Here is a 144,179-nt window from a genome sequence, read left to right as displayed (position 1 = left end):
GCACCACCAGGGCTGAAATTACGAAAGGAGACATTGCCAAGTCTTCAACAATGTTATAATTTTGCGCAGCTTGAGCATGCAGGTTGAAAGTAGATTTCCGAAGCACACCATTGGGAGTTAGTGAGATCATCATGTCAGGATTTGAATTCTCGATATGTAATGGTTCAGTAGGAGAAGGAGGAATTGAATTGGAAGGTTGACTAGACAAACTAGCGTTATTTCCATTTTCGACAGGATGCTTGGACCCGTAATCTTTGGATCTCATAGCTATCAAAACTTCTTGTGAATACATCATCAAGATATCTTGTGATGTGGAAGAGGAATATGTGTTATGAGAAACCATTTTTCTATCTTGAGAAGGAAATGGATCCTTCAAAACAACGAGAGTTGGAGAAACTTTAATGAATTTAGAAACCTATGCCTGATGTGGGTATTCCTTTGTATAGTGATCCTCATTGCAAATAAGGCAAGGATAGAGAGGTTTTCATTTTCGTCCCTAGGATCAAATTTAGCAGGTTTCTCTTTTGGAGAATCATTTTGTTTCGATTTACCTTTCCTCTTATATTTATTTCTGGTTGATTTCGTCTTTCCAATAGATGATTCTACAACGTTGATCTTAGAAATAGTTTCTGGATAAAGGATTTCAAATGGTGTATCTTGTATGTCCAAAGCTTGAGTATTTTTAGAATTTTTATTTTCCCCCCTAGATTTTTGGCTGAAAGAACCTATAATACCATCAACGACTTTAGATCCTAATCATGTAGGATATGTAATAATGGGTTCACCCGTAGGGCGAGGTAAATTCATGATTTTTTCATACAAAGTGCCAGATTGAGTGTAGACTAAGTCTAAGTACTAGGTATGAGAAATTGATTTCTATTCCGTGATGACACCTCCCTTGAAAACATCTTTTGTGATAAAGGGAAGACACGAATTTATAAACCATTCATCTAAAATTTGATTTGGAATGAAAACTTTGACTAAGCATCATCTACATCTCCATTCATGGATATTATTAGAGATGTGAGTCGACTTTGAGTGTTTTAAATAAGTTAATAGTTAGGTACCAGTATCATAATAGATTGGTAGCTGAAAGTGGGCTAAAAATGTTGTTGCAAGGGAGTAAAATTTATGGAAAGAGGCACGAGGTAGCTCAATATTTGGCTACCGAATTGGTTAAAGTTCATTGGAAAAGCCATAATAGATGGAATCATCAATCAAGGAATTCGATGCCTGCCAAAAATGATATGCCATCACATGATTGGATGGATCCTCTCCTGATTTACCTTCAAAGTTGGGTATCTCACTTTGTGCTTGGTAGGATTTTCCAGCCAAAAAGGATAATATAAACAAGATCATTAGTTAACTAGTATAAATCTCGTAGATCTAGCGTTGCAATAAATGGTAACTACCAGCTAGGGTCTTGCGGTAAAGTTTGATAACCTTTCGGGTTAAGACCAACCTCGAGAGGAAAATATCTAGGATATCTTGGAATAGCATGAGTAGTTGGAATTGGAATTCCACCAGGGTAACTAGGGTGAACCATGTTGGGTTGAGGTTGAACATGGACTTGATAAGTATGAACGGGGTACGATTAACTCTATAAATGTTGAGCTTGACCCATTTGACCTAACTAATATTTCCCCTGCACAGGTTGTGCTTGCAAAGGTTGACCTTGAAGAAATTGACTTTGAACAGGTTGAATTTGAATGAATTGATCTTGAAAAGGTGGGTTTTGGAAATTTTGGCCCTCGAAAGGCAGAATTTGAAACACTTGTCCCTCAAAAGGTGGAACCTGGTGTTGTAGCAGCTACAACCACCCTCCAAAATTTTGGCTTGCATGCAAATTTCAAAGCCTACCTTGGATCCTGTGATCGATCGTTCCTTGGTCACTTATTGGTAAGCTGAGGATCTGAAGCCCGCTCCTTGATCTTAATATTTGTTCATGTTCTCATATTTATGTAGTATGTGTCATCTTTTGGAATCAGGATTATTGTTTGTCATGCAAAGGGAATGTTGTTATGCTTCAAGGGGAAATCTTGTGCGTATGGGTTGTTCTCATTACATAGACATGTTTCACACTCACTTCACGCACTCTTGTCACAAAGGTTGTTGAATTAAGAATAGTATGTCCTTTATGTTCTGGATGGTCTATGTTGTATCACTAAGTGTTCAAGTGTGTGATCATATTCAATTCCTATCACTGTTTACATCAGTTTCACTGATCTCACACTTAGCCTATTTCCTGAGCAACCTAGCCTCATCTAGCTTTCCGGAACTGCACACTTTCCTTCTACAACCCAAAAGATTTTTCCCTTGCATGCTAGAACTATGAAATGTGCATAGACCCTAGCTTCCCTTGGAATCCAAAACTATGCAGTGGTTTCCTCCAGTGTCCTTCCCTATCCAGAACCCCTTGTCTTCAGAAACTGCGCAGTGTTGTCCCTCAGCTGCCCAACCAACACTGATCTCCAAAAATGAGCAGAGCAGTCAGGAAGCCATCACTGCTCTCTAGAAATGCACATAGAAGTCAGGAAACCAACACTACTCTCCATAAATTCATAGAGTAGTTCAACTACCCTGCATTCAGAAACTGCACAGAGGTGTCCTCCCAAGACCCCATCCCACAACAATGTCCTTTCATCAGAAAATGCATAGTATTGTCCCTTAGCTACTCAGGCTGCAATGCACTCAGAAACTACGTAGGGTTGTCCTCCCAGGACCCCATCCTGTAGTAGTTTCTTCATATGAAAATTACACAGTGTTGTCCTAACTGTCTAGCAACCCTGATCCATGAAAATTGCGCAGAGTAGGCAACCCAACCTTGCTCTGGAAAACTGCAGAGATCATCCTGACAACAGTCAATGTCCACTGAAACTGTGCTAATCTATCTCTTAGTGACTACAAGAAAAGGTGACATGCTACATCACTCTCAAGGAGTTGAGGAGAAGGACCAAGAAACCAAGTTATGATAAAAGATCGAGACCTCATGCAAACTTCACCAGATGCATATCATCTGAAGGGTAAGTATGGTAAGTAAAATACATATTTTGAAGTACATCCCTTAGTGTAGCTTGAAGGACTTCTTGTCATTGTAATATCATTATGTATTTAGTAAAATGCATGTTTACAAGCACTGAAAGTCATTCCATGTGTTTCCCCTATGTTTTTTGCTTCCTTTTCGCTTGTTGAACCAATTGTCATCTTTGGCATGTTGATTGCTATATCATGCTTGCGATCCAGTTCTGGTAATTTCAAAGGTTTTTATTTGTGTTTGGGTTGTATTAGCTATGTGAACACCCATCACACTCACACACAAAGTTGTAAGCAATGTCACTCAAGTGTCGTCACAGTCATCCAAAGGTCTATCCCAAGTGTCACACTTGTCGCTTTCACCATTAGGCAGTTGTCATGCGGAAAGAGTCAATTTTGCGGACAAAACTGACCTCCCTAGAAACCAAAGGTTGTCTAGTGACAAACAAAACAATCAAGCACTATCTTTCCCTAAATATGAATTTAAAATAAAAGCAATTAGGTGTTTAAGGCTTACCTCTAGTCCAACGATGTTTGTAGCAGCCAAGCTTCTCCGATCCAGATGAGCTCCTTCTCCTTGAAACCTGCATTCACTAACAAGCAAACGATTACACAGCACCTCAATAACTCATATAATAAAACATATTCATCATAAAGACCAAGGAGTTTATGAAACAAATTATATATAACAACTTGTTGAGAAAAATGAACTTAATTGTATTAATTGGAAACAAAAGAAACCATTACAACCAGTGCCTTGGTGTTGTGTAGGTCCCTCCCAGGGTCCAGCAAGAGTTCTCCTCTACTTTGATCAGCTCACCCACTTCCAAATGAAGCTAAGAAAGGATTGGAATCTCTCCTCTCAAGCTCTATAAGGGAGTCCTAATTTCAGCAGCATCTACCCTTAGGAATGTTCAGCTTTCAACCTCCCCTCCCTCTGGCCCAATGCCTGTATTTATAGTGCTTTGGAGGAAGTTAATCAGGTCCACCATCAATGGGATAAGCCCCTCCTTCAATGGGATAGCTCCCCTCTTCATGGGATAAGTTCCTCTTTCTTTGGGATGCATGAACCATCTGGAGGCACTCAATCCACGTCAAACCATCTTCTAGAATGCTCTAGATTCGACCACAAGTAACTTTTTTGAAGTAAAACTTGCGCCTTTTGACCTTTACAGGAGTACGCACCCACCCCTTTATAGACAGAGCGTACAAGTACGCAGGTATTATGAACTTGAGGTGCGTACATGCAGGTAAGGGTAAGAGAAACTGCGTAACCAGAGTTATATTGATTTTTTAAAGACTTTCTCTCTTTCTTGGAGTTTGACATGAGGAGCAGAGGTATAAGACTTGCCAAGGAGGACAGTATGACAATTGATGAAGCCATACTGACTGCAAATAGTTATGGTGACAAATTTTAGTGTAACAGATTGCCCCCTAAAGTGCGAAGCCTGCAGTAGATTAGGGTTTCATATCATCTAGGAAGGGTGAAGCACTTTATCATTTCAAGGGTTATCTTGTGGAGAGCCCAGTTGGAACCTGCAAATATTCAACACAAAATACATATATGAGATCATATCATCACTAAGGTAGGCATTCCCATACTCAGATCAAAAACTTAACTAACAAACTAACTACTGCTCTGATATAGGAATGATTTCGCAATACATCATAATCATAGACACATGTAGACACAGTATGTGTTGGATACCTATACCAATAGATTTCATATTTCATGATTGGCAAGAGAAAATCCAAATATGCTCTGCTTTGAGTTCACAAAGATCCCATATTTCCTAGAGAACAAAAGGTGTGTAAAGTGCTTCAATGTTGATGACCTTATTTCAAATTTTGATGGATGATCCAACAGCTTAACCTGGATCATGCCATGTTTCAATTTTGTGTTATAGAATAGAGAAAGAAGTCTGTCCAAACAGCCTAATCTTGGCAGACAACTAGTTTAGGTAGAGAAGAAAAGGATCCCAACAGTTTAATCTGGGACCTTGGAAGAGATAAGGGTAGAAATAGATAGAGAAAAGAATAAAGAAAAAGCCAAAGAAAAAGAAAAGGCAAGTAAGGGTTTGCAAGTCCAAGTGCACCCTCCAAGGAGAAACAAAAAAATGCTAGGTAAGCAGCTGGGTAGGTAGCAGGGGTTGCAGAAAGGTATCCCTATCATTGCAAGGTTGGTGATGGTGGGCAGCAAGGTAAAAGATTACAGCAGGAGCATGACTAACCTCCTTCTCCCCCTTCATTTCATTACTAACATTCCCTTTCTTTTAGCTGAGATTTATGGAGAAAGATCATGGTTTTTAGGTGGTTCTGGTTCATTCAGAAGCCACATTTCTGGTCTAAAATCTTTTCATTTTGATCTACTCTCAAAACTAAATCAATTTCATATAAACTCAGTGAGATCCCCTTCATTTGCTCCCTTCATTCATATTAACACTAATTCTATTGTATAAATCCTCATATCGCCTCTTCCCCTAATATTACTAACACCAAGGTGTATAAATCCCAAAATCTTATAAATACCCACCCCTTTGGCATTATAGCCAATAAAGTCTCGAGTCAGGGATCAAATGACACCAGGTCATGTTGATGAGCCTAGGCCAGCTACCCCCTCCCCTTCATGAGCTAAATTCCCCTATTTTTACCTCTTTGCACATAAAAAACCCATAAAGATCCTAAATCCCCACCTTACCCGCTTCAAAGGGCAAATAAGCATGAAAACCCACTTTCCCGCCCTATAGCCAAGGTTAGCGCATATAATGTTTTTTGAAAATTACATTGGAAAATCATATAAAACCCGATTATATACCCCCGCCAGCTTCCGTATACAGCGCACATGTCAGCTCATCCGATGACCGTTAGATCAGACCCTCCAGATCTGACGGCCCTGGTCATGTCGGAATCTGTCCGACGCCTGACAGTTAAACGTACTATCCCCCTGTCATCTCATTCGTCCGATCACCGTCCGATTATCCGCTGCAGATCCAACGGTTGCCCTGACGTCGGAGCTCATCTGCTGTACGAGGCTTATCTCCTGATGTCCGTATTCGGAGGACGTCACTCCGCTGCTATGTGTCCTCACCACCACACGTCGGAGGTACATCTGATGGATACCGCCCCCGTACAGGAGGCGGTGCGATATGAAACCATTAGCGGTTTCCGGATTCCCTCATCCCGCCTACCCACGTCATCACCGCATCAGCAACGTGTCAGCGCCCCGTCACCCATGTACGTCTTGCCATTAGTCCACCTGTCCTGCCATGTCACCGCCACCGTGTACCAACCAGACAGCGCCACGTCACCCGATGACGTCATCCGACCTTGACCCCACCAATGACGTCATGCTGACGTCAGCATGAATTCGCGCCAAAAGCGTAAAAAGGTCTATTTTAGCCAAAAGTTCGCGTTTTTTGGTCATTTTGTGTGTTCGTCGTTATTCCGCTCTGCATGCAATCAACGTCCAAATTGTCTACCAACCTGCTAAACTGACCAGAAGATCTCCAGCGCACCAGTTCAACCTGCGGTCACGACCTCTGCTCGTTGTTTTACCAGGTATTCCTCATCATTCATCCTCTGTGCGCCTGCAATTATCTATTTAACGCTTTAAGAAGCTTAAAGGAAGCCGAAAATCAGAAATTCACCACTGAATTCCTCAACAAAGCCTTGAAGTTCCAATTATCACTTCGGAAAACACCAGCCGAGCCTTTTCCCAGTGGCATTCTGCTAAGAAACCAGGCCCTGTCTGCGCAATCGTGGCAGGCGCATTTGAAACCAATTTTTAACATTGAAAGGTGCCAGAAAAGCTAAGCTTCGCTCTTAATTACCATAAAGCAGTATTTCAACTGCTGCAGACCCTGCATTTACCTCCCACTTGCATTTCCATCCTTCTGCAAAGAAGCTTTGCTGTTGTTACTCTGCATAGTAACACAGTCCCTGAGTAAGAGTAAAATTTGCAAAGAAAAATCATGGACCCCCCTGTAGCTCCCATAGCCCTCAATGTGGCTCCCCTGAATGCTCCTAATAGAACATTTGACACCAGAGCATTGGCAGACTTGGACTACAAGATAGCAGAGGAAATGCTGAGCAGAAGCAGGTTCCATCTGCAAATATTAAACGAGATAAAAATCAAACATGAGAGGGGGACAGACATCCTGGGAATTTGGGATTCATTCCTCCCAATATTCAAACTTCCTCAGGTTAATCAATTCCCTGAGCTTGTGCACATAGTTGCTGAACACTATGATGCATCCCAGAGAGCAGTGCTAGATGCTGAAGGTTCAATCCTGTTCCTCATTACCCCTGAAGCCATCAGGGAGATGTTGCAATTCCAGACAGAGCATAAGTTGGTCCCTCTGTCACTAGCTGATCTAATAGTACAGGGAGCCAGAACCACAGAGGCCCAAATCACTAAGGTTAACCAGCTCTTCATCAAGGCTGACACTTTGCAGATTCCTCCCATCAACTGCGTTTACCTCAATCAATTGGGCCAAGACCTGGTTGACATGATCAGTCCCATCCTGGGATATGATTCAATAGAACATATTGATGAAACAGTTATACAAATGATGCTTATGTTCTCCCCAGGAAGGAAACCAATCCACTATGATTATGCAACATACATATCAGACAAAATGCATGAACAGTTGATGAATTTGCCAAGAGAAAGAGTGTTTAGGTACACCTCCTACCTATATCATCTGCTCATATACTTCCAGCATGATAAATTCTCCTTCCCAAAGAAGAGAGTGGATGCACAGGGCAATCTGAGATCAGTAGTATATTGGACATCTGTTTTCCACGTAGCATGCTACTCTCCATACACCTACTGTGAGTTTATTGATCTTTTCATCCATCCAGCCTTGACTCTACTGATTGGTTCACCTCCTCCTAGACTGACAGATGACATGAAAAGGTGCCTACATTTGTCAAAAGTATACAGTATTGGGGATTGGTATCTTTACCAACACCACACCGTCATCAGAATATATGGGTGTGAGTTACCCCCATTTAGACTACCCAAATTTGTGCCCATGAGGCTATTTGCCTTAGAATACTTCAGGCAGTTTGGCTATGTGGATATGTTCCACTTCTCAGGCAGAGGCAAGAAAGCACAACTGAAAATCAAGAGCCAACTTGGCCATTTAGTCTACAATGAAAGGGATGAAGGGTGGAAGGAGGCAGATAGAATACTGGTGGGATTTGGTTTGAAGTACAGTTTTATATGGAAACCCTATGACCCCAACAACTTCATCACAATGAGGAGACTCAAATATAAACTGTCTGCTTACGGTCATTATAGCCTCCCCCAAATTGAAAAATATGCCAATCAAAGCAAGTGGAAAAGGGGAACTCTAGAAGAAAACATAACTTAAGAAGAGCTTGATCAAAGAGCTCTGAACAATCAAAAGAAGATGGCTGACCTTGAGTTTTATGCACAGGTCCCCTCACTGCCAAGCACACAAATTGGAGCAGCAGCCTCCTCTTCAACTACTCCACAGCAAACTACAAAAGTTGCTGCAAAACTATCAGAAAAAGGAAAGGAAAAGGAAATGGAGGCAGACCAAGAGCAACAGCAGGAACAGCAGCAAAAACAAAGTCAGCAAGCACAAGAACAAGCAGAAGGGCTACAGCAAGGGCAGCAGGAAGAAATAGGGCAACAAGAAGAAGAGCAGCAAGAAAAACAAGGGCAGGAGCAGCCTGCCCAGCAAAAGGAAACAGTGGATACTCCTCAGACCACTGAACAAGTCATGCCTACAAGGCAAGACTCTACATTTGATGCCTCGGTCCTCCAAACCCCTCAAAAGGAGGACACATTTGTCTTTAGGAAAAGAGAAAGAGAAACTCCCTTGACATCCTCTATCAATCAAGGAGAGAAAAGGCAAAGACTCAACGATTTTCCAGAAGAGGATATAGCCATCAGAGAAGCATTGGGCATGGGCCCACCAAGTCAAGAAATTTCAGCAAGTTCCTCCCAGCAGGAACTAGATAGGACAATGGGAGGGGAGGTCAGCTCCTCCAGCCAGCAGAAAGAGGAAAGAGTGAGCATAAAGCAGCAGTTCATAGACATTAAGAGGAGGAGTGACCCAATCAAAGTTCAATTATATAATCACCTACTTAACATGGCTCCTTCCAATCAGCAGAGACTCATGTCTGCTTTTGATGTAGGTGAGGGCAAACTGACATTGAGTCATTTTATGCCTACGGCACTCAAGCCACAATCTTCTGCTGATTATCTCAGGACCAATTTGGAGGTCCTTGCCAAAGACATACACCCCATGGACAAAATTGAGTTGCATAAACAAACAGGGGAAATGGTGTATGCTTCATTGGCCGATAAGACCTTGGACAACTACAAGTTAACAAGCAGTCTGAATGCTACAGCTTCCCAGCTGGAGCTAGAGAGAGCCTCTTCTCAGGCCAAAGACAACAGGATCAAAACCCTGGAAGAAGTCATCATAGAAATTGGGCACAATCCCAATGATATCAAAGGGATACAAGAGATCTTAAAAATCAGAGATGCTGATATGGCTGCACTAAGGAAGAAGGTCAAACTTCCAGCCACTATCCATCCACAGACCGATGAAGTGGCAAAACAAGGGTATGAGCAGGATTCCACTACTCTATTAATTTCTGTTTACAAAGAACTTATAAAGGCACAAGAAAAATTGGGGCAATATGAGGCCACACAAGCACCTCTGAAAGGATCATCAACACAAGCACAAGAGGGGCAAACATCTCAGCCCCCTCCACAGGTCATTAATCTTGAGGAGATTGCTCCTACTACTGCACCTCCACCTCAGCAGGTTGAACAACCAGCCACATCTACTTCAGCAGCACCCACCAGCACAGATCAGAGCTTAGATATGCAAAAGCTAAAAAGCGAAATACAAGCTTTAGAAGCACAAATGATGCAGCTGAATGAAACTAAGGAGCAGCTGGCCAAGGTAAATGAAAGGCATGACAAAACAAAGAGAGAAGTAGGAGAGAAGGCCAAAGAAATCAAAGCTCTTAAAGACAAAATCAAGGAGCTTGAGAAAGAGCTGAAGCTAGATAAAATCATAGCCAAAATCAGAGCAATGATATGGTCCAATATTGGTAAGTCCATCAATAACCAATGGCCATACATTGAGACAATTCATGAGCAACTGGAGCTCATTCCTAAAGCGCAGAGGGAAATCAGAACATCAAGGGCCTTATTGGGGAACATGCCTGAAATTGCAACAAAAATGATCAATGTGCTCAATCATAAGACAAGTTCTCAGTTGACCATCATGGGAATCGCAAACAGAACTGACACTATCCAAATGATCAAGAGGGTTCTTACTCTTAGAAGCCTGGTGCAAACGTTAGACAGAAGAACCCAGGATATGCAAACTGAGGTAAACAGGTTCTTTGAGAGGTTTCGGGTATTAGAAAGTAAAGGACTCCCTAGCTTGCTGAACAATGGAGGGAGATTATTCACCCATGAAGAATATGCCAAAAGAGTGAATGTTTTTGCCTCATCACAGGTAAATGAGAAGGCCAGCACCTCAGAAGATACAGGGCCTATCACAGGACAGATTTTCTATGGTAAGATAGAAAATCTGCTTTTTATAATGAATGAAATGAATCATCTGTTTGATGTAGCTCCCAATTTTTTCAAGTATACAGAAGCGGAAGAGACAATGCAGGCCATCCTCAAGCATCAGCTCCCTACACAGGAATGGTGGACAGATGCCATCCAGAGAATTTTGTAAACGTTAGGACATGCATCAATTCCTGTTTCTTCTATGAATTTTGACGAAAAGAACAGTCAGCAAAATCAGCAGGGATCATAAATTCAAAGCTGAGCCAACTCAGCAGATGGAGCAGCCAACAAAGCAGGAAAGACAAACGCAGCTGGCATAGCCGAGAAACTCATTGCGCTGGCAAAAGTAAATGCGTACCTACAGGATTGATACATAGTAATGTAACCGACTCAGAGACTCTTTAAAGTCAAAACAATCATCTGACAGACATAAAGGGCATTTACTCTGCATTTAACGTTGTAATAACTTCCTGCCTACTTTCTGAACACTACTGAAGATATTTTCTCTCTCTCAGATGACTCAATGCCTGAGATATTTTGTATAATTATTTCTATATAAACCCCTGCGCATGATAGAGCAGGGGTTGTTGTAATTTTCCTTTGAAGAGCTCTCGCTTGCTGTAAGATTCTCAGAGAAATAATAAAAAGGGAGAATGGAATTTCCAAAGCTTGGTGTACTTGGATGCGTTGTGGTGAATGGTGAATGTTGCAGGATTCCAGAGTGTTTCATAAAACAATAAGTTTTCTCAAATCGCTGTATTACATGTTTTCGAGTCTTTTGTTCTCTTTTATTGTTCAGATGTTTTACACTTAATAGCAAAGTGGAAGAATGGTTCCAGGACTTAATCCATGATTACCCTGAACTCAAACTGAGCTATTATCCATGTTTTCCTCAGATACAGTAACAGAAGTGTAATTCTTAGTTGCTGCACTTTGAAACTATATCTTTCGCTGTGATAGACATTCCCAGGGATTCAAGTTTGCCCATGTGACATCTGTCTTTTCTCATAACCAGTTGGTGGAAACATTTAAAAATGAGTGAAAATTCTTGAATGCTTTCACTGTTTGTCTTACCTGTTTCCTGTTATTAATCAAAATTTGTTCTATGAAGCATCCAAATGGCCCTGTAAGTTTTACCGGTTCACCTCAAAGTTTCTAGACACCTACAGCCACAGACTCCATTGCCCAATGACACTTAACTCTTTGAAAACTACATCACAGAGACCTGAAAGGAATTCTTCAACCAAAACATAAACAAAACCCGTGCTCGATACCTAGCCTAAAACACTATCATTACAAATACAAATCATAAAGAGAGAGCCCTCTCTGATCACAGTTTGGCTAGAAACAGTGATCAAAAGATTGTTTAGTGGTTACCCCGGCCGTATTCCCTTGGGAGTCATAGGGAACAACCTGGGTGTTAACAGTATGGACGCAACCATCTGTTTATAATTAGTCTACTGTATAATGAATACAAAACTCCTCACAGCCTGGATGGCAGAAACTAGATCCAGGGTCTTCATTTCTGCTTCTCGAAATAGTACGATTCTATCCATGCAAATAAATGAGTTGATGTCGAACATGGTAGAAACCACTTGATTACCAGTCAATGATGTAAACTGTTAACAAGTGTGAGAGAGACCACCAGTGATGTCAATGGCTCTCAAAGTACCCAGTACAATCCATGAGATGTGAATGAATGTGTTGATGTCGAACATGTCACGGAATCCTTCAATCGAAAATCAATGATGTAAACTATCGTCAAAGGCGAGAAACCTGCCATTGAGGCATGCAGATTTCAAGGTGCTGATGATTCCTAGATCATCTTTGTAGATAATGTGCTGATTTCAATAGAAAGTGATCCATTGCAGGCAAGCCCACAACACGAAATCATAGATCAATTTGAAGAAATGTAGCTGTAAGGACTGACTCAGGGATGGTCAAGATGGATTAGAGGTATTTTGCAGATGAATGGTTTATTTGCAGTGACCTCTTGAACACATAACGACACAACAGATGGCTTGGTGACAATTGACCCAAAGTTAATACCCGGAAACCAGTTGAAGACTTTCAATGTGGTTTGATCAACTGTTAGGAAAAGGATTTCCCAACCCAGGTGAATGAAAAGTGTCGTGTTCAAGAGTGGTGATAAGGTTTTTCTAACACAAAGGATAACAAATAGGCTCATTTTCCTCTCTTTTCCCCCACCATTTCTGGAAAGTACCTCTTTATTTTTTTACAAGCTTGAGGAGGATAACATTTGCTTGATTATAAGCTCATCCTTCGGATGAGTCCAACTTAGTTTAGATTCAAACCCTAAGAAGGAGTGGTCCGTTCCTGTTTGTAATCGAACAGGTCCTTTACTGTGAAATTTTAACGAGTCCAGTATAGGAGAAACTCAGTGTTTTTCAATTTTAGAGAGTCTGAAAAACTTAAGAAGACTCCAGGGTTGACATTTTTCGTAAATTTGTGTCTCCCAAGCCCGAAAAAGTATAAAATAATACCCGAGAGAACCGCTTGATCTTTTACGACCAAGGAGTACTTTCATGATTAGTGTCTCTGATCTGAAAAGTAAAAAGCGATCAAGGACACGTTGTTTTATTTCCAATATCGAATTTGAAACGACAAAAATCCGGCAATCTTTTCATGTTTTTACGGTCAGAAAAGGGCTGTAAGAGGACTGTCTTTTTAATTCTGTTTTAACGAGTGTAAAAGAAACACTCGATAATATTTTCATGTTTTAGGAGTTAGAAAAGGGCTTAAAAGATGACTCTAAGGTTTCATTTTTTCGTAAGTTTTAATGAGTTCGAAAAAATGACAAAAATGTACTCATGGTTTTCACTTTTTCGTAAGTTTTAATGAGTTCGAAAAAATGATAAAAATGTACTCATATGACCGACTTTCAATTTAATTTACGAGCAGGAAAAGACAGAAAGAACTCGGCATTTTCATTTGTTTTACAGGAATGAAAGATAGCAAAATAATCTTGGTATTTTCATGAGTTTAACGAGTCTTGAAAATAACTGAAATTGACTCGAAAAAGGTTTCATTTTTACAAAAGCTTGAAACAGAGAAAAACTATGCTTCAAAGTAGTTTCATTTTTACACAAGCTTGAAACAGAGAGAAAACTGTGCTTGATTGTTTCATTTTTACACAAGCTTGAAACAGAGAGAAAACTGTGCTTGATGCCCCCTAAGCATAATTGCTAGAGCGCATGCCCCCCAGCTTCATTTCATTCAACTAAGTACAAGCTAGATGGAATGAAGGTTCATGTACGAGATCATTTGAAAGACTTGACCTAAAACTGTAAGAAAATTATGCAAAGCATTGAAATAACTAACCTAAATATACAACTTAACATTTATGAGATCTAGTCAAACTCTCGACTCAATTAGGGGAGGATTTGTTTCATTTTTTAACGAGCTTAACACAGGAAAAGAACTATGCTCGGATTCAGTTTCATGTTTACGCAAGCTTGAAACAAAAACTATGCTTGTTATAAGTTCGCATGCCCCCAGCACAATGACGCCAATCAAGGTACATGCCCCCCAAGCTTCATTTCATTCAACCAGGTGGATGAAATGAAGGTTTACTTTCGAAATCTTGGAAAGACTCGTGGGAGTTGTTTCATTTTTTAGTGAGGTTGACACAGGAAAAGAACTATCCTCAAAACCCTTGTTTCATTTTTTAAACGAGCTTGACACAAGATAAGGAACTATGCTCATAACTACTCTCTACAATCTACCTAACAAGGAACTATACTCTAAAAGCCTTGATTCATTTTTTAACGAGCTTGACACAAGACAAGGAACTATGCTCTAAAATCCTTGATTCATTTTTTAACGAGCTTGACACAATACAAGGAACTATGCTCATAAGTACTCTCTACAATCTACCTACTTAACCTACCCTTGTTTCATTTTTTAATGAGCTTGACACAAGACAAGGAACTATGCTCAAGACTACTTGTTTCATTTTTTAACGAGCTTGACACAAGACAAGGAACTATGCTCTAACTAACTGATTCATTTTTTAATGAGGTTGACACAGGAAAAGAACTGTCCTCATACCTGATTCATTTTTTAACGAGGTTGACTTAGTAACAGGAACTGTCCTCATACTTGATTCATTTTTTAACGAGGTTGACTTAGTAACAGGAACTGTCCTCTGACCAACTGATTCATTTTTTAAGGAGGTCGACACAGTAAAAGGAACTTTCCTCGTGGCAGCCTGTTTCATTTTTTAACGAGGTTGATACAGGAAAAAACTATCCTCGCCGCACCCTGTTTCATTTTTAACGAGGTTGACACAGGAACAAAACTATCCTCGCACAACCTGTTTCTTTTTTTAACGAGGTTGATACAGGAAAAAACTATCCTCGTAATCACTGATTCATTTTTTAACGAGGTCGAAACAGTAAAAGGAACTTTCCTCGAGCTAGCCTGTTTCATTTTTTAACGAGGTTGATACAGGAAAAAACTATCCTCTCCACATCCAGTTTCATTTTTTAACGAGGTTGAGACAGGAACAAACTATCCTCACCCCTGATTCATTTTTAATGAGGTTGACTCAGTAAAAAGAACTTTCCTCGTACAACTGATTCATTTTTTAACGAGGTTGACAGAGGAAAAGAACTGTCCTCATACTCATTGATTCATTTTTTAGCGAGGTCGACACAGTAAAAGGAACTTTCCTCGTACAACTGATTCATTTTTTAACGAAGTTGACACAGGAAAAGAACTGTCCTCATACTAGCCTGCTTCATTTTTTAACGAGGTTGATACAGGAAAAAACTATCCTCGCTACATCCAGTTTCATTTTTTAACGAGGTTGAGATGGGAACAAACTATCCTCGCACACACTGATTCATTTTTTAACAAGGTTGACACAGTAAAAGGAACTTTCCTCACAATTTCTTGATCATGGCTTCCAATTGGAAGAAAGACATGTCAATGGACACACCTTGATCATGGCTTCCAAGAGGTCTTCATCAGAAGGAAGAATAGTTCTTTGGAAGGAACACATATCAAGGGACTCAAAAGGGATAAGAACATCGGGTTCAAATAATCCCATAGAGTTTTCCATGTCAATTACCGGATCTAAATCAAAGAAAGATGAGAAAACAATGGGAGGCTCACGTACATCGGTAACTGAAAACACGGGACCAGTTGCCACATAATTAACCCGTGGCTGGGTAGATACCACTTGAGAATCAGGAACATTTAGGGGTGTCATATTATTGGTAGTTGAAACAAGACTAGGGAACGAAAGTTGGTCTACAGTCACAATACTGCCATTGTGAGGGAAAGACATCACGTGAAAGAGTGTCGATACGACAGCTTTCATTGCATAAACATAGTCTCGCCCAAGGAGTAAATTGAAATCCAAGGGACCTTGAACTACCATAAGATCAATACAGACAATTTTACTTTCCAAGGTAATGGAAAAATTAGGAAGGATCCCTAAAGGTTCACTAATGGTTCTGTTAAAAGCTTTCAGATTCTGCGTAATAGGCGCAAGTTGAGGGGAACCCAAAGCTTTCCAAGCAGTTGAGGATAAAATACTAATAGAAGCACCTTCATCTACCTGTGTGCGATGCATGTCCCTACCACCAGCCTTGGCAATGATTTGGAAAGGGATGGAGGAAGGAAGACGAGGTTCTGTCAGTTTATTCCAATCAAAGGAAAAGACCTCAGTGCCTGGAGGGGGTTCTGTAGAAACAGGTAAAATGCCCCCCGGCATAGAAGAATTTGATGTAACAAGAAGAACCTGAGCGGTATGAAGTTCACTCTCTAAAGGGAAAGTGGGATCGACCGAATGTGAAATTGAATCGACCACTTGATCAACTAATGGATCATCAACCTGAGTGACATGAGTTTCACTCTCCAATGGAAGAGTGTGATCGATTGTACTTGAAATTAGATCAATCACTCCGTCAGTTGACGGTAGGTTGGGAGAAAGTTTACGGTAACCAGTTGGAAATTCTTACTGTGGAACAATAAGGTTTTCCAACAATGTTGAGGCTTCATCCATGTGAGGGCAAATGTGAGTTTGATGACTCTCTTTGCATAACTTACAAGGAAACCTAACTTTACCCTTTTCCCAGGAACCTGACTATCACTGGTTGATGGATCAATGGAAAGTTGATGAGATTTTTCTGACCATACTTCCAAGACTTTTGGAATACCAGGACAATTGATAAGGAAGTGGTCACCCTTACAAAGCATGCAAGGGTATTTGGGTTTACGATGCATGTCGGAGTTTTCCTCAACACAACTAACACTTACAGTCGTGGTTGGTTGGTTGACTTCTTTCTTATCTTGCTTCTTCTTCTTCTTCTTTTTCTTCTTCCCTTTCTTCTTCTTCTTAGCCACTTGGTTACTAGCATCAAGGCTTTTACCAAGCGAAGAGGAATAAATGGAGGAAGAAAAATTAGGCAAAGAAGGTAAAGGTTCAACAGAAGGTTGGTGATGTTGAGATGGTGAACTCTGTTGAGGTGAAGAATTCGGTTGAGGTGGAACAATTGGAGTATTTGGGGCCAACGAAGTTGAAAATAACCATATCGGTAATCCTATTGTAAATCCAGGTAATGACAAAGTAGCCATATAAGGAGGACCAACATTTCCAAAGTAAGGAAAAGTACTAGGATTCTCATCAAGAGGGATTCCTTGGTTGGTAAATTCTGGAACATTTGCCATTATATTCAACTTCAGTGAATTTTATTAACAATTTTAAAACTAAAATTAACAATTCACAATTCACACCTAACAATTAAAATTCACAATTCACACCTATGGTCTCTAAAAGTAAAAACAAACAAATTAACACGCGCTATCAAATCTAGGATTCAAACCACACACAAACAGTAACTTTCCGTACCGAAAACACTAGTTGGTGATGAAATCCAACCTTGCAGAATTCAATACAGAAATGGCGGTTGGAACAGTTACCCCGGAAACCTGCTTAATGAATAGACTAGCACAAGTTCCTCCACTTAACCGTCTCGAGTGAAGAGAACCCCCCAGAAAATCCAAGTGAGTCTAGCCGATGTCTGCTCTAGGTACAGTGGGATCTTCCCACCACTGTCACCTTAGGAAGAATCCTAAAGAATATGGCCACTAAGGTTACCAACTGAAACAAATATACCTGGGGGAAGAGTCTACGATCCGATACGCACGCAAGGGCAGAGTAGCAAGCTTAATCCCCTTGAAGGCTCCTTGACATAATCCAAGGTTTACCAACAAGTGACCCCAGGCTCCTCGACAATGGTTAATCCGAGGTTTACCATTTTTAATATGTGAATATCTGGCGTCTTTCCCAATGAGGAAGGATTGATTCCCACACTGGTTCAGACACGATCTCGTGCTTCTCCTTTAAGAGGAGCTTTCCCAGAGTATAAATGCAACAATTGGATTTCTTCCTACCGCAAGATACAGCTACTTGTTTGTTTTACTGTCTTGGAGAGTTAATTACTCTCCTACTCCAAGACACTAGCCTAAGCTATGTTGGTGTATCAGAGCCCTAGAAATGTAAAAATTACTAGATGAATTTTAATTAAGCGTTGTGTTATTTAGGCTGTTATTACTCAAAAGGGTAAATGGATACGAAACCAATGGTGTTATGACCCGACTCAAAACTGAATGCAATCGAATATGATAATGTAATCCTTTCAATTCGATGAATCCTAACTAAAGTAAGGAGAGAGTTTCCATTCACTTCCAACAATGCAAAAATTGATCACTAAGAGAAAATATAAAAAATTCTCTAATGCACTAATTTCATCAAGAAAAACTAATGCAAATCAATTCCAAAATAGTTTTTTTTTTTTTTTTTTGTGTAAATTCAAATCAAAGAAAACTGATCTAAATCTACGATTGATTTTTCAGAATGTAAACTATGCAATTGTAATCTATGCACAATTCACTTGAAAAGTATGCAAATGTAATATATGCACATTTTTCATTCATATTCTGAAAATGAGAATTCTAATTATGCAAATGTGATCTATGCAAGAGAATTCTCAAACACAAGACGATTCTAATGTAATCTAAGAACCAATCAAGTGCAAGTCGAGAAAATTGGGTGAGAGTTCCAAAGATCAAAAATAAAAACACTCAAAGGCGATTAACAATCATACACAATTTAGCCCCCCCCCCCGGCGAATGAGGGGGGAATTTTTTTTTGCAAAAACAAAAGCAAAAAGATGCAAAATTGTGAAAAGACTGAGACAAACCTCCAAGTAATGACCAAAGGAAATCAAATTAAGAATTTCTCAAAAAAGAGACTCAAAACACCCAATTGATAAAAGCTTAAAGTAGGAATGCCAATGAAATTAACCAAGGAAAGTTTTTGACAGGGAACAAGCAGGTCTCGGTAATGGCTAAAACCTATAAACAAATTCTAAACTGATAAAAAAGAGAAAAATTTAAAATTTTTCAAAATTTTGATAGAGTACGCAGGGAACCTGTTTACACAGGTGCGTCCACGCTCTGTGCACAAAGCAAAAGTGCGTACAGGTACGCACTATGCTTAACTCAGAGGGTGCGTACCTCTCCCAAAACTATGAAAAATGAAAACTAACTCAAAATTAACTAAATTCACCCAATCCCACAATCATCAAGTCAAAAACAGAAACAGAAAATATAGTTTCTCAAATCAAAGTATCAATCAAAAGAGAAATCAATCAAATCCATGGATTCCCCAGTGGAGTCGCCATTTTTTCATGCGGAAAGAGTCAATTTTGCGGACAAATTGACCTCCCTAGAAACCAAAGGTTTTCTAGTGATAAACAAAACAATCAAGCACTATCTTTCCCTAAATATGCATTTAAAATAAAAGCAATCAGTGTTTAAGGCTTACCTCTAGTCCAATGCTGTTTGTAGCAGCCAAGCTTCTCCGATCCAGATGAGCTCCTTCTCCTTGAAACCTGCATTCACTAACAAGAAAACAATTACATAGCACCTGAATAACTCATATAATAAAACATATTCATCATAAAAACCAAGGAGTTTATGAAACAAATTATATATAACAACTTGTTGAGAAAAATGAACTTAATTGTATTAAGTGGAAACAAAAGAAACCATTACAACCAGTGCCTTGGTGTTGTGCAGGTCCCTCCCAGGGTCCAGCAAGAGTTCTCCTCTACTTTGATCAGCTCACCCACTTCCAAATGAAGATAAGAAAGGATTGGAATCTCTCCTCTCAAGCTCTATAAGGGAGTCCTAATTTCAACAGCATCTACCCTTAGGAAGGTTAAGCTTTCAACCTCCCTCCCTCTGGCCCAATGCCTGTATTTATAGTGCTTTGGAGGAAGTTAATCAGGTCCACCATCAATGGGATAAGCCCCTCTTTCAATGGGATAGCTCCCCTCTTCATGGGATAAGTTCCTCTTTCTTTGGGATGCATGAACCATCTGGAGGCGCTCAATCCACGTCAAACCATCTTCTAGAATGCTCTAGATTCGACCACAAGTAACTTTTTTGAAGTAAAACTTGCGCCTTTTGACCTTTATAGGAGTACGCACCCACCCCTTTACAGACAGAGCGTACAAGTACGCAGGTATTATGAACTTGAGGTGCGTACATGCAGGTAAGGGTAAGAGAAACTGTGTAACCAGAGTTATATTGACTTTTTAAAGACTTTCTCTCTTTCTTGGAGTTTGACATGAGGAGCAGAGGTATAAGACTTGCCAAGGAGGACAACATGACAATTGATGAAGCCATAATGACTGCAAATAGTCATGGAGACAAATTTTAGTGTAACAACAGTCTCACAAAGGGTCATGCTTTGCCGTGTTTTTCTTGTTGGTTTGAGGTGTCTTGTCATTAAGTTATGATTAGTGCGTGATCACAATGTCATGTATGCACAAGTTCACTTTCTCCCACACTTAACCATTGTTCCTGAAAATATGTCGACCAGAAAACCCTCCTTCAATTGAACCTAGACTAAGATGCAATGCATAGTCTTAGCTCTCAGTGACCCTGCATTGCTTCCGAAAACTACATAGAGCTTAAGTCTGTCCTCTGGGAAACTTGCACTACAGAGTTCTGGAAATGAACTAGCTGATTGTCTCCCAGAACAATGCATAAGTTGTCCTAGAATCTAATCCAGTCTGTGCTTCCCACAAAGATCACCCATCAAGCCTATCTCTGGTCAACTAGAAAAACTGAACTGAGTTGTGACTCAAGGCTGCACTGATCCCCAAAACAACGCAGAACTTATCTAGCTACTTGTCTTGAACTAAATGCAAAAAATGTGCAGAATTGTGGGACAAATCTTTGTTTCCTTTCACTGCGCTATCCCTTGAAATTGCAAAGATCTGACAGGTAGCCCCCCTACTGGCCTGCTCTACTCTCCCTCAAAAAATTGTGTAGTTTTGACTGGCACCTTCCTTGTTACCCCGCTCTGCACTCAGCCCAGAAACTGCGCAATTATGTCCGGGAGCCCATCTTGCCTACCCTGGCTTGTCTCTTAGAATTGCTTAGTTTTGACCAACAACTCCCTATAGCTTGATTCTGTCCTCCTTTTGAAAACTGCACATATTTCCCTGCCAGTGCTTCTTGTTACCTGCATTGTCTACACTGGAGAAATTGTGTAGATTCCCAATAGGAACCATAGATGAATTTCCAAATAATCATCTTGAAGACTGCGCAGAACTGTCCAGTAGTCCCCTGGACACCTTGCCATGTCTTCCTCCCAGGAACTCTTTAGTTTTGTCTCCCAGTTGGGTTCTCTCCTGCAACTGTCACTGTTGTATTGGATTGTACAATTCTTCCCCCTAGTTGGATTGTATTTTTTCCCGAAAGTGCCCCAGAATCTCTCATCTCATCCTGAATTGTGCTCTGCATGGCTTCAGAGCCTTGTCCTCTCTCCCAGTCACCTGCACCCAAAATCGAAAGACCATGCATCATGGTAGACTAGGAGATTTTGGATTTGATGTCGTCTCGTCATGAGTGATTGCAAGAACAGGTACATCGATAGAAAATGGGACGATGATGAACGAGATGGAGAAGTAGCTCATGCAAAAAGACTTTCTCATAGTTCATTGTACACCTGAAGCACATCAAGCATCAAACAGAAGAAACACATGCATAGAACCACCTTGCAAAGACTGAGACCATTGACGACCCCACAACACCAAGCTATGCGGAGATGAAGAAAAAGTACATTCAAGGACACATCCATCACCTAAGATCACAGTAGCTTGACATGGACACCGCAGTCAGCCATTACATGTCAATAGTGTCATGTCAAGTTGTGTTATGAGTTGTCTTGGCCACCTCACTACTATGAGCCATAACTATTGTAATAAGATGTAATGTAAAGAGAAATTCCAAAGTGTCATTAGTGGAATGCAAACAATCATAATGTAACGAGTTATGAAATGTAGTCGAAGAGTCATGAGGGTAGTCCAAGAGTCACAAAGGGGAATGTCAAGGGGGTCACCCAACCCTTTGCTATATATAGAACCTCATAACTCATAGAACAGGCTTTTGGGAGCCAATATTTTGCTAGGAATTTCTTAGAGAGGGCTTGGAGAGTAATGCAAGAGCCTTGGCTTCTCCATAGTGTAGAGCGAGCATATCTCTTTGGAGGAGCAGACAGTGTTGACTGTAACATATCACTATTGGGTTAGTGGCTATCATGGTTGTATGTATGGATGGAACTTTCACTTTATATAATATAACATAGCCAACACATTTCATGCCTATGTTGTTATTATAGTTTGACTATTTTGGTTACTTTAGCAATGTATGCAGTTTACTTACACATGTATGCATCTTATTAAAGCGTGTTTTTGGTTTAACTCATTACTTTGGATCGTCGACTATTCTACTTTCCAGTCTATGGTGTCATTCAGATCGTGTGTCCCTTTCAGGCTGCGTACTTTTACAGGCTTCTAATGGATACACTTCCTTTCCCTCCTTGTGTTATAACCTCCCCAAGAATCTCTCTTGATTTATTGAAAGGTCACACACTTGCTTTCGACAAGGATATCTTGCTTACCTTTGTGCATTATAGTAGTCAAGGCATCAATTTACCACCCTTTGCTGGGACTCCTACTCTAAACAGTTTGAGGTCTAGTTGGGACTTCTTACCGGGAGATCCCCTAACATGTTGGCGGGTCTAGCACTATCAACACCTGGTAAGTTTGACCTTGAAAAGGCGGGATTTGGAAATATTGACCTTGAAATTTTTTTTGCACTGTTCTGACAATGGGTTGCCTGACAGGAATCTATGGTATAGATTGGACCATAGGAACAATTTGATAAGAAGAATCTTGCAGGATTTCCTGAGTAGTTTGAGGAACATATATTTGAGGGGTTACTAGAACGGTCATTTGTGATACTCCTAGAATAGGTGGCTGAGGACAACTTGGACTAACTGTGAAACAATTGTTTGAACAGGGGTCTGTGGTGAAATCTAAACAGGTCATTGAATCAGTTGCTAAATAGGTGTTTGAGGAATTACTTGAATAGGTTGTTGGAAAAATGTTTGAGGAATTCCATGAACAGACTGTTGGATAGCTACAACAATATCTGGAACAAGTATCTGAGGTATAGCTTGTCCAATAGGCTGAGCAGGTTGATAAAGTGGCACTTGTGGAGAACCTGGACCATACATTTGATTAAAGGCAGGATTCCAAATTGTGTTTATCCTAGGATAAGGAGTACCAAGTAAAGGTTGATTTATAGTAAGTTGACCTAGGCCGGGCTGAGGTATCTGACCATAAGTTCCCATTAAAATATTGACCCCCAAAAATAGGTTGTCCTCCAGGAGGAGGATAAGTTGGTTGCCCCCCAGGCTGGTAATAAATTCCAGTTGGGATTACTTAAGGGTTACTTGAATTACCAGACACCGTGTGAATATGTTGATCTGATTCCATAAGTGCTTCAGGCATGGAAGTCATGCTATGATCAGTAGACATAGATAAACTAGATGACCAAGTAGAAGGTTGGGGAGAAGAAGCAACTCCTGAAAAATTTCTAGTAAGTGATTGGTATCCAGGAGGAACTAATGGACCACCATACAATAGTGATTATGGGGAGCTGGTAAACATGGATGAATCAATAGGTTCACTCCTAATAGGAATTTATGACATAGTTACTTTTGGTGAATAAAAAGGAATGTGTGGTGGTGACAAATTTTGACCTAAAAAACTCAAAGTTGTAGAATACCAAGGATTAGGTTGGAAAGGAGAGAAAGGAACTCTTGGGTCAAAAGTTTCAGTATCAATAAATGGAGAATGAGATGTCTCTATTTCTTCGGTAATGTCTTCAATGCTAATTAACCCAAGAGGTAATTCAATTGTTACTACTAGATTTCTTCAAGGTGAAGGTGGCTTAGGGGTAGGAGCTAAACCAACCGAAGGTGACTCAGGTTGAGAAAGTTCATATTCAGGATGTTCTACACCTGGTTCGGTAAGTTCAGTGTCCAAAAATTTGCTAGTGTCAGATTCTGTGTGAACTACATTGGTAATCTCTGTACCAGAGTGAACTAAGCCTAATTCTACTTCCTCTATTAGATTCAATTCGGTTTCTACTGTCTCAAATTGTAAAATTGTTGATGTTTTAGGTTTATCTGAGGCTTTTGATCCTGTTGATTTTGACCTTTCTATTTTTATCTTCTCCAACTAACTTGGTCTATATTCGGGAGGTTGACCTCACATTCTACATGATTGTCTTGGTGATTAATACATGATTAAAATTTATCACAAAATTAAACAATATTCGCTATCCAATCCAAAGGTCTCTAAAAAGTAAAAACAAACAATTAACACATGCTAAAAAAAATAAGGATTCAAACTATGCAAACAAGCTTTTCACAATGAAATCACTAGTTGGTAATGAAATCCAATGTCGCAGAAATTAAAGTGAAAATTGGCTGTAAGATATGAGCGAGTGGAACCAGTTATAATGATAACCTACTTAATGAAACAATCTAGTGCAAGTAACTTCACTTATGCCATCTTGAGCGAAGATTTCCCTCAAAAAGTCCAAGTGAGTCTAGTCAACGTTTGTTCCAGTTACAACAAGACCTTCCCTCTATCATCACCTCGGGTAATATCCCTAGGATTATGGTCACTAAGGTTGCAAACTACAGCGATTTTACCCAAGGGAACAGTTGTAGATCAGGCGTACATTCAAGGGTAGAGTAACAAAGCTCAATTCCCTTGATAGCTCCTCAACATGGTGAATTGAAGGTTTACTTTCAAGTGACCCCAAGTACCTTTCAACACCATTGTAATAAATGTAAATCAATGTATCATAGCCAATGAAGTGGGTATGATCACTTCACTAGATTTGATATGATCCTGTGCTTGACTCCTTTGTAAGGGGAGCTTCCTAGAGAAAAACTGAAATAACTAGATCTATCTCCCTATAGCAAGATTCTAGTGTTTGTCTACAGGTTTGGAAAGTTTAATCAGTTCCCTATTCCAAAGGCCTACACTTAAGATACTGTAGGTGGAAAAGATCCCTAAGAATAAAACTTTATAAATTGATTTTAATTAGCGTTGACTTTAATAGATGTTGTTACGCAAAGGTAATGGATGTGAAACTTGATGAAATTATGACTTGACGCAATCCTAATGCAATCGAAAATGATGATATGATATTTTTGTTTCAATGAAAATATATCTAAGGTAGGGAAAGAGTTTTTCACTTTTTAAACTAAAATATAAACATAAACTCAAAACCCCATTATAACCTTTTCCCTAAAATGCAAATAAGCAATTTCAAATCACCCAAATATTGAAAACAATTTCAAATCTTCACTTTGCCCAATAATACAAGTAAACAAAAAATCTCTCTTTTCATACAAGCACTCAAAAATTCGAACAATGCAATAAGAAACCAATGATGACTAAAAATGAACTTTTCCCTAATTGAATGCTACAACTTTTCTTGTAGTAACTAATTCAGTTCATGAACACTTCTAGCAAATAGACAAAAAATGATTTTTCATTCCAAAACTAGCATACGAAGTATTTTCATAAACCAAACCTAATCTTGTAAATCATTCACTTTGAAATTCAAAATAAACTTTTGCAAAAGAGAAATTTAGACTTAAAAATTGATTTAATCGATAGAAGAAAGATAGACAATGAACTCAACAGGACCAAAAAGCCTCTCTCTTGATAGGTCAAGCATTCATGAGACAAGACTCAACCCTAATTTGTAAAACAAGACCAATCACAAGGAAAAAACAAAAATAACATTTAATCAGAATAACAAACACTCACATGAGGTTCTAACAGGTGTAACACAACTAGAAAAAACAAAAAAAATGTTTTTGAAGAGGAAACAAGTGAGTTTTTCAGAAGTTCCAGGAATGTGCGCGGGCTCTGGAGTAAACTAGTGCACATGTGCTCTATCGCTAAGAGGTAAGTGTGCAAAAATGCGCACTATGCCTAAAGTGAAAGTGCGCACAACAGGGAAATTCAAGAAAAAATAAAAATAAACCAAATCCAGCTCAAAATCCAAATTTCTAAACTTTCCAGACACTTAATTAAGGCTCATGTAGCAGGTTGAAAAGATCAAAAAATGAAAAATACGAAGATTGAAATGAATACCTAACGGAGTCTCCAATTTGTTATGTGGACAAATACCTCTTGCAGACAAGAGCGATCTCCCTAGACTTCAAATAACCCTAGTAACAAACACACATTAACTTCTACCTTTCTGTAAGTTATGATCATTTAAAACCAAATAGAATGAAAGAGGCCTCTTACTAGTTTAGTGAACTGATTGATGAAGTCCCTCAAAGATTTCGATCACTCACTCTTTGATGCTCTAAATGTCCTCTCGTCACTCCTAACAACTTCTCCACAATGTCTTGAAAGAGATCTGCAAAGATAGAGACAAATAAGAGATCAAAGCATACAACATATAATCAAAGAGATAAATGAACTAATTAACTAATTATACATGTGAATTGATCAATTATACAACCAAAACTCATGTAGGTGATCAAGGAATCCTACAAATTAAATCAATGAAGATGTAACTAAGAAAGAACAATTGCTTATATTCATAAAACTAGAGAAAAGCCTTACAACCATGTAGCCTTGATGTAGTAATCCCTTTCTACAATCTCCAACCCTCTCCCTTGCAAGAAAAGCCTTCCAACCTAATCTCAATAGCATAAACCTACTTCCAACAGTCCTCCCCAATCCTCGGACCTGTAATGGATTTATAGGCCAAGAATTGGAAGTTATGGATCCATTCTCTAAGGGATGAGATCAACTATTAGTGGGATAGAGGTTCCACAAAGGAAGGGGAGTTACTCCATGATGGGAGGTATCAACACTGAATAGGTAGTCATTCGAAGCTTGTTGGTTGGGATATATGCTACCAACAATGCTTCTAGACTTCAATTTTTATTTTTACGTACTTCAAGTCATGTTCGTAGGTCATAGTGGAAGAGAATGCATTTTTATACACATATAATAATGGTCTTCCATGCATATGCACATGAATCAGCTAGGTAACTGCAAACATAGCCAAAATCAGGGTTTTGTACCATAGGATCTAGAAATTCCACTTTCTTGGGATAATTTAGTTTCAAACTTTGCAGGGTAATGCTCCAGAACACATGTTTGGATAGCAAGAGATCCAAACTGATGATCATTTTCCTAGTGCGACAAAATGACATGTAACATATTTCGACAAGGAGTTGCGTAGTTCGCTCGCTTAGTGGATTATGTAGTTTTATTTCTCAATGGATTGTGCAATTCAATGTCACTAGGGGTTACACAATTTTCTCTCATAGCTGATTGCGCAGTTGATTGTCTCAATGGATTATGTAGTTCACTTCAAAAAGAAGTTGCACAGTTCACTATGACAGAGGATTTCACAATCCCTCAAAGCAAAGGATGCAACCAGTGTCACCAAGTCAAGACTTAGTTTGTTTTCACAAAAGTACTTTATCTAGTTTCAAAAGTTGTGCACCTACTATCGACAAGGGCTAACTATCATCAAGGAGTGCCTAGTAGTTATTAAAATAAAAACATAGTTAAGAAATCACAAGCTTAATGTGAGAGAATGAGTTGTTGTGACACTTATTTAAACAAGAAGAAAACTTGACACAAGTTGAAACAACAATTATTATGGTCAAAGGGAGGCTCCAAAATCAAATGATGGGCACAATTTTGGATAGGGGTTGTAGCAGCTGCAACACTTTCTAATTAGTAGTATTATCGACAATGGGAATTTATGATCTTGAGTATATAAGTCAAAGATTAGCTTTATATCTTTTTCATTTTTACTCTAGGAAACAACATGTGACCTTTAAATTAAGGAAGGGAGTTGGGCCTTTTATTTTTAATGCCAAATCAAAAAAAGAAGTGTTTGAGAAAATTATCAAGGAAATGGGTTTGTGAACTTTTTGGGGTAAAAAGGGATAGAATTGATAAGTTTGGATACATGGGAAAACCATTGAGAGGTAAAACCACAGTAAATACATAATTTATGATTTTCATTTATTATGGAAAATCAAGATTTATTTTCAACTGCTCCAACCAATAATAAATATACCAAGTTGGACATCACTTATAGGAAAATGGATACTTGTACTTATCCCATGAAAGATGATTGGAGGATACTTGCTCAATTTGCACAAGGATGATTTGGAAAAAAAAATCCCGAAACATAAGCAAATGAGAATTAACATTTGGCAAATTTTTTTGTCAAATCCTACATTTTTTATAGTCATGGTCTATTTTAAAATTTCGTGTCTAGAATGTTGCTCAAATCAACTAATTTTGGTTAGTGTCAAATATTTTATAAAATAAAGTAAAATATTGATGCCAAGGGATTAATATTTTTGTAATGAACGAGGTCTTAGAGTTTGAACAATACTCATTTACTAGTATTCAAGATTCATCTTTTCTAATTGTAACAATTTGTGAATTTTCTATTCATGTACTTTTCTAGTGTATCAAATTTTTGTTGAACACATGTACTTGATTTTCAGCTATATGAATAAATTTTGAAAGTAGTAATTGGGTACTACTTCACCTATTACATGTTCCTCTATGATGTGATGAAAAAATGAGTTTCATGAATTACAATGGTAGCACCCATAACTTTATTCACCACTGGGTCACCTAGGAGACACATTGACATATCCATACAATGAATATATTCTAGATCATGATTGCAAATTGGGGGTTGATGTAGGTTATACAAGGAATTAAATGAAATGAAAGAAATTAAATGGAACACACATTGATATCTATAGAATATATGACAACAATATGGTGAAAACCTAAATTCTATTAATAAATGAAATAACATAATATTGTAGAACAAAAATTGGCTAGAATGGTGGTAGCTATCTTTGAAAATAGAGAGATGGTGGCTATGGAAATTTACAAAATATAAAAAAGGAGGCTGCAAAAATGGTATTTTAACATAAAAAATTAACTATAGAATTCCAAAACATAACCCTAGAATATGCAAAACCAAAATGTTTGCAGCCCCCAAGGTGGTTAGTTGGTACGTCAACTTCGTGAGAGCACACATTTTTCATCAATATATGTTTTGAGTGCACGATAGCTCGTTGGAAAAAAATATAGAGTACAACATTTTCTTGAGGTCAAGTTATGCCAGGGAAACCCATAGCCACCTGAATTTCCAAAAACATCATTTAGGGCCTCAAAATGGCCCTAGAAGTTTGGGACCTAAAGATCGTAGAAATATTGCCAAGAATATAGAGAACCATTGAAACAGTGGAAGAGATGGGTGGCCACTGATATCCACCTAGACTATTCCTCCCCCCTTAGGAAGATTTAGTTTCCATCGTGTCATGTTTCCTCATCATATGGGGAAACTTTTGCTAAATTTGTCTCCTGATAACCTACCTTCCTTAGTGAAGAAGCTACCCTACATTGAAAACTTGATAGAGTTGTACGTGTTTCTAGTAGGTATCCTTTTTCTTGGTATCTGTGATCTGATACACTGTAGCCTGTTCAACATAGTCAAGGTTGAGTTTTGGGAGGGTTAATTCCTTGACTACCTCCAAGGTATCCAATAGAGGTGGAAAATATGGTTGAACCAGCTCCACATTAAATACTGGGTGCAAGCCAAGGAAAGGGGGAATGCTTAATTCAAAAGAATTTCACCCACAACCTTTATGATTATGTAAGGCCCATATTAGAGTGGTATGATCTTCTTTTGGGGGCATGTGAGCTACTCTTTCTATAAATGTAACCATACCTTATAGCAACCTGAAAATTAAGTGGAACCTTGTGCTACTTATGTCGTTATTTGTACTTGGAATTTTCTTTCTGGATGATAACATGGATGTGTTGTTGGAGGTATTGGATCCATTCAAAAAATTTGGCTACCCTATCTACATTTACCTAAGCATGGGAGGACTCTATTGCTGAATATGTAATGGGCATAAAAACATTAATTAGGGCTAATGGATGGAATCCCAAGCACAACTAAAAAGGATTGTCGCCAGTAGATATATGGAGGGCTTTGTTATAGCTATACTAAAAATATGGAAGGATTTCGTCCCATGTATGTGGATGCATAGAATTTTACATGTGCAAGATATTCACAATCATCCTATTGGCTACTTCTCTTTGTCCATCTGATTAGGGATGAAAGGAAATCGATTTGGTCAACTTGGTATCCATGAGAGACCATAGGTTGGATCAAAAGGTGTTGAGGAACCTATTGTACCTATTTGAAATAATGGTCTAAGGTAGCCCAAAATGAACCCAAACATGCCTAAAGAAGAGTTTAATAGTGGCTTCAACTATGATACTCTTATTTTAGGGTGCGAAAATGGCCATCTTAGAGAACCAGTCAACAAACACAAACATATTCATTACCATGCTTGGTGTATCGAAAACCAGACATGTAATCCATGGATATTAACTCCTAGGGATTTTCTCGGATAGGAAGAGGAGTGTACAACCCCTTATTTTTTATGGTTGGTTCAACTATGACATAGGAAGTGCATGATCAGATATATCACCAAACATCCTATCATAGATTTTCTCAATAGAAATACTTCTAAAGTACTACTATTATCTTATCCACACCAAAGTGTCATGCAACCTAACTATAATGTGCCTTCCATATCAGGTTGGAATACTCGCTTGAAGGAACATGAAGTTGGCCGAGGTAGCACAAGAATACATCCTAGAGGTGAAAGTCTAGAACTTGCTTTCTTGCTATCAACATCCGATATGTGGTAGTAAAGCCAAAGTCACTATTATATAAGTGTAGCCACCTAAAGGCCTCCATCCCATAGGAGTTAAGAAATGTATTTATTGCCACAAATATGGGCTGACTAAGGTAGTTTGTGATATGATAGGTGATATCCTTGTATTTGATGTTCAAATGGAATTGTTGCAAGTATGTGGACCATTTTTTATTGCATTCATTCTATAACTTTCCACATGTCTGCATAAATTCCAAATCCATGTGATAAGTGTGGATGATCATTTCCTCATAATATAATGCTTCCATTATTGGTAAGCCTATGTGATGGAGTACATCTCCTTATCATAGTTGGGTTATCTTGATACGATAGTGTAGGGTGTTTCACTATGATAGGTCACTGAATGTCCTCGTTGAGTGAGGATTGTACAAATAACATATTCATAGATATTTGTTTCAATCTCAAATGGTTGTTGTAGGTTTGGTAGTGTGAGGACTGGTGCAAAGAAAAGGAGGTGTTTTAGATCCTCAAATTATTTCAACTATGACTCAAACTAGGAAAACGTTGCTTCTAGTCCACCCTTGGTTACTTTCCTTAATGACCAAGTGATATAAGAGAATCCAAACATAAACTTAGTGTGGAAGTTAGCAAGGCCAAATAAAATATGAAGCTCTATTATATTTGTTTGGGATGGTAAATCCCGAATGACTTGGATCTTGGTTGGTTCCACATGCAACCCATTTTCATTCACAATGTATCCCAAGTATTTAATTCTCTACATGCCAAATGACCATTTCTCCATATTGACATGAAACTTGTGTTGTCGTAGGGTGCTCATGACCTGTTGAATGTGTTGCAAATGTTATGCCTAGGTTTTGTTGATTATGAGGATGTCACCCAAGAGATAAGATAGGAGTTCGAGATATTAATAAATAGTAAATGGTTAAAATCCCATTAGAAGCTTATGAAATAAGAAGCTTCATAAATATTTTTATTTTTCCTGAAATTATAGAACCATCGCACCTACAAAGTAGAGCAACTTGCGATGGTCAGTGCGGGTGCTTAACTATGCAACATGCCACCATTGCAGGTGGACTGAAAGGCAAAGTGCTTTAGGGCCAAAAATGAGTTTTCACGCTGATAGACCTAAAATTCTTGGAATTTTCGAAGAATAAATGATTTAGGCTTTGCAAAGGGACAATGACAAGGTGTCAAGGATGTTGATTAATCCAATTTCTAGTCCATTCAAATGAATGTAACAAAATTACCTATAACAGATTGCCCGCTAAAGTACAAAGTCAAAAGTAGTGGCTAAGGACCGAAGTGCTTTACGTTGTGACAAGTTTGGATCAAGCAATGGTTGGTCAAGATCATCTGTTACAATACTTAATTATCATGATATCATTGTTGAGGTAGGCATACCCATAATCAACATATAAGCTAATATACATGTATAATGATCAAAGTAGTCTCGTACATGGATGACAGAGTGTGGACCTATGCTTGGATGACTGTCTGAAGGATCACGACCATCATACTTTTGTGATATTGTATGAATCGTAAAATAACAACCCAGATGTATGAAACTACTTCTAGGGTCTCTACCTCATTCACTTGATAGTACGAGTCTAACCATGTCAATAAATGAGTTGGAGTCAAACATGGCAGACACCATATGATTATCGGCCAATGATGTAAGTTGTTAACAGACGCGAGAGAAATCATCGATAATGATAATGGCTCTTAAGGTACTACAATACAATTTATGTGGTGTGAATGAATGAGCTGAAGTCGAACACCACAAAAAATATTTTGGTTGAAGGCCAATGATGAGGAACCATCACCAGAAGTGAGGAAACTTGCCATTGAGGTATGCAAGTTCTAAGGCACTGAAGAGAGTTTCTATGTTAAATTCCTAGATAATGAGTTGATGTCGATAGGAAGTGACATATCATAGGAGGGCCTTGATGTGTCCCCCGTCAACAACAAAAAACAAGTATCAAGATTTTGAGACAAAATGATGTCGATGAAGAGTTGGTTCAGGAGCAGTAGAAATGAAATAAGGCTTAAGGTATTGTAGCAGATGTCAATTGAGGGTGGAATTTCTCTTGAACATATCAACGAAAATACATGGAATTGGAAAAATTGACTCAAAGACCCATGATGAAGGTGTAATCAACAATGAGGCAAGCGAATTTCCAAACCCAAAGAAGTCACGAAAATGAAGTGAAAGAGTGTCATGTTCAAGAGCGACTCACTACCATTAATAGGAAAAGCCATGTTTTCCCAATTTCCCAACCATTTCTAGTGAGTACCTCTTTATTTTTGACAAGCTTGAGGAGGATTACATGTGCATAATCTATAAGTTCATCCTTTAGATGAATCCTTTTGTTAGTTTTAACTAACCCTACGAAGGAGTGGTTTAGTCTCATCATGATTAACAAGTCCATCACTGTTTAATAGTTTTACAAGTCCAGCGAAGGTGTAATTCAACTTATTTTTCATGTTTAGAAAGTTTAAAAAATAGGTGAAAAATAAAACTCCAAAGCTTCATTTTCATAAATTTAGTCTCTTGAGTCCGAAAAGGCATAAAACAATACTCAGGAGAACCTTTTAGTCATGTTCAACTAAAGTATTATTTTTTCATAAATAGTCTATCCCAGTCCAAAAAAGGGTTAAAATTATAGTGGGCAGACATCTTTTCATTTACTTTAATGAGTTTGAAAAGATAAGTGCCTGATAATATTTTCATATTTTGGGAGTTTGAAAAGAGCTAAAAGAGAACTCAAGGGGGGTTCCTTTTACGTAGGTCTACATAACCCAAAAAAGCGATAAAAGTGTGCTCTTTCATCAAAATGACATGTATTCAACTTAAAATCTACATTATTGTTAACGGGAAAAGTGTCTATTCAGAACGACTCTATCCCACTAAGGTGTGACAGTTACCTTAGAAACAAACAGAGAAAACTACTTTTGTATTTCCTTTATGAATTAAAGATAGAGGGGGATAGAAGGAACCGACCTGTGTCTTGCGCTAATCCTTTGATCCAATCCCTCTCTTCTTTGACAGCTTCCAGCTACCTGCTTCCTTACTTTCCCAGCTTCACCAAGTTCCTGTAAGATCACAGAAGAATAAAACTACACAAAGACATGGATCTATATTCATAAATAGCTTAGGATCATATTTAAGCTAAACATACAAATGTAACAAGCATCAATGATACACAAGCATGTAGGAGAAACTCAAATAGTTTTATTGATATAACAAGAAGATCTAGGAGGAGTTACAACCGATGATTCCTGATCCAGCATCAACCTCCCAGTAAAGAAGCCCCTCTTCACCTCCAACAAAGCATAAATCACCCAATACTCTGATATCTATCTCAAAACCAACAGCAATTCTTTGCAATGTACAAAATTCCAGCCTCCGGATCTCTGGGATGAGGGATCCATATATAGATGTATGCAAGGAAGATGAGTGAGCTTATGATTTGACTAGTGTCTTCTCTCTGTCAGTTCTTGCTTCCACTTGGAGACTGAAAGCCTCTTACTCATCCTTGGTCGAACTCAGTGAGGCAAGTGTCATTGGAGAAGATTCTGGAAGCTTCCATTATCTTTCCACCTCGCGGAATGGCACTGCCATTTGTCATTTCCCGCTCAACGCACCCTGATAGTGCATTTAGGTGCGTTGCAACACACCTAGCTAGTGTATTTAGGTGCTATGCAACACAACTAGCCAATGGAGCAGCTGAAATGATCCTGATTTGACTGATTCTGAGCAGTTTCTGGTGGAGAACTTCTGGGAGAAGCTGTAATTTGTTGACCTTGTTCCCTTAGGGGTCGGAACAATACTTTTAGGGACTTAGGATCCCTTGGTTTATGGACATTTCATGCTTGGAGCTGCAAGGCACAAAAATGTCTATAATATTTGCCCCCTAAAGTATGAGGCCGTTAATCGGGTGAAATGCTTTATTATAAGGATCCGAAGTTCTTTCAATGCTGGGAGGAGACCTGTAATAAGATACCATACAATAAATTATCTTCATATTGTTTTTCATGATCTAGCTGAGGTGGGCATTCCCATGCTCAGCTTTATAAATTCATTTTCATGTACATAGGACAGACAATCGTCTGAGTGTAGACTGATGATTCTGATAGAGACATCATCCTTTTGGTAGGATAATTATCTGTGCTACAATGTTGTACATTTAATGTCTTTATTTTCCTGGATATATATCGCAGCCCGGATGGATGAAACTAGATCTGTGGTCTTCAATCTCGTTCGATCTTCACTCGAGGTACAAGTCGATCCATGTGAGAAATGTTCTGAAGTCGAACATGGAAAGACATCGCTTGATTACCAGTCAATGATGTAAATTGTTAACAAGTGCGAGAGGAATCACCGATAATGATAATGACCCTCAAGGTACTACAGTACAATTCATGTGGTGTGAATAAAGGACTTGGCGTCAAACACCACGCAAAATCTTTCAGTCGAAGGCCATTGATGTAAACCTGTCGCCGAAAGTGAGAAACTTGCCATTGAGGCATGCAAGCTTCAAAGTACTAAACGGGGTGTTCCTAGACCAACTTCTTGGATAATGAGCTGATGTCGACAAGAAGCGATCCGTCAAAGGAGGGCCTTAATGAATCCCACATCAATGACACGGAACGGAGCAAATGATTTTGATGGAGGTGAAAACAATCTGATGATATACGGTTCAGGATGGCGGTCATGAAAGAATGAAGTATGATGTATGGTAGTGGATGGGACACAGGTGACTTCTCTGGATGACTTCTCTTGAACATGTCGGTGACACTTATGTGATGGATTGGTAGCATTCACCCCAAATGTGGATGGTATGGCATGACCATGGTGATGTGACCGGTGAATGAAACAACCCAACCCAACTCGGACACGGAGTGGAAGTGTCATGTTCAAGAGCGACTCGCTACCAATAAGGACTCTTTGAGTTTTCTTCCCAATTTTTCCCTAGTCATTGTTGACCAGTACCTCTTTATTTTTGTCAAGCTTGAGGAGGATAACATATGCTTGTTCTATAATTTTCCCTTCGGGCAAACCCATCGCTATGTTTTAACGAGCCTAGCGATAGTGAAATTCGTTCTCGTCTAAAGACAAGTTTGTCGCTATTAATCTTTTTAACGAGTTTAACGACAAAGATAACTTGGTCCTTTTTATTTTTAGAGAGTCTGAAAAGGTACGTAAAGGTAACTCCAAAATTCCTTTTTCTTCATCTAATCCCTTAAGTCCGAAAAATTATAAAACAATACAGAAGGGATGAATTTTCGATAGTTTTAACGAGCCGAAGAAAACAAGCGCTCAATTATTTTGTGCAATAATCCCTCAGGTCCAAAAAGATTAAAATCTAGAGGAGGGATAGCACTTCATGTCCCTTTAATGAGCTAGAAGGCCAAGGACTCGGCAATCTTTTCATATTTTACGAGTCAATTGAAAAGAGCTTAAAGAAGACTCGTCTTTTGAGGAACGAGTGATAAAATGGGTAGCAGCTGATTCCAGGTAAGGTTTGGAATTTTCCAATCACGGCAGTGTCACAAGGATGGCTAGTGAAATCACTCTTCGCAGATGTTCCTCAAAATGGGTAAACAATCAAATGGAGGTGAATGATCGGCCAATGGAAAAGTAGAGGTGACGGTGCAAACACGACCAAGGCTTTAATGGCTAAAGTACTACATTCACGGTGGTTATTTACCGGGGAATAGTTCATTTTTTAACGAGATTAAACGCGGGTGGAAACATTTGCTCGGTCCGGGTTTATTTTTTAACAAGCTTGAACCTCGCGGTAAACACTGCTCGATTAATCCAGTCATATGATAAGAATGTCTCATATAAAAACGACAACTTTTCGAGTGTTGCCCCACACCCTTTCTTTATGCAAGTTAGGAAACGACTAATCCAAAAAATAGATAAATAATTGCTCTTTGCTTGCACTCCAAAAGGTTTGCATGCCCCCAGGTATAAAAAAGAGTTTCAAGGTTACCTCTACTTCTTTCCGCCAAAACATTTGTTTTACCGAGAGAGGCCTACCTCTTACAGGTTACCCAAAGATTGTTCTATTTACGGCATAAACAAAACACTTCTTCGGCGATGTTTCTCGAAATAAAAAAAGGTGAGTGACGATGCCCGCCAACTCACATAACTTTGACAAGAGAATCTTATTCCAGAATAACCCTCTTCCAATGACGGACGGGGTACAGACTAGTCATATTCTCCCGCGGAGACCTACCCTATACCCGAAGTTTTCCTGCCGAAGCAGACCAGGATGCATGCCCCCTGGGTTTCAGTCATATCCCTCCGAATTACTCGCGCTTATTGGGAGGACGAACTGGAAATTGAGACATTTCTTGCGTGAAATGACCATTTAGGGATGGTATATGACTATTTGCTATGCGTGATCCGGGAAATGAAAGCTGGTCCACGAGCTTGACCACTCTTCCTTCGTGCGGAAAACACATCACTCTAAAGAGTGAGGAGACAATTGCTTCCATGCAATAAATATAGTCTCGTCCAAGGAGTAGATTGTAATCTAATGGTCCTTGAACTACCATTACATTCATGCGAACTGTCTTCCTTCTCAATGTTATGGGCACATCAGGAAGGATCCCTAAAGGTCGACTGGTTCCTTTATCAAAGCATGTCAGATTTCTCATCTCAGGCAAAAGCGATGGCGAATCAAGCGCTTTCCAAGCAGTCGAGGAAAGGATACTCACAGAAGCCCCCTCATCTATGATGGTACCAGCCATAACCATTCTATATATTTGAACGATAATTCAGAATGGTACGCTTGCTGGTAAATGGGGTCTGCCTAGCTGATTCCAGTCGAAGGAGACAACTAGGTTTCTTGGAGGTGGGACCGAATAGACGGCCGGGTACGACTCTGACGAACTTCCTTCCTACGGTAAAGGAATGGGTATATTGCCCCCATGTTCGTTGGAGTCTGTGCTTATGAAGAGAATTTGGACGGTGTCATCCTTGTTCTCCTCAGTGATTGTATCATCTGAAGATGAAACCTCTGAATATGAAACCTCTGAAGGCAAGACCGGGTCAACTGCCGCCTCGACCTTTTGACTTTCGTCTGTTATGGATCCAGATGGTTTATCTTCAATGATAGGTGCTTCAGCCGACCACCTGAGTGGGCCAGCTGGATTCTCAACTAGTGACGGACTCGGCAAGAGTTTTTTATATCCAGGAGGAAGTCGTAACGGTGATACCAGATGATCATCCAAAACTATTTTAGCTTTGTCTAAGAAGGGACAATGGTGGACGGAATGATTGCCTTCGCACAGTTTACAGGGAAATCTAGCTTTCCCTTTTTGTCCTGGGACTTCACTTTCACTAGTCGATGGTGCGCTTTCAACATGATCATCAGAGGTTGATGACACCGGGTTGTGCAAACGAGGAGACCAGTCTCTTAGTATCCGGGGGATGCAGGGACAATCTATGTGAAAGTGGTCTCCTTTGCAAATGACACATGGCGATTTAGGCCTGGTCGATGCAGTGTGTGGATTTTCGTTAGACGACACTCGTTTTCCCCCATTCGCCTTTGGCTCCTTCTTCTTCTTCTCTTTCTTCTTCTTTTCCTTCTTCTCCTTAGGAACTTGACTTTTGGCTTTACCAGCCCCATCAAGCGAAGAGGAAGGAGGAGAGGAAGAATTAGCGGAAGTAGAAGGTTGGTGGGCAACTCTGGACTCGTCTAATTGTTGATTCGATTGTTTAGGAATAGTGGTGTTCTGAACGACAGAGGTTGAGAAGAGCTATACCGGCAAACCAATTGTCAGTCCTGGAAGCGACAATGTGGCCATATGGGGTGCACCAACATCTCCCCAAGAGGAGAAAGGACTAGGATTTCCTCCAAGGGGAATTCCTTGGTTGGTAGAATCCATTTTCTCAACCTAAGATCAACGTAGGAAAGGGGTAATGAATATTCCGTTTAAAATAAATTTTTAGACGCTTTGACACAACTTGTTTTTTCAGTTTTAAAGAGTCGAGAAAAAACAAAAGATGACTCTAGTCTCCTTCGATTTTTAATGAGCCTGAAGTGACAAGTGCTCAGATGGACTACTCTGGAGATCTAGGTAGAGGGAGTACTAAACCAATCACAAAACTGCAGAATACCTTTTACGGTACGGCAGTCAATCTTCCTGAATGCTGTGTTCAGTGCATTGCGATCGATAGGGCGGCAGACACGGCTTCCTATGGATAAAGGATTTAAGCCTATAGGGGTCTCCCAATATATACTCGACGGTACGTGGGAGCACAAGTCTGTACTGGCACTTATCATCTCAAAGTGGAGGAATCACCCAACCATCAGTGAGGACAACAGTTACCAGGCTTTACGACGCCAGAATACGTCTCTAGCCTAGACCTCTAAATGTTGTGCGTTAAGTTCCAAAGCGTTGTTAGATTCATTGAATTTATTTTAAGTTGATCTTTCTTATGAAGTTTGCCTTTTGGGTTCACCACGAGATGTAGATGTAATTCCTAAAATGTAATCTAAAGATGATAAGCAAACTTTTATCTCTTTTCAGCAATGAAAATCCTAGCTACTAGGGGAAAAGAAAGACACAATCTTTTCACAAAGAGCAAAGAGCACACTGTAAATGCACTTTCCTAAATCAAGCCAAACAAACTGTCAATATGCAAATGCACATGTGCATGTATTTGTTTTCGACTTTCTTAATATTGATGCTAAAAAGAAAGTTGATGTACAAATCTGAATTTGCTTTCAAGTGACAAACACAAACAAGCTTCTTTTCGAAATCAAAAGATAAAGACGATTACGACGCTTTACGATTTTGAAATAAACACTCGTTTTTGACACTAGAAAATCATAAATTCAGACTAAAGGCAAAAGTAAAAGTATAGTCAACTCTCAACAGCAATCAAACTTTCTCCTATGATCGAAATCGACACTTGCAACAGATCTAAATCAAAGGACAATAGTACGACTATTCTACTTTTGCAATGGAAAGCTGTAAATGACGCAACAAACACACAAAAACATCTACAGTTCTTCTGTACAAAGGAGGCGGAATTACAACAAGGAAAAGGTGTTTTTAAATAGACACACACACTGATCACAGGTTGCAAAAATCAGAGACAAAACTGGAAAGAATGAAGCACAAGAACCTCAGCTACACAAGGCTAGTCTAATCAGTGCACCTGTAACACAGAGAAACTGGATTGCAGCGCAGGTTTCCCTCACGGGAACTGCGCTGAAATGCAGGAACTCTTCACACTACCTATGCTAGGGCAGAAACGAGAATTCTATCCGGGTTCTGGGTCACGGTTTACAGTTTAATATTTGGTTTTTGGCCGAGTAAAAGCAATCAGTAATGCACAATCAGAGGGTAGATCTAAGGAGGGTCTAAGAGCTATCACAAAGGGCAATCAGATCATTTGTGAATCAGTTGTTCAAATCATAAACAGATCCAGTGAATGGATTAAAGTAGCAGATGTCTACTTTGCATTTGTTATGGAAAATACAGTTCGAATGCTACTCATAAGTTTATGAAACAAACAACAAAAGATATACAAACAAACTAAATAGACAATCGTCCCCAGCGGAGTCGCCATTTTGTTAATGGGAAAAGTGTCTATTCAGAACGACTCTATCCCACTAAGGTGTGACAGTTACCTTAGAAAAAAACAGAGAAAACTACTTTTGTATTTCCTTTATGAATTAAAGATAGAGGGGGATAGAAGGAACCGACCTGTGTCTTGCGCTAATCCTTTGATCCAATCCCTCTCTTCTTTGACAACTTCCAGCTACATGCTTCCTTATTTGCCCAGCTTCACCAAGTTCCTGTAAGATCACAGAAGAAGAAAACTACACAAAGACATGGATCTATATTCATAAATAGCTTAGGATCATATTTAAGCTAAACATACAAATGTAACAAGCATCAATGATACACAAGCATGTAGGAGAAACTCAAATAGTTTTGTTGATATAACAAGAAGATCTAGGAGGAGTTACAACCGATGATTCCTGATCCAGCATCAACCTCCTAGCAAAGAAGCCCCTCTTCACCTCCAACAAAGCATAAATCACCCAATACTCTGATATCTATCTCAAAACCAACAACAATTATTTGCAATGTACAAAATTCCAGCCTCCGGATCTCTGGGATGAGGGATCCATATATAGATGTATGCAAGGAAGATGAGTGAGCTTATGATTTGACTAGTGTCTTCTCTCTGTCAGTTCTTGCTTCCACTTGGAGACTGAAAGCCTCTTACTCATCCTTGGTCGAACTCAGTGAGGCAAGTGTCATTGGAGAAGATTCTGGAAGCTTCCATTATCTTTCCACCTCGCGGAATGGCACTGCCATTTGTCATTTCCCGCTCAACGCACCCTGATAGTGCATTTAGGTGCATTGAAACACACCTAGCTAGTGTATTTAGGTGCTATGCAACGCAGCTAGCCAGTGGAGCAGCTGAAATGATCATGATTTGACTGATTTTGAGCAGTTTCTGGTGGAGAACTTCTAGGAGAAGCTGTAATTTGTTGACCTTGTTCCTTTAGGGGTCAGAACAATACAATTAGGGACTTAGGATCCCTTGGTTTATGGACATTTCATGCTTGGAGCTGCAAGGCACAAAAATGTCTATAACAATTATATCCTCCAAATAACTATAAACTTGCTCAGAAAACCACAAAATATATGACATATGGTAAAAATTAGGTAAAAATATTAATTTTCTTAAAAATAATAATTAATTTGACAACAAATAGTGAAAAATAAAAACATTTATTTACCATTTTCATTTTTACCTGTTGTGAGTGAGCTCTGAGTGCATTTTACCCTCAAACTTCAGCAGGTGATTGCAGCCAATCCAGTGGACCATTTCTAGTGCTGTCAGTTCTAGGTAGAAAATCTATCCTTTCTCTCCTTTTTCATCATTTTTATTTTTCATTTGATGCAAATTTTTGAGAGTTCTTAGTGTTTTAGGGTATACATTTTTTCCCTCTATGTATCGAAAGGTGCGTTGGGTTTTTTGATCTACATTGGGAAGAGCAAACCAGTGCACCTGTCAGGAAGGCAAAGTGTGATAGGTCGCTCTATCCACTAAAGGGAAGGTGCGATGGGTGCATTTTGAGAAAAAGATTTATGATTTTGAGTAAGATTTCTCTTAAAGTTTTGCAGAAGACTGATTCTAAGTGTTTTTCTTGTGATTTTGCAGCTATTCATTTGAGCAAACATGGTTTTAAGCTAGAGATAAAGGGAACATGAATCTCAAGATTTGGAATCTACAAATGACCCGAAAATAATACATGACTTAAGGAACTGTGGGCTCCTTAAGTTCTTTTGGATTCAAGGCATGACAACCTAGTTTGATTTACTAGAATATTTGGTTAGGACATGGGATATTCAAGGACATTTTTTCAATACCAGAGCACACATTGTCACAATAGAGGTGGAGGATATCTATTTCTTGACAGGGTTATCCCGTAGAGGAGATCCTATCTTATTATCTGGCATGAGAAGAGGTGGTGAAACTATGAAGGACTACATAGCTACCCATTATAGGCCTCATTCTCAAGAAACAAAGGATGGGAATATAGAGATAAAATATGTCACTCAAATTCCTCTAAGGACGATCCTCTTCACTAACACTCAGCTAGATGGCAGTGTCACTTTGCATTTGGCTACCAAGTCCCAATTGCACTATGCATTGGAGTGCATAGAACTACTATCTTCAAATGGAGTGAAGGGGTATTGACTAATATGAAGTAATAAATCAATAGAGAAAAGGATGGGTGCTTGAAGAACTTGGGTATGGTTTTTTATTTTATTTTTATCACTCAAATTCCTCTAAGGACGATCCTCTTCACTAACACTCAGCTAGATGGCAGTGTCACTTTTCATTTGGCTACTAAGTCCCAACTGCACTATGCATTGGAGTGCATAGAACTACTATCTTCTGTTGACACCTAATCTTCATGATTGGGTGAATTTTATGTAAATAATTAAATTAGGAATGTGAACAGTCATTGGGGGATGAACTGAACAGCCACTCCCTATTGTATATAACAATGACCTACCTATGGAATAATATGAATCAGTTTTACTGCCTATTGGAGTTACTACCTAGCCTGACATGGTATCAAATCCAGCTCCTTGTTTTAGCTATTATGCTCCTATAACTCCTTTGTCCTGGCCTCTGCCTCTGCCTCTGCCTTATTCCCCTCAGTCCTGAAATAACCTGCCTCTGCCAGCGCTGCACATCTGTCCATACTGTCCAGACAGAAGCGTTGTATGTTAAATTTTTTATAGCGCTGTCATTACTTTGATTCCTTAGCAATCGATGTTTCCTTGAATTTGTGTTGAATGTTGAGTGGTGTATGTTGACTGAATCTGCGTTGAATGCGGTATTGAATCATATTAACGCTTGGTATCAACGATGTCCCATATTAACGCTGCGTTTCCATTTGAATGCGGTATTGAATCATATTAATGCTTGGTATCAACGTTGTCCCATATTAACGCTGCGTTTCCATTTGAATGCAGTATTGAATCATAGTAACGTTGTCCCATATCTGTTGAATCATATTAATGCTGTTCCATATCAGTTGAATGCGGAAGGGTCTAGACATTTTAAGGATGGATTGCTCGGAAGTTTTTTGAAGCTAAACGAAGGGAAGCTGCAACCATTTTTATTCAAAATAATACTAGTAAGTGGCTTATGCAGAGAGCATACATTCGCCTCCATTCAGCAGCCATTGCTATACAGGCTGGAGTTCATGCATCTTTGGCACGTCAAGCATTTTTTTATGAAAAAAAAAACAATTGTTGCAGTTAAAATTCAGGTATATTTTCGATGTGCTAGAGTGGTCCTGGTGTGACATGCAGTTAAATTTGTAGATGAAACTTGAATCTTGTATCGACATTTGAATGGTAACATTTGAATGCGAAAGGGTAATTGTCGGTATCGATTTGTATATTTAAATCATATTGAATGGACAACGCATTTAAATCATATATATGGTATCGATTGGATAGCGCATTTTTAGTGTATCTTTAAAATATCTTTAACGTTGTCCCATATTTTTTAAACACTGTCCAACACTTTAACGCTGCCATATTTTTTATTACTGGCTTCAAGGTCTAGAGAATCAAAGGAATTTATGGTGTTTTCCTTTCAGTGAGCTTTGAAATTGTGATGTCGTTGCTGCTCCAACTTTGTAGAGCTCGCGGTTGATTCCGTTGCTGCTCCAACTTTGTAGAGCTCGCGTTGATGCCGTTGATGCTCCAACTTTGTAGAGCTTGGAGTGAATGATTGATTATTGACTGTGATATGAATTAAACAACCAAAATTGTTTCCCACAATTTTTTTTTGAGTACAATTTCACTATATATCAGCAGAAGTATTTTTTTTACAGAATGCATTCAATAATCTCTATGGTAGGAATAGTTCTCATTGGCATGGAGAACTATCCTGAATGGTCCCGGATGATAAAAACACCCTCATCTTCAATGAGTTGTGGAAAGGAGTGTGTGTTGGAGAAGGAGACAATGACCTAGTACAGCCTAGCTCAGACGAAGAGCTCGTCATTTGGGAAAACAAGAACAACAAAGCTTATGCATTAATCACCGCATCTGTAAATGAAGAGGTGAGTCGCCATATTTCGTCATATTCAACTGCCTTTGAAGCCTTACAAAAGCTAAAAGAACTCTATGACTCACATTCTGCACTTGAAGTTGTTCAGCTCATGATTAAACTCTTCACTCTTGAACTGAAAAATAATGATCCTCTTTCTCTTGCATCTGAAGTAAAGTCTATAATGCATGATATCAAATCCACTAAGGTTGAGCTGGATATCCCTCTTATTTCTTTTCTCAAGGCACTCTATCCTACTTACTCCAATTATCTTGAGTCTTTGCAAGAAAATGGAAATCTCAAAAATATAACCTTTGACTCTCTTGTGAAAAAGTTTGCTGAAAGAGAGAAAACCTTTGGAAAGAAGACAACCCCTGACATGGTATCAGAGCGACTGTGTGCCTTGCTCATAAAGAAAAGCATCCTGCTCAAGATTCTACAAGAGGAAGAGGTGGACGAAGAGGAAGAGGAAGATATTTCAGAGGCAGGGGGGGCAGACATTCTCAAGGAGAAAAGGCAGATCTGCACTGCATTCGCTGCAAAAGAAATGGATCACATGATGCCTCTACATGCAAGCTACCATGGGACAAAATTGAGCAGAAAAGAAACCAACAGAAAGGTAAAACTGATTATATAGACAAAGGTAAAGCACCTGAATCTGCTCACTATATTGAGGCACAATGTAACATCGGAGTAAATGAAGATTTGTTTAATGCTTCACTTGCTTCTTTGAAAAATGATTGGTTGCTTGATTCAGGAGCAACCTGTCACATGACTCATAGAAAATATTTTTTTGAATATTTCACTGACAATGTTGATGGAGTAGTATACTTTGCAGATCAGTCAAAAATCAAGCCATCACGGCTTGGCACAATCAGGCTTAAACTGCTTGGTCTTCCAGACTTTCTTCTGGATCATAATCTATATCTCCCACAGCTCAAGAGAAACTTGCTATCCTTGGTCCACATCCACCAGCAAGGTCACTCCATTCATATGTTTGATGGCAAGCTTGAGGTAAGAAAATCATCTGACCACTCACTTGTCATGAGGGGAATATAAGAAGAAAGGTTTCTCAAACTACAAGGAACCTCTGCTCATGCACAACATTTATCATATATTTCTCATCATGAAGAAGGTACACTTCCATCAAGTTTATTATGGCATGCTAGATTTGGAAATTTAAACTATGACAGTCTCCTCTTATTGAAGAAAAATGGTGTTTTTGGTTTGCCTACAATTCCTAGGAAACATAAGCAATGTGATGCTTGCATTCTAGGAAAGCATAGCAAACAGTCTTTTCATGATTCACATTCAAGAGCACATAGGAAGCTTGAACTCATTCATTTAGATTTATGTGGTCCAATGCATGTTCCTTCTACAAATGGAAATAAATATATCATGACATTTATTGATGATTACAGTAGAATGTGTTGGGTTTATTTATTGAAGAACAAATCTAATGCTTTTCAAACATTCAAGAATTTTCATAAATGGATTGAAAATGATGCACAATCTCATATTGGGTTTATTCACACTGATAATGGAAAAGAATATACATCAAATGAATTTGAAAACTATCTTTGCCAACATGGGATCAAACATCAAACAACTGTGCCTTATAATCCCCAACAGAATGGTGTAGCTGAAAGAATGAATAGAACAATCTTGAATATGGTATGATCCATTCTTTTCTTCAAAAATGTAAAGATAATGTTTTGGGATGATGCTGTTCTATGTGCTGCATATATAAAGAATATATGTCCATCTAATGCTATAAGAAACAAGACTCCTTATGAATTGTGGTATGGACATGTTCCTTCGGTAAAACATCTCAGGGTCTTTGGTTCCACCTGTTATGCTTTGATACCAAAGGTACATAGAAACAAACTTGGTGCTAGAAGTCGTAAGTGTATCTTCCTGGGGTATTCAAACACCTCCAAAGCATACCGCCTCTATGATGAAGTAAATAAGAGGTTTGTTGTATCTAGAGATGTAATTTTTCTTGAATCATCCAAATCTGACACTGTTGTTGAGTGGCAACTTGATCGCTTGGATAGATTCACAAAAATGAAATCATTTCAAGAATTTGATAATTAGATTCCACATATTGAAGGGGGGATTCCTATTCTAGATCAACATGTGGAATCTTCTTCTGAAGAACACTCACCCCCGAATGAAACTCCAACAATGGATGATGCTTTAAGTGATGTAATTGATAGAATTGGGAGACTCAATCTTGATTCAGTCCCAACTCAATCAACAGAACAACTTGGACCATCTCAGAAAGGTCCCCCAAAGTGGCTTACAAAGACACTTGAAAGTGTTCATCCTGATGAAATTGGAAAAACAGGAACCAAAAATTCAAACCGACAAAATGGAGGTGATGTAGATGACTCTAATTCACTTGTTGATATGGATGTTTCTTATGATTGTGAATTGAACTTGTCTACATATTTTGAACCAACTTCCTTCAAAGAAGCTGCTTCTCATGATGAATGGAAAGAAGCGATGCAAAAGGAGTATGATGCTCTCATAAATAACGACACTTGGAAGCTGGTTGATCCTCCATTTGGAACCAAACCAATTGGCTGCAAGTGGGTCTATAAGAACAAGTACAAAGATGATGGCTCACTTGACAAGCACAAAGCTAGGCTTGTGGAAAAAGGTTTTGCATAGAAGGAAGGGGTCAGTTATGAGGAAAAATTTCCCCCCACAGCAAAATGGGCCACCATCCGGAGACTCTTTGCACTAGCAGCTTAGAACGGTTGGAAATTCCTTCAAATGGATGTAAAAACTGCCTTCTTGAATGGAGATCTAAAAGAGAATGTTTTTATGTCCCAGCCTAAAGGATTTGCTATGAAAGGACATGAACATAAAGTATGCAAACTTGTGAAGTCCTTGTATGGCCTAAAACAAGCACCGTGAGCCTGGTATGAAAAACTAACTGAGCATATTTTGAAACTCAGCTTCAATCATTTTGATCTTGATGATGCAACTTTATTTTTCAAGAAAGTTGGCAAAATAGTTGTATATCTTGTGGTATAAGTAGATGATATTTTAATGACAGGGAACAATGAAAGCTACATTGCATTAATAAAGAAGGAATTGGGGAAAAGTTTTGAAATGACTGATTTAGGCTATGTTCATTACTATCTTGGCATTGACGTAACCCAACATCCAAAGTCCATATTTCTTTCTCAAAAGAAATACATTGGAGATTTGTTAAACAGATTTGGCATGATAGAGTGCAATCCTCTTACTACTCTAATGGAACAAAACTGAAATCTCACATCTATTGAAGAAAAGGAATTTGAGGATGCAACAAAGTATAGAAAGCTTGTAGGAAGTCTCATCTACCTCACTACTACCAGACCAGACATTTCATTTGCTGTTGGAATCCTCTCCAGGTTTATGTAAAAGCCTTGTGAGGGACATTGGTCTGCTACAAAAAGAGTTCTAAGGCACTTGAAGGGAACTCAAGACCTTGGGATCAAGTATACATAGGTGGACGACTTCAGCTTGATTGGATACTCTGATTCAGACTTCGATGGAGACAAAGAAACTGGGGTATCTACTTCAAGATATGCTATGAGTCTTGGATCAAGAGCTGTCTCCTGGAGATCACACAAACAATCATTTCCAGCAGATTCCACAACAGAAGCAGAATGCGTGGCAACAACTGAAGCAACGAAAGAAATTGTGTGGCTCAGGAAAATTCTTGAAGATTTGCAGGTAAAACAAGTACAATCAACCCCACTCATGATTGACAATACCTCTGCAATTAAGTTGGCCAAGAACCCAAAGTTCCATGATCGAACGAAGCACATCAATACTAAATATAATCTGATTCGACATCATGTTGAGGCCAAAACAATTCATCTCTGTCATTGTTCCACAAATGAGCAAATTGTAGACATCTTCACCAAAGCACTTGGAAGGGAAAACCTTGAACGATTCAAAATGATGCTTGGACTCACCAACATCCCTTCAGATTAAGGGGGGGAATGTTGACACCTAATATTCATGATTGGGTGAATTTTATATAAATAATTAAATTAGGAATGTGAACAGTCATTGGGAGATGAACTGAACAGTCATTCCCTATTGTATATAACAATGACCTACCTATGGAATAATATGAATCAATTTTACTGCCTATTGGAGTTACTACCTAGCCTGAAATCTTCAAATTGAGTGAAGGGGTATTGGCTAATATGAAGTAACAAATCAATAGAGAAAAGGATGGGTGCTTGAAGAACTTGGGTATGGTTCTATTTTGATTTCTTTTTCTCTAGAGAGGATACCACTACTTCATCCTCAATGGATATCTTTCAAGCTTCTGGAACATAGGGTTTTGCTGACACTGTTGGACCTGCCAACATTCAGGGGATCTCCCTGATATGAAGTCCCAATTAGACCTCACACTGTTTGGTGTAGAATTCCCATCCAGAATATGACCTAGTTGTCAATGCAGTGGGTTTTAATGATATGCCTTGGCTGCAATAACACATAGAGTGACTATAATGACTTTGGTGAAAACAAGTGTGTGACCCTACGAAGAGTCAAGTGCAATGCATGAAGGTTCTGCCACACAAAATGGAAAATAAGTGAGCCCCTTAAAATCCTGTAATAGTACGCAGCTTGAAAGGAACACATGAGCATAAATGACATCACAAGATAATATGCGAAATAGTTCACAAGTTAACAATGATGAATTAATACAATAACACACATTCAAAAAGATTTGGACCAATGCAAATGAAATAGTTCATAAGCATAAGCGTAAGTTAAATAACATACATTGCAAACATAACAAGAATAATCCTACTACATTTACAACATATGCATGAAAACATGTCGACTTTGAGCTTTTATTAAGTGAAAGTTCCAATCATACATACAGACTGACTGGCCACTGGCCCCAATAGTGGAACGTGAAGTCAACATCACCTACTCCTCCAAAGAAACATACTTCTTCTACGCTATGTAGAATCTGAGGATCTCACAAAACTCCCAAGCTCCTGAATCTAAACCTAAGCCTAGCCAAAATCTTGGCTCCCAAAATCCCTTTACATGAGCTATAAGTTTCTATTTATAACAAGAGGGGGTGACTCTTCAACTCCCCTTTGTGACTTTTGGACTACCCTCATGACTCTTCAACTTATTTACAAAATAACTCATTACATTACATCATGACTCTTCAGATTCCAATATTGACACTTGGAATTCCACTTACAAATTAATTACAAATAATATCACAATTTACAATCGTACCCATATAAGGAAAAATAGGGTAGAGCCAACTAGACAACCTAACAAGACGAAACACTATCATGTTTGAGATTGGGAGAACTTAAGCTCAACAACTTCCACTTGATGTTTCTTGGTCACTTATTGGTTCCAAGCTTGGTATTGAGTGATGAAATCCCCAAATTGTGTGATAGTGTCTAGCTGGAAATAGAATCTAGCCTCCATGGAATCCATGTACAATGATTTGGAATCAGTTCCTACTTCCTTCTGAAATATGAGCAACATTTTCTACACTTGGACATGGCCACCAATGTAGTTGTGCATGTTCTATATATTCACCTCCAAGTCATCTTTGGTGGCACTCTGTCCCAACTACTCCAAGTATTACTCTATCTCCTTTATGACATGGTTCCTAGGTTTGGGTTTAGTGAGTGAGCCAACTGATGGGATCCTATGGGTATTTACCAAGAAATCCACACTGTTTTGTAACCGTGCATACGAGTCTTGAATCTTACCGATGAATGAGGAAAGATGTTTTTTGTTATGGATCCACATCCACACTCTTGCTTTCTCCAGCTCTACCAATGGCTTCATTTTATTACCCAAGTGTTGACGGTGCTGGACCCGTCAACATGTCAGGGGATCTCCCTAGTAAGAATTCCCAACTAGACCTCAGACCATTTGGTGTAGGAGTCCCAGCAGTGGGTCGTACGATATCGCCTTGACCTTGGTTGCTCGTAGAGGTAAGTAGGATCTCCTTGTTGGTAGAAAGGGTGTTCCATGTGCCTCAAGCCAAGGAAGGGGCATGAATGGTTCTAACACACAGAAGGTGGATTGGGTGTGCCCCTTGGAAACCTGTGTAAACACGTAGCTTGGAAAGGAACACATGATCAAAGATGCATCAGAAACTAGAAGGAAGGTGAACCAACAATCCAAAGTGATGGTTAAACCAACAACACATTTAAGTGAGATTCATACATACATATACAGAAAGAGTATATACACACATGCGTAAGCAAACATATACATATATCATTAGTGTAAACAAGTTAATTGAAATACAATAACAACATATGCATGAAACGTGTTGGCTTTGTTATCTTAAGAAGTGAAAGTTCTAATCATATAGTACAACCATTACCAATCACTAGTCCTGATAATGGAATGTTGCAGTTGCTATCGCTTACTTCTCCAAAGAGATGTACTAGCTCTGCATAGTGGAGAAGCTAAGGCTCATTACAATACTCTCCAAGATTTCTCTAAGATACTCCTATTGGAAGCTTGACTGACAAAAAGACTCTACAATGAGTTATGAGGTACTAAAAATAGTAAAGGGTGTGGTGACCCTTGACAGTCCCCTTTGTGATTGTTCACCTACCCTCATGACTCTCCAACTACTCTATGACTACTACATTCGACTATTGATACTTGGACTTCCACTTTACAAGATGTTACATACAATCTGCACATGTACCCATGTGAGACAAAATAGTCTTGAGCAAGCCATGCAAGCTATCACTAAGGCTCAGACAGTTGTGGGAAGACTAACTCTTCGACATCCTTGTGATGATCAATGGTGGAGAACTAATTCCAAGCTTGGTCATTCGTGATGGTGTTTGTGCACTCAATGGTGACATCCTGCTAAAAGAAAACTCTTGCCTCTGTTGCATCCGGGTACACTGATATAGCTCCTTTGTCCAACATGTCTGATAATATGTGGATCATCATCTTGAGTGCAACTAAACCAGCAACATACTGATGCATAGGGTTTGTGTTGATATCCAAGTGTGTGCTGGTGACCATGCACATCAACTTGTCGAAATACATGTTCAGCTCCAGTTAGACTTGCTTCTTGTGTTCGCCTTGTTGAATGTGCTAATGGCTGAGATCGAATGTGTGCACATAATGAAATCCATGCTCCTGAACACCCTTGCATGTGATCGATGAACCTTCTCACACTGTCTGCTTCGTCTGAGCTACTGGGTTGGGTCAGTAACCTGTATGGGTGTAGTTTCATCAGCTTGTGGATGTTGCGCCTCCTGCTGCAACTCCTTTTCTCATCTGTGGAGCTCCTGTTCTTCCTTGAGTTGCCGCTTCAACACCTGAAACTCCTTCTTTGTTTCTCTGTCTGCCTTCGCACAATCCTATTTTCGTGCTGTCACCTCATATCCTCAAACCCCAAAGTAGCTTTCATCACAAGTGGATTTTCTTGAACTTGAAACTTTGCTCCACCCTTGCGCTATCAACAACCTTCCTCTTGCATTGGTCACATGCAAGTCTACTACCTTTTGCTGCTGTTGATGGTGCTTCTCACTATGATGCCACTTCCATTTCATCTTGATATCCTTGTCTATGAATAACTTGATGTCTTCATTGATAGACAAGTTCATAGGCACTTGATCAACTGCATCCCCAGTTGTACTCTCAATGGTGTCTTTGACTCTACTCTCCTAGAAGCCATTGTACCTGTGTTGCTGAGAGGAAGACGAACACCTGTGATACATGGAGATATAGCAAGACTCATGGCAAGCAATTTGTTAGTCGAAAACTAAGGAAAACTAGAGGACTAACATTCATCATACTTGTGTGATTGTCTATGAAGATTGCACAATTTTCACTGGGAGGCTGGGAGACTTACTACCAAAACTATGCAAGGCATAGTCTAGTCTATCGGGAGCCTGACTAACTGCTGAAACTGCATAATGCACATTCCATCTTGGCCTATTGAGGACTGAAAGTATCCAATGCACAATTTCAGTCAGTAGTGACATGCAAACCAACGAACTGCATTGCGCAGTTTCTGGGGCCAGCAAGGCACTGCCTCCCAGAATTGTGCAATGCAAGCCTCGAGGTTAGTGTTAGGCTAGACTTGCACAATTATGGAGGGAAGGCAGAGCCTTCACTTCCAGAAATGAGAAATGCTAGTCGGGCAAGGCAAGGTCCAGGCCAAGGAAGGCCAGACTCGCCGACATGTGACTGAAAACATGAGAAGTCTGAATGCATGGTGAAACTGAGTGTAAAGAAGAGTAAATGTTCATGCATGAAATAGTAAGTGTAGGATTCAAAAATGGGAAAGAAATCATGTGTGTGAAGTGATTCGTTGCAACAACGAGCGTCTGTGAAAAAACATTATCATGCATGTGAGAGAAGTGAGATGCGAACGAAAACTGAAATGGTGCTTCTACAAGCTAACATACATCAAAATGACAGCAATCGCTCATTGAAATCAAGCAGACATCACTCACACAAAGCGAAACACAAAAAGTGACAGAAACATAATGCAAGACATGAAAAACAGACTTACCCTAAAACAACTAAGTTGAAAGTGCTGAAGACTCCTAGATGCAATGTGGGATGTCAGAGCTACAAGGTTGATGTGAGGAATGAGATATACAACATCCGGTTCACAAGTTTTGCTAAGATCGAGGTTATGACATGCATGCCACAAATCTAGGAAAGAGACACTTGGCAAGAGGTTTCTAAAATGATCTTTCCATGTAACCTCCAATTGCTAAAAGTAGATCTCTATATCTAGGGATGCATTTTGCATTCTGCCTTTTTCTATTTCGGAAAGAGAAGCCCCTACATGCAAGCTTGGTCCCGGAGGGAACCAGTCAACCTGATGGCACATGCAACAACCTACTTGACTGAGAGAGTAATTTGCACAATTTCTGGGAGGAGCTGGGCTGGTTGTCCCTGAGGGATTGTGTAATTTCTGGGAGGAACATGTGACTGCTGCCTAGAATTGTGCAATTTATAGGGTGAGTTGTAGTTCTGGGCTAGATTGCATAATATTTCCAAGGAAGACTGTCTAACAGCATTGCACAATTTTTGAGCCCAACAGGCTGCCTAAGAAATTTTCACAATTTTTGGAGGGAAGGCTGATTCCCCTACGAAATTGTGCAATTTTTTGAGGGAGATACTCAGCCAGCAACTAGCCCCATTCCAGAATGGCAGCTTGTGAGGGGAGTGAAGCAAACTAACATGCAATGTCTAGTAAGCTACTGAAGAACCAATGAAGCTTATGTACTTGACAGTGCAAGACACACTACTAGGGATGGTTGGTAGGGAGGCTTCAAAATGAAGCTAAGGAAAAATTTTGGAGGGTGGTTGTAGCCGCTACAACACTTGGTGACACATTGGTAGAACTCCAGCTCTCTAAATGGACCTTATTCATGAAAAACAAGTCTAACACCCTTGGAAGTATTGTTCAGTTCTCTGTTCTTCTTGGTTTCCACACTTGCTTGATTGTAAGATGTAGCATCCACCATGTTCTAGATCAATCGACACACATTCCAAGCCAAGCCAACAAAATGGTTTCGATTGGGATGATGGGTATATTGGTGCACAAGACATATGATACTCATAGTTTAAGTTTTCATCTATGGTGTTGCTTCACTGCCAGTAGGCCTAGACAGTTCCCCAACAGAGTCATGCAGGAACACAAGCATCGCTCTACTACCAACGAGCTTGGTCAGTGCCCTGGCGGAGTTACTTGTATCACCTCTCTGCACAGGAAGCCTTTCTCTTCTTTCACCTTATTCATTTTCATTTCTTCAATTTTTTTTCACATTTTCATTTTCATAACAGTGCAGAACACCTATTCATTTTAGAGGCAGAAGAGGGATCCCGCCTTATTGAGAGTAGAAGAGCTTGTTCCTTCAGAGAAGTATTTTGTATATACCTCTGACATGCTTGTTAATCTTACTCTATTTGACTGAGATAACAAGGATTAACCCAAAAACAACCGACTAGGGTAGGTGACACTAGTTAGTGCGCAAGTGTTGTGTTTTCACGAAGATTCACTTCAAACAACACATATTTTCCATTGATGTATCATGGACTGAAGACAAAAAGTTCTTCATACAGAGGCATGGTGACAGATAACCAAGTATTGATAACTACACAAGTCCTCTTGTGATTTACCCAGCTTGTTTCAAGAGTCACACATGGTTTCATGTGAGACTTACCTACAAACTAAAACAAGAAAACAATGACAAAACAAAGCAAAATCAAAAGTAAATGTGTAAGCAAAGCGAGTAAGAAAACAAGAAAGCAACGAAAAAATCATGCAAAGTAAGAAGAAAACATTCATTCAACAAAACAAACCAAAATAAAACACTATTCCTACTCCTAAGCTAACGGTGTGTGGGTCTGTAACGAAACTAATGGTGCATTGGTTGACCCATGTTGGTGAAGGCATGGTTCATGAACAACATAGCAGTGTGAACCAGCAAACATGAAAGATATAACAATGAAGACAAGCACACTCCGTGCTTAAGTGCGTTCACAAAAAATAAGTGAATGAAAGCACATGACATGTACTATGTGGAATTACCATGGTGCTTTTCTACCAAGGAAAATTTTAAGGATGGAAAATTTTCTTGAAGTTTAAAAACATTGGCGAATCTCACTAATCCCTAATATGCAAACTATAAATTTTTTAATGATATATTTGCAAAATTATTCAAATTTATAATCATTTTATATATGGTCTCTATATAATGTTGGCGATTTTTAAGGTAAAATAATTTTATATTCTAAAATTTGGGCAAATCATCTTTTATAAAAATTGGAAATTGGCGAATTGTTTTTTGGAAAAATCATGGAAAATTAGCCCACTGGGCGAACATTAGCCCCTAAAATTTTCCATGTTTTCTACACTATGTGTAGATGTTAAGTGTACGCATTCTCTTGACTGTGACATGCAAACAAACGTGAGAAAGGTAAACCACTTACATTGTGCAAGTGTGCTTTTTGTGTAAGATTCCTCTAATGCATGATCAATGGGATCATGTAGTTCGAGTTGAGGAAGCGAAATCTGAGTATTAGATTGATCGTTAGTGCATAAAGATGAGTGATGAGGAGCCTTGGGTGTTTGAACAATTTCTTGATCGAAAGTGAAACCAACCTCAGGACAATGAGGGCCTGACATAACCATTAGCTTGAGCTAAAGTGCCTCGACAGTCTATGGGGCTTCAACTTTATTGACAGATAAATCATCATAGACCAGTGTCTTAAACAAATTAACAACTATTGATTCAACATTGTGATCAAATGAAGAAGTAGAGAGATCACGACAACCAAGATTAGAAAATTCAGGATGTTTGTTGGCATCCTCATGATTTGATGAATCACACAGAGGGGTAGATGAGAAGTAAGAATGTTCACCCTCTACGTTTCTGGAAAAAGCAGATGAAAAATCAAGTGGATGTTCAACAAATGATTTTTTCTCTCCGTTGCCAAATGATGGACCATCATCCTGTGTTTTCCTGCGAATGATAAACAATGGGCACATCCAAAGATGGGGATACACATGTGAAATCGGGGATGGTAGAATCACCAAAGATGTCAAGAAAAAATGTAGGAGGCTCAGACAGAAGGGAGTCATCCTTCGCTGAGGGTTGATGCTCAAGCTCCTAGTCATACTCTTCATGAATAACAACGCATGTTGGTTGTACAACACCAACTCCGTCGATAACTTGATCCTCGTTCATAACAAGTGTAGAGTTTGGAATGGAAGAACAAAAGACAGTGCAATACAAAGGATCATTAGAATATAAAGATAGAGGTTGAGGTATGAAATACATGTGACAACCCATGGGATTCACAACAAAGTATGCGCGGTAATGGAGTGAAGTGATGTTGTGAGGATGTGATAGCTAAAAAAATGTGTGTGCATGTTCTCCCACATCACTCTGCGGTGGTGAAGCTATTTGATGAGAGGACAATGAATAGTCAATTGTGACAGCGACCATGTTTGTTTGTGATTGCGCAACTCCATCACCAAAGTATGGTGAGCTGGGTTTGACCTTGAAATTCGTATTAGGATTGACAAATTTGTTAAGACAATATTCAAATCTGTCCATGAGATACTGGAATTTCATCTGACTTTTCGGAGCTTGAAATTGCAATACATGGAAGTGGTCCCAAAAATCCATAGGTGATTCTTATGGGGTCTTCCGTTGTTTTAACAGTTTTTGGTCAAGAGGTTTTGGATCAAAATGATGGAAAGTAGATTCAATGAGATCACAAAACTGCTCAAGTGAGTGCACGTTGCTGGGTAGTAGACTCCAGCACCACCGTAGTGGGAATTCGTGAAGTGTATATGCAAGAAGCATGCTGGCCTCTTCATCAAAGCATGCATTTGCATTGTCAAGCATTGCAAAGAAGCCTTGTAAATACATAGGCCATGCCACTTCACCTTCACCATCATACGTGAATTCAAACAAGAGATAAGAAAACTCCCTCGTGATGTCGAGAGGTTTGGCATGCAAAAAACATTGTGGAGGGATGAGTGTGACAATATCCATGATAGATGTACGAAGATTCAAAATAGGATGAGAGGACACAGCTTGTCATCTGGACCTCCTTCTAGTGCTAGAAATGTTGACAATGCTAGAACTGCAAACATGTCAAGGGATCTCCTTGGTAAGAAGTTCCAACTAGACCACAAATCATTTAGTGTAGGAGTCCCAACAGTGGGTCATATGGTATCACCTTGATCGTGGTTACATGCAGAGGTAAGTAGGATGTCCTTGTTGGTAGCAAGGGTGTGACATGTGCAGCAAGCCAAGGAAGGTGCATGAATGGTTCTAACACACAGAAGGTGGAATGAGTGTGCCCCTTGGAAACCTATGTAAACACGTAGATTGGAAGGGAAAACATGAGAAAAGAAGGAAGGAAGGAGAACCAACAATCCAAATTGATGGTTAAACCAACAACACATTTCAGTGAGATTCATACATACATATACAGAAAGAGTCTATACACACATGCGTAAGAAAGCATATACATATATCATTAGAGTAAACAACTTAACTAAAATACAATAACAACATATGCATGAAACATGTTGGCTCTGTTATATTAATAAGTGAAAATTACAATCATACAGTACAACCATGACCAACCACTAGTCCCAATAACAGAACGTTACAGTCACTGCCGCTTGCTCCTCCAAAGAGATGTACTAGCTCTACATAGTGGAGAAGCCAAGGATCATTACAATACTCTCCAAGCTTTCTCTAAGATACTCCTATCGGAAGCTTAGCTGACCAAAAGCCTCTACAATGAGTTATGAGGTACTATAAATAAAAAAGGGTGGCATGACCCTTGACATTCCCCTTTGTGACTTTTCACCTACCCTCATGAATATTCAACTAATCTATGACTGTTACATTCAACTATCTACACTTGGACTTCCACTTTACAAGATGTTACATACAATCTGCACATGTACCCATGTGAGATAAAATAGGCTTGAGAAAGCCATGAAAGCTATCACTAAGACTCGAATAGTTTTGGGAAGACCAGCTCTTTGACATCCTTGTGATGATCGATGGTGGCAAACTGATGCCAAGCTTGGTTGTCCATGATGGTGTCCGTGTGCTCAATGGTGACATCCTGCTGAATGCAAACTCTTGCCTCTTTTGCATCTGGGTACAGTAATATGGCTCCTTTGTCCAACTCATTTGATAACATGTAGATCATCGTCTTGAGTGCAGCTAGAATAGAAAAATACTGATGCATAGTGTTTGTGTTGATCTCCAAGTGTGTACTAGTGACCATGCTCATCAACTTGTTGAAATACATGTTTAGCTCTAGTCAGACTTACTTCTTGTCTTCACCTGGGCGAGTGTGCCAATGGGTGGGATCGCATGCATGCGCATAATTATATCCATGCTCCTAAACACTATTGCATGCGATCGATGACACTACTCACACTATTTGCTCGTGCCAGTTGTTGGGCTGGGTCAGTAACATGTATGGATGCAATTTCATCAGCCTGTGGATGTTGTGCCTCTTGCTATACCTATTCACGCTGCAACTCCTTCTCTCGTATGTGAAACTCCAGTTCTTCCTTGAGTTTCTGCTTCAGCACCGACAACTCCTTTTCTGTTTCTCTCTCTGCCTTTGCACGATCCTCATGTCACACTGTCACCTCACAGCCTCAATCCCCAAATCTTCTTTCATCACAAGTGGATCTGCTTGAACTTACAACTTTTCTCTGCCTTTGCACTATCAACAACCTTCCTCTTGCATCTTTTGCATGCAGGTATGCTACCTTTTGCTGCTACTGATGGTTCTTCTCACTGTGATGCCTCTACCATTTCATCATGATATCCTTGTCTATGAAAAAATTTATGTCTTCATATATAGGAAAGTTCATAGACACTTGATCAACTGCATCGCTAGTTGTGCTCTCAATAGTGTCTTTGACTTTGATCTCCTGGAAGCCATTGTACCTGTGCTGCTAAGAGGTAGACGAACACCTATGATGCCTAGAGACATAACAACACTCATGGCAAGAAATATGTTAGTCAAGAATGTTATAGACATTTTTGGGCACTGCAACCCCAAACATAAAATGTCCATAAACCAAGGGCTCTTAAGTCCCTAAAAGTGTTGTTCCAACCTCTAAAAGAACAAGGTCAACTGATTACATCTTCTCCCAGAAGTTCTCCATGAAAAACTGCTCAGAACTGGTCAAAACAGGTCCATCTCACCTGCTCCATGGTCAAAGTGCGCTGCATCCCACCTAAATACACTCGGGAGGTGTGATGCATCTTGAAAAGCCCTTCTATGGGGTGCGATGGGCGAGAGTGGACAAATGGCAGGGTCAATCTGCAAGGTGGAGAATCATGGAATCTTCCAGAAACTTCTCCTGTGACACTTGCCTCTCTGCATTCGCCCAGGGATGAGTAAGAGATCATCAATCTCCAAGTGGATTCAAGAACTATCAGAGAGAGGACACTAATCAAATCTCAAAAGCTGACTCACCCCCCTTGCAAACATCTATATATGGATCCCTCATCCCAGAGATCCAGAGGCTGGAATTTTTTATCTTGTAAGGAAGTGCTACTGGTTTCTTGGTGCAATATCATAGTGTTGGGTGATCTAAGCTTTTGATGAGGTGAAGAAGGGCTCTCTTGCTGGGAGGATGACGCTGGGTCAAAACAATTGGTTGCAATCCTCTTTGCTTTTCTTGATTATTGATAAAGCTATTCAAGTTTTCCTCCACATTCTTGTATGATTGATGATATATGCATTTCTGTGGTCAATATATATCTGGTCCTATATTGTTTATGATAATAGATCTATGTTCTTGGATAGTGTTATACTGCATTGATTCTACAGGTGCTCTTTGAAGCTAGGTATACGAGGAAGCGAGTAGCAAAGATCTACCAGAAGGGAGAGGAATCAAGTAAGGAACCAAGCGCAAGACAGAGGTTGGTCTCCTTTATTCCCCTCTTATCTATTTCTCATAAAGGAAAACGAAAATAGTTTTAGTTTGTTTGTTTCTAAGGTAGCTACCAGCCTTAGTGGGACTAGCAGCTCTGCATAGACACTATTTTTCCCGATAACAAAATGGCGACTCTGCTGGGGAGCGAATAGATTGTTTGTTTATCCACATTTGTTTACTTTATAAACTTACAGATGGAGCCTGAAGTTAAGACAGCTAGCCTTCGAATTGCATTTGCTATGCAAGTGCAAAGTAGATCAATGTTGCTTCAGTATATCTCTGGGTTTTGTTTATGAACTGAACAATTGATTTACAAGCTCTCTAATTGCCCTTGTGGTGGCTCTAGTAACCTCTTTAGATCTACCCCTATGATTGATTTACTGATTACCATGTGCTCGACCTAAATCCTTGAACTGAGCTGCAAACTGTGACCCGGAACCCAATTAAAGTCTCGTCCCTGGTCCAGTGCACTATCTCTTCTATGAATTCCAGATGCCTCACACTTCCCGAGTGTAGTAGGTGCGCTGCATCTCTTGTTCATTGTGTTATAGGTGCGCTGATCAGACAAGGCTTTTTCTGCTCCCATATTTTGGTTTCTGTTTTCACTCTTTCATCTCTTTTCTAGAGTTTTGCTGCCTGTAATCAGTACACCTCTGTTGAAACCCCCTTCCTTGCCATTATTCCACCTCCATTGTGCAAAGAATTGTAGATGTTTTTATGCATTGTGAGTCATTTTCAGTTCTCTTTTACAAAGAAGTAGCGTAATTGTACTGTCGTTTCTTGATTTGAAAGTGTCGCAAGTGTCGTTTTCAGTCATAGAAGAGTATCCGATTGTTCTTGATAGTCGATTACACTGTTACTCTTGTATTTGATTTGAATTAGTAGTTTTTCAAGTGTCGAAAGCAAGTTTCAATTCCAAATCGCAAAGTGTCGTCATTGTCTTCATTTTGTCTTGGAAAGAAACTTGTTAGTATTGTCGCTTTGAAAAATAATTCAAATTTGCACTTAGCTTTCTTTTTATCATTCACACATTAAGAAGGATGAAAACAAATACATGCACATGCATTTGCGTTTAGACTGTTTGTTGGTTTGATTTAGGACAATGCATATAGTGTCTTCTCTTTGCTCTATGTTGAAAGAACGTCATCTCTCTTTCCTCAAGTAGATAGGGTTTTCATTGCAAAAAGAAGATTAAATGATTATTTATCATCTTAGATTGCGTTTGAGGAATTGTACATCTACATCACGCGATGGACCTGAAAGGCAAATTTCTTAAGCAAGATCAATTGTAAAATAAATTTAATGAATCTAAAAATGCTTTGGAACCTAATGCACAACATTTAGAAGTCTAGGCTAGAGACGTATTCCGGTGTCGTAAAGCCTGGTAATTGTTGTTCTCCTTGATGGTTGGGTGATTCCTCCACTTTGAGATGATAAGTGCCATTATGGACTTGTGCTCCCACGTACCGTCGAGTATATATTGGGAGACCACAATAGGTTTTATCCTTTATCCATAGGAATCCGTGTCTGCCACCCTATCGATTGCAATGCACTGAACACAGCATTTGGGAAGATTGACTTCCATACCGTAAAAAGTATTCTGCAGTTTTGCGATTAGTTTGGTAATCCCTCTGTCTAGATTTCCAGAGCAGTCTCTTTTGTTCCTTTTCAGACTCCTTAAAGGAAAAGGTCCATCTAAGCACTTGTCACTTCAGGCTCATTAAAAATCGAAGGCGACTAGAGTCATCTTTTGTTTTTTCTCGACTCTTAAAAATTGAAAAAACGACTTGTGTCAAAGCGTCTAAAATTAATTTAATTCGGAAACATATTTCCCCTTGATTTTTAGTTGATCGAGTAATCCGCAATCGTGGAAGAAATTCAATTGAAACCCTGTCGTTCGCGGAGGCTTACGAATCAACCATCTTTGTCTCCAGAATCGAAGTTGTTACGGACAAAGCGAACTCGTTTAACTGGTTCCAAATCCCCTGGTAAAGTTAGAACAAGTGTTCCGACACCTTCGGAGACTCCGGTTACTCCAAACATTTCTGGTATCCCTGCCTTTATAGAAGAAGTTCAACAGCCACCAAAAGACAGTGGAATTGATCCTAGTGTGAAGGTAAACACTTGTATTACTGAACCAGCTCCATCTACAGCTGATTCGGAAGGTGTTATTCCCCAAACATCTGTCGCTGCAGATTCTAAACCTTCTTCGGCACCAGAAATATTTTATGGACCTGGTGGTCTACCTCTTCCACCTGGTCTGATTGCTATAGAAGAGATTCTGGAGGATCCTCCATCTAGTACTCCATCGCGATTTGGAGTCGGGATCACTCTATATCCTTCTTCATTAGAAATTAGTCTACCGTCATTGGAAGCTCCTGTAGAGTCACTAGGAAATCTTTTGGATAGACTAGAAATGTCTGAACAACCGTTGACATCTAGGACTGTGTCATCTGACACAGCGACGCCAGAAATTCTTGTTGTCACTCCAATAATGTTCATCGGCATACCATCTGTCCCAACTAGCTCTCAATTGCTAGATGGGGCCCACTCAGGGGCTATTTCGACACTATGGTCCGTTGCTGTTTGTTCATCCAGAATAGTATCCGGGAAAACTTGTGTTGAGTCTCAGCAAATTGATCCTTCAGGGTGTCAATTTGGGCAGTTCGGTCCTCAAGGACAAACAATTCCTTTGAGTGCCATATTACCGCCGTATGGGGGGTAGTATACCCTTTCATTGTTTCCTCCGGGAGGATAACCATACGTGAGTTCACAACAAAATTCAGGTTATGCTAGAATTACTTCTAGCATTTGGGTGCCAATACTGCCTCAACAACCAAGAGTTGTATATTCGATGCAGCAATGTTTACCTATGTCAAATATACCAACTACGCCAGCTATTGTGACAGTGTCGCAAGTACAAGTGTTTCCTGTTGTATGCCAACCTCAGGTTTCTCAGGTTGTAATGCAACAACCTCTTGTCCCTGTGACTCAACCACAATCGCCAACTAGTGGAATGACACAGGCCCAAATGGGTATAATTAACCCTCATCTTGGTCAAACAGTCAGTATTGGACAACAGTACATGGCTTCATAATCATGGTTGGTGCAATATCAACAACCGCAATTCCAACAAGTTTACCAAGGGTCTGAGCAACAAATCTTTGCAAATAGTGGGCAGCCGTATATTCAAAACAGTCAAAATCAACCGTTCTACAATGGTTATGCCCATCAACCTTACCAAAGTTACCAACATCAAATGCATTATGCTGGTATGCAAAGACCAACTTCTTAGGCAATTCCGTCCTATCCTGGGTATGCTTCGCCAAACCTAAATCAACATCTACCCTTCATGGAAACTTTAGAGTTACCAGATCTAAATCGTCTAACGAACGATCCAATTGCTTATGCCCCTTGGTGGCCAGCGATTCTGCATAAACTTTCGTCAGATATTCCTAAATTTAATGGAAATCTGGGTGAAGACCCGTCGAATCATGTGATGACATTTCATTAGTGGTGTTCATCAAACACCCTAAACGATGATTCAATTAGGCTTCGCCTTTTTTAGAGGACGTTAACTGGTCTGGCAGCAAAGTGGTATATCGAGTTACCCAGATCTTTGTTTGACAACTTCAGTGCCCTAGACACAACCTTTCTAACCCATTTTCAGTTACCGATAAGGTATGAAATAGGAACATAACTTCTTACCAATTTCACGCAGACAACGGCCACTCACATATCCGATCATATTCATGAGTGGCGACGTTGTCGTAGAATGGTAAAAACGCATGTTCCTGATTAGATTTTAGCTGAATGGTTTATTAAGTCATTATTACCTTCCATTACAGAAGATGTGGAAAAAGGAGGAGACGTCACTGAAGAGCAAGTTATTGCTCGTGCGCAATATTTAGACTTGATTTATACTTAGTTTGGCACGCTCTACGATAAAATCCCTGATGCTCCCAGATCAGAATTTTCCGTTCCTCCTCCTCCTAAATCGAACAATGACTCTCATGTCGGCGATGGCGTGATTGGTTCGATAGACAAGAAATCGAAAAAGGCTACATCTAAAAAGGCCCATAAGATTTCCAGTCAAAATGAAAAAGAAGAACTTCTAGCCTCGGAAGTAAATGTCGTCTCAATAGATAAAGGCAAAGAAACCAAGCAACCAGGAGGCAAGAAGAAAAACAAAGGGAAGAAGAAGAAACAGGAGGAATCATCACCTGAAAATTCTTCTACGAACCCTCCTGGAGATAGGAAACCAAAAAATCCATGCTTAATATGTGATGAGGATCATTGAACAAGATATTTTCCACATAAAGCTGAGCTTAAGAGATTCTTCAAGAATTCAAAAACCTCGGTGGTATTGACTGATCCATTTCCAAATCCAGGAACAAATCTGGTTGCTAGTGAAAATGCTTCCTCGTCCCAAGTCCTAATGTTGTCAGTTTTGAAACAGCAAAATGATGCTTTGATATCGACAAGGAATAAATATTACGGGAATCCACAGCTATCGAACAACAAGGACAAGGATCAACCTAGTAGTTCAACAACAACTTCGACAGAAGTTGCGCCGCCAATCATTCCAGAGCTAACAATAAAACCACCAAAGGGAGTAGTACACAAGTCGACATTTAATCCTCATGCTAGAGTAGCACAACATTATAACATAGTGGAAGATCTGGCCCAATCGCCATCCGCTATGTCGACACTTGAAGTACTACAAAACTGCCTATCCTGAAAGCAGGCTTTATTATCAGCTATATGTGGGATAGACCCAAAGGATTCTAATCTTGTGTCCTTTAATCACAAAGGATATGATCCTCAATTACCAGCTCAACTAGATTTCCTCATTCAAGTGAAAGCCCTCAACAAAAATGTTCATCAAACAATTATTGATGAGGGGGCATCTACATGTATTATGTCGACGAGCTACTGGAAAACTTTAGGATCACCAACCTTGTCAAGATCTTCGACGACATTAAAAGCATTTGGTGGACGAACATATACCCCATATGTGATCCAGGTGGATGTTGGTGGCCACCCACCTATCCCATTTGGACCCCCACAATTGTCTCTTTCAGTTTTTTTGTTTCCTTAATTATAGCACAATTTACTATTTTTAGCAGTTTTTGGAGTCCTAAACTTCCGGAGCCGTTTTGAGGCCCTAAACGACGTTTTTTGGGAAATCCATCGCCAACAATTTTTCTGTCTAAAAATCTTCTTTTCCATCATAGTCCTCGGAGAGATTTTTCCAATGGGCTATCATGCATGTCAAACGGAGATAGTACGACCAATTCGCGACCCCGGGAAGTTGATGTACCAACTTACCCAAAAACAGGGCCCACAATTTGGCATTTCATCTTCTAGGGTTAGGTTTTGGAATGTGAAGGCTTTTCCATTTTTTCTCAACAATAAATAGGCCCTCGAGCCTCATTGTAACATAGTTTTTGGAGAACAGTTCAGAGGCATGTAGCCATACATCTCTTCTTAGAGATAAGCTACCATCGCCCTCGCTGGTTTATTTCCATTTCTGGTTGTAAGCATATTTCAGTATTCCATTAATGAAATGAAGTATTATTTTCACTGCATCATTGTGTATATGGTTATCTCGGTAATTTGTTGCGTTCCTGTTTAAATCCAGATCAGTGGCATCAGAGCGGTCTGCTTTTTCTCTATTTTTCTTTGCATGTCCCCAACGAGGTCGGGATATAAGGAGTTAGGTCTGGAACTGGTCGAACCTTTGCAAGACCAGCCTCGCAAATCTCGACGACCTCCCATGGCGGATGAGAAGAAAAATGAGGGGGCAGGAGATCCTATCAAAATCTTGCTCGAAGAAGCCCTCGAGCGACAAAGGAACGTGATGATGGACAGCTTTGCCCAAATCCTTCAGTGGCTACCTAGAGGCGACGCATCGGCTTCCAACAGCTACTCTGGAAATGCCACACCATTTAAGGTACAAGTTAGTTTTGAAATCACCATATTCGAGGGTCAAATAGACGTAGATGCCATAGATAAATGGTTAAATCTGCTCGATGGGTATTTTTCTGTTCATGAATTTTCAAGTCGGGAAAAGATTTTTTTTGCTCTTCTCAAAGCAGCCCCCCACGTCAAGGATTGGTGGGAAACCTACTGCGAACAGAAGGATGAAAGTACAGGCTCGCTGTTTTCAGCCGCACCCACTTGGAATGACTTCCGGGATGCCATCAAGGAGCAGTACTACCCTGTCAAAAGCTATGAGGACAAATACATGAAATGGACCACACTGCGGCAGGGACGAGACCAAGATGTGCCAGAGTTCACAAACATTTTTCATACCCTTCGCACACAATTGGGTATCAAAGATTATGAGTTGCATCTGGTACTCAAATACCGCGACTGCCTACACAGATACATCCAGAAAGAGATGGAGTTCTTGAACATCTCCTCACTCGGCACAGCATACCAATACGCTGTCAAAATCAAGCAAAAGTTCAAACAGAAGAAGCGAGACTTTGGATCTGCAAATCCAAAGCCCAAAGGACAAAGCCAAGGCGGGGTGACCCAATACAAACCGTCAAAGCCGCAAGAAAAGAACAACACCACGAAGCCGAAGAAGGACACAGGAAAGTGGTGTGAGTTCCACAAGAGTCCCACTCATAACACAAGTGAGTGTCGGACCAAGCAGTCACTGGTGGCCGAGTTGAAGGCTTCCGAATCAGATGCATGTTCTGACACTGAGTCAAAACCCGACAAGGGGAATGAAAAAGGGAAGCAGATCATTGATGCGGATCCCAGTGCCACTGTTGCTACTGCTAAGATCCAGAAAAATGAGCCTGAAGATCCAGAGGAGGGGGAACGTCTTTTCCACTCACAAATGTGGGTGAAGGGTTCGCCGCTACAATTCATTGTCGACAGTGGCAACCAAAAGAACCTCATTTCAGCAGAGGTCATGAAGCGGTTGGGCCTACCAACTACACCACACCCACAGCCGTACAGTATCGGTTGGCTTCACGAAGGACGAGATCTCAAAGTTCGCCAGCAGTGCCGCCTTCCCTACAGCATCAAGCCCTTCACAGACGAGGTATTGCATGATGTTACACCTCTGGATGTTTGTGATGTACTATTAGGCCAACCATACTTGTGGAGGCGACATGCTGTGTATGAGTCAAGGCCTCGCGTTGTCAGCATTTCTTTGGATAATTCATTATACAGGATACCGGAGGTAGCCCCACCTACCGCCACCTCTTTGATCACTGCTAAGAAAGGCAGCAAGCTCATCTCACAGACTAGGAAATTTATTTTCTGTCTGGTTCGCTCCCAAAGTAAGGGGAAGATCGTTGCTACATCCATGACCCCCGCGAAGGGTTCCTCCACACAACAACAACAACAGAGGGATACAGTCGTGACAGAACACAGGAACAACTTCTCCTTACCCGGAGGGGTACCACACAAGTTTCAGGTGGGCGACAAAGTTTGGTTACATTTGCAGAGGGAGCGCCTTACCAGAACCCATCAGAAACTCAGACCACTTCGACATGGTCCTTACACCAGTAACAAGGCTACGGGAAACAATGCTTTGAAGCACAACATTCCTCCATTCCTTCGCATGCACTGAGTGTTCAATGTGGACCATCGCCGACCATGCTTCCCACCATTTCTGGACACATCAGAGATTGCAGAACAACTCACTAGAGACCCAGCTCAGTAGAATCTTCCTCATCTCAGGGAGGAACTCAACGCAATGGGGACCATTGCTTCCTAAGGGGGGAGGAATGATCTAGGTGGATGTTGGTGGCCACCTACCTATCCCATTTGGACCCCCAAAACTGTCTCTTTCAGTTTTTTTGTTTCCTTAATTATAGCACAGTTTACTATTTTTAGCAGTTTTTCGGGTCCTAAACTTCTGGAGCCGTTTTGACGCCCTAAATGACATTTTTTGGGTCGACGTTTTTTGGGAAATCCACCGCTAGAAATTTTTCTATCTAAAAATCGTCTTTTCCATCGTAGTCCTCGGAGAGATCTTTCTAACGGGCTATCATGCGCGTCAAACGGAGATAGTACGACCAATTTGTGACCCCGGGAAGTTGATGTACCAACTTACCCAAAAACGGGGCCCAAAATTTGGCGTTTCATCTTCTAGGCTTAGGTTTTGGAATCTGAAGGGTTTTCCATTGTTTCTCAACAATAAATAGGCCCTCGAGCCTCATTGTAACACAGTTTTTGGAGAACAGTTCAGAGGCATGTAGCCACACATCTCTTCTCAGAGATAAGCTACCATTGCCCTAGTTGGTTTATTTCCATTTCTGGTTGTAAGCATATTTCATTATTTTCCATTAATGAAATGAAGTATTATTTCTGCTGCATCTTTGTTTATATGGTTATCTCGGTAATTTGTTGCGTTCCTGTTTAAATCCGGATCAATATGGTATTCTAAGTAACTTGCAAGTTGAACTAGGGGGGAAAACGGTAGAAATAAATGTCGAAGTAATCGACGGAAACCTCAATTACAACATCCTACTGGGAAGACCATGGATATATGCTATGGCTGCGGTTGTTTCAACCTACTTTAGGAAGATTGCATTTCCTTTTCAAGGAGGAATTACAATCGTCGACCAACAAACATTTCTCCCCAATAGTTCCCAAGTTACGGGAAGCATTCCAATGATCCATGGAAGCCCCCATTCACTTCAAAATATCATATTAGGACTACTAAAAGACCCTATATTAATGCGGATTTTTTCCCTCCCACCTCAAATAAATCTGGCGGAAGTGGCGATCGTAGGAACCTGCAATATGATATCTTCGACTCAAAAGATCTCAGAAAACGATATTAACATGGATCATCCGCAGGTATTGCCTCCAAGCCCAATGGAAATATTGTAGCAATCAATGTTTTTGGCATGGGAGGTGTTATCACAAAATCAAGCACTGAAAGGCTGCTGATCAGTTAGACTTTGTGTAACTATTTCAAACCAGACTTTTGACTAAGGCTTAGCCTCCTTAGCCTGAGAGGGCTCTCTCAAAGGGTTATTGATTTTAAATATTGATGAGATGGCTAACTCTTGCAAAGTAAATTTAACACATATGTTGGCTGGACAGACATTACAAGGACTTCCATTGGGCTCATGGAGTTAATCATCATTTCAGCAAACTATAAAACTACTCATTCATAGAAGTCAGGGCATGTATTGTTTAAACACTCAAAATACCTCTCATAGAAACCTCAACTTACAAATACACACAGGAAATCAGAGCAGCAAAGTGAATTCTGAGTGATTGTGTATCTATACAGTTGTAAAACATAAAGGATAAAACAAAACCACATATATCTTGAGCATTTGAAACACTGTGTGAATCCTGAGAAGAAAAGCAGTGATTTGTAATACTAAGAGTAAGTTTTTACACAAGCCAAAATAAACTCTGTTTTCTCCAATATCCAACCTCCATTACATCAAAGTTTCCTCTATATATAGAAACATATCCTTAACTACTTTGAGCCTCCTCCTCCAGCATGAGGGGAGCTCGATGACTGCTACTAATTACCCCTATCTGCTATTTAACTGACTCATTAAATACAATAAGCGCTAAACTGGAATTTTAAAGAGTCCTAATTAAACTAAAACTCTAATTCTATCCTCCTCGTAGAATGATTCTTTCTTGCTCCTTGACACCTGTCTCCTTTCAGTTTGGCCGAGATAGCTGAGAAAAGGATTCAATGTTCCAGGCTAGCTTTGGATGCTGGATGCGTTGATGGTTCAATAATATTAGGATAAAACCCCTGTTTTTCCGGTTCCAGTCTTCCACTACCTCTTCGAAAATGTAGCAGCATGTCTCCAGTTCTTTAATATCCCAAAAATAATGAGCATCACCATATTTCCAAATGTGCTGGAGGCTTCGTTGATGAACAGGTGTGCAAGCCCAAAACTCCTCGTATGCAACTCTTTCCAAACCCTAATGACCGGTAATAAAGTGCCTTTACAATAAAAACTTGAACTTGAACCAAAACATTACACTTTTACAAAGGAACACCTGTCATCATTTGACTGGCTATGCTAGCTTCATTCGGTCTCCTAAATGTCCCTCAGATGTTTCCTTTGAAAATTTCTGATTATTCCATCGAACTGTTTGCCTGTATTAAAAACAGCACCTACAGTAGTTTCGCAGTTTCGTAGCGCGCTACGAAACTGCGAAACTGTTTAAACAGTTTATCTTTTCTCTGAGGTATTTACTGCTTATACCTCCAATTGCTAAAACTCCTTTTTATATGACAGGGGTCTGGATGCCTTCAAAATAATGAAACTAAGCCAAAATTTTTACAAAACTTAGAACAATACCTCTCTTTGAGCAGCAACTTTATTTATCAGCTAATTGATCTAGCTGAGCCTTTAAGTCTTCCACCTTCTTCCACTGACCTAGCTGTGATTCCAAGTCTTCAATCCTCCTCTTCATGGCTTTGTTCTCAGCCTTTAAATACATGTTTATTTTTCTGATGAACTGGGCCTGTTTGAGAGCTGGAACCGTCCATGTGTAGACATCAGCTACTGAATCCACCTGGCTTACTAAGTTTTTACTTCCTTTCAACACAGCTTTCCGATAATTTTCATATATGACTGCAAACTCCCTAGTGGCTTTCTTCACCTTATCAATTTCAATCTTTTCTGCCTCCAGCTCGTCCTTTATGGCTATAACATTACCTCCTTGGGAAATAATGATTGTTCTATTGGTGTGCTTCTGCTTGGTTTTCTCTGCCTCCTCTGTTCTAGGAAATTTTTCAACTTCCTCTGTTCTAAGCAGTTTAGAGGCTTCCCTTACTTGTTTTCTTGTAACAGGTCTTCTTGGTTTGAGGACAAATTCATCACCGGGTTCATCAAACCTCAGTCTTTTTGAAGTTTTAGATTTCTTAGTGCTTTCTGGTGACGATTGAGTCAAATCAATGTGCATTGGTTCAATATGCACTGGTTCAACCTGCTCAAACTCAATGGCCTCAAGCAAATCACTCAAGCTGGCTTTAGATGTCGGGCTTTCCTCAACAGCCAATGCTTTGCCTTTTTCTTTGCTTACTTGACTCCTTGTCCTAGCTCTAGGCACTGTTTCAGATTCACTTGGTCCAGGTACAACTTTCTTATGCTTAGCCTCTTCTTTTGATGATGGCTGAGGCTGCTCTTTAATGGTCAATGGCTTCACTGATTTTTTCAACTGTGACTTGGCCTTCTTTTTATCTTTTGCCTCCTTTCGAAGCTGGGCTATTGTGGGCTCTTCATCAACTGATTTTTCTTTTTCCTTAACTGGCTGTGGGGTAAGACCTGTTTTACTTTGGAAACCAGCCATGAAGATGAAAGAGTTCCAGTCTCTACCAATTTTCTGAAGACCATCCAACACTAGCAATTTAACCAAACCATGGTGAAATAATGATGTTTCACAGTCATCCTTTCTTAATTGCACTTTGTCACACATTTTGCTGAGACTGCGAAACAAGTAAAATGGAATATCTATGGATGCCTTACCAGTAAAATGCAACAACAACTTAAAGTGATAGGAGTAGACCTTGTTATATCTTCCCTCACAGGTTAAATACTTCTGAATACATGTGAGAAGAAGAGCATAGTGCTCCTTAACATAGTTCCTAGGCACTGCCTTTGTTAGATCCTCATTCACATATGCCTCTTTTAGAAATTCTTTGCAGGGGTTCATATCAAATTTAAAATTCTTAAACCACTCTTCCCCCCCCGCCCCTTGGAATCTCAGTTACAGAAGCAATTGCCTCCGGGGACACTTGAACCTCTAACATAGCAACTTTAGAATTCAAACCGGTGAAATTTAAAGCAAAATCCTTTGTTACCTGAGCATGGCCACCCTGCAGCTTCTCACAGAAATTCCAACAGCCGGCATCCTTGAAGGCTTTCTTCACGCCTTCATCTCTTAGTGCGAGGTCCAAACCTTCAGGCTCTGTTCTCTGACATTTCCCAGACCTATGCCCTTTCCTCTCCATTTTGCCTTTGAAATTTCCGCACAGTCAATTACCAGCAGCTTCAACTAAACTGATGATTCAATTCTTTTTCACTCGGGCTTGCTTGCAATTCAGGCTCTCTTGAAAAAACTCGGGCTCGCTTGCAATTCAAATATCTCCTCGCACAGGCTGGTCACTTATGCATCATTTACGATCACCATAAAGAATCTATGCACGGTAAAACCCATTTGAATTATATTTATGTGCATGCCTACAAACCTATTGGAGGAGTAATGGTTAATGAGTGTTTGGGAGGTACGCCCACTGACATGAACGGACGGAAACGATGACTCAACAACAGACTTGACCCTTTGAGAAATATTCGCTGCAAAACGCAGGAATCCGCGATTTCGCAGCGCGGCTAGTTTTGAATTGTCATAATGTGCTGCGAAACGGCTTGATGGTGACACGCTGCGGAATGGCTAAACAATGATTATGCTGCGAAATTGACCAATAAGAAACCGCGCTGCAAAATTACGGAAATACGTTGCAAAATTGACCAATAGGAGACTGCGCAACTATGGAAAGGATTGGTGATATGAATGAGACAAGACATGACTTATGAAACCATGATGGTGGAGGATGACCAATAAGATTAGAGCACGATTTACATCAAACCCCTTTAAAACTCCAAACCTAAGTAAGAAACATAGAATAAAAACAATTTGACACCAACTTTTGAACTTTAATTTGGAAAAAAGACTATATATACAAATGTTTATAGTTCTAAGTGATAACAGGAGGCAAACCCAAATCAACGCTCATCAAGCATTTAGATAGATAGATCTAAGGAATATGACACCCCTTCAGATCCTTGGTCGCAAGTGCATTACACCGACGAAGGAATTTTTCAGTCAATGACGACTGAAGGGGCGCCATGGGAAGATTACCACCATCATTCCCATCTTCCACATTGTCAAGAAGATACTCTTGATGACCTTCATCATCCTTCGATTTTTTATTTCCTATCAAATATTGTAAACACGGTGGATTCCAAGCGAAACTTGTCCAATATTGAAGAGACTATCGCTATAAATATCTCGACCAAAAAGAATGTTGTAGAGAATATTCATGTTGGAAAATGCCATTCTCCTTCAGAACTGGAAATATATAACGCTCTTTTTCGCGAATTCAGAGATGTCTTCGCATGGTCATACGATGAAATGTCAGGCATTGACTCGAATATAATTGAACACGAAATCAAGATGTATCTAGATGTCAAACCGGTACGACAACGGCTATGGCAGGTGCACCCCAAAAAAGTCGCTGCCATCAAGGTAGAAGTTGAGAAACTTCTCCATGCTAGTTTTATTTACCCGGTTCCTCTAACTAATTGGGTATCGAACATTGTTCCTGTGATGAAGAAACAAGGAATGATTAGAGTGTGTGTTGATTATAGGGATGTAAATCAAGCTTGTCCGAAAGATAACTACACTACACCCTTTATTGACCAGATAATTGATGAATGTGCTGGATGTGAAATCTTTTCATTTATGGATGGATTCTCCGGGTATAATCAAATAAATATACGCCCACAGGACCAATCAAAGACTGCATTTATTTGTCTGTGGGGCAAATTCGCATATTGCAAATTACCCTTTGGTTTAAAGAATGCAGGGGAAACATTTCAGAGGGCAATGAATTATGCCTTCCATGACATCAAAAACATTGTTCAACCATATCTCGACAACCTTCCGGCTCATTCGCGAAAGCGGACCGATCATCCGTAGCATTTGAGAGTGATATTTCTACGTTGCAGACACTACAAGATACGACTCAATCCACACAAATGTGTGTTTTGTGTCAGTTCTGGTCGTTTGCTTGGCTTTGTAGTCTCAAAGGACGGGATTCGTCTCGACCCATGTAAGGTTCAGGCAATCATAAATTTGCCTCCACCTTCAAATTTGCTTCAGATTCAGAAACTCCAAGGGAAAGCAAACTTTCTGAGGAGATTCATTCCAAATTATGCCGAACTTGCTAAAGGTTATACACGTCTATTGAAAAAGGAAGTGCCCTTCATCTGGGATCAGGTCGCGCAAGCTTCCTTTGATGCTTTAAAAGAATCCCTAATGAAAGCATCATTAATGTACGCTCCCGATTATCAAAAAGACTTTAACTTGTATCTAGCTGCAGTGGATACAACCATCGCAATGGTTTTAGTTCAAGAAGAAAATAGAATTGAACATCCTATATATTATTTAAGTAGGAATTTAAATGATACAAAAAGCAAGTATTCCTATGTTGAAAAGCTAGCTCTCGCAGCTGTTCAAGCGATACAGAGATTTCGACACTATGTCCTCTTTCGAAAAACTACCATTCTATAAGATTGCAACCCCATGACTTATATATTGTCGCAACAGTTGCTGGGTGGAAAATATTCAAAATGGATAGCAATTCTTCAGGAGTTTGATCTGGAATTTGTAAAATCCAAATCGAAGAAATCCCTGGTATTCGTGGAATTACTATGCGATCTCCCATCGTCGTCCAATGATGAAACATCAGAAGAAACCATCGTGGATGAATCTTTGTTTCTGATATCTTCAAGCAATTCATGGTATGGAGATATAATCATCTATCTCCAAACCCAGAAATATAGGCCTAGTACCTCCCGCTCGGAAAAAAAACGTATTCGATACCAATCAAAAGACTACATGATCGTCGGTGATACACTTTATTGTCGTGGTGTCAATACAGTTTTGAGAAGGTGCCTCACCCATGAGAAGGCCGAAAGAGTCTTGAATGATTTCCATTCAGGCGCGTGTGGGGGGCATCAGTCTGGTTATGCTACAGTGCAATTTTTTTTATGAGCAGGATACTTCTGGCCAACAATGTTCAAAGATTGCATAACCATAGTCAGAAGTTGCCATGCATGTTAAATTTTCGATAGAGAAACCAGAAAACCACCTGCACCTATGCAACCGATAGTTGTTGTTGGGCCATTCGCCAAATGGGGCATCGATTTCATGACATGTAACCCCACCTCGACCGGGGGGCATGGGTATATCATAGTCGTAGTAGACTATTTTACCAAATGGGCCGAGGCGATGCCTACATTAGATAACACTGGTGAAACAGCTGCCCTTTTCTTTTTCAATCATGTAGTCGCCAGATTCGGCGTTCCACAGGCTATAGTCACAGATCATGGATCACATTTTCACAATCACATGATGGTCGAATTGGCTACCAAATTAGGGTTGTCCCACAACAGCTCTACTCCATATTACCCGCAGGCCAATGGACAAGTTGAAGCAATCAACAAAGTCCTGAAGTGGATGCTGCAAAGGATGATTGGAGTCCACAAAAGGAGTTGGCACCTAATCCTGTACTTAGCCTTGTGGGCATACCAAACATCGGTAAGAAATGCAACTAGGTTTACACCTTTTCAACTGGTGTATGGTCTAGAAGCAATCTTACTAGTTCAGTGTGAAATCTCGTCCCTCAAACTCGCAGTCGACCTTCTCCCCGGAACTTCAGAAGAGGAGGCTCGTTTCTTGGAACTAATCCAATTGGATGAAACCCGTCGTGATGCCGCTTTGGCTAACGAAGCCCATAAGAAACGAGTCAAGGCGCAGTTTGACAAAAATGTCAAACCCCGTGTCTTCTCAGAAGGTGACTTGGTCTTACTTTACGACCAGGAATCCAATAAATTGGGAGCAGGTAAGTTCAAGTCTTTGTGGATGGGCCCCTATATTGTTAAGCGTGTATTATAAAAAGGAGCCTACGAGTTAATGGATTACGACAGGATTCCACTAGTGCAACCCCGTAACGGGTTGTACCTTAAACGTTACTACGCATGATTCAGTGTGGTAACACATATGCTTTTGTTACATTTTTGTTTTCACTAAGAGTAATTGTTTTGTTCAAGTAATCCACTTTTTACATTTGTCGCAGATGTCGAACCTATTGGAATTTTTCATTGGATATGCCGATGGGGCGAGTCGTAGTTTGCGGAATCTATCTTCTGTGACCTGGGCCATTTTTAATCCAAGCGGCGAGTTAGTAAGTTTCAGAGGGGTATGTATTGGTCGGTCAACAAATAAAATCGCTGAATATAGTGCGTTGATAAAACTTCTCTCTAATGCCATCACACATGGCATAAGACAACTTGTCATCAAGCTAGACTCACAGCTCGTCATACTACAACTCACTGGTATCTACTCCGTCCGAAATCCAGCTATCTATCGCATGTTCCTAAGGGTTAAGATTTTGGAAAGACATTGTGATTTTATTCAATATCAACATATTTCCAGAAACTTAAACACATTAACAGACTCATTGGAAAATTATGTGTTAGATAGACATTTGCAACATTTGCGAAAAGAAGCATTTCATCAGCATTTGCATCAGGATCATGTAACTAAACCAAAATAAAGCTCCGAAAATAAATAAATAAATAAATAAATAAATAAATATATATATATATATATATATATATATATATATATATATATATATATATATATATATATATATATATATATATATATATAACTGTTTATGGTTTACACATAATGTTCTGTAACCAAGACAAAATTGGTTAAATGACCCAAAACTCAAAATGTTAGGGGGCACCATAGTCTAATGATGCTGGTGATAAGAAGTCACCGCCTGTGCAATCATGCGCAAAATCCTAGTCCACCGACTCAGCACACCAGTAGTATGTTGCTGCAACCTCAGGGGCAGCTCGTCGGTCCTCACATCTGGAATACCAAGAGTAAGGCCCTCGAACTGGTCCTACAATGCTGAAAGAGTCTCGACCACATCAAGGTCGTGAAGGATAGCCCTTCCCGCACTCTCTCCTGCTGGAGTGGCAGCTGGCACTCTCAAGCGTACTACTGGTCGAACTGGTCCAACATATGCATGAGCACATGAGTTTTGATTAGTCCTGATAGAAGAAAGCACAAGAACATCATAAAGAGAAACGATAAACAAAGATATGGTCAGGGAATTTATCGATGACACCCCACTGCTCGCCAGCAGGCAGTACCAAATCCGGATCACCCCGAAAATCCATACCAGCATATGGATACTCGGAAAAAAACATCTCCTGATGGTTGAACCACTCGAAAAAGGTATCAGAAAAGGAAACCTGGGACTGACCAGCTTGTCGGGCCATAAGGTCAACCCATCTCTGCATCCGTGGCTCCGTCGGTGGAGGCAAACCAAGTGAAACATACTGCGGCTGCATCAGCGGGATATTTTCCAAGGCGAAAGCTGTCAAGATAGAATCATATCCAAAGTTCTTCAATCTTCCATTTTTCACCTTGGTCAGTTGTTCTTTCATCACAGAGAGCACTGCATCACACCAGTTGAACACCTTTGGTTCGAGGCATTCCAAGGCGTACTACATATAAGATCTGTTAGCCACGTGAAGTGCTGCACTACCAGCCAGTCTAGCAAAAATGAATAGAATGGTCCTCAGGGACTTGTCAGTGAACATCTCGGATAATGATCTTTCCGTCCTTACTCAGTTGAGTCGATAAGCCGGTCAAAAAATTGATGTCCACGACAGTCAGGGGATGGAATTTCCCCTAATCCGGAACACTTGGGTGGTAGGATCCCATGCATCAAGAAAATATTGCAACAAGTTGATTTGTTGCCTCATGCAAGAGATGCGGAAAAACTTGAACAGGCCACAGTTCCGCAGTGCATTTACCGTAACCGAATCGTGTGTTGGGTTGTGTTATTAGGTTGGGCGAACCTACCTATGGTTTTGTGCATGATTTTCACACATGGTATTGGACGCGATGGTTTTTCGGTTCATGGTATTGGATGCTTCGGCATGTATAAATATGTATTGTAACATTGAAAGGAAAATAATGAAAAATCAAGCTGGTAGTCTCGGTTTTGGGATCCAGGGAAAAAAATCTCTGTGCATATGTGTTTTATGGGTTATGCTCTCGCATTGTTTATTTTCTTTGTTTAAGAATTCGTATGCAGGTAATTTATGTATAGGGTTAAAACCTACATTTGGTATCAGAGTTGTTTTGGCTTCAAGGGGACGCTTTTGTTGCTGAGGGGTTTCGCTCGGGCCTGTGGTAGACCCTGTTCAGTGGGAGATCTGCGAGATCGATTTTGGTGGTGAAAGAAGATGGCGAGCAGTGGAAAGATCGAGATTGAGAAGTTCAATGGTCAGAGTTTTGAGTTGTGGAAACTCAAGATGGAGGATTTGTTGGTCGATAAAGATTAGTGGATCGCGGTAGATCCGGGTACTAAACCATCGGGAGTTACCGATGAAGAATGGAAGAAATTGGATCGGAAGGCAAAGAGCACAATACAATTGTGTGTCTTAGATTCAGTATTGCTGAATGTATCAGGGGAAGCTACAGCAAAGGCTTTGTGGGTCAAGTTAGGGACTTTGTACCAATCTAAGTCTCTGGTGAATAAACTGTTCCTACGGAAAAAGTTGTATAACCTGAGGATGAAAGATGGAGACTCGGTGACAGAGCATCTGAATGTGTTTAATACTGTGGTAAGTCAATTATTATCTGTTGATATTAAAATTTCAGATGAAGATAAGTGCATCAGTCTATTGTGTTCTCTACCAGATTCGTGGGATAGTCTGGTTATTGCAATAGGTATCAATGCAACTGCTTTGCAGTTTGATGAAATAGTCTCAGCCTTGCTGACGGAGGAGATGAGACGGAAGAATATGGACAACCAGAATGGTGATGCCTTGTCTGTACGAGGATGGTCCCAGAACAGAAACAAAAATAAGTCATCGAGTGGGAGATCTAAATCTAGAGGGAGATCTAAATCTCCAGGAAAACCTACAAAGGTGGTGTGCTGGAAATGCGGAAAGGAAGGGCACTTCAGAAGGGATTGTAAATCTAAAGCTCCTGATAAAGGAAAGGGATCTGATGATGCTCCTTCTGCAGAGGCGAAAACCACCTCAGATGAAGGTGGGGATGTGTACTTGGCTTCTTCAAGTACACATGTAGATCATGAGGTATGGTTGATTGACTCAGGTGCATCCTTTCACTTCACTCCAGATAGAGAGTGGTTCTGCGAGTATGAGAAATACGATGGTGGTGATGTCTTCTTAGGAGATGATAGGAAGGCTAGAATCATTGGTCGGGGAAAAGTAAAGTTGAAGTTGCAAGGTGGAAGGGTTAGAACACTTCCGGGTGTTCTACATATTCCTGCATTGGCCAGAAATCTGATTTCTGTAAGCAAGTTGGATGATGCAGGTGTAAAGACAGTGTTTGAGAAAGATACCAGCAAGATGGTTCGAGGAGCACTGATATTGATGCGGGGAGTTCGGATTGGAACTCTGTACAAGATGCAAGGTAGCACTGTTGTTGATGGGTGCAATAGTTCTATGGTTCCTGAAAATGGAGTAGAAAATCTAGTGGTCTCTGGAGAGAAGACCATGTTGTGGCATCAAAGGCTTGGACATATTGGAGAGAAGGGCCTTCGAATACTTCATGGTAAAGGTATGGTAGAAGGTATGAATGATAGCTCTCTGGATTTTGATTTCTGTGAAAATTGTGTGTATGGGAAGCAGAATCGAGTGAGTTTCCCCTCTAGTGGTAAGAGGACGAAACGGATATTAGAGCTTGTGCACAGTGATGTGTTTGGACCTGTGAAGGTTCCATCACTGGGTAAGTCTGTGTACTATGTATCATTCATAGATGACTTCTCAAGGAATACATGGATATATTTCCTTAAGAAGAAATCTGAAGTCTTTGACAGGTTTAAAGAATTTAAGGCTCTGGTGGAAAATCAGACAGAGAAGAAGATAAAGGTGCTGAGGACAGATAATGGTGGAGAATTTTGCAGCAAGGAATTTGAAGAATTTTGTAAGAAGTGTGGTATAGCACAGCAGAAGACTACTCCATATACACCTCAGCAAAATGGAGTCGCAGAAAGAATGAACAAGACGTTGATGGAAAGGGCAAGAAGCATGCTCAGTGGTGTCGGGTTAGGACAGGAATTCTGGGCAGAGGCGGTGGATACTGCATGTTACCTGATCAACAGATCACCCTCATCAGCTTTGGAGGATAAGACTCCACAAGAAGTATGGACTGGTAAGAAACCCTCTCTTTCACATCTGAGGGTATTTGGATGTGATGCATATGTACATGTTCCAAAGGAGAAACGAACCAAGTTGGATAGTAAATCTGAAAAGTGCATCTTTATTGGGTATAAGGATGGTTTAAAGGGTTATAAGCTTTGGAACCTAGTCGCATGGAAGGTTGCGTACAGCCGAGATGTGGTGTTCAGAGAGGTAAAAGATGTTATTCAATCTGAAGTCCAACCAAAGGAACCTGAGAAGATAGAGTTTGAGCCAAAGGAGGAAGAATCAGACTCTGCAGCAGAGGAGGAATCAGAAGATGAAGAGCCACAAACTCCGGCTGTGAGAAGATCAGGCCGAGAAAGAAGGCAGCCAGAAAGGTATAGTCCATCTGCTTTCAGTTCAAATTTTGCTTTGTCTGTTACTGATGATGATCCCAGAACTGTGAAGGAAGCAGTGGATTCAGAGGATGGAAAACTCTAGAAAGAGGCCATGGTTGATGAAATGGCATCTTTGCACAAAAATGAGGCTTGGGATCTGGTAGAGTTGCCGGCTGGAAGGAAACCCATTGGCAGCAAATGGGTGTTCAAGAAGAAGACTAATGCAGAAGGAAAGGTGGAGAAATACAAAGCTCGATTGGTAGCAAAAGGTTATTCCTAGGTGCCGGGAATTGATTTTGGTGATATTTTTTCTCCTGTTGCCAAGGTAGCTTCTATTAGATTACTTTTATCTGTTGTTGCTCCTTTTCATTTTGAGGTAGAATAGATGGATGTGAAGACAACATTTCTTCATGGGGATTTGGAAGAGGAAATCTACATGAGGCAACCTGAAGGCTTTGCGGTGAAGGGTAAGAAAGAAATGGTATGCAAGTTAAAGAAGTCTTTGTATGGGTTAAAACAGTCACCAAGGATGTGGTATCAGAAATTTGATACATTTATACAGGGACTTGGCTTCACCAGAAGCAAAGCAGATCATTGTGTGTATTTTAAATTAATTGGTGACGGTGTTATTTATCTGGTCTTGTATGTGGATGATATGTTGCTGGTTGGAAATGACAAAGAAATTATCCAGGATTTGAAGACCCAATTGTCCTCCAAATTTGACATGAAAGATCTTGGTGCTGCAAACTATATTTTGGGCATGGAAATTAAAAGAGATCGGGCAAAGAGGAAGCTCTAGTTAAACCAGAGGAAGTATGTCGAGACAATAGTGCAGAGGTTTAATATGCAGGATAGTAAGCCAGTGAAGGTTCCTATTCCTGTAGGTCTGAGGTTATCTGCTGAACAGTGTCCCAAGACACAAGAAGAGGAAGAGGACATGTCCCGTGTTCCATATGCAAGTGCACTCGGTAGCCTGATGTATGCAATGGTCTGTACTAGACCCGACATTGCACATGCAGTGGGAGTATTGAGCAGGTTTATGTCAAAACCTGGGAAGGAGCACTGGACAGCAGTGAAGCGGGTTTTCAGGTATTTGCGTGGCACTAGTGATTATGGTTTGTGCTACCAAGGAAGACCAGGATTGGACAGAGTGTTGGATATTCATGGTTTTGTTGATGCAGACTGGGTTGGAGATCTGGATCAGAGAAGATCCACAAGTGGGTATGTGTTTAACCTATTTGGAGGTGCAGTCAGTTGGATGAGGAAGAAACAATCTGTAGTGGCACTATCAACTACAGAGGCAGAATACATGGCAGCCACTCATGCAAGCAAGGAAGCAGTTTGGTTGCAGAGATTGTGTTCAAGTATGGGGTTAGTACAGGGAGCTATAAGAATAGACTGTGACAGCCAAAGTGCAATTTTCTTGGCAAAGAACCCTGCTTATCATTCAAAGACAAAGCACATTGATGTTCAGTATCACTTTGTGAGGGATATGATAGAAGACAAAAAGGTGTTGCTGGTAAAGGTGGACACTTTGAAGAATACTGCAAATGCATTGACAAAATTTGTGAGCTCTGAGAAGTTCTCTTGGTGTAGAGAAACAATGGGTGTTTCAGGGCTGGAAAAATGACTAAGCTCTCCTGTGGCGCCCTGTGGAAAGAAAACAACAAGTGGGAGATTGTTGGGTTGTGTTATATTCTTTCCACAACTAACCTACGTAGTTAAACGGGGGGTTAGAGGGGGGCGATATCCCCCCTTCGTTGCATCGATTGCGCAGCGGGGGGATCACAGGGGGGGCGGCAGCCCCCCCTATCCGGGGGGTTTGAGGGGGGCGGGTAGCCCCCCTCTACGGGGTTCGGGGCAGCGGCACGGGAAAATTTTTTTTGGACCCTATATTAGGTTGGGCAAACCTACCTATGGTTTTGTGCATGATTTTCGCACCTGGTATTGGACGCGATGGTTTTTCGGTTCATGGTATTGGATGCTTAGGCATGTATAAATATGTATTGTAACATTGAAAGGAAAATAATGAAAAATCAAGCTGGTAGTCCCGGTTTTGGGATCCAGGGAAAAAAATCTCTGTGCATATGTGTTTTATGGGTTATGCTCTCGCATTGTTTATTTTCTTTGTTTGAGAATTCGTATGCAGGTAATTTCTGTATAGGGTTAAAACCTACATCATGTAAAGCAAGCATGTCCTCTTCTTCATGTTCACGTTCTCACCATGTAACAAGCATTTTGCTCCAATGAATCTCTGAAACAAACAAGAGAAGAGTCAAGATCCTGATTTGGTGGGAAACAGGCAAAAATTCCCATGAAAAACTGTGCATAAAAGGCCCTCTTTGCACCCATCGCACCCCCAGCAGTGTTCTAGGTGGGATGCATGCTGACTGGCCAATGGCCAAGCCAGCATGCATCACACCTTTCGATGTGGAAGAGGTGCGATGGATCCAGGGCAAGTTTTTCAAACCCCAGAGGCTCAGAAAAACCAGAAAACATGCTCAGAATGCAAAATGGAAAGGATGAAATTAAAGATCTCAAGTTTAGCTCCTACTTGGTGTAGACAACACCGAGAATCATCCACAGAATCTCTCGGAATCAGCTAGTGAAAATCAAGGGGGAAAGCACATCCAAAGCTCCAACAAACCAAAGTTCAAATGAAATGGTAAAATGAGAGGTAAAAGCACTTTTAAATTACTTTTCATGTAATTCAAGAAAAATATTAGTGTTTTAACTCATTTTTCAAACATATATTGTTCGTTTATAACTAGTTTGATGAAGCAATTGAGCAGGCAGTACAACCTTTGAAAGAACAAATTTGTCAATGGTAAAATCAAGATAATCAATGACCATTACATCGAGCAGTTTTAACACGAAATTCAAGCTCGTTAAAAAATAAACATAAGCAATGAGCAAATGTTCCCCCATAGTTTAAGCTCATTAAAAAATGAACCATTTTCTGGTAAATAACCATTGTGAATGTATTACCATCAGCCTTTGAAGCCTTGGTCGTGTTCTCATTATCACCTCCACTTTGTTTTGGCCGATCATTCACCTCAATTTGATTGTTTACCCTTTTTGAGGAACAACTGCGAAGAGTGATCCTACTAGCCATTCTTGTGACACTGTCGTGATTGGAAAATTCCAAACCTTACCTGGAATCAACTGCTACCCGAATTTATCACTCGTTCCTCAAAAAACGAGTCTCCTTTAAGCTCTTTTCAACTGACTTGTAAAATATGAAAATATTGCCGAGCGATTGGCCTCTCCAGCTCGTTAAAGGGACCGGAAGTGCTATCCCTCCTTTAGATTTTAATATTTTTGGACTTGAGGGATTATTACACAAAAAGATCTAGCGCTTGTTTTGTTCGGCTCGTTAAAAGTACCGAAAATTTGTCCCTTTTGTATTGTTTTATACTTTTTCGGACTCAAGGGATTATATGACGAAAAAGGATCATTGGAGTTTTCTTTACGTCCCCTTTTCAGACTCTCTAAAATTGAAAAGGACGGAGTTATCCTTGTCGTTAAACTCGTTAAAACCGAATAACGACAAACTTGTCCATAATAGACAAGATCAAGTTTCACTATTTCCAGGCTCGTTAAAGCATAGCGATGGGTTTGCCCGAAGGGAAAATTATAGAACAAGCATATGTTATCCTCCTCAAGCTTGAGAATAATAAAGAGGTACTGGTCAGCAATGACTGGGGAAAAATTGGGAAGAAAACTTGAAGAAACTTTATTGGTAGCAAGTCACTCATGAACATGACACTTTCACTCCGCATCCGAGTCGGGTTGGGTTGTTCCATTCACTGGTCATATCACCATGGTTCCATCACACCATCCATATTTGGGGTTAATGCTACCAATCCATCATGTCAGTGTCGCCGATATGTTCAAGAGAAGTCGCTCAGAGAATTCACCTGTGTCTCACCCACTGCAATACATTTACGCTCCGTTCTTTCATGACTGCCACCCTGAACCTTATATCACCAGATCGTTTTCGCCTCCATTAAATAATTTTCTTTGTTCGTGTCATTGATGTGGGATTCACTAAGGCCCTCCTATGATGGATCGCTTCTTGTCGACATCAGCTCATTATCCAAGAAGTTGATCTAGCAACAACCCTTTCAGTGCTTTGAAGCTTGCATGCCTCAATGGCAAGTTTCTCGCTTCTGGCGACAGGTTTGCATCAATGACCTTCGACCGAAATATTTTGCATGGTGTTCGACGCTAAGTCCCTTATTCACACCAAGTGAATTGTACTGTAGTACCTTGAGGGTCATCATCTTATCAGTGATTCCTCTTGCACCTGTTAACAGCTTACATCATTGGCTGGCAATCAGGCGATGTCTTTCCATGTTCGACTCCAGAACATCCCTCACATGGATCGACTTGTACTTTGAGTGAAGATCGAACGAGATTGAAGACCCCTGATCTAGTTTCAACCATCCGGGCTGCGATATATATTTAGGAAAATAAAGACATAGAACATCATTACTGCACAGATAATCATCCAACCTAAGGGATGATGGCTCTACCAAAATCATCAGTCTACACTCAGATGATTGTCTATCTTATGTACATGAAAAATGAATTTATAAAGCTGAGCATGGGAATGCCCACCTCAGCTATATCATGAAAATACTATGAAGATAATGTATTGTATTGTATCTTATTACAGGTCACCTTCCAGCTTGATAGAACTTCAGATCCTCATGATAAAGCATTTCACCCGACATCAACAAATTAACGACCTCATGCTTTAGGGGGAAACTGTTATAGACATTTTTGGGCACTGCAACCCCAAACATAAAATGTCCATAAACCAAGGGCTCTTAAGTCCCTAAAAGTGTTGTTCCAACCTCTAAAAGAACAAGGTCAACTGATTACATCTTCTCCCAGAAGTTCTCCATGAAAAACTGCTCAGAACTGGTCAAAACAGGTCCATCTTACCTGCTCCATGGTAAAACTGTGCTGCATGCCAACACTTGGGAGGTGCGATGCATCTTGAGAAGCCCTTCTATGGGGTGCGATGGGTGAGAGTGGACAAATGGCAGGGTCAATCTGCAAGGTGGAGAATCATGGAATCTTTTAGAAACTTCTCCTGTGACACTTGCCTCTCTGCATTCGCCCAAGGATGAGTAAAAGATCATCAATCTCCAAGTGGATTAAAGAAATATCAGAGAGAGGACACTAATCAAATCTCAAAAGCTGAGTCACCCCCCTTGCAAACATCTATATATGGATCTCTCATCCCAGAGATCCAAAGGCTGGAATTTTGTATCTTGTAAGGAAGTGCTGCTGGTTTCTTGGTGCAATATCATAGTGTTGGGTGATCTAAGCTTTTCATGAGGTGAAGAAGGGCTCTCTTGCTGGGAGGACGATGCTGGGTCAAAACAATTGGTTGTAATCCTCTTTGCTTTTCTTGATTATTAATAAATCTATTCAAGTTTTCCTCCACATTCTTGTATGATTGATGATATATGCATTTGTGTGGTCAATATATATCTGGTCCTATATTGTTTATGATAATAGATCTATGTTCTTGGATAGTGTTATGCTGCTTTGATTCCACAGGTGCTCTTTGAAGCTGGGTATATGAGGAAGCGAGTAGCAAAGATCTACCATAAGGGAGAGGAATCAAGTAAGGAACCAAGCGCAAGACAGAGGTTGGTCTCCTTTATTCCCCTCTTATTTATTTCTCATAAAGGAAAATGAAAGTAGTTTTAGTTTGTTTGTTTCTAAGGTAGCTACCAACCTTAGTGGGACTAGCAGCTCTGCATAGACACTAGTTTTCCCGATAACGAAATGGTGACTCCACTGGTATAGTGTTGGGTGATCTAAGCTTTTCATGCTGGTCGAATTGGTTTCCAAATTAGGGTTGTCCCATGACAGCTCTACTCCATATTACTCACAGGCCGATGGACAAGTTGAAGCAATCAACAAAGTCCTGAAGTGGATGCTGCAAAGGATGATTGGAGTCCATAAAAGGAGTTGGCACCTGATCCTGTACTCAATCTTGTGGGCATACCGAACATCGGTAAGAAATGCAGCCGGGTTTACACCTTTTCAATTGGTGTATGGTCTAGAAGCAATCTTACCAGTTTAGTGTGAAATCTCGTCGCTCAAACTCGCAGTCGACCTTCTCCCCGGAACTTCAGAAGAGGAGGCCCATTTCTTGGAACTAATCCAATTGGATGAAACCCGTCGTGACGCCACTTTGGCTAACGAAGCCCATAAGAAATGAGTCAAGGTGCAGTTCGACAAAAATGTCAAACCCCGTGTCTTCTCAGAAGGTGACTTGGTCTTACTTTACGACTAGGAATCCGATAAATTGGGAGCAGGTAAGTTCAAGTATTTGTGGATGGGCCCCTATATTGTTAAGCGTGTATTAGCAAAAGGAGCCTATGAGTTAATGGATTACGACAGGATTCCGCTGGCGCAACCCCGTAACAGGTTGTACCTTAAACGTTACTACGCATGATTCAGTGTGGTAACCCATATGCTTTTGTTACAATTTTGTTTTCGCTAAGAGTAATTGTTTTGGTCAAGTAATCCACTTTTTACATTTGTCGCAAATGTCGAACCTATTGGAATTTTTCGTTGGATATGCCGACGGGGTGAGTCGTAGTTCGCGAAATCTATCTTCTGTGGCCTGGGCCATTTTTAATCCAAGCGACGAGTTAGTAAGTTTCAGAGGGGTATTTATTGGTCGGTCAACAAATAACATCACAGAATATAGTGCGTTGACAGAACTTCTCTCTGATGCTATCACACATGGCATAAGCCGGCTTGTCATCAGGCTAGACTCACAGCTCGTCATATTACAACTCACTGGCATCTACTCTGTCCGAAATCCAGCTATCTATCGCATGTTCCTAAGGGTCAAGATTTTGGAAAGACAATTTGATTTTATTCAATATCAACATATTTCCAGAAACTTAAACACATTAACAAACTCATTGGAAAATTATGTGTTAGATAGACATTTGCAACATTTGTGAAAAGAAGCATTTCATCAGCATTTGCATCAGGATCATGTAACTTAACCAAAATAAAGCTCCGAAAATAAAAAATATATATATAACTGTTTATGGTTTACACATAATGTTCTGTAACCAAGACAAAATTGGTCAAACGACCCAAAACTCAAAATGCTAGGGGGCACCCTAGTCTAATGATGCTGGTGATAACAAGTCACCGCCTATGCAATCATGCGTAAAAGCCTAGTCCACCGACTCGGCACACCAGTAGTATGTCGCTGCAACCTCAGGGGCAGCTCGTCGGTCCTCACATCTGGAATACCAAGAGTAAGGCCCTCTACCTGGTCCTACAATGCTGAAAGAGTCTCGACCACATCAAGGTCGCGAAGGATAGCCCTTACTCCACCCTCTCCTGCTAGAGCGGTAGCTGGCACTCTCAGGCGTACCACTGGTCGAACTGGTCCAACATCTGCATGAACACATGAGTTTTGACTAGTCCTGATAGAAGAAAGCACAAGAACATCATAAAGAGAAACGATAAACAGAGATATGGTCAGAGAATTTACCGACGACACCCCACTTCTCGCCAACAGGCAGTACCAAATCCAGATCACCCCGGAAATCCATACCAACATATGGATACTCGGAAAAAACCATCTCTTGATGGTTGAACCACTCGAAAAAGGTATCAGAAAAGGAAACCTGGGACTGACCAACATGTCGGGCCATAAGTTCGACCCATCTCTGCATCTGTGGCTTAGTCGGTGGAGGCAAACCAAGTGAAACATACTACGGTTGCATCAGCGGGATATTTTCCAAGGCGAAATCTATCAAGATAGAACCATATCCAAAGTTCTTCAATCTTCCATTTTTCACCTTGGTCAGTTGTTCTTTCATCACAGAGAGTATTGCATTACACCAATTGAACACCTTTGGTTCGAGGCATTCCAAGGCGTACTACATATAAGATCTGTTGGCCACGTGAAGTGCCGCACTACCAGCTAGTCTAGCAAAAGTGCACAGAATGGTCCTTAGGGACCTGTCAGTGACATCTCGGATAATGATCTTGCCATCCTTACTCGGCTGAGATCCCTCTCTGCAATACCTGCGAATGTAATCTCTCACAGATTCGCCCCCACGGGCCGAACCTGATAATGAGATAGGGGCACCCTGCCTCAATAAGCCGGTCAAAAAATAGATGTCCACGACAGTCAAGGGGATGGAATTGCCCCTAATCTGGAACACCTAGGTGGTAGGATCCCATGCATCAAGAAAATATTACAACAAGTTGATTTGTTGCCTCATGCAAGAGATGCAGAAAAACTTGAACAGGCCACAGTTCCGCAGTGCATTTACCGTAACCGGATCATGTAAAGCAAGCATGTCGTCTTCTTCATGCTCATGTTCTCACCATGTAACAGGAATTTTTCTCCAACGAATCTCTGAAACGAACAAGAAAAGAGTCAAGATCCTGATTTGGTGGGAAACAGGCAAAAATTTCCATGAAAAACTGTGCATAAAAGGCCCTCTTTGCGCCCATCGCACCCCCAGCAGTGTTTTAGGTGGGATGCATGCTGACTGGCCAATGGCCAAGCTAGCATGCATCACACCTTTCGATGTGGAAGAGGTGCGATGGATCCAGGGCGAGTTTTTCAAACCCCAGAGGTTCAGAAAAACCAGAAAACATGCTCAAAATGCAAAAATGGAAAGGATGAAATTAAAGAGCTTAGGTTTAGCTCCTACCTAGTCCAGACGGCACCGAGAATCGTCCATAGAATCTCCTGGAATCAGCTGGTGAAAATCAAGGGGGAAAGCACCTCCAAAGCTCCAACAAACCAAAGTTCAAATGAAATGGTAAAATGAGAGGTAAAAGCACTTTTAAATTACTTTTCACGTAATTCAAGAAAAATATTAGTGTTTTAACTCATTCTTCAAACATATATTGTTCGTTTCTAACTAATTTGATGAAGCAATTGAGTAGGCAGTACAACCTTTGAAAGAACAAAGTTGTCAATGGTAAAATCAAGACAATCAATGACCATTATATCAAGCATTTTTAACGCGGAATTCAAGCTCGTTAAAAAATAAACATAAGAAATGAGAAAATGTTCCCCCAAAGTTTAAGCTCATTAAAAAATGAACCATTTTTTGGTAAATAACCATTGTGAATGTATTACCATCAGCCTTTGAGGCCTTGGTCGTGTTCTCATTATCACCTCCACTTTGTTTTGGTCGATCATTCACCTCCATTTGATTGTTTACCCTTTTTGAGGAACAGTTGCGAAGAGTGATCCTGCTAGCCATCCTTGTGACACTGCCGTGATTGGAAAATTCCAAACCTTACCTGGAATCAGCTACTACTCGAATTTATCACTCGTTCCTCAAAAAACGAGTCTCCTTTAAGCTCTTTTCAACTGACTCGTAAAATATGAAAATATTTCCGAGCGATTGGCCTCTCCAGCTCGTTAAAGGGACCGGAAGTGCTATCCCTCCTTTAGATTTTAATCTTTTTGGACTTGAGGTATTATTACACAAAAAGATCGAGCGCTTGTTTTGTTCGGCTCGTTAAAAGTACCGAAAATTCATCCCTTTTTTATTGTTTTATACTTTTTCAGACTCAAGGGATTATATGACGAAAAAGGATCATTGGAGTTTTCTTTACGTCTCTTTTTCAGACTCTCTAAAATTGAAAAGGACAGAGTTATCCTTGTCGCTAAACTCGTTAAAACCGAATAGTGACAAACTTGTCCATAACAGACAAGAACGACTTTTACTATCGCTAGGCTCGTTAAAACATAGCGATGGGTTTGCCTGAAGGGAAAATTATAGAACAAGCATATTTTATCCTCCTCAAGCTTGAAAAAAATAAAGAGGTATTGGTCAGCAATGACTGGGGAAAATTTGGGAAGAAAACTTGAAGAAACTTTATTGGTAGCAAGTTGCTCTTGAACATGACACTTTCACTCCGCATCCGAGTCGGGTTGGGTTGTTCCATTCACTGGTCACATCACCATGGTTCTATCACACCATACATATTTGGTGTTAATGCTACCAATCCATCATGTCAGTGTCACCGATATGTTCAACAGAATTCGCTCAGAGAATTCACCTGTGTCTCACCCACTACAATACATTTATGCTCCGTTCTTTCATGACCACCACCCTAAACCTTATATCACCATATCATTTTTCACCTCCATTAAATCATTTGCTTCGTTCCGTGTCATTGATGAGGGATTCACTAAGGCCCTCCTATGATGGATCGCTTCTTGTCGACATCAGCTCATTATCCAAGAAGTCGATCTAGGAACAACCCTTTCAGTACTTTGAAGCTTGCATGCCTCAATGGCAAGTTTCTCGCTTTCGGTGACAGGTTTGCATCAATGGCCTTCGACCAAAAGATTTTTCGTGGTGTTCGACGCCAAGTCCCTTATTCACACCACGTGAATTGTACTGTAGTACCTTGAGGGTCATCATCATTATCGGTGATTCCTCTCACGCTTGTTAACAACTTACATAATTGGCTGGCAATCAGGTGATGTCTTTCCATGTTTGAATCCAGAACATCCCTCACATGGATCGACTTGTACTTTGAGTGAAGATTGAACAAGATTGAAGACCCCAGATCTAGTTTCATCCATCCGGGCTACGACATATATTCAAGAAAATAAAGACATCGAATGTACATCATTACTGTACAGATAATCATCCAACCTAAGGGATGATGGCTCTACCAGAATCGTCAGTCTACACTCAGACGATTGTCTGTCTTATGTACATGATAAAATGAATTTATAAAGCTGAGCATGGGAATGCCCGCCTCAGCTAGATCATGAAAATATTATGAAGATAATGTATTGTATTGTATCTTATTATAGGTCGCCTTCCAGCTTGAAAGAACTTCAGATCCTCATGATAAATCATTTCACCCGACATCAACAAATTAACGACCTCATGCTTTAGGGGGCAACTGTTATAGACATTTTTGGGCACTGCAACCCCAAACATAGTATAGGGGCCTAACATAAAATTTCCATAAACCAAGGGCTCTTAAGTCCCTAAAAGTGTTGTTCCAACCTCTAAAAGAACAAGGTCAACTAATTACATCTTCTCCTAGAAGTTCTCCATGAAAAATTGCTAGGAACTAGTCAAAACAGGTCCATCTCACCTGCTCCATGGTCAAAGTGCACTGCATGCCACCTAAATACACTCAGGAGGTACGATGAATCTCGAAAAGCCCTTCTATTGGGTGCGATGGGCGATAGTGGACAAATGGCAGGGTCAATCTGCAAGGTGGAGAATCATGGAATCTTCCATAAACTTCTCCTGTGACACTTGCCTCTCTGCATTCGCCCAGGGATGAGTAAGAGATCATCAATCTCCAAGTGGATTCAAGAACTATCAGAGAGAGGACACTAATCAAATCTCAAAAACTGACTCACCCCCCTTGCAAACATCTATATATGGATCCCTCATCCCAGAGATCCAGAGGCTGGAATTTTGTATCTTGTAAGGAATTGTTGTTGGTTTCTTGGTGCAATATCATAGTGTTGGGTGATCTAAGATTTTCATGAGGTGAAGAAGGGCTCTCTTGCTGGGAGGATGACATTGGGTCAGAACAATTGGTTGTAATCCTCTTTACTTTTCTTGATTATTGATAAAGCTATTCAAGTTTTCATCCACATTCTTGTATGATTGATGATATATGCATTTGTGTGGTCAATATATATCTGGTCCTATATTGTTTATGATAATAGATCTATGTTCTTGGATAGTGTTATGCTGCTTTGATTCTACAGGTGCTCTTTGAAGCTGGGTATATGAGGAAGTGAGTAGCAAAGATCTACCAGAAGGGAGAAGAATCAAGTAAGGAACCAAGCGCAGGATAGAGGTTGGTCTCCTTTATTACCCTCTTATCTATTTCTCATAAAGGAAAACGAAAGTAGTTTTAGTTTGCTTGTTTCTAAGGTAGATACCAGCCTTAGTGGGACTAGCAGCTCTGCATAGACACTAGTTTTCCCAATAACAAAAAACCAAACCAATTTAGAGGACTAACATGCAATATAGTGAGTGTCTGTGAAGATTGATTGCAAAATTTTCACTAGGAGGCAGGGAGACTGACTGCCAAAACTGCATAAGGCATAGTCCGGGCTATCAGGAGGTTGACTGACTGCTGAAACTGCACAATGCACAGTCCATCTTGGCCTGATGAGGACTGAAACTGTGCAATTTTAGTTAGCATGACATGAAAACCAACAAACTACATTGTGTAATTTCTTGCGCCAGCAAGGCACCTCCTCCCAGAATTGTGCAATGCAAGCCTAGAGGTCAGTGCTGAGCCATAATTGTGCAATTTCTGGAGGGAAGGCAGAGCCTTCACTTCCAGAAATGCACAATTCTACCGGGCAAGCAAGGCCAAGGCCAAGGCAGCCCAGACCCATCGACAGGCGACTAAAAACTGAGAAGTTTGAATGAATGGCAAAACTGAGTGTAAAAAAGAGTGAATGGTCATGCATGCAAACAGTGAGTGAAGGATTCAGAAAATGGAAAAGCATGCATGTGTGTGAAGCTAGTCGCTGCAATGGTGACCGTCGATGCAAAAAAGTGTCATGCATGTGACAACAATGAGATGCAAAAAGAAACTGAAACAACTCTTCTACAATCTAACATACATTAAAACGAAAATAAGCACTCATTAAAATCAAGCAAAAAAAACTCACACAAAGTGAAATGAAGAAAAGGATAGAAACGCAGCACAAGACATGAAAAGCAGACTTACCCTGAAACATCTAAGCTAAAAGTGCCGAAGACTCCTAGATGCAATGTGGGATGTCAGAGTTGCAAGGTCAATGTGAGGAATGAGCTTTGCGGTGTCTGATTTACAAGCTTTGATAAGATCAAGGTTATGACGCACATGCCACAAATCTACGAAAAAATGGCACTTGGCAAGAGGTTTCTAAAATGATCTTTGCATGTAACCTCCACCTGCTAAAAATATATCCCTAGATCTAGGGATTCCTTTTGCATGCTACATTTTTCTATTTCGAGAAGAGAAGCCCCTACATGCAAATCAGTATTGCTTGGTCCCGGAGGGAATTGGTCAACCTGAAGGCACATGCAACAACCTACTTGAATGAGAGAGGATTTTGCACAATTTTTGGGAGGAGTTGGGCTGGCTTTCCTAGAGGGATTGCGTAATTTCTGGGAGGAGCAGGTGACTGCTGCCTAGAATTGTGCAATTTCTGGGTTGAGATGCAGTACTGGGCTAGATTGCACAATTTTCCCAAGGAATATTATCTAGCTGCATTGTGCAATTTCTTAGCCCAACAAGCTACCCAATAGATTTACGTAATTTCTGGAGGAAAGGCTAGTTCCCCTCTAGAATTTCGTAATTTTTTGAGGAAGTTGCTCACCCAAAAACTAGCCCTAGTTTGGAATGACATCGTTAGAGGTGAGTGAAGCAAACTAACATGCACATGCTTGTAAGCTGCTGAAAAACCAATGAAGCCTATGTACTTGACAATGCAATATATGCTGCTAAGGATGGTTGGTAGGGATGCTCCAAAACAAATCTAAGGAAAAATTTTGGAGGGTGGTTGTAGCCGCTACAACACCAAGTCAAGCAGTTCTAGTATTGCATTGTCCATTCATGCACGACAACGATTACAACTTGTACGTTTTTGAGAGTTTTGACAAAGTATTTACACTGCTACTCCAAGTCATGTAGGTGGAAAATTTCCTTATGCATGGTAAAAAGCTCCTCATCGATGTTCTGCATGGTCTCTCCAAGTGTCGTTAATTCACTAAGTATCATTGCCCTTATTTCCTCTAAGTGGTCCTAGGTGGAAGCTACATTCTGAGCTGTTGTGTGGAGTTGTTCAACCTCTTTCCTAGAAGCCTACAAGTTCATTGGTAATTTCTTATTCTCGACCATCAGATACCGAGTGTTTGAATTTTTTTCACCTACGAAGGCCAAGTTAGCTGAGGCAACGACTGTCAGATTTCTCTTGGTGTCAGACATAATTACTCTTTCTATAATAAATGCAGGAGATGTGATATGATACGAAAAATGGTGCTTGTACATCCTTCTTCTGGAGTTCATCATATGACAGATTGTACATGTCCATAACTGGATCATCATCAAGAGGAAAAACTTCCCCTTCCTTTCCTAGAGCTGACTCTACTACTAGAGGTGCTGGAGACTGAATAGTTACCTGTTGTGTGCTAGGCATCAGGTCGACATCTTGATTCTGTGGCTCCAATTTTGTCTCCATGTCATTGATCTCTATCAATTCTTAAATCTGCTGAGCAAGCTCCTGATCCTGCATCTGTCCACCCTCCTCCTCTGCTAGTTTCTGATTTTGTTCTTTCTCTTCACCTTGTTTCTGTGTTGTTTCTTCTACTATTGCACTACGCCTTTCTTCTTCTTCATGCTTCTGCTATTATGCTACACCTTTCTTCTTCTTATTTCTTACACTTCTCTTCTTATTCTTGCTTCTTCTTATCTTCCTACAATCTCCTTTGCTCTTCCCTCTTCCTCCATTCTTCTCTCTACATTCTCTGTTTCCTCTTTACCTTTGGTGCTAAAGTCACTTTCATAATAGTTGGATCACTTTCATCTTGTAGCTTCATTCTCCCCCTGGACTATAAGAAACCTTTATGTTTCTCTTATCTTGCATGTGTTTTCTCCCTTCTACTGACACTGCTTCTGGAGTAGCTTCCTTCTGTGGAGTCACCTTTGAAGCTCCTGTAAAACTAACCGATTGGTGGGACTTTGAGGCATTATAACAATTCTTCCATGGATCCTCCTCCTGCCAGTGAAATGTCCTGTTAAGCCATTAAAAGTGAATTCTCACACAATGGTCTTTGAAAATTCCATGGGGATCATAGGGATTAAAGTCTCAAGTACTAAATGCTAACTTGTCTATCACCTTTCCTTCAATATTCGTGACTTTTAGATTCTTTATCTTGTACAATCCAATTTGCATAGGAAGAGTTAGCCAAGGTGCTTTCTTCTTCCTGTGCAAAGCCAATGACAACCATGTGGCGAGATGATATGACACTTATTTCATGATAATTTTTTTAGTGGCATATCTTGGCAAAAGATGCAGTGACTTTTGATCATCAAACACTCTAAGGAAGGTGCCATCTAGTGAGTCAAACCAATATTTGATCTCCGATACTGCTTCCATTTCCCCACGTCATATGAAAGGTGGTTCTTCCTCAAAGATCATCTTGTAAAGTGGAATGAGGAAGTGGCCAATTAGCTTCTCCATTACTCCTCGATGGATGCAATCCAAGAGAAGTTTGCCATTGTTACACAATATTTTGTCATGCCTCTTGCACTTCCCTGTGTCATACCCTAGAGTGCCCGAAACTTGGCAATCATGCAGTGTCCCCATCTTGATATCTAGTCTTGATCCTCCCTGAAGAATTGATGAGAGCATGCCTTGAGCCTTCCCTGAAGAAGTTAGCTCAAGAGATGAGTGAAGATGAGATTCCAACCTCTCCTCGAGGTCCTCAGAAAATCTCTGCTACTCACATTCGTAATGTTGATAATGATTTCAAATACGACTTTCCCTTAGAAGGATTTCCCTATGAAGGAAGAGTTCCATCTCATTCACATCCCGAGAATAGTGGGCCTATGCTTCCACATGGTTATACGATGTTGGCTCAACTAGTTTTAGGAACTCCTAGTGCTTCTTCATTATACCAAAATCCAATTTGGTCATTGAATTCTATGCCTACTTCTGGTCTATTTATTCCTAATGTGGCCTCTCACATCCCTGTGAAAACTGCTGTTACTGCAATTTCGATTCAACTGACTATTCCAACACAACCATTACCTTCATTTCAACCTTCCATTCCGGTGCAACCGATGGTTTTCTTGTATATGTCTATAAGTCCCTCAATTCCCCCATCAAGTGGACAGAATGTGCCACCACCTCATTCACAGCGTGGGGGGAATCCAAATATACCTCTTATCTCGAGTGGAACCCATGTGAGTGGATCACAAACTCACATGGTTGGAGTAAGTCAACCTGTTAGTGGTGTTCCTAATCCCACTGAATCATCTATTCGAGCTGGGCTAGGTAATATCCTGTATCAACATCCTTATTTGGCCTAGATACCCCTCCAACAGTCTTATGTTCCATATGGTTCACAAGCACTGCAAATTCCACCTTATATTCCGAAAGTAGGTCCTCATGTGCAACCTGGGAAAAATAGAATTCTTGGTACATATGGTCAATTCTAGATTTGAACTTATCAGTACCAACAAGGAATTCCTCAAGGAATTGTTCAACAACAACCTTTGTAGCAATAGGGGTAATCTTTGTAGTAGCAGGCACAACATTTGCAGTAGTAGGGGAAATCTTTGCAATAATTTAAATAAACTTTGCAACAACAAATGTAGTTTTTACAACAACCCAATCAACCCTTTTATTAGCAAGGTCAACTATTGCAACAAAAATTTCAGCCCTTGAAGTGGCAAACCCAAAATTAATCTTAACAAGGTCAAAAATTGCAGTCACAAGACCAACCCCTGCAGCAGCACGACCAATAGATTTATTACTAGGGTCAACAATTACAGAAACCTTACATTCCATATGCCGCGCACAATGTTTATATGCCTTATGGTTATCAACGACCTATGGCAGGTCAATATCAACCCTACCCTAGACAAAATCCACCTTATGGCTAGGGAATCCTTAAGTGGGGGAAAAATCAAGCCCCTTATGGTCAAAATCCTTTGCTTTGGGGGAAAAACCATTACCAACAAGGTTGTAATCCACAAACTGGGCCTTATCAAATGCCTTACATGCCTTTTAACCCACAATTTTTGTTTCTAGAGACATTGGAACTGTCCGGTGTCTTGAGGCTTACTAATTCTTCGATACTTCAATCACCTTATTGGTCTCTAGTTCCCACTAATTTTCTGAGCGATTGCCCAAAATTCGAAGGAAAAACTAAAGAAGACTCTCATGCCCATGTGATGACATATCACTTAAGGTGTTCTTTGAATTCCTACAATGACAATTATGTTCATCTTTGCCTCTTCAATGAAACTTGACAGGTGTTGCCGTAAAGTGGTACATCAAATTTCCTCGAGGTACCTATGTAGACTTCAATTGTTTGGCCATGGCCTTTGTCAATCATTTCTAGTTATCGGTTCATTATGAAACTGGTACCCACTTTCTCACATATCTGAAACAGGATACCACAACCCACATCTTTGATCATATCCATGAATGGGGATGTCGGTGTCACCTTATCAAGTTTGAAATCCCTGATGAGTTGTTAACCAAATGGTTTACCAAATTATTTGTAAACAAATTCATTGCAGACATAGCAATGGGAGGTTGTGTTACTGAGGATCAAGCCATTGTACGTGCCCAGTATTTGGATTTGGTTTATTCCCAATCTAGCATGCTATAGGAAATCTTGCTTGATTCTCCAATTTGGATCCAACATATTCGAAGTCTCTAGACGTATCGATTTTTGATGGTATAATTGGATTAGTATCTCAAACTTCACTTAAATCTTCTTCGAACAAAAAAATTGTTTCGAACATTGGTTCCAATAATCGTTCGAAAACCCCATCCAATCCTGGTAAAACCTCTGAGGTTAATGCCATCCAGTCTACCATGGTAGAAAAAGCTTCCAAAGGTAAGAATAAGGGTAAATATAAAGCAAAATATGATACCCTGAAACAAGATCCTCCTAAGCCATCTGCTAATGATGCCTCCAAACGTAAGCTTAAGTATCCTTGCCTCATTTCTGAGGAAGATCATTACACCAAGGATTGTTCCCGTCGTGTGGAAGTTAGTTGCTTATTGAAAGGGACCTCGACTACAATGAAAGAGCCATTTCCATCTCATCAGAACCAATTGGTAGCCTAACCACAATCCTCTGCCTCTTCAGGTTTTCAGGTTTTCATGGGTGGTACAGTACCTATTTTTGTTGCCACCTGGTCGAAAGATTATCAAACTCCTTAAAAGAACATGGTGGAAAAGGAAGCCATTGATGCACCTTCTACATTCGCTCCACCCACATCTAGTCCTCTTCATATTGAAATACCTAATAATGAATCCATCATCCGACCACCTCCCAAAGGTGTGCTTTGGAAGTCATCTTATAATACAAACACTAGTTTCTCAACATTACAGTATTGTTGAAGATCTGGCTCAAGCGCCTTCAACGATGTTTGCCTTGGAAGTTCTCCAAAATTGTCCAATGCAGTGGAAATCATTATTGTTTGCTATAAGAGATATCGATCCTGTCGATTCAAATTTGATCACTTTCGATCTAGAAAACCATGTCCCTCATCTTCCCCATCAAATTGCATTTTTGATTCAAGTCATTATAAAGGGAAAGACGATTCATCGGACTATCATTGATGAGGGTGCTTCCACCTGAATCATGTTTGCTTCATGTTGGAAAGCCATTGGCTCTCCACCTCTCAACTAGTCCCAAAACACCTTAGAAGCCTTTGATGGCAGAGGCTCCCATCCTTATGGTATTCTCACAAGTTTTCCCATCACCTTGGAAGGGAAAAATGTCAAATTAGAAGTAGAGGTCGTAGATGCAAATTTGAATTACAAATTTCCACTTGGGCAAAGATGGACTCATGCCATGTTTTGTGTGGTTTCCTATTTTTTCTGTGTACTACGTTTTCCTCATGAAGGGAGAATTATCACCATCAATCAATTGTACTTTATCTCTTCCAATGCTTCGAATGACAACGTCCCGTATGTGGGAAATACCGATATTCCATATGAGAGAGTGGGGGTAGGTCTTTTCAAAGATTCTGCTTTAATGGGAACTTTTTCTCTCCCACCTCCACATATCACCTCGATCAACATGATCTCTACCTCAAGTGATCCATGGATCATCCCTACTCCAAATCAAGTTGAATCTTTCAGTGATGCTATGCTGCTAAGTCCTTTAGAACAAGATTATCAAGAAATTGTCTTGGCTTTGACAACTACTTCTAAAAGTCATACTATTCTTAGTATGAACCTAGACACGTATTCACAATCTCCTTGGCTTGGTTCTTGGGATTCTCTGTATCCCTTTAATGAGATATTCCCCACCAACGAGAGTATTTTTGAGGTTATGTCTCTTGATGAAACTCCTTGGAATGATGCCCATCATCATTCCTCGTTTCTTCCAAGTCTGAGTGAGATTCCTTCGTGTCTTGAGACTTTTGTTTCTCATAACTTGACGCATCCACTTCAAACACCTATTTTTGTGCACGAAGTTTTGTCCGAAGGTAATATGGGAAATATTATTGCAACCATGCCAATCGAAATTTCCATTAAACCTAGAATTGTCAAGAACATTCACATCAGGTTTTCTTGTTCTCCTGATGAGATCAGGGTTTACACTGACCTTTTTAAATAATTTTGCGATGTCTTTGCTTGGTCATATGAGGAAATGCCTGGTATTGATCCAGCTATAGTGGTGCATGAAATACCCATGTATCCTAATGTGAAGCCTGTTCGTCAACGACTCCGTCTAGTTCATCCCAGAAAGGCCGCTGTTATTAAGGGAGAAGTTGAAAAACTTCTAAAGGTTGGTTTTATTTACCCTATCCCATTGACAGACTAGGTTTCTAATATCATACATGTTACTAAAAATCAGGGAACCATTTGAGTTTGTGTTGATTACCATGATATCAATCGTGTGTTCCCTAAAGACAATTATACCACTTCCTTCATTGATCTGATCATTGATGAGTGTGCTGGGAGTGAGATATTTTCATTTATGGATGGTTTTTTTGGTTATAACCAGATTAAAATCGCGCCCACTGATCAACACAAGATTTCTTTCATCTGTCCATGGGGGGCTTTTTCTTATAAAAATCTCCCTTTCGGTCTCAAAAACGTTGGTGCTACCTTCCAGAGAGTGATTTCATATGCCTTTCATGATATTAAATACATCGTTCAACCTTATTTAGACAACTTACTAGCTCATTTTGCTAAGCATCATGACCATCTGGACCACCTTCGAGAAATCTTTCTACGTTGTTGACACTATAATATTTGTCTCAATCTGCATAAATGTGTCTCTCGCGTCGAATATGGATGACTCTTGGGTTTTGTTGTGTCCAAAGAAGGCATCTGAATCTATCCTCTAAAAGTAGAAACTATTGTAAATCTACCCGCTCCTTCATCACTGCACCAATTAGAGAGTTTGCAAGGGAAGACTAATTTTCTTTTTCGCTTTGCCCCTAATTACACTGATCTTGCCAAGGGATTTACTCGCTTGCTTAAGAAGGTGACCCCATTCATTTGGGATGAAATTTACCAACAATACTTCGACAATCTAAAGTAGACACTCATTAGTGCCCATTTATTACCTCCTCCCATCTACCATCATGATTATTTCTTGTACTTGGCCGCAACTGATAGTACCATAGCTATGGTGCTAGTCTAGGACAATGATGGTGGTAATGAAAATGTTCTTTATTATTTGAGTTGAAATCTTATTGGCACAAAAATTCAATATGTTCATGTCAAGAAGCTTGCCTTGGTAGCAGTCCACGTTGTTCAATGATTTAACCATTATATTCTTCGAAAAAATACCACAATGATTTATGACTGTAACCCCATGACTTATATTATGACCCATTAGTTATTTGGGGGAAAATACTCTAAATGAATTTTTATCTTATAAATTTTGATTTGGAGTTTACTACTGCCAAATCAAGGAAGTCACGAGTTTTTTCCAAATTGATCTGTGCCTTTCTTTCTGTAAACACCTCCACTAATTTTACCAAGCAGATTCTTGATGAAAGTTTGTTTCTCATTAATACTCTCAACCCATGGTATGGAGATATCATTGTTTATCTTCAGACCCAAACTTTCCAATCTGAGTTGTCTTGATCTGACTGATGTTGCATCGGGCATCAGTCGCAACTGAGTCGGTGTTGATTCTGTTATTCATAAATGTCTAACACTTGAAGAGGATGAATGAGTCTTGAATGACTTCCACTCTAGGGCATGTGGTGGTCACATGTGAGGCTATGCCACTACTCATAAGATCCTTGACGCTAGTTATTTCTAGCCTTCTATCTTCAAAGATTTCATTTTGGAAGTTCAAAAGTGCCATGAATGCCAGATTTATAACCATAAAAAACATGCCCCGCCAACACCCTTACACCTAGTTGTTACTATTGGCCCATTCACTAAATGGGGAATATATTTCATGACATGTAACCATCACTCGGCTGGGGGGCATGGCTATATCATTGTCGCGATTGACTATTTTACTAAATGGGCCAAGGCGATGCCCACATATAATTATGATGGTATAACTGCTACTCAAATCCTCTTTAACCATGTCATAGCTTGTTTTGGCATCCCTCAAGCCACTGTCACTGATCACGAATCACATTTTCATTAGGACATGATGGCAGAGCTTACTGCTCATTTGGGTCTTCGCCAGTACAACTCAACTCTTTACTACCCACAGGCCAATGGCTAAGTTGAAGTGATTAATAAAGTATTAATTACTATGCTTCAACGTACCATTGGGAAGCATAAAAAGGATTGGAATCTTATTCTATTCTCGGCTCTTTGCGCTTACCGAACCTCGGTTAAGACAGCCACTGGTTTCACTCCATTCTAGTTGGTATATGGTTTAAAGGCAACACTCCCTATTAAGTGTGAGATTCCTTTGTTAAAACTAACTATCGAGATATTCCCTGATACCTCACCTGAAGAGGAGCGGTTAATTTATCTCGAGAGGCTTGATGAGACCCATCATATTGTTGCAATGGTTATCGAAGCACAAAAAAAACAAGTTAAAGCCCATTATGATCAAGCTGTTTCTCCACGAGTTTTCGCTGAAGGTGACTTGGTATTGCTATATGACCAAGGCAATGATAAGTTGGGAGCTGAGAAGTTCGAACCTATGTGGCATGGGCCATACATCATTAAACGTGTCTTGCAAAAAGGCACCTATGAGCTGGTTGACTATGAAGGTAATGCGTTAGCACAACCCCGCAATGGGATTTATTTGAAAAAGTATTATGCGTGAGTTTCGTGTAATTTCTTTTGTAAAATTCGTTGGTGTGAATTTTTTATTTTTTGGTGTGATGTTTTTCTTTGTAGACATGTTTCCTCTGCTTACCTTGCATTTCACTCGGTTTATAGATGTAATCGAATCATTATGTTGATTTTGCTGATGGTGCTTGTCGTAGCACACAAAATTTATCCTCCGCAACTTGGGCACTCTTCGTCCCTAATGGTGAGTTCATCAATGTGCAAGGTATTTTCCTGGAACGAACGACAAATAATATTTCCGAGTACAGTGCAGTAATTGAACTGTTATCAGAAGCAGTTGCTCTCGGAATTAGAAATTTAGTTGTTAAGTTAGATTCACAACTCATTGTGTTATGATTGAATGGTCATTATTCAGTAAAAAATCCACAAATTTTGTGCATGTATCTATGTGTTCGATTATTGGAAAGGAATTTTGATTATATCACATATCAACACATTCCATGAAATTTGAATACATTAACAAATGCATTAGCAAATTATGTTTTAGATAGACAGTTGCACCATTTATATATAAAAAAAAATCGAATTTATAATCATGATATATATATATATATATATATATATATATATATATATATATATATATATATATATATATATATATATATATATATATATATATATATATATATATATATATATATATATATATATATATATATATATATCAAGTCTATCAGAGTTTGTTACATCAAAATCTCAAAAAATAGTGTTCCGAGACACATGGATTTCAAAGCCTACAACAGTACAGATAAACACGATTAGGAAAAGGCTATTTTCCCACATGATGCTCATGATAGCATGAGACCACTCTGATAAGAACTGCTTCAAGTTTTCTAACTTTCCTTTGGTAAGTTATCTCTTCATGTTGGTAAGTAGTCCTTCACACAGTTAAACACTATTGAAGCAAGAAAAACCACTGCATATTGGAATTGTGATTTCATTGCCTCATGCAATGTGTTTGGCCAATTTAGTGTCCTAAATTGCTCTACATAAATTATCAATCCGGGTATCGTAAACTGATGAAGTGTAGTGCACTGTTTGTGCTAGCTAACCCTTATTACTTCGTTGTTTTTATGTTTTATGTTGTTTTGGGGGTTTCTGGTCTTTAATCTAACTTTTTTAAAGACTGCTCAAGATTTAAAAAATGAAAATAGAGCTAAGAAATAAATGGAAACAAAGCTAAGAAAGAAATGAAAACAAAGTTTCTATTCTTATTTTACCATTATTTATAAATCATGAATTAAAACTACTGTGAAATTTGCAATTGATGTCTAACTAATTACAGAAATAAAACTAAATGAAATACTTGGTTGCTTTACCTCTCAATTTTGGGAGAAAATCTCCTTAGGATGACATTTAAGTAATTTTGTACTTCATTAATCTAAGAGAAAGCAAATACAAAGATGCAGAAATAACTCATTGCATAGATGAAATGTTGAACCACTTAGTTAAGGATGAATTATCAACTTGAAGGGTTTTCATAAAAATTCATTAACACCATGAGTTAGTATTTTAAACTAAAAATAAAATGGCAAAAGACAGTAAATGACACTGATCAGTTTAATTGTGAATTTAAACTAGCAAAACAGTAAATGAAGTAAACTATCCAACAATGTATCCTTATCATTCTTCAATCCTACTCTCATCCTGAAACAAGGTTAGTTTCTAATTGAAGAAACAAGATTACACTATTGAGTTCTATCTTCTAAACTACTGATAAGAACTAAAAAGAAATCAAGCTAATGGAAATTGCTCTAAATTATAAACATTGTTGGTAAGAAAATGATTATAAACACTGTTTTGGAAAGAAAATGATGAATTTACAGTTAACTTGAAGAATTGAAAATAAATAAAATGAAACCTTCTTTACTGCAGGGGCCCTCTGCAACTGATTAGGATACACTTGCTCAATCAACTCCAAGAAAACTCCTTCAGATGTTCATAAAAACATTCGGTCTTCTCATATTAAAACAGGGGCACAAAACGCCCAAAAATTATAGTCTAGAACTTCGATTTCACATTAAAACTATTACTAACTTCTTTGGTCCTTTACGTAGGTATTTATAAGAAAAATCATATAACTGTTTGTGAAGAAAAGCATGCTACAACTAAACACGTAGAAGACAGATATGCAGACTTTCTTCCTCGGCTGCTGGAGAAATAAATATAAGACATGGTGGCTGTTGGATTCATTTGTATAGGTGGTTGTTGGAGTCAGTAGGTACATGTAGTTGCTTTGGATAATGCTTCCCATCAATGTGAAATGTATTAATTAACCATGAAACAGAGTCCTGTTACCCTTGGTCTCTTTGTGTTTGACTTATCCATTGACCATAGTCTTATTCCATCTTCTTTGTCGACCTGGGCTGAATGAATAGGATAGGGTCCATGTCATGATGATTTCAAAGCTACCCATGTGGCTAGTTTCTCCCTCTGACACTTGGAACCTGTTAGAGCATGGAGGTAGCTGCGGAACAGTCATTAGCTGTAAAATAGATTGTGTTCTATAGCTAATATACACAAATTTATTCAAGCAACAAAACATAAAAAGAATAACATGTAAATCACTAAATGTCCTCCTTAAGACAGTATATACCAGTTATTAGTGATAAGAATGCACCTTTCCTATGGAAAGACAAAGAAAAGGAATGAGAAGTGTTGCTAGGGAAATAGTAATTTTGACGCTCAACATACCCCCACTACAAAATCATTGCATGTCCTCATGCAATTTTAAAAAATGTGAACTTCTTTCTCTTATTGCGTCTGTTCTGACACTTCTGCCAGCACATACAACTTCCTTTTCTTACTTCTCCTTGCACTAACTACCATCCTGGGCTTCTTCATAAGAAGTCTGTATTTGAGGTTGATAAGTATTCTGCTTAAATTCCTATTTTCCCTCTTCAACTTCGTATTCTTCTTGTACCATAGCCCTAGATGCAATCTTGTATTGTCATGAATGGCTTTATCCAGTTTTCTTTGTTCCTTCAAGGTTTCATTTTCTTTCTTGATATGCCTGTTCAATATCTCTAACTCATTGATTTGCTATTTGAGAGAGTCAATCAAAGGTTCTTGTGGATTGACAGGTTGTTCTAGATTGGCTGAGGATACTGGATCCATTGAGGCACTTTTCTTTTCCAGTGATTTTATGTAATCATAAATTTGTTGTTGTATTGGATCTATGCTAGGAGAAGCTCTGCTTGGATTGCCTTCAAAATTCTATGGAGGAGAGTTTTGTGGACTCTGTTAAGGTGGAATACTATAAGGAGATTGAACTAGGGTTTCTTCCTCTAAATTTATGAACTAGGCTCCTTTGATGTTACCTTCCTCACCTTACCTCAGAGTCTAGAGCTCCTTCTCAGGTTTTGGAAGCTTATGGGTTCTTCTCTTGTGTCCTCCTTCCTCTTCCTCATCTCCTTCTTTTTCTTGATTTGCTCCCTAATATTGGTCGGTCTTTCAGAGAGTAACTGTTCATATTCTTGTGGTGATGAAGGTTCAGGAATGTCTTCATTGACTTCTTCAGCTCTGTCTTTCATTTTTCCTTTCTGTTTAGTTTGCTTTCTAACCTCTGGTTTAGAAGTTGTCTCTGCATCATTATTTTGTGAGGAGGTTCCAGATTTGTTTTGAATGTTAATGCTGATCTTTCTCCTCCTACTTTTCTTAAGATGACTCTCCTCAGGTGACTTTGGAGCATCCTGGAAAAAATTTCTTACCAAGAAATCTTCCCAGGTTTCCCCTATATTTTTCAAATGGAATTCAACTAGTATTTTCACTAATCCATGATGATACATAGTTGTTTTTGTGGATTCAATTTTCTTTTGGACATTTGTAGCCATCCTTCTTAAATTGTTTAGAAGGAAGAAGGGAAGGTTGATGGTTCCATTTTCTAAGAAATTCATTAATAAGCATATATGGTAAACATACATAAAGCCAAATCTTGTTTCACATGTAATGAAATTTTGCAATATCGACAAAATATTACCCCATTTGTTCTTAAGTGTTGAAATATGAATTCCCTTCCTAAATACTGTAACATCCATACCTGGGTTTCTAAGGATCACTTTCCAAGATTCACCATGAAATTCCTTGTTTTTAAACCATCTTTTTCCTTTTCTTGGTAGCTCTATTGCTTCTGCTATGAAGGATTCTATGACATTGCTACAAATTTAATATCTCTTATCTCCACTTTTGTGCTATCAAATGACCTTGCAAAAGACTTGGTAATTTCCTTGTGGCAGCTGCCAAATTTCTCAATAAATTTAACCATCTAGCCTTCTGTAGCATCCCTTTAAGCTGAGGATACCCCTCCATATACTTTACCCCTATGGGCTTTCTCCTGACAATAAGCCCCATATTGTTACCGGGAAAAGTGCCTATTTAGAACTGCTCTATCCCACTAAGGTGTGACAGCTGCCTTAGAAACAAACAGAGAAAACTACTTTTGTATTTCCTTTATGAATTAAAGATAGATGGGGATAGAAAGAACCGACCTGTGTCTTGCGCTAATCCTTTGATCCAATCACTCTCTCCTTTGACAGCTTCCAGCTACCTGCTCTCTTACTTGCCCAGCTTCACCAAGTTCCTGTAAGATCACAGAAGAAGAAAACTATACAAAGACATGGATCTATATTCATAAACAGCTTAGGATCAGATTTAAGCTAAACATACAAATGTAAAAAGCATCAATGATACACAAGCATGTAGGAGAAACTCAAATAGTTTTTATTGATATACAAGAAGATCTAGGAGGAGTTACAACTGATGATTCCTGACCCAACATCAACCTCCCAGCAAAGAAGCCCCTCTTCACCTCCAACAAAGCATAAATCAACCAATACTCTGATAACTATCTCAAAACCAACAACAATTCCTTGCAATGTACAAAATTCCAGCCTCTGGATCTATGGGATGAGGGATCCATATATAGATGTATGCAAGGAGGATGAGTCAGCTTATGATTTGATTAGTGGCTTCTCTCTGTCAGTTCTTGCTTCCACTTGGAGACTGAAGGCCTCTTACTCATCCTTGGTCAAATTCAGTGAGGCAAGTGTCATAGGAGAAGATTCTGGAAGCTTCCATTGTCTTTCCACCTCGCGGAATGGCACTGCCATTTGTCATTTCCCGCTCAATGCACCCTGATAGTGCATTTAGGTGCGTTGCAACGCACCTAGCTAGTGTGTTTAGGTGCTATGCAATGCAGCTAGCCAGTGGAGTAGCTGAAATGATCCTGTTTTGACTTATTCTGAGCAGTTTCTGGTGGAGAACTTCTGGGAGAAGCTGTAATTTGTTGACCTTGTTCCTTTAGGGGTTAGAACAACACTTTTAGGGACTTAGGAGCCCTTGGTTTATGGACATTTCATGCTTGGTGCTGCAAGGCACAAAAATGTCTATAACAGTTGCCCCCTAAAGTATGAGGTCGTTAATCGGGTGAAATGCTTTATTATGAGGATCTGGAGTTCTTTCAATGCTGGGAGGAGACCTGTAATAAGATACAATACAATACATTATCTTCATACTATTTTTCATGATCTAGCTGAGGCGGGCATTCCCATGCTCAGCTTTATACATTCATTTTCATGTACATAGGATAGACAATCGTCTGAGTGTAGACTGATGATTCTGATAGAGCCATCATCCTTTTGGTAGGATGATTATCTGTGCTGCAATGTTGTACATTTAATGTCTTTATTTTCTTGAATATATATCACAACCTGGATGGATGAAACTAGATCTGTGGTCTTCAATCTCGTCTGATCTTCACTCGAAGTACAAGTCGATCCATGTGAGAAATGTTCTGAAGTCGAACATGGAAAGACATCGCTTGATTACTAGTCAATGTTGTAAACTGTTAACAAGCGCGAGAGGAATCACCGATAATGATAATGACCCTCAAGGTACTACAGTACAATTCACGTGGTGTGAATAAAGGACTTGGCGTCGAACACCACGCAAAATCTTTCGATCGAAGGCCATTGATGTAAACCTTTCGCTGGAAGTGAGAAACTTGCCATTAAGGCATGCAAGCTTCAAAGTACTGAATGGGGTGTTCCTAGACCAAATTCTTGGATAATGAGCTGATGTCGACAAGAAGTGATCCGTCAAAGGAGGGCCTTAATGAATCCCACATCAATGACACGGAATGGAGCAAATGATTTTGATGGAGGTGAAAACAATCTGATGATATACGGTTCAGGGTGGCAGTCATGAAAGTATGGAGTATAATGTATGGTAGTGGGTGGGACACAGGTGACTTCTCTGGATGACTTCTACTAAACATGTCGGCGACACTTATGTGATGGATTGGTAGCATTAACCCCAAATGTGGATGGTATGGCGTGACCATGGTGATGTGACTGGTGAATGAAACAACCCAACCTGACTCGGACACGGAGTGGAAGTGTCATGTTCAAGAGCCACTTGCTACCAATAAAGATTCTTTGAGTTTTCTTCCCAATTTTTCCCTAGTCATTGCTGACCAGTACCTCTTTATTTTTGTCAAGCTTGAGGAGGATAACATATTCTTGTTCTATAATTTTCCCTTCGGGAAAACCCATCGCTATGTTTTAACGAGCCTAGTGATAGTGAAACTCGTTCTTGTCTAAAGACAAGTTTTTCGCTATTAATCTTTTTAACGAGTTTAACGACAAAGATAACTCGGTCCTTTTCATTTTTAGAGAGTCTGAAAAGGTACGTAAAGGTAACTCCAAAATTCCTTTTTCGTCATCTAATCCCTTAAGTCCAAAAAAGTATAAAACAATACAGAAGGGATGAATTTTCGATAGTTTTAACGAGCCGAACAAAACAAGCGCTCGATCTTTTTGTGCAATAATCCCTCAGGTCCAAAAAGATTAAAATCTAGAGGAGGGATAGCACTTCTTGTCCCTTTAACAAGCTGGAAGGCCAAGGACTCGGCAATCTTTTCATATTTTACGAGTTAGTTGAAAAGAGCTAAAAGAAGACTCGTCTTTTGAGGAACGAGTGATAAAATGGGTAGCATCTGATTCCAGGTAAGGTTTGGAATTTTCCAATCATGGCAGTGTCACAAGGATGGCTAGTGAAATCACTCTTCGCAGCTGTTCCTCAAAATGGGTAAACAATCAAATGGAGGTGAATGATCGGCCGATGAAAAAGTGGAGGTGATGGTGCAAACACGACCAAGGTTTTAATGGCTGAAGTACTACATTCACGGTGGTTATTTACCGGGGAATAGTTCATTTTTTAACGAGCTTAAACGCGGGTGGAAACATTTGCTCGGTCTGGGTTTATTTTTTAACGAGCTTGAACCTCGCGGTAAACACTGCTCGATTAATCCAGTCATATGATAAGAATGTCTCATATAAAAACGACAACTTTTAGAGTTTTGCCCCACATCCTTTCTTTATGCAAGTTAGGAAACGACTAATCCAAAAAACAGATAAATAATCGCTCTTTGCTTGCACTCCAAAAGGTTTTCATGCCCCCAGGTATAAAACAGAGTTCCAAGGTCACCCTCTATTCGAGCTGATAAAACATTTGTTTTATCAGGAAGGGTAAACCTCTTACAGGTTACCCAAAGATTGTTCTATTCACAGCGCAAACAAAACACTTCTTTGGCAATGTCTACAGAAATAAACAAAGGTGAACAGATGATATAGTGAGACCATCCCTGACATAACTTTGACAAGAGAATCCTGTACTAGAATAACCCCCTCTTCCACTCACGGATAGGGGTACAGACTAGGCATATTCTCTCGCGGAAATCTACTCTATACTCGAAGTTTTCCTGCTGAAGTAGACCAGGATGCATGCTCCTTGGGTTTCAGTCATATCCCTCTGAATTACTCGTGCTCATCAGGAGGACGGACTGGAGATTGAGACATTTCTTGCGTGAAAAGACCATTCAGGGGTGGTATATGACTATTTGCTCTGTATGATACGGGAAATGAAAGCTGGTCCACGAGCTTGACCACTCTTCCTTCGTGCGGAAAACACATTACTCTAAAGAGTGAGGAGACAATCGCTCCCATGCAATAATATAGTCTCGTCCAAGGAGTAGATTGTAATCTAGGGGTCCTTGAACTACCATTACGTTCAGGCGAACGGTTTTCCCTCTCAATGTTATGGGCACATCGGGAAGGATCCCTAAAGGTCGACTGGTTCCTTTATCAAAGCCTGTCAGATTTCTCATCTCAGGCAAAAGCGATGGAAAACCAAGCGCTTTCCAAGCAGTTGAGCAAAGGATACTCACAGAAGCCCCCTCATATATGATGGTACCAGCCATGACCATTCTATATATTTGAATGATAATTCAGAATGGTATGCTTGCCGGTAAACGGGGTCTGCCTAGTTGATTCCAGTCGAAGGAGACAACTAGGTTGCTTGGAGGTGGGACCGAATAGACGGCTGGGTATGACTCTGATGAACTTCCTTCCTGCGGTAAAGGAACGAGTAAATTGCCCCCATGTTCGTTGGAGTCTGTGCTTATGAAGAGAACATGGACGTTGTCATACTTGTTCTCCTCAGTGAGTGTATCATCTGAAGATGAAACCTCTGAAGGCAAGACCGGGTCAGCTGCCACCTCGACCTTTTGACTTTCGTCTGGTATGGATCCAGTGGTTTATCTTCAATGATAGGTGCTTCAGCCGACCACCTGAGTGGGCCAGCCTGATTTTCAACTAGTGATGGACTCGGCAAGAGTTTTTTATATCCAGGAGGAAGTCGTAACGGTGAGACCGGACGATCATCCAAAACTCTTTTAGCTTCATCTAAGAAGGGACAACGGTGGACGACATGATCGCCTTCGCACAGTTTACAAGGAAATCTATATTTTCCTTTTTGTCCTGGGACTTCACTTTCACTAGTCGACGATGTGTTTTCAACATTATCACCAGAGGTTGACGACACCGGGATGTGCAATCTAGGAGACCAGTCCCTTAATATCCGAGGGATGCAAGGACAATCTCTGTGAAAGTGGTCTCCTTTGCAAATGACACATGGCGATTTAGGCCTGGTCGGTGCAGTGTGTGGATTTTCGTTAGATGACACTCGTTTTCCCCCATTCGCCTTTGGCTCCTTCTTCTTCTTCTCTTTCTTCTTCTTTTCCTTCTTCTCCTTAGGAACTTGACTTTTGGCTTTTCCAGCCCTATCAAGCGAAGAGGAAGGAAGAGAGGAAGAATTAGAGGAAGTAGAAGGTTGGTGGGCAACTCTGGACTCGCCTAATTGCTGATTCGATTGTTCAGGAATAGTGGTGTTCTGAACGACAGAGGTTGAGAAGAGCCATACAGGAAAACCAATTGTCAGTCCTGGAAGCGACAATTTGGCCATATGGGGCGCAACAACATCTCCCCAAGAGGAGAAGGGACTAGGATTTCCTCCAAGGGGAATTCCTTGGTTGGTAGACTCCATTTTCTCAACCCAAGATCAACGTAGGAAAGGGTAATGAATATTCCGTTTAAAATAAATTTTTAGACGCTTTGACACAACTTGTTTTTTTCAGTTTTTAAGAGTCGAGAAAAAACAAAAGATGACTCTAGTCTCCTTCGATTTTTACTGAGCCTGAAGTGAAAAGTGCTCGGATGGACCTTTTCCGTTAAGGAGTCTGAAAAGGAACGAAAGGGACTGCTCTGGAGATCTAGGTAGAGGGAGTACCAAACCAATCGCAAAACTGCAGAATACTTTTTACGGTACGGCAGTCAATCTTCCCGAATGTTGTGTTCAATGCATTGCGATCGATAGGGTGGCAGACACGGCTTCCTATGGATAAAGGATTTAAGCCTATAGGGGTCTCCCAAAATATACTCGACGGTATGTGGGGGCACAAGTTTGTACCGGCACTTATTGTCTCAAAGTGGAGGAATCACCCAACCATCAATGAGGACAATAGTTACCAGGCTTTACGACGCCGGAATACGTCTCTAGCCTAGACCTCTAAATGTTGTGCGTTAAGTTCCAAAGCGTTGTTAGATTTATTGAATTTATTTTAAGTTGATCTTTCTTATGAAGTTTGCCTTTTGGGTTCACCACGAGATGTAGGTTTAATTCCTAAAATGCAATCTAAAGATGATAAGCAAACTTTTATCTCTTTTCAGCAATGAAAATCCTAGCTACTAGGGGAAAAGAAAGACACAATCTTTTCACAAAGAGCAAAGAGCACACTGTAAATGCACTTTCCTAAATCAAGCCAAACAGACTGTCAATATGCAAATGCACATGTGCATGTATTTGTTTTTGACTTTCTTAATATTGATGCTAAAAAGAAAGTTGATGTACAAATCTGAATTTTCTTTCAAGCGACAAACACAAACAAGCTTCTTTTCGAAATCAAAAGATAAAGACGATTACGACACTTTAAGATTTTGAAATGAACACTCGTTTTTGACACTAGAAAAACACAAATTCAGACCAAAGGCAAAAGTAAAAGTATAGTCGACCATCAACAACAATCAAACTTTCTCCTATGATCGAAATCGACACTTGCGACAGATCTAAATCAAAGGATGATAGTATGACTATTCTACTTTTGCAATGGAAAACTGTAAATGATGCAACAAACACACAAAAACATCTACAGTTCTTTTGTACAAAGGAGGCAGAATAACAGCAAGGAAAAGGGGTTTTTAAACAGACACATACACTGATCACAGGCTGCAAAAATTAGAGACAAAACTGGAAAGAATGAAGCACAAGAACCTCAGCTGCACAGGGCTAGTCTGATCAGTGCACCTGTTACACAGAGAAACTGCATTGCAGCGTAGGTTTCCCTTTTGGGAAGTGCGTTGAAATGCAGGATCTATTCACAGTGCCTGCGCTGCGGCAGAAACGAGAATTCTATCCAGGTTCTGGGTCACGGTTTGAAGTTTAGTCTTTGGTTTTTGGTCGAGTAAAAGCAATTAGTAATGCACAATCAGGGGGTAGATCTAAGGAGGGTCTAAGAGCTATCACAAAGGGAAATCAGATCATTTGTGAATCAGTTGTTCAAATCATAAACAGATCCAGTGAATGGATTGAAGTAGCAGTTGTCTACTTTGCATTTGTTATGGCAAATGCAGTTCGAATGCTACTTATAAGTTTATGAAACAAACAACAAAAAGATACACAAACAAACTAATTAGACAATCGTCCCCAGCGAAGTCGCCATTTTGTTACTGGAAAAAGTGTCTATTTAGAACTGCTCTATCCCACTAAGGTGTGACAACTACCTTAGAAACAAACAGAGAAAACTACTTTTGTATTTCCTTTATGAATTAAAGATAGAGGGGGATAGAAAGAACTGACCTGTGCCTTGCGCTAATCCTTTGATCCAATCCCTCTCTCCTTTGACAACTTCCAGCTACCTGCTCCCTTACTTGCCCAGCTTCACCAAGTTCCTGTAAGATCACAGAAGAAGAAAACTATACAAAGACATGGATCTATATTCATAAACAGCTTAGGATCAGATTTGAGCTAAACATACAAATGTAACAAGCATCAATGATACACAAGCATGTAGGAGAAACTCAAATAGTTTTTATTGATATACAAGAAGATCCAAGAGGAGTTACAACCGATGATTCCTGACCCAGCATCAACCTCCCAGCAAAGAAGCCCCTCTTCACCTCCAACAAAGCATAAATCACCCAATACTCTGATATCTATCTCAAAACCAACAGCAATTCCTTGCAATGTACAAAATTTCAGCCTCTGGATCTCTGGGATGAGGGATCCATATATAGATGTATGCAAGGAGGATGAGTCAGCTTATGATTTGATTAGTGGCTTCTTTCTGTCAGTTCTTGCTTCCACTTGGAGACTGAAGGCCTCTTACTCATCCTTGGTCGAATTTAGTGAGGCAAGTGTCATAAGAGAAGATTCTGGAAGCTTCCATTGTCTTTCCACCTCGCGGAATGGCACTGCCATTTGTCATTTCCCGCTCAACGCACCCTGATAGTGCATTTAGGTGCGTTGCAACACACCTAGCTAGTGTGTTTAGGTGTTGTGCAACGCAGCTAGCCAGTGGAGCAGCTGAAATGATCTTGTTTTGACTTATTCTGAGCAGTTTCTGGTGGAGAACTTCTGGGAGAAGCTGTAATTTGTTGACCTTGTTCCTTTAGGGGTTAGAACAACACTTTTAGGGACTTAGGAGCCCTTGGTTTATGGACATTTCATGCTTGGTGCTGCAAGGCACAAAAATGTCTATAACACATATCCCTTTAAAATTACTCTTTACTGTCTATAAAACGAGTGCTATTTAAGAAATGGAATGATTGTGTGTATGGAAATGGAATGATTGCATATATATGAAAATGGAAAGACTGTGTATATGAAAAATGGAATGACTGTGTATATAGAAAATGGAAAGACTGTGTATATGAAATGACTATGTGTTATAGGAGAGATAAACTTAAGGGTTTGCGTGTAATAAATAGACAGTAAGGGTTTAGAGAGTCATAGATAGGTAGGTCACATCGTCATCTTGACTGTTAACAGGTGGAGTTGTGGAGGACTGTTTGAGTACAAGTTATGGAGTTTGAAGTGGAGATTTGTTATGAAAGAATCATTGAGACCGTTTGTCATTAAAGATGGAAGATATGGTAGAGATATAGTGGCGGTCAAATCAAATGATGGTTGATTAAGGAGACATGTGATTATACATACTATACAAACTTATGTTTTCAAATTGCTTTTTGAAATAAATCTTTGTATTTACCTTTGGAAACTTTACCTTTCGCTTGCTAATTTTTTTTTATGTTGATCCGTAGGTACCTTAAGCATGGTTGGTCTTAAAAGATTGATTTTTTGGAATTCCCTGCATACATGATTTTATTATGAGTTGTACACTCGTGCTTGAACTGATAAACAAATTGTAGCTGCAGAATAGAATCAGCTGTAGAACGTGAAAAAGAAACTAAAATATGGCTTATGGGTCATGAATGAAATGGAAGTGGCTATGTAAATGAAATGAAATGAGATGTAATACAATATGATAAATGAAATGAAAATGGAATGAAAGTTGTAAAAGGAAAAAAAAAATTGAAAAATTTATTGATGAAATATGACAATGAGATGAAGTGAAACTGCATAAATAAAACGGAGTGAGGTGAGATGAGATGATGAATTTGCAGAATCTAAACTGCAGAGTGATTGTATCTTTTTGTCACTACTTATTACAGAAATAAAATGGAAAATATAGGGTGTCAGAAACCTCTGATTTTCACCCTGTATTTTCTGTATAAGTATGCCAATCAATGATTGATTTTCAACCTTATACAATTTTTTTTTATTTGTGTTTTTTAGAAAAAAAATAAAGACTAAGTTAGTGGAGAAGAAGAATTATTCTTCACTAACTTCATTTTAGAAGTGTCTTGGAAAATCTTAATGAACTGCTCTTTTGAAATTGGTTTCTGATATGTCTTTAATCTATGACCATTCACAAGAAGAGGAGCTTTCTTTCATCTATTGTTCTTATCCTCACTGCTCCATTACTAAATAATGTTTCAATCTCATATGGCCCAAGCCAATGAGTTTGAAATTTCCCTTGAAAATCTTTAAACTTTGAATCAAACAATAGTGCCCAATCTCCCACTTGAAACCTCTTGTCCTTGATATATTTTTCATGCAATTTAGCCCTCTGTTGTTGGATATACTAGTCCTTTGAAGTACCTCTTGCCTGATTTCATCAAGTTCATTTAATTGCTCTAGCCTATGCTTTTGTGCCTCTGATAAATCTAGTCCCAGTTGGATTGCCATATTGAAAGTTCTGATTTGGAACTCTATAGGGAACATGACTTGTTTCCAATAAACAAATTCATAGGGTGTATGTCCCATTGTGTTCATCCATGTAGTTCTATAGGCCCATAAGGCTTCAGGAAGCCTTTTCGCCCAATTTCTTCTATGTAGATGCACAGTCTTGGTGAGGATTCCTTCAATCGCTTTATTTTTAGAATCCACTTGACCATTTTCTTGAGGATGATAAGGAGTAGATTTCCTATGTTTGATCTTGTATTCTTACACAAGTCCTTCCACCAAGTTAGATGTAAATTGAGATCCCTAATCTGTCACAATTTCTCTTGGAACACCAAAACAAGTAAAGATGTCCTCAAAAAGAAAATTTACTACAGAGTTTTCATTAGCAAAAGGTAATGCTTTGGCCTCTACCCATTTAGTGACATTATAAGTGCATACCAATATATACTTCTTCTGCTTAGATGGAGGATTAATTGGCCCAACAAAATCTAAGGCCCACTTTTCAAAAGGTTCGATGAGTACCTAAATTTGTAATGACATTTCATTTGAGGGAGCAGGTTTCCCTACCCTTTGGCAGCTGTCACATCTCCTGACATATTCTTTAGCATATTTGAGGATGGATGGCCAATAATATCCTAAAGAAAGTATTTTATAGGCTGTCCTCTTGTCAGAAAAGTGTCCACCACATGGCTCACCATGACATGCCTTAAGAATATCAGACATTTCTTCTTCCCTGAAACACCTTCTGATCATAAGATTTGGCCCTATGACTAAATAGTTAGTGATCCATGAATATCTTGCACTTACCTGAATAATTTTTCTTTTCTCTATAGGAAACAAATGTGAAGGTAACTTTCTTGTGACTAAATAGTTAGTAATATCTGTAAACCAAGGAGTTTGAGTAGTTACTGCGAAAAGATATTCATCAGGAAACTTATCTTCAACCGAAGAATCTTCTTTGATATTCTGAATCCTGGACAAGAAATCAGCAACTGTGTTTTGTTTTCTAGGTCTATCTAGCACAATAATGTTGAATTCTTGCAAAAGTAAAAGCCATCTTGTAACTCTGCCATTAGTAATAGGTTTATTCATTAAATATATAATTGTAGAGTGATATGTATGAACAAAGGTCTCATAGCATTCTATATAGTGTTTGAACTTGTTAATTTCATGAACAACAGCTAAAAATTCCTTTTCAGTCATAGTATAATTTAACTCACTGGGAGTCAAATTCTTACTTGTATAGTAAATGGCATAAGGAATCAAATATTTTTGTCCCAATATAGCTCCCAGAGCTGTATTTGAAGCATCTATTGAAATATGGAAAGGGAGTTTCCAATTTGGACCTTTTAAAATGGGTGCTTTAGAAATTTTTGTTTTTAAGGTTTCAAATGCCAACTAAAAATCAGAATTCCAAGTGAATTCACAATCTTTGGTAAGAAATTTGAAGAATGGGGATGCTATTTTAGTGAAATTTTCTATAAACCGTCTATGTTATCCTATAAATCCTAGGAAACTTCTAACATCCTATTGGCAATTTGGAATTGATAATTTAGAGATGACTTAAACTTTAGATTTGTCAACTTTAATCCCATATCCTGAAATGTGATGTCCTAAAATAATACCTTCTGTAAACATCATAAAACATTTTTCATGGCTTAGTGAAAGGTTTGCTTCTTTACATCTTTTAAGAACTTTTTCCAATTTTTCTAAAGCTTCTTCAAATGTATTCCCGTAGACTGTAAAATCATCCATATATACCTCTACACAATCATGTATTAGATCAGAAAAAATTCCTAGTACTGCTCTTTGGAATGTTGCAGGTGCATTACATAACCCAAAAGGAAGTACTCGGTAGGCATATGTTCCCCATGGACAAGTAAATGTGGTTTTATCCTGATCTTCAGGTGCTACCTGAATTTGATTATAACCACTAAAACCATCCAAGAATGAGAAATACTTCTTACCTGCTAATGTATCTAACACTTGATCTATAAAAGGCAAAGGAAAATGATATTTAAGGGTTTCTTTATTCAGCTCTCGATAATCAATGCACACCCTCCATTTACCATTTTTTTTCGGCACAATTACCAAAGGAGATACCCATTGGCTATATGAAATTGGGTAAATGAAGTTTACATTCAATAATTTTTGGAGCTTTTCTTTCACAATCTCTCTAAGATTTGGATTCATCCTTCTTTGAGGTTGTCTGATAGGTCTACAATTTTCCTCAAGGTAGATGTGATGGATACAACTCTTAGGATTAATGCCTTTCATGTCGTTGTATTCCTATGAATATGCAACATAATGTTTTTGTAATGTTTTGATTAACTCTTCTTGTTGTAGTTTCTTTAAGTTTTTGTTTATGTTCAATGTTCTACCTAGAAAAATTTCAATTGTAGAGCTACCAAACTCTTCCATAGAATAGAGAGACATCTGCCTAGATGACAAATATTCAACATTATATTTTTCTTGAAATTGTTCATGGTCATATTTTGAAGATGATTCAAAATTTTCCAATGTATTTATAATTCGACTATCTTCACTAATATCTGAAATAGTAAAGAGAGGCTGAATATCATCTTCATCATCAATCCATTCTTTGTCATCTATTTCTATGATTGCTTTTGCTGGAGGATATAGGGTAATTTTTTTGTTGAACTACCATCAGAAATATACATGTCACCTATCTAAAGCTAATAAAAGCATCAGCTGTGGCCCGCCAAGGTCTTCCTAATATGAGTGGATGTCCTCCTAGATTGTTCTTTGGGGTTAAGATCATGAAATCAATAGGATATTCCCAAGAATATAAGGATACTGAAATATCTTCTAACACTCCATATGGTTTGATTACTGATCTATCTGCTAGTTGCAGTAAGGTATGTGTGTAAAGAAGATTAGGAAGATTGAGTTGATCCATAGTTTGTTTGCTCATGATGTTTATTGTTGCCCCTAAGTCAATCAATGTATTTGGAATGTCAACTCCATTGATATGTGTTTTTACAATTGAACTTCTTGGATCCACATATTTCTGTATGGAAAATTTTCCCATCATTATGTCTGCTATTTTTCCTACCAGGTAAATTCCTTTTGCTTCTTTTTCTTTTCTTCCCGGTTTCTTTATGCTCAACTCCTTTATTGTTTTATCTAGAATTGGAATATCCTTAATGGTTTGTAACAAAGGAATTTTGATACACACATTTTTTAATTCATCTAGAATCTTTTATTGTTCTTAATGGAGTGGGTGGTGTTGTAGGAGTTGAACTTTTGCCCCTAGCTATAAATATACCTCTAGATTTTCTTTCTCTATGCAGATCATTTTTTTTTTTTAATGTAAGAGATAAGGCTACCTTGTTACACTTCCCTGGAAATGACGCCAAAATGTTTGGTCAATTTAGTGTCCTAAATTGCTCTACATAAATTATCAATCCGAGGATCGTAAACTGATGAAGTGTAGTGCACTGTTTGTGCTAGCTAACCCTTCTTACTTCGTTGTTTTTATGTTTTATGTTGTTTTGGGGGTTTCTGGTATTTTAATTCCTAATGATTTACAATGTACATTATCAAAAATAAATCTAACTTTCTTAAAGATTGCTCAAAATCTAAAAAATGAAAACAGAGCTAAGAAAGAAATGGAAACAAAGCTAAGAAAGAAATGAAAACAAAGTTTCTATTCTTATTTTACCATTATTTCCAAATCATGAATTAAAACTAAAAGTGAAATTTGCAATTGATGTCTAACTAATTACATAAATAAAACTAAATGAAATACTAGGTTACTCTGCCTCTCAATTTTGGGAGAAAATCTCCTTTGGATTGAAGAATGTAGGAGCTACTTTTCATTGAGCTGTGGAAATAGCTTTCACAAATGAAAAAGATGTATTTCTGGTTATCTATTTAGATGATCTTACAGTGTTTTCAAAATCTGATGAAGATCATTTACATCATTTAAGAATTTTTTTTCAGAAATGTAGAAAATTTGGCATCTCACTCAACCTAAAGAAGAGCTTATTCTCCATGGAAGAAGGTAATCTATTGGGACATATCATCTATAAATATGGAATTCTCATTGATCCTGCAAGAGTAGAGGCCATTCAATAATTAGATTTCCCAAAGAACAAGAAAGAGATTCAGTCTTTTAATGGGAAAATAAATTTTCTGAAAAGATTCGTTCCTAATCTAGCTGAGCATTTGAAGGAAATGACAAACATGATAAAGAAGGACAGCGAGCTAAAGTGGTATTTATAGGCTAAGAAATCATTTCATGCATTGAATTTTGCATTATCTACTACTCTATTTTGACTATCCCATATTACACTTTAGATTTCATCATCTTTTCTTTTGCCTCTGAGCATACATTAGTAGCAGTCATAATACAAAAGAAAGATCAGAAAAATGAGCAGCCCATAGCATTTTTTAGTCACAATATAAGAGATGCAACACTAAGATACAATATCATTGAGAAGCAGGCCTTGGCTTTGGTGAAGGCTCTCAAAGGATTTTCGAGTTTATATTTTGCATTCTTACACCATTTCTTATGTTCCTACTGTAGCAGTGAAAGAAATTCTTGTGCAGACAGATCCTAAAGGTAGAAGGGGAAAGTGGATTGCAGCTATGCTAGAGTATGACTTATAGATAAAGCCTACAAAGCTCATCAAAGGACAAGGGTTAGCTAAACTCATGGATGAATCAAATCTACATGCACTAGACATCAATTTGATCACTGCACTTTCTAAAGAACAAGAAGAAGACGATCCTTTCCTACAAGTGTCAAATATGATTATTTCCTCTCCTTGGTATTCTGACATTGTCTATGTCTTGCAACACTTGAATCCTCCACCGAAAGTCCCCAAAGGTAAAGCTATATCTATAAAATTGAAGGCTTCAAAATATTGTATTCTAGGTCGTGTTTTATATTGGAAAGATTCCGACAGTGTGCTGCTAAATTGTTTGGTGGAAAATGAAACCAAGGATGTCATGAGAGATTTCCATAAAGGAGACTGTGGTGGTCATCACTTTTGGAAAACTACAACAAATAAGATCTTAAGAGTTGGCTTCTATTGGCCCACCGTCTTTTCTGATGTATAAAAAACAGTAATGAGTTTCCATGAATGTCAGATTTTTCAAGGAAAGAGAAAGCTTTTGCCATTTCCCTTGCAGCCTATCTCAATTTCAACTCCTTTTCAGTAGTGGGGTCTTGATTTCATTGGTGAAATCCATCCTTCATCTTCAGCACAACATAAATGGATATTGACAGCCACCAACTACTTCACAAAGTGGATTGAAGCAATCCCAACCAGGAAAGCTACTGATTCTGTTATCATTCAATTCATTGAATCTAATATCTTGTCTAGATTTGGCTACCCACAGAAAATAATTATTGATAATGCTGTTGCCTTCAAGTCAAAGAGAATGGTGGACTTATGTGCCAAATACCATATTGTGTTAGGACATTCTACTTCTTATCATCCACAAGGGAATGGTCTTGCTGAATCCTCCAATAAATATTTGGTCAACATCATCAATAAGGTTCTAGAGGTGAACAAGAAGAACTGGCATAAAAATCTCATCAATTCCTTATGGGCAAACAAGGTCAGCACTAAAAAATCAATAGGTATGTCCCCTTTTCAGTTGGTGTATGGGATTGATACAATTTTTCCTTCATCTCTTGTTGTCCCGGTCATGAAAATTCTACAGGAATTGGATAGTGAGACTAATGATATGCAAAGAAGGATAAATCAAATTATTCATTTACAACAGACAAGGGAATAGGTTCTTCAAAACACATCTAAAATTCAGGAGAAGATTAAAAAGATTTATGATCACAAAACCCAAGGAAGACAATTTCAATCTAGAAGGTGTGGTTCTTCGGTGCAATGTTAGAAATGAAGAAAAGGGAAAACATGGAAAATTTGAAAATTTATGGAAGGGACCTTACAAAATTTTTGCTTTCAGAGGAAATAATTACTTCTTATTGGAAGAAATGGATGGGGGAGATTATTCAGGAGGAGCGATCAATGGTAGGCTTCTCAAGCACTACTATGTCTGAAAGAGTTCTAAAAATCCATCATCATTGTATATACCTATGTGTATTTTGTTTCCAACAATATAAGTGGTTGTCATAGGAGTTTGAAGCCAGAAAAGAAGGCCCTAAGGCTTCTTTGGTCAGCTACTATTTTGGTTTTTATTTTACTTTTCAGTCATTATCATGTCAAAAAATTAGTCAGTTTAAAGTCAAAAGTCTGTTTTTCTGCATGTTGACTCCATTGCCCAATGGATAAGGCTACTTGGTCTACGATGTTCTTGACACCTCCAAGGAGCTACCATCCCCAGTTGGAGCCAATGTTAGTGTCAGTCTTGTTTTCCTGTCACCTGGATCAAATGTGCTTTTACTAAGCTTGTCAAGGCTTTCAAAATCAAATTTTGTCATGTCACTAGGTTTACACAGTTAAATTTGATCATTGTTTGGTCAATCTAGGAGTAAGTTCAGTCTTTTGAGAATTCACTCATGTTGGTCACCTATCACATTTCTATGAAGGTGTCATAATAAAGGCAAGACAGTCATCATCATCATTCCATTCAGTTTCAGGTCCTCCATTAGGTCATTAGGGTTTCCAATGTCCATCATTTCCATGAATAAATCCAGTAGTGAATAGAGCATGACAAGTAGCCCTTTGGTATTGATTTGTGAGTTATCACTCATTCATCCTGTTTTCATGTTTGAAAAGTTCCAGAAGAAGAATTTTCAGTAGTCAGGAAAGTGAAAAGACAACCCAGGTTTCAGTTTTAAAGGTGACTCTGTTTCCAAAAGTTAAAAAAAAAAAAAAAACAGTTTTTCAAATGTTTATGTGTCCCATTTCTTTTTAAAAGGAGAAATAAATTTTCCTATATAAATTCAAAAGCCCCAAACTTGTCTTGTTTACCTCTCATTCACTCTTCTTTATCGAGCTCTCCTACCCAAAAGAGAGAAAAAGTCAAATTTTTAGGTAAAACAGGCAAAAATCTCAAGTTGCTACGCTTAGAGACACTATGTTGCACTTGGAGGCCTGGCGCTGTGCTCAAGGACATTGCATTGTGCTTAGGCGCTGCACTTAGCCTAGAGTGTCCAAAAAACACCCAAATCTCTCCCAAAATAAATTTTCAGGCTTGTTAACCTGATTTCATTACTTCCTAAGCCAACTGCACTTCCTTCCTTGTTTTTCAAAATCATCTCAAGCCAATGGTTTTTCCAATTAGGGTTTTGTAGTGAATTTTTCATGGAAAATGATAGGTTGATGATGGCCATTTTCATTTCTTGGTTTTTAAACATGTAGAATGTTTCCCTACACCTATATACATGTTTGATAAGCTATTTAAACCATTCAATCAACCTCCAAATAGAATCTTATCTCTCCAAAAGTGAAATCCTAGTTCATTCCTAGGAGTTTTGGTCACTTTAACTAAAAACTTTGTTTTTTCCTTCTCACAACCATATCATTCTTCCATTGCTTTTCCACCCATTTTCATTAGCTCTCCATATTTCATTTCCACCTCTTTCAAACCTCCCTTACCATTTTGTCAAATTCCACCTTCCCATCACTCCATTTTCCACTCATACCTCACAGTTTTTCTCATTTTTCTGTTGTTAGGGTTTCTATCATCATGGAAGAAAAATCTTCACCAGAGAGGAAAATCCATCACAAGGGAGGGAAAATCCTTAGAAATGAACCATCAAATTACAGTGAAATCAAATCATATCCCTTTATCAAATAGTGCTTTGAAGATGTACATTGCTTGGATTTCTGCAAAAGGGTGAGTGAGGTGGGTTTTCATGAGCAGTTGACAGATTGGGTGGCAACTTAGTTGAAGGGTGAAAGTGTTGTTATTGCTGGTGTTGAATTCACTTTTTCAGTGGCATCCATTTCACTTGCTACAGGGCTACCGAAAAATGGAGAATATTGGTTCAAAGGAATGAGCCTAGATCTTGAGTATTATAGGCCCTTCTTAAAAACAACATATAGGGAAAAACATGCGCATGTTATGTCTTTCAAGTACTTATTGGAGAAGTATGCCCCCTTGATGAAGATTGTCATGAAGTTCTTTACATGTGTAGGAAGATTCTCCAAATTGTATGCTTATCATATTCGCCTCCTAATGCACTTTACCTCTCAGAAGCCACTCAATATGTGCAGCTACCTATTTAGGATCACTGCCAAAATGTCAGAGAAGATTCAGATGAAGAACAAGGAGCACTACCCTGGCCTTTTTCATCATAATCTAATCAAGGCTATAGTCCTTCATCAACTTGTAGAGAAAGGTATGATTTGGGAAACTTTTTTGGAAACATCTCTAAAATGGTATGAAACTAACGTGGCAGCTCAACCATCTAGCCTACCAACACCGCAAATGGAAGTGAAGTCCTCTAGCAAATCAGTTGAGAAAACCAAATCACCTAAGCCTGAGGTGACCAAGATGTACAACAAAGGAAAGAGGCTTGTGTTTGCTTCTCATGGTGAGAAAGGGGCCAAACCTTCTACATCAACAAAATAGGGATCGACAACATGGGATAAAGACATGGTTTAACATGAATTTGAGCTAGCTGATTTAGAGGCTAAATATCAAAATTAAAGCATGCAACAGATGATCAGAGATAAAGACTATTAGATCAAAGATCTCACAGTAAACAGGGAGAGAGAAAGGTACATAATTTCATTTCTAGAACAGGTGAATAGCCAGCTCAAAGCAAGGCAATCAATCATGGAAAAAGAGAAAACCAAGTTATTGCAGCATGTTGGAAAAGGCAAAGCAGTCATTGAGTCAAGTGAGCTTGAAGGAAAAAAGGGAAAGGTAAGAGGAAAAGGCCAAGAACAAAGGGCCTAAAGAAGGCATTGCAAGAAGAAGAAGAACACATTATGTTGAATGAAGACCTAGACCTAGAGGAGAGAATTGCTCTTGAGGTCAATCAAGATAAGGATTATTGGCTCAACAGGGTGAATGAACACTTGGAGAAGCTTCTAGAGAAGGCAAATAGAGACAATCAGCTACTTAGGCATATGGCACACCACTACCACACTCAAAACATGATTGCCAATGTCAAGGTAAAGCAGCTTGAAAACAAGCTCAAAGAAGCCAAAAAGGAAGAAGAGGATGAAGGAAATTTAGAGATTCTTGATGAAGCATCTATGAAGGTTTAACATACATACTTTTACAGCTCCTAACCAATTTTGAGAAAATTGTGAACATTTTTGGTTTTTTTGTGAATTTTGAAGCCAAATTCAAAAATTTAGCAGTTATTCCTCGGGAATCTATTTTAGGAAAAGTCTTTATTTTTGGAAATCTATTTCCATCCTATAAAAACCCATTTTCTCAATTTCTAGCGGTGGCTCAAATTTTGAGAAATGTGGAAAAAAAGTGGCAAAAAACTAGCATTTTGGACCCTTTTTTGATAGGTGTTGCGCTCCTGGAGCGACCTTGGGAGAATGGATATTTGAAGGCCTTCCCTTGGGTCATTTGAAAAAATTCAAACTGTTCTGGAAATGAGAATTGAATGGCTAGTTGACCATTCTCTCATATCTTCATTTGGGCCTCAGGAATGCACCTGAAAATCAGCTCAAAGTCGGCACTACGCTTCTGCATTTTCGTGTGTTTTAAATTGTAAATTTGACTGTGTAAAATTTCTAGTTTCCAATTTGACTTAGTCAAAGTCAAGACTCTTTATGTAATGGGACTTTTTTTGAGGCTAGGTAGTGTAGGAATGAATAAAGGTACATGATAGGTTGTTTTTTATGTTTATTAGGCCTCATAAAAGAAGCAAACTCCTAAACAAACTCTCCAAGAAGTGTTTGAGTTTCACCTTCTCACTCTCACCTGTTGGTTGACAGAATCTAGGAGTTAATTCCTCCACCAAGGAATTTGACTCCTGAAGGTGGGAAAGTGGTCTAATAGAGTCTATATGTATCATTTATCTTTCAAAGAGTTTGGTTGGAATTTTTGTGGAGGAGGCTTGCATGTAATCATCTTTTCAGCTAATACAGAGACAATTGCAACTATTTTTAAGGAACTCTAGCCAAGTGAGTTCATGGTGTTTTTTTATTCATCTTATTTGTTTTCTAATGGTTACAACATATTTATCTACATGATATCTCTTCTTTATATGGATTCCTTGCAGTGAAATACACTGAATTCTTGTTCACAAGCTCTGTTTATATGGTTTTCATAGTTATGTTTATGTCTTCCTAAGCTAATGAAATCATGTTTACTTATGCTCATTAGTTTCTTCTAACTCTCTCTCTTCTATACTACATTGACAATATTCTAAATACACCATGGTCTTCTGACATCTAGCTCCTTTCCATATTTGCTTCTGCACTCCTACAACCTAGACCTATTTATGGCTCCAAACCCTAGTCCAGCAACCCCTAAAATCTAAATTTTCACCAACACACAACAATTATATATATCTAGCCTAAAACATATTTTCTTTAAAGTCATCTCAATGATAAGAGACTTTGGGAGATCCCTCTCATGCTCAGTAGGGCTAGCTACTAAGCTAAAGTGGTTTGAGGTTACCCTTCTCAATCTCCTTTCAACTTAGGAAATTGTAAGGGACTAACAGGTTTATCCCATGAGATCCTACATTCATGCTTGGAATATGGCACTAGGGTGATTGGTGGAAAGAAGTATTTGGTTCAGCCCAACCTATGGTCAGGTGGTACGTGGAAGTCCCTAACTTGGTTGGCTTTTGCATATGGTTAGTAAGAGCTAAGTTTCTCTTATCTTGGATAAGTAAATGTACTTGTTATTATGTGGGTTTAATGGTTGTTCTATTATTCTTATATTTCATTATATGTTGGTTATAAGCATGGTTATATGATAGATCTAAGTATGGTTGTCATCACATTTCATTCAATGGATGTTTGTTTAATGAATGTATGACCTAATTGGTGTTATGACAACTATTGTGAGAAGGCATAAATCCTTCTTGTTAAACCTCAGATAAGTTTTCAGATCCTTATGTTCATATATGCATTCACGACCTGTAGGTTATATGTTCATCACGTGTTTGAAGAAATTTCAGTCCTAGTTGGGCGATGTAAGGTCAAGTATTGGTTTAAGTTTTGGTTTGGAAGCCTTGTTTCTATGTGATTCATCATTTCTGGAAGTTTCATTTAATTTTGGGTAGGGGCCTGAGTCCTAGCCCTAAAAAAGTGGCTCAAAATTCGGGGTCCCTCACATAGAACTAACTAAAAATTTCCACAGTCATTGGAAAGCAAGCCTATGGGAGCAACTAAATGGATATATTTTCTTGGAGGCCTTGGCAAGGGAGTGACTAAGGATCTAGTTCAATGAAAAAGAAAGTTAGCTTAGGGGTTGGACATTTAGAGGAGTTGGCTTCCTCCTGGAGGTCCTATGGCACCTAAGCGAGGTCAATGAAGTCTTAAATCTTCCACTCCATTTGCTTAAGGTCATATAGGAGGTCGAGTCTTATCATAGTCACCCTCAGCTCACGTTTACCTTAACAACACCAATGAAAGTGGGTAAATGTGGGAAGGTGGTTACATGGATAGTGTATGGAGATCAAACTTCGATGTTGAAGATTGGACTGAGGTTGACCTAAAATTTGCCAAGGGGTGAGATTGTTGGCATTGTAGTGTTGGAATTAACATCAGCAAGGTCATGGTGCTTCTTGTCATATTCTTATGCCAATATGATGATTATGATGTGCAATGAGTATTTGGTTTTTGCAGTGCTTGGCTTGATGGTCTTGTTGGTTGGCATTGATGTCAACATACTTATGGCATGACTTAGTGGAGGTGATTTGGAGGCTGAGTAGAGATGGATGCAAGGCATGATATGATGGATTCTCATAGGTTGATGATGTTTCTACATGTGTTGTAGATTTTGTTGCTATAAGTGGTTGAATTGTTGCTATAGGTATTGTTTATGTTTCTACATGTGCTGGAAGCATTGGGGTTTCTACTACATGTGTTGAGATGTTGTTGCAGGTGTTGGAGGTTCCTCTATAGGTGTTGGAGGAAGTTGTATGACGATGTTTGTACTACAGGTGTTGGAGTTGATGCTTGAGGATATGGAGGTTTTGGTCTTTATGAGGAGTTTTCTAAACTAGGTATTTCATTTCATTGACTTGTTGTAGATGTTCTTGACTTATATCATTAGTTTTAGACTAGTTACAAAAGCTTGGACAGGTGTTTAGAAGATGGCGAAGATGTCCTAAAGTTTGACAGAGTCTTGAGATGATTTGACTGAGTTCTCATTCATCCTCTACCCCAGTCACATGGATGATGGGTCATCCGAGCGACTAAGAGTTTCCAGTTGCTGGCACACAAGCCTGTGAGAGTGACTAAAGAGTTCCAATCAAATTTGGGCAGTGTTTTTCATGCGACTGAGTATTTTCATGATATTTCTCCACATTCATCACGCAACTCAACTAATTTTGGTATTATGGTGATGATCTTGCTTATAACTTTTCGTTATATGGTTGTAAAAGGTAGTGGGGCCTCTAGAAGCTAATCAAAGTTGAAATTATCAAAAGGCAAGTGGAGTTAGTGGCTTGATCAAGTCAATGAGTTGAATCTATATCAAATCAAGCATATGAACAGAGTTTGTGGAGCTTAGTAGTTCTTGGTAATTATTGAGTTGAGCACCTCATTTCATCTATATATTGGAGGAAGCTCAATGATAGTATGTTTGATTTTCCTAATGTGTTGAGAGAGTGTGATCTTGGAGGATTGTGTGAAATCTATGTGAGTTGTGTGATGTAGAATTTATGAAGCAGTTTGTAGGTGTTGCAGCAGTAGATAAAGAGTATGTTTCATCCAACATTTTGTATAGTGATAGAGGAGAAGAAATATTGTTTGATTGTAGCGTGTTGAGAGTTTTTGTTGTAGTTTTTGGTGTGGATTTGGTATTTGATTGTGAGCTTTGAAGATATGTTGTTGTGGTGTTCATGTTGAGCAGTTCTCAGTTCTCGTATGAAAATGTATGAAATTAGAACCACATAGAGAAGTGGAGTTGGGTGATTCCAGTGAATTCAATATAAGTGAGCAGTTTTCTCAATCCAATGGTGGTTGGATAGTTTGGAAGAAATTGGGTGAGGCTCATTAGTCATGGTGGCTTCTAGCAGATAGGAGTTTGTAGAGTAGCTTATTAGTTCAAGAGTAACTGAGCAAGGATCATCGGTTGTGGTGGCCTTCAGCAGATGGTAGTCCATAGATCCGCATGAGAAAGAGTTTCCATTTGATAGTATCCATTTGAATCTCTATGTAAATAATTGTTTGGCATAATATAATAATTGAGCAGTGTAGCAACAATAAGTGGTTTTTTGCCTTAGAGAGGGTTTTCCACCAGAAATATTTGTGTTGCTTATTTTCAATTCTTGCATACTTTCATGTTTATATTTGATACTTTGATCTATGATTTTGTGTTTCCATTTGTGCATAATTAAATAATATTAATATGGAGAAAAAGTTATAAGTGTCTTCACTACTGATTCCCCCCACCCCCACCTCAGTAGTGATCTAGTTTCCAACACATCCATGTCTCACTCATATGCATAAGTGTACAAGTAATTACCTATTTAAAAATAAAATATAATAAAATTTCATTATGTGATGCTTCTTATTTTCACCCTTAGGTGTTCTGGTTATCCTCATTTTTTGTTTTAGTTCATGCATATGGAGTTACTAATTTTAATCAATTTATTAACTCTCTTTAACCATTTTCTCAACCCACTTTTCTTTTCCCGCACTTCTTTTCAAATTTAAATTACTATCCCTCTTTCTTCCTTGGTTTGTTGATATACATGTAATTAAACTCTAAGAGTATATTTATTTTTCTTAGAAATTTCTAATAAATTAAATAATATTTTGTTAAGAAATACTAAATAATTCATCGTACTATCCATTTGATTATCTTTTCCCTTCATCTTAAAATACATAAACTATAAGATTTTTTTATATTAAATAAAATATGCATATTAAAGCAACAAGGTTTTATAATGTTCACTTGTTAATTCATAGTTAATTCCAAGGGTTCCAAGATTCATTATACCTTTCAAGAGTTACCTTTCGATAAGTACTTGAAGTGGCATGCTTATGAATACCTTTAACCATCCAACTTTCTTGGTGGGGGAAATGGTGGAAGTAATGAGACTCTATTAACTCAACTTCACTTTACTAATAGATATGTTGTAGTTAACTTACTGAGAAAGAATCTTCCTTGACCTTTTATATAGATAAGTGGGGAGTGGATGAGAAGTAGATTTTAAAATTTGATTAGCATTAGTTGAGGACATGTCATTGATTACTTGACCAACCAGTTAATTCTTCTCATATCTTCATAATGTTTTTTAATATGTCAATAGGAAACTTGGTTTAGCAACTAGGTTATTTTGTTCATGGGGACTTGGCTATCAACAGAGAGAAAATACTAATGGAATTAGAATTGTCATAAATGTTACTGAGATTATACATGTTTTTTCTTGGTTAGTCAAACATCTAAGTCTCGCCAAGGAAATGGATAGCGGTCTGACAATTAAGACATTATATTTACATGTTGAAGGCATAACTTCGCCTCCTCCACCCTTGTAGATGGAAGAAAATATTAAAAGAATATTTAATTCCCACATGCCCTTTATAATTAACTATTGAAATCATTGTTGATCTCAAAGTACATATTAAAAGAATATTTTCCCTAGATGGAGGTTGTGTGTACATGTACTTTTTCCACGATAAAGGTGTGTAGCGTAAAAAAGTGCCAAAAGAAAATGCATGAATGTTTTAGGTTTACAAGATCGATATGCATGTACAACTAGCTCATTGAATTAATAAGACTATAAAATGTAGCCTAATGTCGGAGAAGTTGTAGGTGATAATAAGTACAACCTTTTGTGGCATTCTTTTTCCAAAAACGTTGGTTTTTTATTTATTGCTACTCCATGTGGATTTGATACTTAAACTTCCCAACTTTCTCAATCCTTCGCTTGTTAAGTAGTCAAAGTCCAAAATTTGTCCCGAGTGATAGAAGATTGGAGGAACTTGAATCATGGTTTTAAAATATGTTAATAGTAGAATAACAAATACATTTGTAATATGGTGTTACTAACAATTAAAAAAAAAAATCTCTTCTACCCCAATACTCACTTTTTTTATTAGAAAATAAATAAATAAATAAAAATTTAGTTGTTTCTCATTTCTTTTATATAAAGTTAGGTCTTTTATATTACAACTAATAAAAAATGCATAGAAAAATATTGTCAACTACTTGTCTTCCACTTGGGATACCAGACTAATAACATAATTTCTAATTTATCTTGTTAAAAGTATTATGGAGAACCCTATTGTTTTTCTAACTGAAATTAAAACTATCAAGTAATGGATTAACATAAATTTCTAACCATAAACATAAATACTCCATGAGTTGTGTATCTCATCAGAGAGATAGATTTCTTGTTCATATGTTAGGAGGCAAATTCACCTAGAGAGGTGGTTGGTTTCCATTGTTATTGTCAGAGGAAGAAACATCATAATTTCTCAATGATTTTACAAGGCTTGTGATTATCCTGTTAAGCCTATTGATTGTATCCACAATTTTAATCATGCATATTAGTATCTCTTATTAGGTGTCAACTCTGTCATTGAGAACTATTCCCATGATATTTTTTATGTGCTAATATAGATTGATCATTTGCATGTAGTACGAGGACCAAGCCATGGTAGAGATACTTACATCAGGAATCCAATTTATAGTTTCTCTATCAACATGCCTATCAAGGATAAACCTTCTACCCGACCTAACCTAGTATTCTACTTCATACATAACTCTCTAAACCACTTATGAAACGATTTTTATGTATTTTCCCACAGTGGCACTGGTATCTGATTTAGCATGGTATTGATCAGTAATATGAGGAGGGAAGTTGGAGGCTAGGGAGGGACCTAGTTGTCTTTTCCTATCTCCATGATGTGAGGTTGAAAGGTGATTCCTAACCATGAGGCTAGACAATCTAGTGTTATCTATCCCATCAAAGAAAATGTAGGGGATAGAGGAATAATACAAATCACCATAGAGAGGGGGGATATTCAAGTTAGGAAGAGATACTGAGGTAGAAAATGTTTTCCTTGATGGAAGCCTACTTGAAAAAAGATGCCAACATTGTGATAACATGATGGTTATGTAGATTGATACAAATGATAAAGATGGTATGGATAGAGAAATGACAGTTCAGAGTCAGATGAATGATAAAGGTGATTTTTGAACAGTAGATGAGAGTCGTGTGAAGCAAGGTTGTGTACATATGTAGGCCCTATAAGGGAAAGTCACGTACAAAATCTGCACCACTGTAATTTGCATACCATGGGTATTTACTATGGTATTGGCCCATAGTAATGAAGCGACAATAGTTATTTGATCCTATCAAAAAATACCAACAACATTACTAAGGGATTGACCTAAGGAATTGGTTAAGGCAAAGGATATATAAGGAGATGGAGATCAAGGTGTTATGTATGTAAGTGATGAATTGTTTATGAATGATTTGATCTATAATAGGTGTGCACCGGGGAGTAAGGAGAAGACTCAGATCTGAAAGGTCTGAAAGTTTGTTGACATACATGCTTGATTGAAATACTTGTTGCAAATGTCAAAGTAACTAATAATGATGAATATGTGATTATTGTGATGTTGTGATTGAAATAAATTATTCAGAAATATGTAGCTTTAACAGGGAAGATTGCGAAGAGTGAAGTTTTGTTTTGCAACAAAAATTTTCAAATCTGTATGGAGTTTTGTCTCTGGATAGTCGCATACATACGCGAGTTTGGTTCCATATAGTCACATATAAATTATGTCAATTTTTTTGTATGTTGATATCTGTACACGAGTGTTATGCATGGTATTCACATACATATGATGATGTGCTTCATGGAGATCACATATGGCCTGATGATGACTTTTGATGAGTTATATTATGTTTGTTGTTGTTTGCCAATGATGTTTGTATCTTAATGATCCATGTCAGACAATTTTGATTGTGTTGAATGACGCTTAGTACATTAATCAGTGATGATGATGCATTATGGTTGGGTTTTCAGTGAATCATTATTGTCGTATCTGTTTTGATTCAGTATTCAATGATTGACCTAGTGATTTAGTTTGACAAAGAATTCAATAGTCAATGATTTGAGATATGTAAGCAGGTCTTCTTCAGAGGAAGTGCGCATATATGTTTGTTTTAATATGAACAGTAGTGTATACAATTTGAAATTAATTTTGATCAGGGATTTTAGGAACAACCCTATGTTACTATGATGATTAACAATATATGGTTTAGTTTATTGATGAATGATTTTGCATTGGTATGATTTGATTATGATGGTGTATTTCTGATATGGAATGATTTGATCTAGTTTCATTAGTTGAATGAGATTTAGTGATTGGTTTTCTAGTATTACATTGATTTAGTTAATTCAGTGATTATATTTCAGATTCAGTATTCAGTTTGGTATTGAGCTTAATGTTAGGTGTGGGTCCAGTCTGAAAATATGATGAAAACTAGCCTACATATTTTATGTTTTGAGTCAGGTGGATCCAGTATGAAATATTATGAAACCTAGTCAACAAGAGGTGCTAAGGGTTGGAGCCTTCAGTGAGGGAGTCAGAGCTTCCTTCTGGTAGTAGCTGGTAAATTTTTGAAAGGGGTAAGTACTCCCTTTCAGCAGGAGTTGGTAAATGAGAACAGGGGTTTGTAGCTCCCTTCCAGTGGGTGCTAGTGTTAGAAAATTATATATTACGGAGCAATGGAACACATAAAATATTGCAGAAATATAAACACAGAAAATGCATAAAACAAGAGAGACACAAATATACGTGGTTCACCCAGTTTGGGCTATGTCCATGGAGAAACAACCAGTCCTTCCTTTTATATTATCCAGCAAACTGAAGAGATACAACCTATAGCAGATCCATTGTAACACCCTCTTTGCTCTTAATCTCCTCTCTCTTTCTCACTCAGGATACAGATCTACATAGACACAATACAATTCCCTCATATATAGTGAGGGGTTTCCTTCTAGGGAAAAAAACCCTAAATTAAACATAACTTCTACCATCAGATCTCCACCTAATGAACGACCCAAATTGACTATAAATTACTATACTTTTACAAGGCAATTTTACATCTATTCTTAGCTTTTGGGGCGCTGCCCCTGAAACCCCCCACCAGGGGGGGGGCTCCCCAAAGGTCACAGCTACCCCCCCTGGACCCCCCCTGCAGCGATTATTTTACAGGCGACAACGACGAACTGGGGTCCAATGTGGCGATACCTTTGAATAGAAAAGATAATCGGACTCCACACCCAACAATCTCCCACTTGGAGACTGATTATAACAACTCCACCACTGCTTCATTTGTTGGAAAATGACTCCTCTTTGGACCTGGTTGTTTCTCATCTTCTTCATCATACTTGAAGACCAATTGAAACTGAGCATATTCTCATTTCTCCCCGGTTACAACTTTTGTTAGCATATCTACAGGATTTTGACTAGTGTGTATCTTTTCCAGCTTCAACTCTCCATCTTCTAACACTGATCGTATGAAATGGTACTTGAGTTGTATGTGTTTAGTCCTAGAATGAAATGCTGAGTTCTTTGCAAGATGAATGGCACTTTGGCTATCACTATATAACGTGCCCATATCATTATCCTTACCCAATTCACCCATAAACCTTTCTAACCAAATCATTTCTTTACTAGCCTCTGTAGCAGCAACATACTATGCTTCTGTTTTGAAAGTGCAACAACACTTTGGATTTTTGAAACCCAACTGACAGTTGTTCCACCTACAGTAAATACATATCCTGTAGTGCTCCTCCTGTTATCTCTGTCACCTGCCATATCTGCATCAACATATCCCTGTAGAGAAATGTTTGAACCACCAAAGCATAATGCTTGATTTGTGGTACCTTTCAAATATCTGAGAATCCATTTCACTGCCATCCAATGTTACTTTCCTGGATTGTTCATGTACTTGCTTACAACTCCCACTACATGTGTAATATCAGGCCTTGTGCAGACCATTGCATACATTAAGCTTCCAACTGTTGATGCATATGGAACTTTAGACATATAATCCATGTCTTCTTGGGTCTTTGGGAACATTTCCTTACTAAGTTTAAAATGGCTAGCAAAAGGTTTACTAACGGGTTTTGCATTGTGCATATTAAATATTTTCAACACCTTTTGTATGTACTCATTCTAAGACAATGTTAGTTTTCAATTTTTCCCGTCTCTAGTTATTCTCATTCCAAGGATTTGTTTTGCAACTCCCCAATCCTTCATTGCAAATGAATTTGCCAATTTTCTTTTTAGCACATTTATTTCCTACATGTTAGACCCTGCAACAAGCATGTCATCTACATACAATAACAATATAGTATAGCTGCCATCATTTTTCTTTTTTAGATAAACACAATGATCAGAGTGACATCTAGTATAACCTTGTTCAGACATAAACTTGTCAAATTTTAGATACCACTGCCTTGGAGCCTGTTTTAAGCCATACAAGCTCTTCTTCAACCTGCACACTAGTTTTTCCTTCCCTTTTACCTCATATCCTTGTGGCTGCTGCATATATATCTCTTCCTCCAAATCCCCATGGAGAAAGGTTGTCTTTACATCTAATTGCTGAAGATGCAAATCTTCAGCTGCTATTAGACTTAGAATAGTTCTGATTGAATTCATTTTAACAACAGGAGAAAATGTTTCATCAAAATCAATACCTTTCTTCTGTGCAAACCCCTTCACCACAAGTCTAGCTTTGTACCTCTGTTTTCCTCCATCTTCTTCCTTCAGCCTGTAAACCCATTTATTCTGCAATGTAGTTTTACCTGCAAGAAACCTGACTAAGTCCCAAGTCTGGTTATGGATTAAGGAGTCCATCTCTTCTTCCATGGCTAGCTCCCACTTCTTCCTGCTTTCAACCTACATTGCTTCTTCATAACATTCGAGTTCACCAGAATCAATCAACAATAAATAATATAATGAAGGAGAGTATCGTTCAGGGGGTCTACTTATCCTGGTAGATCTTCTAACACCACTTTCAGGTGTTTGGGGTGCCTGTTGCTGTTGTGGTGGTTGTTTTTGTGGTTGTTGATTATTATTATTTTCAAGCACCTTTTCATTTTCAGTGATCTCATCAAGAACTGTGTATTCCTTATTTTCTTTTTCCTGTTTCTTTTCCTGCAACTGATTCTTATACAAGACCTTTTCATTGAATATTACATCTCTGCTCCTAATTATTTTGTGATTTTCATAATCATATAAGTGATAACCAAAATCATTAACACCATATCCAATAAAGGTACATTTCTTTGTTTTTCCTCAAGCTTTGTTCTATTTTCTTTATTAATATGGACAAAGGCCTCACAACCAAAAGGCTTTAAAAAAGAGTAGTTTACCTTTTTACCTGTCCATGCTTCCTACAGAACACCACCATCCAAGGAACTTGAAGGCCCTCTATTTATTCGATAAAAAACAGTATCTACAACATCTACCCAAAATTGTAAAGGAAATTCTGCATGCAATCTCATGCACCTTGCACGCTCCATGATTGTTCTGTTCATCCTTTCTGACACACCATTTTCTTGTGGTGTTCTTAGAACTATCTTCTCTCTGTGAATTCCATGCTCTGAACAGTACCTATCAAACTCGTTGCTACAATATTCACCTCCATTGTCTGATCTAAGACACTTCAATTGCTTTCCTGTCTCAATCTCAACCAAAGCTTTCCATTTCTTGAAAGTATCAAATTCATCAGATTTATTCTTAATACAATAAATCCAATTTTTTTAAGTTGCATCATCAATAAAAGTAACATAATAACAAGAGCCACCGAGAGATGATACCTTAGCAAGTCCCCATATATCTATATGCACAAGCTCTAATTTTTCACTTTTCTTTTCTTTCCCAACTCTGAGAAATCTGACTCGCTTATGTTTTGCATAAATGCAATTTTCACAGAAGTCCAAATCAACATTCTTCAAACCGGGCAACAAATTCCTTGAGTGAAGGATCTTCATCCCCTTCTCACTCATGTGTTCGAGCCTATGATGCCATAATGTTGCATCTGCTCCTTTGGAAGTTAAATCATTAACAAAGTTAGAAATACCATTGCATAACTACAACGTACCAAACTTTTCACCTTTTGCTATTACCAGGGCTCCTTTGGTGACCTTCCAAGCTTTATTTGTGAAAGTTGTCACACAAACTTCACAACCTAACTACCCTGTTGAAATCAGATTTTTCTTCAGATCTGGAACATGTCTTACCTCCTTTAGTAGCCATTGGTTTCCATTCTGTTGTTTTACAAGAACCTTACCCATTCCAACAATTTTACAGGGTTTATCATCACCCAAACAGACTTGTCCGAAATATCCTTGAACATAGTCATGAAAGTATTTCTTATCAGGTGTGGCATGGAATGAGGCCCCTGAAACTACCACCCAAGAATCAGTAATATTTTCGAAAGAAAGAATCAAAGCATCTTGTAACACCTCACCTATCACATTTGCTTCATGATTGTTTTCTTGTTGTGCATCTCCTTCTTTTCCCTTCCGAGATCTACAGTCTTTCTTTAGGTGTCCTCTCTTTCCACATTTCCAACACACTATCCCCGATCTAGACTTAGATCTGCCTTTCCTTGTTTTACTACGATATCCTGAGGTCTTTCCTCTTTCCATTTTTCTTCCCTTAGACTCTGCACTTAAATCATTACCCAATGTCTCACCGGAGCTTTTCCATCACATTTCCTCGCTAAGGATAGCACTGAAAACATCATCAAACTTTAAAGTACTAGATCCAGAAACATAGTTACTAATGGCCATTACTAAACCATTCCAACTTTTTGGCAATGAGCACAAGAATAACAAAACTCTAACTTCATCATCAAAGTTTACCCCTACAGAACTTAATTGAATTGTAATAGTATTAAAATCATTTAAATGGTCTGCAACAAATCCACCTATCGACATCTTCATATTAAATAAACGCTTCATAAGAAATACCTTATTTGAGGCCGAGGGTTTTTCATATAGTTTCGCCAACGCCTTATTCAAACCCTCTGTCGTTTTTTCCTTCGAAATTTTGAAGGCGATCGACGCTGCGAGGCACAACCGTACTGTTCCGAGTGCCTTTCTATTGAGAAGGTTCCATTGTTCATCTATCATACCCGTCAGCATCTTTGTTTTTCCACCTAATGGTAGGTACATATATTTCTGATACATATAATCTTCCATCTACATCTTGCATAGCAAGAAGTTTGGCCGTTAAATTTCTCGACCCTAAACTTACCATCTTCCGCCATTGCTCCCACTCGAATGAGGAACCCTTCTTTCCTGCGAGTTTATTAGCTAAATAGACCTTTGGCTCTGATACCAGTTGTTAGAAAATTATATATTACGGAGCAATGGAACACATAAAATATTGTAGAAATATAAACACAGAAAACGCATAAAACAAGAGAGACATAGATATACATGGTTCACCCAGTTTGGGCTACGTCCACGGAGAAATAACCAGTCCTTCCTTTTATATTATCCAGCAAACTAAAGATATACAACCTACAATAAATCCGTTGTAACACCCTCTTCGCTCTTAATCTCCTCTCTCTTTCTCACTCAGGATACAGATCTACATAGACGCAATACAATTCCCTCATATATAGTGAGGGGTTTCCTTCTAGGGAAAAAAACCCTAAATTAAACATAACTTCTACCGTCAGATCTTCGCCTAATGAACAGCCCAAATTGACTAGAAATTACTATACTTTTACAAGGCAATTTTACATCTATTCTTAGCTTTGGGGGCATTGCCCCCGAAACCCCCTGCTAGGGGGGGCTCCCTAAAGGTCGCAGTCGGCCCCCCCCTGGACCCCCCCTGGACCCCCCCTATAGCGAATATTTTAAGGGTGGCGTTGCCACCCCATTTCGAACTGGGGTCCAATGTGGCGATACCGTTGAATACAGAAGATAATCAGGCTCCACACCCAACAGCTAGAGAATGAGAGAAGGTTGTAGCCTTTTGCAGGTGGGTGCCTGGATACTGATAAGAGTCTGTTATAGTACAATATTGTAAGATGTTTTCCTTTATAATAAAAGAAGAAGACAAACAACAACAACAATGGTTTTCTCCCACATTAGGTTTCCACCTAAAAATATTGGTTTCCTCATTTGTTGTTTTGTTGCTTATTTGTGATGATTTATTTTTCTCTTTACTACACACTTATTAAATTAATAATGCACTAGTTAAAGATAAATATATGATGGAACTTATGAAGAATTTATTAAATAGATATACACGGTTGTATTTCATTGAAGTCGCGTACATACACTGGTTCCTTAAATAACAGTAACATACACAATTCATAATAAGAAATTGAAAAGTTGAAGTGATTTTAAAATACTGATTCCCCCCCCCCCCATCTCAGTGTTTTTCCCAACATAAAAAAAAATATAAACCATAAAATTGAGTACCTAGATAAGGATATCTAGAAGGTAGGGAAGCTACAAGGAGCGTGAAGGACCCAATTAGAGCACCATGTAGAAAATTCCTGCCATGCTTAATAGGCCAAAGAGGGAACATAGAACCAAAATGAAAATAAACCAAACTACTTGAAAAACATTGATCCCATAACATATGTCACTGAGGAAACATTTATGATAGAGATGAAGAATATTTGGAACCTAATACTCCTCCTTTGAGGTTTCAATAAACCTTCATTTATGCATTCTAGCATGACTAGCTTCCAACTACAAATAACTATCATTCTTTCATGCAACATTATCTCCATCCCTCGAATGACATTGGTCTACTAGGTTCACAAAATTTATATTTCTAGGAAAAGTATGCATACAAAAGGTAGCTATTTCCCATAAGATCCATGTAGGTTGAGCTCCTTGAGAAACTATATAAATTGTGGGCCTCCATCCCTTAACATCCTTAGCCCAACCAATATCATAATATGCCATTATCTACCCTAATATTCTCATGATGATCTCTCATTAGATATGAATGTCTATATGCAAGATGAGTTATCCTTATCTGGACTATCACACACCTAAAGCCATCACTTATAACCTCTCCCACACATAAGGCAGATGAAATTACAGTCACAAGGGTACCACCAAACATGCAAATTGTCATTTGGTGGCCACTCTACCTCCCATATTTAATTATTGTGCGTGTATATCAATTTGTGGAGGATGATGCTCCATATGCACACCCTCCTTGGGGAGTTTTTTCTTTTCCCACAATTTCTTCACAAATATATTTGATAGTTCCTCGTCCCATTTTACTAGGGATTATCCAAAATTTTATATTTATAATTTAATCCCTCATTAACAAGTCTGTCAACTAACACATTTCCTTTTCATAGTATATGTTAAAGAACAGGGGTTGATATTATTTCTAGGATACTTTTTATTCTAGTCAATCTTACTATTAGTCTCTAGCTACCAGCAATTTTTTCTAAATTGGAACCATTTTAAAGTTTCTTTATCATCAATATAAAAAATTTGGAGTCTCCTCCACTATCTAATTTTTGAAAGATTAGACAATTCACTATTATCAAATCTTGTTCAAGAGTTGAGATTTTTTCGATAATATTAGTATTCCTCCCCTAGTTTTCTGCAAAAATGTTGATTATTTTCCATTTCTTGTCTTTGAATTCCTTCCCAAGGTAGCTAGACTAGGATTTCCTTTGGAGGCTCAATAAAAATTTAACTTAACAAAACTTGTTGGTGGAGGTTTCCATTAATTAGGACTTGAGTGTTTTAGCTAGAGGTGGGGATTTAGAATTGATATAGGCATGTTGATTCCTTACATCACCATATTTGTGACTCTTTAGAGTTGCATTCCCGGTCTTGGATTGACTAAGTGGTAGTAGGTATTGTCTATTAGAATTTACCCACAATGGAGTTCCAAAGTATGTCCAACTTCTTTACTTGATCCTTAAATATTCTTTTTGTCTCCTCTTCCACACTTTATATACTATAAAACATGGGAAAATTTGGTATAATATATTAGCCATGGAAATTTTGAATGGCATAGGATTCCATTCCTCTAGTGTTAAATTTATACTACTTTTATTTTGATAATATTTCCTAAAAACTATAGCTATTTGATCCCATATCTTAGATGTACGTTATAATTATTTAGAAGGTGATATGTGATGTTGTTGCATAAATAACATCAACTTAGACCTTGAAAACCTCATTTCTAGAGGTTTTCCCAAGTTAAGATTTGATTTCACATGAGTAGTTGAAGAAAAAGAGTCACTTTAGGTTAGATCTTGTGATCCCATAACTTGTTCCACTTGTGAATGCTAGGTTAACCTTCAATAACTACCAATATTTTATATGGTTCTTTTAGGGTGAAACATCCTTTCAACTAATGTCCCTATCAGAAGATATTCTTCCCTGATTGAGATTTTATTTTCCTATCCGATAATTATTTGGTGAGGGCTTCATGTGTTTCATTACTTATAATGGCTAGCCAGAGTGTGCACTTCTCCCCGTTTCTCCATTGGTGTTGTGATACTAGTTACTTCCAATAATTCTTGACCAACTATTTTTCTTGTCTAGTAATTGGGTTTTAAGCTCATGTAGCTCCCCTTCCTTTCCAAAATTTGGCCATTGCTGCAAATATTCTTCCAAAAATAGGGAAATATGACCAATTGTAACTTCAATAAGATATGTTTATCGATGGTATTTTTTTTCAAAGTTGCATTACATAGATGTGACCCTTTGATGTCTCCCTCCAACCTAATCAACTAGTCTTCATCTCTCCCTTACACTTTTCTCCTTCCAAAATTTGATCCATGTAGCTCATGAATTCTTGAGCCATCATCATCAAGCTTTTTCCCTCAGTGATTAACTGAGAATCTCTAGGTATCCCACACCCATGCCTCCCTAGGTTTTTGGATTGCATAAATTTCCCCATGCTACTAAAGCCCATTTAATTTGCATGTTATCTCCTCCCCAAAGAAAGGATATCTAAATGTTTCTTATGTTTTGTAGGATTTATTGGCCATAGGTTAGGCCGAGAACAAGTCCATTGGTATAGCTTGAAGCATCGATTTAAGCATAGTAATCCTTCCAACCAAGTTGAGTGATTTGAAGGTCCGATATGACAATTTCTTATCTATACTTAACATGAAATATTTATGGACCTTAAGTTTGAGAGGATTTTTAACCAAAGGGGAACCAAGGTATTTGGATAGAACAAAGCTACTCCAAATACCCATTAATCAAGAAATGTGACTTTCAATGGATATGGGGGTTGTTAAATAAGAAATTTTCTCAATTAATATCAGTGACTAAAGCATTGGTAAATTCCTTCACTACTACTCTAAGGTTTCTAGCCTATTTACCATATGTTGTCCTATGAGAAGCATGCCATCAATGAATTGTTGATGATTTGAGGGAGAATTTTTCCCTCCTATGGGAATGCCCTTTATAAAGCTTTGGTTGACTACTTATTTGATAGATCTTCTTAAACCATTGACCATCAAGGGAAAAAAACATGGTAAAATGGTGTCACCATGACTCAAGCCATGGCATGGAAATAAGGGGGTAGAGGGTGATCCATTGCAAAAGAAGGAGAAAAAAAAATTGTGACCAACTCCATGACCCAACCAATCTAGGTTTCATTGAATCCATAAGATTTGAACATTTGAAATATGAATTTCCAACTTAGGAAATCACAAGAATTTTACGAATCCAGTTTGATGAACATCCTTGGGGATTTTGAGAGATTTTGAGAATGAATATGTTCATGTGTAAGGAGTATACTTTCGAATATTTTCCTCCCTTAAAAAAAATCTTGGTTTCTTAGAAGCAATCAACAAGGGGAGTATAGTTTTAAGTCAATTGATGATAATTTTGGAGACAACTTACATATGACATTACAGGGTGACTGGTCTAAAATTAGCAGGCCTCTTTAAATGGGAGTTTTTTGGGATTACATATATCAAGGTGGCATTGTGAGTGAAAAGCAAGGAGGTTTATTTTTGAGAGGCTTCCACCAAATTCCAAACATCTTCACCAACAATTTTCCAACATTCTTAGAAGAATTCAATTATAAATCCATATAGTCCTTGGGCTTTGCTTCTTGGAATTTCCATTACTATTTCTTCAACCTTCAATTTTTTATTTACCTTAGAAGCATTTATTTTTTCTCCAACATAACCAAATTAGGTATATGTCTAGTGATTTTAACTATTTCATTCCTCCTATCCCTAATTGGTTGTGTTAGAAGCTCTTGAAAGTAGTTCACTAATTCCTACCTATTTGTAACACCCTCCTCCCCCATTTACCCAATCTAACTGGACCACCGGGGTAAACATGTGATGAATAGTTACTATGATATGATTCAACTCCCAAATTACAGTTAAGCAAGTGGAATTGACAAACCAAAACCAATTTGACCTTCATAAGGAGCTGCAAAACCTTCAGGAGCCAACCAACCCCTCTAGGTGTCCAACCCCTTAGAGAACTTAATTCTTGACTGAACTAGAAGAATTCCATGCGATTGAGACCCTCCAATCACTCCCATAGCAAGGCATCCATGTGAATGTGGCCTTGTTCAGATAGTTCTATGCTAACGACCCCAGATTCTGAGCCACTTTTTCAAGGCCAAAACTTAGGCCTCTACCCGAAAATTCATGAAATTTCCAGAAATGATAAATAACATCGAGACATGGCTACTAATACAAAAACTTGAACAAGGACATGAACTGACCCCTACCAACCATGACAGGAATTCTGTTAAACACATCATGAACATGTAATCTACAGGTCATAACAATAGATCTGAACATAGGGATCTCATACTTATCTAAGATTCATTAAGAAGGTCTGATGCCCTCTCACAATAGCTACATTATCATATATTAGGTCATACTAATCAAAACATGATGAGAGGCACAACCAAATTCTATCATAAACCATGCTTATAATTATCATATAACCAACATATTAATAATGATAAAATAACCATTAAATCCACATAATAACAAGTACATTTACACATGGAACACAAGATGAAAAGAGCTC

The sequence above is a fragment of the Pinus tabuliformis genome, chromosome Q (genome assembly GCF_031772625.1).
Source record: "Pinus tabuliformis cultivar Carrire ecotype Pingquan chromosome Q, CPIR1, whole genome shotgun sequence".
Classification (NCBI taxonomy): Eukaryota; Viridiplantae; Streptophyta; class Pinopsida; order Pinales; family Pinaceae; genus Pinus; species Pinus tabuliformis.
Note: the sequence above shows the minus strand (reverse complement) of the source record.